Source organism: Castanea sativa, chromosome 2 (assembly GCF_040712315.1).
Source record: "Castanea sativa cultivar Marrone di Chiusa Pesio chromosome 2, ASM4071231v1".
Classification (NCBI taxonomy): Eukaryota; Viridiplantae; Streptophyta; class Magnoliopsida; order Fagales; family Fagaceae; genus Castanea; species Castanea sativa.
In genome coordinates, this window is record NC_134014.1 from 54,191,003 (window position 1) to 54,321,546 (window position 130,544).

General features: G+C 33.7%; 9 protein-coding genes across 15 annotated transcripts; 3 read left to right on the plus strand and 6 right to left on the minus strand.

Moving 5' to 3' along the window:
- Positions 1-4,947: 4,947 nt before the first annotated feature.
- LOC142625533 (uncharacterized) lies at positions 4,948-5,951 on the minus strand. The gene has a single exon (XM_075799169.1). The coding sequence runs from the start codon at positions 5,949-5,951 to the stop codon at positions 5,064-5,066; it is 888 nt and encodes a 295-aa protein (XP_075655284.1). The 3' UTR covers positions 4,948-5,063.
- Positions 5,952-7,397: 1,446 nt separating this feature from the next.
- LOC142625534 (uncharacterized) lies at positions 7,398-9,899 on the minus strand. Its single transcript, XM_075799170.1, has 2 exons — positions 9,047-9,899; positions 7,398-7,519 (listed from the first exon to the last, which is right to left on the minus strand). Exons 1-2 carry the CDS (start codon positions 9,897-9,899, stop codon positions 7,398-7,400), a joined length of 975 nt encoding a protein of 324 aa, XP_075655285.1.
- Positions 9,900-13,642: 3,743 nt separating this feature from the next.
- On the minus strand, positions 13,643-14,389 carry LOC142625535 (uncharacterized). The gene has a single exon (XM_075799172.1). The coding sequence runs from the start codon at positions 14,387-14,389 to the stop codon at positions 13,643-13,645; it is 747 nt and encodes a 248-aa protein (XP_075655287.1).
- A 29,231-nt stretch (positions 14,390-43,620) lies between these two features.
- LOC142624600 (polyphenol oxidase, chloroplastic-like) lies at positions 43,621-45,521 on the minus strand. Its single transcript, XM_075798245.1, has one exon. The coding sequence runs from the start codon at positions 45,498-45,500 to the stop codon at positions 43,707-43,709; it is 1,794 nt and encodes a 597-aa protein (XP_075654360.1). The 5' UTR covers positions 45,501-45,521; the 3' UTR covers positions 43,621-43,706.
- Positions 45,522-52,026: 6,505 nt separating this feature from the next.
- Positions 52,027-63,096, minus strand: LOC142623736 (putative DNA (cytosine-5)-methyltransferase CMT1). 5 transcript variants are annotated; one of them, XR_012842211.1, is made up of 21 exons: positions 62,852-63,095; positions 62,721-62,749; positions 62,526-62,631; positions 58,845-58,952; positions 58,618-58,737; positions 58,418-58,517; positions 58,100-58,305; positions 57,945-58,010; positions 57,559-57,825; positions 57,179-57,237; positions 57,012-57,078; positions 56,556-56,885; positions 56,300-56,368; positions 56,139-56,225; positions 55,960-56,047; positions 53,933-54,054; positions 53,742-53,835; positions 53,574-53,623; positions 53,411-53,480; positions 53,205-53,308; positions 52,027-52,543 (listed from the first exon to the last, which is right to left on the minus strand). XR_012842211.1 is itself a non-coding variant. In XM_075797193.1 (21 exons), the coding sequence occupies exons 1-21, from the start codon at positions 63,023-63,025 to the stop codon at positions 52,384-52,386; spliced, it is 2,487 nt and encodes an 828-aa protein (XP_075653308.1). In that variant the 5' UTR covers positions 63,026-63,091; the 3' UTR covers positions 52,027-52,383. The 5 variants fall into 5 exon arrangements, 3 of the variants coding, with proteins under 3 accessions (XP_075653308.1, XP_075653309.1, XP_075653310.1); XM_075797193.1 differs by having other exon boundaries at positions 53,731-53,835; positions 62,852-63,091; XM_075797194.1 differs by lacking the exon at positions 57,945-58,010 and having other exon boundaries at positions 53,731-53,835; positions 62,852-63,092.
- Positions 63,097-64,796: 1,700 nt separating this feature from the next.
- Positions 64,797-67,790, minus strand: LOC142623425 (uncharacterized). Of its 2 annotated transcripts, none has more exons than XM_075796837.1 (2): positions 66,259-67,790; positions 64,797-65,450 (listed from the first exon to the last, which is right to left on the minus strand). In XM_075796837.1, exon 1 carries the CDS (start codon positions 67,678-67,680, stop codon positions 66,262-66,264), a length of 1,419 nt encoding a protein of 472 aa, XP_075652952.1. In that variant the 5' UTR covers positions 67,681-67,790; the 3' UTR covers positions 64,797-65,450; positions 66,259-66,261. The 2 variants fall into 2 exon arrangements, with proteins under 2 accessions (XP_075652952.1, XP_075652951.1); XM_075796836.1 differs by having other exon boundaries at positions 64,916-65,494.
- A 3,810-nt stretch (positions 67,791-71,600) lies between these two features.
- On the plus strand, positions 71,601-78,503 carry LOC142625945 (protein STRICTOSIDINE SYNTHASE-LIKE 7-like). The gene is made up of 4 exons (XM_075799705.1): positions 71,601-72,154; positions 75,639-75,946; positions 76,399-76,531; positions 77,811-78,503. Exons 1-4 carry the CDS (start codon positions 71,690-71,692, stop codon positions 78,087-78,089), a joined length of 1,185 nt encoding a protein of 394 aa, XP_075655820.1. The 5' UTR covers positions 71,601-71,689; the 3' UTR covers positions 78,090-78,503.
- A 14,494-nt stretch (positions 78,504-92,997) lies between these two features.
- On the plus strand, positions 92,998-99,369 carry LOC142625849 (protein STRICTOSIDINE SYNTHASE-LIKE 5-like). Its single transcript, XM_075799585.1, has 4 exons — positions 92,998-93,538; positions 96,305-96,612; positions 97,071-97,203; positions 98,728-99,369. The coding sequence occupies exons 1-4, from the start codon at positions 93,074-93,076 to the stop codon at positions 99,004-99,006; spliced, it is 1,185 nt and encodes a 394-aa protein (XP_075655700.1). The 5' UTR covers positions 92,998-93,073; the 3' UTR covers positions 99,007-99,369.
- A 25,482-nt stretch (positions 99,370-124,851) lies between these two features.
- On the plus strand, positions 124,852-128,792 carry LOC142623481 (protein STRICTOSIDINE SYNTHASE-LIKE 5-like). 2 transcript variants are annotated; one of them, XM_075796908.1, is made up of 4 exons: positions 124,852-125,556; positions 125,941-126,248; positions 126,707-126,839; positions 128,116-128,792. In XM_075796908.1, exons 1-4 carry the CDS (start codon positions 125,092-125,094, stop codon positions 128,392-128,394), a joined length of 1,185 nt encoding a protein of 394 aa, XP_075653023.1. In that variant the 5' UTR covers positions 124,852-125,091; the 3' UTR covers positions 128,395-128,792. The 2 variants fall into 2 exon arrangements, with proteins under 2 accessions (XP_075653023.1, XP_075653024.1); XM_075796909.1 differs by lacking the exon at positions 128,116-128,792 and adding an exon at positions 127,441-127,996 and having other exon boundaries at positions 124,903-125,556.
- Positions 128,793-130,544: the final 1,752 nt, after the last annotated feature.

Consider the following 130,544-nt stretch of genomic DNA (forward strand, 5'->3'; position numbering starts at 1 on the left):
AAGAAATGGGTCAATTAAACATGGGTGCACGAGTGACATGTTGTTGTTACCTTGTTCCCCCAAGGTGTACCCATTGGCATTATGCAACCTGTCAATCTAAGATATCACTTATCATTTAGTACCTCATTGTGCAATTATGAGGTACAGATCATTTGTTAATTTATTGCTTGGTTCATGAATCCTACTACTGTAATAAATTAGTGAAAATCGAAAGACTCAGAGAGGTAATGGATGATGATCACCTAATTTCTAATTCTACGAGAAGCAGACTCTGAAACGAGATAGATGCTGTCTATGTTTTTGTCTTGATCTTATTTCTTGCCTTTATTTTCTTCTTTCTCCTTTTTTTTTTTTTTTACAATAATTTTTATCTTTTATAGTTAGGATTGAACCTAAAAAAGTGTTAAGATTTCCTTCTTTAATTTCTAGAAATTATTTAGTACTTTAAGACAGTTACGCGGCCATTTCAATCAATAAAGTGAAGTTATTTCTCATCCATTTTTTATCTCACAGAGGCCATATAATTAAGGGTCAAGCTTATATCCAATATCCAATAATACTAGATTTGTTGAAATGATGACATGTGTTCACTTTTGGACACGTGTCACTATCTGACCAGGTTCAGTGCACTAAATGCACTGGACCTAAACCTAGTCCTATAATTAAAGCATTCAAAAACCCACAATCTGGCTAATCTTGGTAGCCAAATGGTAGCTATAGTGTTAAAAACTTATTCAAAACAGATCTTTCAAGTTCCTTCTAAGTTGACTATGTATGAATTATTCAAAAATTTATATAAAATCCAAATTATTTAATATCAATCTCATACTTTTAATTCAATTCAAGCTCGTCTAATGTCTAACTTAAAACCTTTTAAGTCAGACACTAGACCGAGCTTGAATTGAATTAAAAGAATGAGACTGATAGTAAATAATTTGGATTTTATATCTGAAATGAGGCTCAAGAAATTTCGAGAACTTAGATTCAATACATTAGAGTAGACCAAAAGTAAAAAAAAATTTTCTTCACAATATTCAGCTTTTTAGAAAATTCATTCAAAAATTTTAATCCAATAACCATTCGTAATTCTTGTGGTTTTATTTCCCCTTAAGTATATTATATGAAGTTATAAACCCTAGCAAATTAATGGGCTGTGAATTGTGAACCTTGGAATGACAAAAGGCATTAAGATTTTAGTGTTGCTTGCAAGTAAAAAAAAGAGTGCCTTTGCTTGGGAAATAAGCAAAAGAGAAAAGCCTAATGGTCGGCACGAGAGATCAAGATAGAATATTCTTGTTAACGTTGGAGTAAAGGGCAAATCAAGAAAAATCAATTGAGCTTTCAAACTCAACTCTTCAATGCACACGTGTCAACTTATTAATAGCTGTTCCATGCATCTTACCATTTCCTTGTCACACGTGGAGGATGACAAAAGCCATGACGATGACATTCAAAACAAAAATTGTACGTACGTATTATCTTATATTTTGGAATAATCGAGACTCCAAACTTTAATAATGTCGAGTTTTATGTTTTTTAATAAACCTTTGGGCCACCTCAGTCGTTTTAAGACTCATATTAGAATTGTTAATTCATAATTTGTCATAATTGATTCTTAAAATAAAATTTATGTCACAATTTGACAAAATAATTGAGATTTACTATCCTTAGCATTTTCCTTGTTTTCCTTTTCCTTGGTTGTCAATCTTCTTTTTTTCTTTTTTTTTTAAATACACGATAGAATTATTACTCTAGCCTAATCTAAATGTATATATTTGTGAAGCTCCCTCCTGGAGACTTGAACCCCAACCCTTACCCCCCCACACTCCATAAGCACTTATACATGTGGAGTGACCATCGCACCAAGAGTGTGCGGTGGTTGGTTGTCAATCTTCTATCATAACATTCACTTGATTTTCCTAAAATTTTCTCTTTATTTTATAAGAAAAAGTTACTTTTTCTATTTCAACAAATTAACTATTTTTCAAAAAATCTACATCATTCTCTATCTTATACTATATTACACTAAAGTATTATTTCTTTATTTATTTTTGAATTATTTCTCTCACTTTTTTAAATCACCAAATTTTCTTTATTTGGTTTACGAAAATACAAAATAAAATAAAACAAGTGTTTGGGAGAGTGAACAATACTTCATTCCAAAATAATTAATGATATTAGTACAGGCCATTCCGACAATATATACTATATCGGCTATAAAATTAGTATCAATACTTCTTACAAATGTATCAGATATAAAATCAATATATATATAAAAGCAGAGACCTCATGCGGGAGAGCATGAGGTCCTGCCATGTGGCGCTCTATTTGAGATCTATTAGACCAATTATTGCATTTAACCTTCCCAAATCACCTTCACTTGAAAAATAAATTCCAACATCCTTTTAGAAATTGAAAAGATGCACATTACTTATTGTTTAGCAAAACCAAATTCACCTCTTTCTCTTTCTTAACTCTTCAGTTCCCCTTTAAATTTGATGCACACTAATATAATTCTTTTTTAAATCTATATATATATATATATATATATATATATATATATATATTATCTGTAGCCCTTAGAGCTTGCTAGACATTGAGGAAAATAAATCAATGTAATAGTTCTTTGGACAATAACCCAAATCCCATTAGATACCTCTACCCTTTCTGGCTCCATTGATGCCAATTTGCTTTAACCATTATATCTTCTTCTCGGAGCTATACTTTAGATCCCAAATTTAATTATAAGGTAATTCTTTCTCTAAAAGGTGGGTATATAATCTCTAAAAACAACCCTTTCTCTGTCAGTCTCTTAATTTTTTACTTTATTACTTTGATATCTTTAATTTTACTTTGTAATTTTGGTTTGAATGCAATTGCCTTTAATTTATATGCACGCAAATTGTTTGATAAAATAGCTGAATGTTTTGCTATAGGCAACTATTAATGCAGGAGCAGCAAACTATTTTTTATGTGTTCATATTGTAAATTGTAGCAATACACAATAAATATGGTCTGTGCTAGAAGTAACGTTGTAAATTGCTTCATATAACCACTATTTTGGTTTTGCTTTCTTTTCTATAGTTTTTATGGTTTGCTTAACTTGACAATTTTGTCACTAAACCAGAACAAAAAAAAAAAAAACAAGACAAGAGAATTCTATAGCTATGAAATTTATCTTAAGTGATGATCATTTTGCAACATTTTGATTGTGTATGTGTAAGTGATATTAGAATAATTCAAAACATTTAAGAATATATATATATATATATATATATATATATATTAATTACAAGTCAATTCTTTCAATTTTTATTTTTATTTTTATTAGTGTGACTGTTATTTATTCCAACAATACTATAAGCATGAATTTTATAGAAATGTATATAACAAAATCTGCCAATTGTTTGAAATACAAACTCTTTTGGTCTTTGACCGGCACTTTGCCACTTCTTTTTATCATAAATCAAACATGAACTTTCTAAATATTGTATTTGTACTTTTGCTTTCCTATAAATACTCGGTAATTAGTTTATTGTCATACGTGTATTGAAGATGGATTGTGGGTTAAGAACAAGTATTTGGACTAGGTTTTAGGATAATTATATCTAATTATATTTATTCAAATCAAAATTGCTGATACCTAAAACATCCTAAATTAACATTATAAGGTTAATATAAGGAGGCTCAACTTCATGTTTCAATGAATTCTATGAGAGAGTGTCAATGCCCTAATGAAGGATGAAGTCCTTAAATCTTTCAATCGAATGTCCAAAATCACCACAAAATTGGGTCGTTACTTTTGATAATTGGAGAAAAACCCGTTTTGCACACCTAAAGAGTTTTTTTTTTTTTTTTTTAGAAGGCGCCAAAGAGATTGATACTAGGCTAATTGCTTTGCCTAGACATGACTCACTATATGACCTTGACACTACTATATATAGTTAAAATATTATTGAGGATGCTTGATGAGATCAATGCCTTGGTTAGAAATTTCATATGAAAAACGATAGATTCAACGAGTCTGATATGTACAACATATCCTTGCAGCTAATTGGGTTCATGATCAACTGATGGTAGGGAACAAAATATGCCTACTTGGTCTGAAGTTTTAGTTATAATTGTAGGTGATTTTTTTTTTTTTTTTTTTTTTGAGAAGCAATTGTAGGTGATTTTAGCAATGAAAATATTCACCGTTTGTGTTATAATATAAGTACTACATTTTTCAAAATCATCTTACATAAAAGCTTATATAGCATTATCCGCGCATCGCGCGGACAACTTCCTAGTTAGTATCAATACTTCTTACAAATGTATCGGATAAAATATCAAGCTGTACCAGGAATTTTTTAGATGTTTCGGATAGTATGATAAAAAAATATTTTTAAAAATTAAAAAAAGAATATGTTATAAAATATGTTATTTAAGCTAATACATTAGATTATGTTGTACTCAAGCTTATAAAATATGTATAAGTTGATTCAAGTTATTGTGAGAGTGAAAAAAGATAAAGGAAGACAAAAAAAAAAAAAAAAAAAACATTACTAGAAATATTAAAAGTGACATGTTTATTCAAAAAGTAATAGAGATTATGACTTTGGACAAATGAGGAAATATATATGCTTGATTACCTCCCTAACCAACCTTAAAGAATTTGAGACTAAAGTTTTGTTGTCGTTATAACCTCCCTAAAATGATTTTAAAAAAAAAGGAATAATAATAATATAATAAGCTATTTCCTTTTCTTCCTGAATTTAGAATTTGAAATTAGCCTACACTTCCTTTATCCTTGTATGTAGTATGTACTACTTGTTTAGACACTATGCACAAGGAATTTGGAGGCACAGAAAATATTCAATTATTGGTCTTTCTGATATTTATTATATAGCAACAGCGAAAAGAAGCATATTAGAATGTGGATCTTAATTAACTCATATGTTTGTATTCATTCTATACCAATGAAAATTGACACATGTACATAGAAAAGTTCGAATCCTTCATCCTCTAAAAATTTGGATGTTCTTCCAGGATTTGAAAAGAAAAACGACTTTTACAGTAATTTTCTATTGAGAGATTATATTCAGAAAAGAGGCTCTTGTTTTGATCAAGCTCCTAAACACAAATTCCAAACCATTCTCCATGTCTTCAATGCCAATCTCCAAATCCTCCAATTTTTTATGTGCACTTTGTATCTTCTCAGCATCAACCCCTTCACTTGAGGCATTTCTGCATAAAGTACTTAGTGCAGCATCAGCAACTTCCATCTCATTCACATTCTCTTGCTTCTCTTCACATGCTATTACACCCTTGTGCATTAGCTTTGAGACCAGTGACCATCTAGTTGCCTTTGGCATTGACAATGGCACTGTCAAGAACAGAAATAGGGATTGGAAGACAGAAACATTCATTACACAAACTTCTCTAAGCACTCGAATCACTGCTGAGAGGTGGTGATCTTGAGGTAAGACCGGTGATATTGCCCCCCATTTGTTTTCCATTTGCTTTAATGCTGTGATCAACTTCTTCACATCTTTCTTCAATTTCTTTTTGAAGCAAGTGTAGTTGTTGATGTTGCTTTCAATGCTTGAATCACCCTTTCTCCTTCGCAGAGCAGATTGAAGAGCTCGAACATGTTCCTTAATCTGCAACATGGTATCCCTTGTAATGCCACAAATATCCAAAAGCCTTACGGAACCATCCAACAATTCCTCCACACATTTCTCATGTTGGTGTTGAGAAATGACTTGTTGGATTGATGTCATATTGAGAAGACCATCCATGCATTTGTACAACTCATCCAGACCAGTTAGACCTTTGCAAATCGACACAGATGTTGATGTTGATGTTGACTCCCATGTTTTGAGCTTGTTAAGCTCTTCTTCGAGTTTAATGGTGCTAGGATGAGATCTAGAAGGCAAGCTAATACATCGAACATGGTATTTACCAGCCATGGTTGCTCTTTTTAATTTGTTTTGAGAGAAAGCTAAAGTTTGAGATGCTTCTACCAATTCTATGACTCTCTCTATATATAGAAACACACACACAGACGAATAGGAGACAGGACTTTTCACGTCAACTTAACAAGCATGTGGTGCCAGAGTGGCATTTCCTTTGTGTTCGGTCACCTGTCACAGCTTTGTCCGGCATAGCTTCAATAATTTGTCATTCATTTAGGCCAATAGAGTTGTGAAATGTGTAAAAGGTGTCCTGCTATTCAGTAATATAATGTCAAAAACCCAAAAAAGTTTATAATCTTACCTACAATTTTGTTGGTAAATTGTGATTGAAATCATTGACATTCACATAAATATCACTTTTGTTATACAATCACAACATATTGCAACAATTGAGGTGGTAAATTGTAAGTGAAATTAATAAATATCACTTTTGTTATACAATCACAACATATCGCAACAATTGAGGTGGTAAATTGTAATTGAAATAATTTCACTTTCACATAGCTATAGCTAGGTTCATAACTTACATCACGTTTTATTGCAACAATCACAACATATTAACTTATCGGTTCTATAATAAAGGGATTGAAAAATTGTCTAAACTTATTGCCTACTATTTTATCATTTGTGCATGTGTGATGCAAGTAATAAGGGTTATTAGTAACTGGCCCATTTTGCCTCCCCAACTGCCACATTACCCCCTAGTTTCAATTATAAAATTGAAGCTGCCACACCTTCAAAGATGTGCCCTCACTGCCCTGTCTGTGTTGTCTCAATTGTAACAACCTTACTCAGCACTTGTGTTAAACAAAAGCTTTAAAAAGATCGAGATCTAGATCTGTTCAGATTAAGAAAATGCATAACAATTGATTTGTAGATAATGATTAGACTTTCAAGAACAATATCATAACTCAATTATCAATATGAAGGTTACTATTTTATTTTTTGCACGAGTGGCCTGTACTCCGTATGTCTCCATTGCATTTTTCTATTAGTTTTCTTTACAATATTATTGAAAACTTCACCAAAAGTAATATTCTTTTCCTCGAGTCTCTTAGTAATCGAAAGTTACGCAAAGGTAGGACACGTAGCTTATACGTGTTTTGCTAACAATTTTTAGCTATAATAGAAATCCGTGCACCAGGATTTGGCATGTGGCTTTCTGGGACAGGTGTTGCACTCTCGTGGAGCAATAATGATATGACTAGGTTAGCTTCAAGATTCAAAGCATGAAAGAGAAATCAGCCATGGAAACAACTAGTAGAGTCATTGCATAATGTAACCACTATACTCTTTTGGAGAGAAACATGAACTACAATCATTAATGGCTGATAAAGAAAATCATAGAACTCATTTTGTCAATGCTTGGAACTAGCAATGCGATTTTAATAATAATATTGAGTTACCATATATGGACGTGAATTCTAGGCACATTTATTTTCACATTTCACAGAGCTGCAAGCATGAATGTACATCTAATGCTCCTCCATAATTCTTACTACAAGTCCTAGTTGTTATTCTTATGTTGATGCCCATCTCAGTTCCTTGACGGCTCTCTTTGCCTGCATATGACAAATTTAGGTAAAAAAATCTGTTGCTCATTATGTTGCCAGCAAGTGATAATGTAGTATATAAAGTTATGCATTTTATCTTAGCACAGCTAGCAAAATATTTCTCTCACAGTTTTGTTTGAGTTCCAACTTAGGATCACCATGATAAACTACAACTAGTTCAAAAAAGTTTACATTTAAAAAATAGTGAATTTATCATTTTTCTAACAATAATATAGTGTGATGAAGTGAAAGATGTGCAAGTTTTTTTATTCTATTTACACAAAACTTTCTATTGATAGACTAGGTTCCGCTCTTATGCAGTTTTAAAAGCAATGTTAATTCTTAAATTTAGGGGAAATTGCAAAAATACTCCATAAATCTTGGGTTAAAATCAAACTAACCCCATGTAATCCATGTACACTTTTAATTTGAAATTAGAAGCCCCTAGACTTAAAGATACCCAATTAATATTTCTGTTATGATTATGTTGGATGGGTTGGATAGAAAATACATGTGTGCTCTAGGTTAATTAACTAATAGATTTGCCATCAGGGTCACTTTGATTTTGCCACAGTTTCAGATGTTATCCAAAAGCTTAGAGCTATTATCACAACTTGCAAATTGGAAAATTGTTTATTTATATCATAACTTGCAAATTCTCAAATGTAATCTTTACAATGTCAAAGTATGCCTACTAATATCCCAAAAATAAATACCGTGGTTCAAATTACAAGTTTCATATCTTCCTTTTTTCTTTCTAGTTACATGTGAAACCCTAATAATATCTTTAGATTGGATTGGATAAGTATGTGTACACTTAGATCAAGTATTTATTAGGTCAAATTGAATTATATAAGTGAATATATTATACGAGGAACTCCATTTATAAACTGATTAGTCTTTTTTTTTTATGTAGTGAAGATGTGGCTTGTGCTTCCTCGAATGATTACAAATGATATGAGAACTAATCTAGTCAAGTCCGCCCTCTATCATCATATCCATTTGTAATAGCCTGCTAAACTTTGGATGAAAACCAGTCTCCCTAAGCTTTGAGGAATAATCAAATTGACCCACCAGCAGGGCACAAATGTCAGGTCACTTGGAGAGCAAGCAAGTATGTTTCCATATAGTCAATTTCACGAAATCGTAACAGCATAGCCAATTTAAGCATTTTTATGCAGTTCAAAGACTTCTGATTTCAGATGGAGAAGATCGCTTCCCAAAATATGTTTGATTTGTAATCTAAGTTTAGGGAGTGTTTTTGCATTTTTTTTTTTCCCATATTTATGCAAATTTTGCGTATGCAATTCAATAGCAAAGATACAAATTTGGGAAAAAAAAAAACTAATAAGAAATAAGAGAATCAATTTGTGCTCTTAAGTATACTATCTTATAAATGTGAGTTCTTATACAAATGTTGGTTTGGAAAGTGTGGATACCAAACCGGCCATTTTTAGATTTACAAAGATTGAAATCCTTAATAAGCAAGGATGTTCAAGAAAGACACTCTATTTTGGACTAAACCCCTAAATATACAATCTAATCCATGCTCAAGCCCCTCTACACTAAGATGGAGTGTCTCTAACATCCTTTGTGCCAGTTGAACATCAGCCTTGGCATCATTATTTCTTAGATGTACATGGAGGGAATAAAGAGCAATGTCAACGCTCCCCACCTCATTGATAATCTTCTGTCCTTTCTCAGAGGATAATAATCTCATGGGCATCAATCTTGAAATCAGTGACTTTGTCTTCATTGTAGGCATGGATAGGAATAACAAAAGAGATTTAAAAATGGAGATGGTAATGGCACTTGCTTCTCTTAGAACACTTGCAACCATTGATAGATGGTGATCTGAAGCTGAGAGTAGTGGAGAGGAAATTTCAACTTTGCTTTCCATTTGCTTCAATGCTTTAAAGCACTGAGCAATGTCCTTCTTCACCTTCTTTCTAAAGCACATGTAAGCATGAATGTCACTGTCAATTCTTGAATCTACACGCTTTCTACGCAAAGTTGACAGCAGGCTTTGTACATGTTCCTTCATTGTAAAAATTATGTCTCTTGCATTGCCGCATGTGTCCAGCAATGTGACTGAACCGTCCAGAACTTGCTCCACTAGCTTTCCATCTTCATAGCGCAGAAGAGCTTGTTGGATGAGAGGAGAGTGAATGAGTTCCTCCACACAATTGTACAACTCTGCAAGCCCCACTAGACCATTTTGAATGGTCTCAGCTCCAAAAGAAGCAACTGTTGAAGCTGATGAAATTTGGATGGATTTTAAGCGGTTTAACACTGCTTCAACTCTAATAGAACTAGGGTGTACTCTAGCGGGCAAGCTAATTGACCTAACATGCTGATGGACACCACAAAATTCAGAGGTGGATGCCATGTCTATATTTACTTTGTTCAAAACTGTAATTGCTCGTTCTAGTACAGAAGCTGAGTATCGAGCACTTATGACTCTCTAATCGTTGAATCTCTTTTTATAAGAGACACAATGAGGGAACTTAGGCTTGTAGATGCTATAATGCACAGTGCCCATGTGATGGCATTGTGGCTGTCCATACTGCTCCGATTCTCTTGTAACGTTTTTGGCCAAAAATCTGCGACCCTCAATTGATTCTTTAATAGTGTATGGCCGTGAGAAATGCAACGTTTGGCTCTTGTATGAATTTGGTGTTATCCTAAAAATGTGAACATTAGGTACAGGCCATTAGGCTGTAATGAATGCCTCCTTGCCTCCCCAATCATCACTCTACCATTGTCTCAGACAAAATATAGTAATGTGTTATGATTTGAATTGTCTTGTATAACAAAGAATTTCAATTTTCATACTAAAGGTTCTTTTAAGTCACGTCTTATTTCAATGAACCATATATGAAGAGCCACATCCACTTTTTGGCTAGTTTAAAATGATTAGGTGCTTAGCATTATGAATATGTTGTAGGCCACGAATCTAGGCCTATAGGTACATAATAATAATGTTTTATTTTTATCTTAAGACGGCACATGAATTGTAGGAAACATATATGGTCGTGATGACAGTACAGTTGGTGTCCTTGGGAGACAAGGAAGCATTAGGATTAGATATTTCTTATACCTTGGAAATTGATGTTAGCCTAATACAAACAATGAGAGACAGAAAATTTGTAGGGTGGGCAGTAATTGTTGGAAGAATTGCAAGAGCAATACTAACATACATACAAAAACACACGTTAGTATCACATGCTCAATTCTATATCCATGAGTTCATGATTCTCGTTGTTCCCAACAGTTTTCTGCATGTATTTAGCTCAACTCATAAGCAAGCAGTACATGGGGCTGGCTTGCAATGTACATACATTAATTGAATCCATACTCCCGGGCAGACAGAGTCAGATGGGTTACATGGGTAGTAAAAATTCCCAATTTAAAAGCAGAATCCATGTACATCAGCCACTATGATATGTTTCCAAAAAAATTCAAGTGTGTTTATTGCTGATTATTAATGGGATGGTTTTGGCCTATTACAATCGATAAAATATATTCATCCTCATTCCCATATGCAGCGAACTAAATTCCCATGCATGTAGCAGACTAAGCTTCACATGTCCTGAACCAATACAACAATTAAGTATCATAGCACTGGACCCTGCGAGGCACAAAGGCGACATGTGAAAGACGTTCATTCAGTCATTTTGTCGAACATGTGCTGGAAATGAACAACCGCAGTGCACAGGAAACTAACAAACTGCAAATACCGTTGGTGAGTAGTGAGTATATTGAGTTGGCTGACACTATTATTGCACGCCATTGTTGTATCAACTAACTTACTGGTGAGGCTGTAAAATTAAATTCAATGATAATAATGAGCTTGATGCTCATGATGATTCATGATCCATTTCATGACATCCAAATTATAAACAGCTATTAGCACTCATAAATTATGAGTCATAATTGTGGCTCAGTGGTTAGGGTCTCAGTATGATTAACCACATGATGCTAATTCAGCTAAACAACTTTTTTTTTTTTTTTTTTGAAAGGGAAATAGATATATTGTATTGCAGATAAGAAAAACGATTACAAATAGGCAGCAGGACTGCTTGTACAGCTAGCTTAAGGCAGCAAGTCTGCTTGTACATAAGGCTCTAAAAAGGAGGGGGAAACCCCTTTCCACAAGTGAGTTGAACCATTCCTACAGGCAAACTGAGCAAGTTCATGGGCTGCATAATTGAAGGCCCGATTGAGATGCTTGAAGGAGCAGCAACTATTGCCTCTTATTGCCTGAAACCATTAATGCTATAAGCACGATTAGATTATGACTTTACTCACATGATTAGATTATGACTCAACTCACAGGAAGGAGCCTCTGCAACTCCTCATCCCAATTACTTACCGATAAAGAGTTATTATGGTCACACCCAAATAGAATGGTAAAAAAGACTAGTGTGTCTCACTTTTATATTTTTCCAAAAAAAAAAATTATTGCATCATGTGAGGCTTACTCTACTCTACTCAACTATATTTTGATTAATTCTCATGAATCAAACCTTGTGACACACTCTCTGGCCGGTCATGACCATTTTGGTTGAGAGGTGTGGCCATAATTGCCAGGTTGTGGTCACTTATTAATCATAGAAAACTTACTTATTATACACTAGGGCTGCCAACCTTTACATATGAATTGATATAATAATGTCCCCATGATTGGTGTGTGTTCTCACTTATTTCAATTGATATAATAATGTCCCCATGATTGGTGTGTGTTCTCACTTATTTCTTGAAATAGCTTCCCAAAAATTCATAAATACAATTCCTAGTTCTTATTTCTCAGACCGAAAATAAAATGACCAATTGCCGCAGGCTTCAAAGAGAACTTACATTGGACTTATAGATTGCTTACTAAGAAAAATTATTGGCAGCGAGACTCAAACTTAGACCTTTTAAGTGAAGCGTTCGAGCCTTACCAACTAAACTAACCCCGTTGTCAATTCTTTCATATATTCATATATAGGTTCGAGTAAATATCTCTCTCTTTCTCTCTCTCTCTCAAAATTATGCAAGTTAAGCTTAGCTATGAAGCACCATGCGACCATAAAAAGCCAATTTTGTCGTTTATACACATTAACCGCCCCGAGCAAGCAATAAGCATCAATTCAGTATTTCGTTGTATAATATTAAAATTATTAACGTGCTCGCAAAAAAAAAAAAAAAAAATTATTAACGTGCTCAATTATTTGTGTGGAATTTTTTTATATATATATTATTAATCGGGAATAAAAAAAGTTGATCAAATTAAATTGATGAGTATATACATATTCAAGGTAGAGTTTATTTCTGTGATCTATATATGGCTAATCATCATTGATAACAGTAATTCAAGGAATTATAATTGCATTGACATCAGAGTTACAACAATATAGCTACGTTTTGAAAAACATATATTTATTCATTATATATTAATAAGTTATTCACGGACCTGTATAGGAATTTTTTTTTAATTGTTTCTGTTGAACATTTGACCAAAGTACCAAACCTCAGTACTCTATTTACTTGTCGCTGTTTAAAAATTAACATGAGAAAGTTTGGACCACATATAACCATTTTTTTCCTACAAATTCATTCTGTAGGGGAAAAAAGAATTAAGTATTTGTGATACTTTATTCCACAACTATTTTCATTATCTGTTGAGATAATAATTTGTGAGTAATGAAAAATAGAAGTGAAATAAGTTGTATAAACGGAAACGTTAAAGTGACGTAGTTTTTTTTTTTTTTTCTATTCATTTTTGTCAAAATTTGTATTCAATTTCTCTAATTATCCATTAAATTTTCAAGACATCAACTAGATTATTTCCATAACTGAATATCTTTTATCACTTAAAGTTCTATATTTATGTAGTCTAGAGATATAAGTGAAGGGTTTTGTAACTCAATGCCATTACTTAACTCTCTCACAAGGAAAGAACTTAGATTCAAGTCCCTCCATCTCTACTTATTATAAGAAGACAATGGACATAAAATTAATTGCCAATCATGCATCTACACTGAAAAAATGAAGGTGAAAAAACTAAATTGCACTTTTTTGAATTGCATTAAATTTTTTTTTATTTTAAAAATTGCATTAAATTTAATTTTCAAAGCTCTAACATCTTCAATATGTTAGGATATTTAACAGGGACACTCTATGTTGGATTAGGCACCTAAATAGACCATCCAATCCAGGCTCAAGACTTTTAATGCCATCATTAAGTGTTCCTAATCTCTTCTGAGTCAATTGCACATGAACCTTGGTACCATTTTTTGGGACCTGCCCATGGAGGTAATAGAGAGCATGATCAACACTCCCTACCTCATTGAAAACCTTGCGGCTTGTCTCAGATTTTATGGACCCTGTGGACACCAATTTCTTCATCAGTAACCATCCCCTAGAGGTCTTCATTGCTGGTTTTGACAGAAACAACATGAGAGACCTAAAGAAACAGATAGTGATGGTGCTTAATTCTCTAAGCACTTTAATCACCACATGTAAATAACTATCTCCATCCAATTGGGTAAAGGACCCCATATGGCTTTCTAGTCTCTTCAATGCTCCAAGGGACTTGACAACATCCTTTTTAACCTTCTTTCTAAAGCAGATATAAGCATTAATATTGCTTTCAATGCTTGATTCTCCACCTCTCCTACGTAGCGCCGATTGAAGTTCTTGCACATGTTCCTTCATGATCAAAAATAAGTCTCTTGCAGTGCCACATGCATCTAGCAATCCTAAAGACAAATCTAGTGTTTCTTCTACTAGCTTTCCACGATGATTGTGAAGAGCTTGTTCGGTGAGTGGAGTGTGAATTAGCTCCTCAACACAATTATACAATTCTGTAAGCCTAACCAAACCCATTTGCATGGTTTCGGCTCCCAAAGGAATTTTTGACGAAAGTGATGACAACTCCCAAGTCTTAAGCTTGTTTAGCTCTGCCCCAATCTTATGAGAATTGGGGTGTAGTCTAGACGGCAAGCTAATGGACCTTGTAGTTTTTTGCATGCCACCAATTTTAGAGAAACCCGTTTGCAATAGCTCAAAATCACTATGTGGAAAATGAAGTTTGAACAACTGCTAGTCCCCAATCTATATATTACACAAAGATAAGGAACACCTAAGTCCTTCATGCCAACAGAGCAGAGTAGGCAAGCTGTTAACAATCTAGCCAACAACCAGCAACCAAATGTTTCTTTAATCTTATGGCCATTAGATTGGCTACGTATATAGCTTCCATTAGTTTTAGCTTATGATGCTCAAATTGGAAACACGTATAGGTCAAGATAATCGTATGCCTCCTTGCCCCCCCCCCCCCCCCCAATCATTACTAGTACCATACGAACCTCATGACCAAAATTCAATCAAATCATTCAAATCTTTGAAATTGTTAACGTACACCAAAGGCAGGCAATGTATGATTTTCTTATTTCAAATAACCAAAGAAAGGAAAACGACAAATTTCAGACAAGATTTAGCATAACACTAGTGACAAGACCTTAAGACCAAGAATCTAGGCTGATTAAGTAATTAGGGTTGGTATAAAAAAAATTAATTAAGAAAAAACCATTTTGAATAGGCTGTGAATTCCGTATAGGCTTGTACCTAAAGGGGACAAGAACCTTTTTTTTATTGGATTGAAGACAAGGTATTAAGGTGGTATATCATTTGGCCATTGTATTGCATTTCTAGAGGATAAAAGAGAAAGCATGTCATTATAGTAAAACATTTTGGGTGGGGATAAGGGTGGCATTTTGTTTGCTCTAAGAGTCACAAAAGATCCTAATATAAAGGAAGCTCACAATCATATCACATGCTTATTACATTTACCATGAGCACAGCCCATTATTCTCTCTCACCATGTTTCTACTACATTTGCATATAGCAATCTAAGATTAGAACTTATTCCCCAACAGAAGACTTATTGAGTTTGAATCATTCAGTTTTTACAGGAAATTAGAGGGAATGACATCTTCAATCTCTCACGGTGGAGATGAGTGAATTAAAGAAAGAAAGGTAATCCAGCTATTCATTTTTTGTCAAAGTCAAGATCATTCACGGTAATTTATAGCCTGCTAACAATATTCAGTTGTTTCCAACTATCAGACATTTTTTTTTAAAAGGCCAACAAACCAAGTCATAGATATGAATAGGATGGTTGTTTTTCTTTTCTTTAAAAACTGAAAGTAAAAGGGAACCTAAGCACTTTACAATAAATATAAATCTAATGCCAAGAATTTTGTGGTTTAATAATATCATCCAATTCTCTTTGTATGGAAAACTTAAGTTCAAATCTTCTTTCTCCCTCTTGGGGTACAAATTAAGGGTCTGTTTGAATACCGCTTATTACTGAAAATTAAGAACTGAAAACACTGTAACAAAATAATTTTTAAATGTGTGAATAGTACTATGAGACACATTTTAAAATTATTTTTGCTAAAATTCGTACTTGCGGGTCTCGTGAACTATACACGGGACTCATAAAAAAATGCCCAAACCCCCAGACACAAGCGCAATCCAAACAGTCACTAAGGTTCCCTAGCAACCTCATTGTTATCACAGAGAAAGTAAAAAAATGAAAGTCTTAACAATGAAGAGTCTTAAATTACATTTACAAGTAAATCAGTACGAAAATTGAAATCCCAGTCTTAAGACTTGTAATTTGTTTCCCAGTTGAGACATCTTATTGCTCGTAGACAATGCAGGTTTCTCAAGTAGGTTGTTGGGCTTGGATGTTGTCTTAACAATCAATATTCAATATTATATATAAAAATAGAGACCTCACGTAGGAATGTATGGGATTCTATCATGTAACGCTCTAAGTTTTCATTTAGTTTTTAAAACTTTTTTCATTAAGTTTTTAAACTATGACCCAAAAATTCATAGTAACTTATTTTTATTATTAGCTATTGATATAGGCTGAGATTGACAATTAGACCAAACAAACTTAATTCTCTGAAAACAAATGAGTACCTTCTCAAAATAGACAAAAAGCCCAAGTCCAACCATTATGATTTATGACTCAAGTCTGAACTCTCCACCCATATGTAGGTCAAAACCTACAATGTCTAACCCATCCCAACAGTTGTGTACGTCAAAGGTTAAACCTCTGTGTCTACCGTTTATCCTCAAAAAAGATTAAAGCTCTGTGCAGCTAAATTTTATATTATTAAGTAGATTATAAATATTTAAGATACTAATTAGTATTTAGAGTGTAGATTGTGAAATGATTTATCATTATCTTTTCTTTTTGTATGGTACTTTACTTTCAAGAAATAAACTAATAAAGTACTGGGTAGATTTTTTTTTCAATTTCTTTTTTTTTTTTTTGTAAATTTTATATTATTAAGTGGATTATAATTAAATATTTAAGATAGTAATTAGTATTTAGAGTATGGACTTTAGAGTAATTTATCTTTATCTTTTTTTTCTTCTTTTTGTATGGTACTTTAATTTCAAGAAATCAAGTATTGAGTAATTTTTTTTCACTTTTCTTTTCTTTTGTAAATTTAATATTATTAAGTGAATTATAAATATTTAAGATAGTAATTAGCATTTAGAGTGTGAATTGTGGAGTGATTTATCTTTATCTTTTCTTTTTGTATGGTACTTTACTTCCAAGACTATAGAGTGATTTATCATTATCTTTTTTCTTTCTTTTTCTTTTTATATGGTACTTTACTTTAAAGAAATCAAGTACAGTGTAAATTTGTATTTCAATTTTTTTTTCATTTGTAAATTTTATATTATTAAGTGGATTATAAAAATTTAATATAGTAATTAGTATTTAGAGTGTGGACTATAAAGTGATTTTTCTTTTTTCTTTTTCTTTTTCTTTTTCTTTTGTATGGTATTTTACTTTCAATAAATCAAGTACTAGGTAAATTTTTTTTTTCAATTTTTTTTTGGAAATTTTATATTATTAAGCAAATTATAAATATTTAAGATAATAATTAGTATTTAGAGTGTAGACTGTGAAATGATTTGTTTTTTTCTTTTTATATGCTACTTTACTTTCAAAAAATAAAGTACCAGGAAATTTTATTTCCTTTTGTAAATTTAATATTATTAAGTGGATTAAAAATATTTAAGATAGTTATTAGCATTTAGAGTGTGGACTAGAATGATTTTTTATTTTTATCTTCTTTTTTTTTGGTATGGTACTTTACTTTCATAAAATCAAGTACTAAGTAAATTTTTTTTCTTTTGTAAATTTTATATTATTAAGTGGATTATAAATATTTGAGATAGTTATTAGTATTTAAAATGTGGATTGTGAAATAATTTATCTTTATCTTTTTTTCTTTTTCTTTTTATTTTTATATAGTAATTTACTTTCAAGAAATCAAGTATTAGGTAATTTTTTCACTTTTTTTTTCTTTTGTAAATTTTATATTATTAAGTGGATTATAAATATTTAAGATAGCAATTAGTATTATAGTGTGGACTGTGGAGTGATTTATATTTTTTTTCTTTTTTTTTTCTTTTTGTATGGTACTTTACTTTCAAAAAATCAAGTTCTAGGTAAAAAAAAATTTCACTTTTTTTTCCTTTGTAAATTTTATATTATTAAGTGAATTATAAATATTTAAGATAGTAATTAGTTTTTAGAGTGTAGACCGTGGAGTGATTTATCTTTATCTTTTTGTTTTCTTTTACTTTTTCTTTTTGTATAGTACTTTGCTTTCTGGAAATCAAGTATTAAGTAAATTTTTTTTCACTTTTTTTTTTCTTTTGTAAATTTTTTATTACTAAGTGGATTATATATATTTAAGATAGAAATTAGTATTTGGAGTGTGGATCGTGAAGTGATTTATCTTTATCTTTTATCTTTTCCTTTTTGTATGATACTTTACTTTCAAAAAATCAAGTTAGGGTAAATTTTTTTTTTCACTTTTTTTTCTTGTAAATTTTATATTATTGAGTAGATTATAAATTTTTAAGATAGTAATTAGTATTTAGAGTGTAGACTATGAAGTGATTTATTTTTCTTTTTTTCTTTTTCTTTTTGTATCGTACTTCGGTTTCATGAAATAAAGTAATGGGTAAAAAAATTTGTTCTTTTGTAAATTTTATATTATTAAGGGGATAATAAATATTTAAGATAGTTATTAGTATTTAGAGTTTGGACTGTGGAGTGATTTATCTTTATCTTTTTTTTTTCTTTTTCTTTTTATATGGTACTTTATTTTTAAGAAATCAAGTATTTGGTAAAAAAAAATTTCACTTTTTTTTTCTTTTGTAAATTGTATATTATTAAGTGGATTATAAATATTTAAGATAGTTATTAGTATTTAGAGTGTGGACTAGAATGATATATTTTTATCTAATTTTTTTTTTCTTTTTGTATGGTACTTTAGTATAATGAAATCAAGTACTAGGTAAATTTTTTTTCTTTTGGAAATTTTATATTATTAAGTGGATTATAAATATTTAAAATAGCAATTAGTATTATAGTGTGGACTGTGGAGTGATTTATATTTATATTTTCTTTTTCTTTTTTTCTTTTTGTCTAGTACTTTATTTTCAAAAAATCAAGTTCTGGGTAAAAACAAATTTCACTTTTTTTTTTCTTTATAAATTTTATATTATTAAGTATGTGGGGAGTAAAAAAGATTCTGATGGAGATATGGGCCTTTGGGCCGTGCTAAGGAAGGCCGACCTGCTCTTGAGTTTAGAACTTGTTAGTATTACGGGTCGGCCCATACGCCGAGGATACGAGGATCCAGCCGAGAGTGAATTTCTCTTCGGACGGACACCGGAGGACCCGGGACTTCGTGATAAACGTTAGGCAATGACATGGTCAGAACCAATGGATAAAAGGGGTAAGCCCTTGAATGTCCTAGAAGCACCGGTGTTAGAGAAACACCAAGGATAAAGGCTGTCACCTCCACATTAAAGGCACTTACACCTCACCATGCGGCCGCATTAATGGGGAAGTGACACTGAACGATGGAAGGAAACTTAAGTTACTATTCAAATGCACTGAGAAAAGAAATATCTAGGCTAAGGGGGAGTAGGGGCAACACGTGTACAAAGTATCAAAAAGAGGAGTATTTAAGGAGCAACTTGGAAGAGAAATAGGGATCCCTTCTTTGTAACCTAATAGAAAGAGAAAAAAGAGAGAGAAATAATATAAGAACAGTTCTCGGCTTACGTCCGAGCAGGTTGACTTACAGTATTCCTTGTTGTTTTTCAAGTGTTTACAATCTTTGGCTTGTCATTTAATCCTCCAACGCTTCTAACCTGGGTTTCAAGCCCACGCTCTACAAATTATATTGTTTAAGGCTCATTGGGCCTGAGCCCGTAACTGTTCTTGGGACCAGGTGCAATTGTGCACTTACAAAGTAGATTATAAATATTTAAGATAGTAATTAGTTTTTAGAGTGTGGACCATGGAGTGATTTATCCTTATCTTTATCTTTTTGTTGTTTTTTTTTTTTTTTGTACAGTACTTTACTTTCTGAAAATCAAGTACTAAGTAAAAAAAAAATTTCACATTTTTTTTTTCTTTTATAAATTTTTTGTTATTAAGTGGATTATATATATTTAAGATAAAAATTAGTATTCGGAATGTGGATCGTAGAGTGGTTTATCTTTATCTTTTATCTTTTCCTTTTTGTATAATACTTTACTTTCAAGAAATCAAGTATAGATTAAATTATTTTTTTCCACTTTTTTTTCTTATAAATTTTATATTATTGAGTAGATTATAAATTTTTAAGATAGTAATTAGTATTTAGAGTGTAAACTATGAAGTGATTTATCTTTTTTTTTTTTCTTTTTCTTTTTGTATGGTACTTCGGTTTCATGAAATAAAGTAATGGGTAAAAAAATTTGTTCTTTTGTAAATTTTATATTATTAAGGGGATAATAAATATTTAAGATAGTTATTAGTATTTAGAATTTGGACTGTGAAGTGATTTATCTTTATCTTTTTCCTTTTTTTTCCTTTTTATATGGTACTTTATTTTTAAGAAATCAAGTACTGGGTAAATTTTTTTTTTCTTTCATTTTTGTTTCTTTTGTAAATTGTATATTATTAAGTGGATTATAAATATTTAAGATAGTTATTAGTATTTAGAGTGTGGACTAGAATGATATATTTTTATTTAAATTTTTTTCTTTTTGTATGATACTTTACTTTCACAAAACCAAGTACTTGTTAGGATTAGTGCTCTTAAATCCTATTGTATGATGCTATGTATGATATTATGTATGACATTATGTATGACATGATGTATGACTTAATATTGTGATTGATAAAGTTATTTTATTATTATCTAAAATAATGGTAACATGAATATGGGACATTATCATATAGTCCATGAGATGCATTGTATGTGATTTATGTGAAAAGTCACAGAAGATGTAAATCACAAGTTCTTTGTAAACTCAGAATTTATAATTCGTAGTCGGTGATGAAATTGGGCATTTCATCTGCGAAGACTATAACGTGTCAACCAAGATGATTTGTCTTGATCATGGAAGTGGTGACTTCTAGTTGATATGTTGATATGTTTTAAGAGTTAAGACATATTGAACAGGACATTTGTGAGATTTATTATTCTCATAATTAGTGACTGTCAAATGAATAATAAATCTCACGACTTCTATTTGCATGAACTCTTAATCCTGAGAGAATAATGGACCTGATCATGAGGTGTGGGTTGCTTTGATATATTAGGAGTGAGATCTAAAGTGACGGTCAAAACCTCAGTATGTTGGGCAGCCACATTTAGTGTTGATGGAACATATATTCTCAAGATGGAATTCATAGTCTCTTGATGGAGATATAAAATATTCCCTTGAGATAAGTTTAATGGGTTGATTATTCGAGAGAGTTAGGCCTAACCACTTTAGTAAGAAATTGCTAAAGTATATATTTATGAAATTAGATTTCATAAATATATAATGAATAACTTTAAAGAATTAAGCGGGTACTTTCAAGGATAAGATGTAGTAATTTACAAAGTGGCGATCTACATTTATGACTTTGTTTTATTACGAATATTTTATGAAGGGGTTACGTGTACAATAAAGTCTTAAGATATAATTTATTAATAAGGCCTAGAGTGCAATTATATTTATATAGTGGTATTAAAAATAATTAATGGTAACTTTGGACTTGTCAAGAGTTAACGGAAAAGCCCAAGGCCATTGGAGCTAGTGTCTTATTAGTCCCTTTTGGTCCCACTCCAAGCCACATACTAAAGCTCAATTGGAAAGGCCATTGGTAAGCCCATTAGATAATCGATTAGTTATAAAGGGAGAAACATACATAATTTGTATTAGATGAGATTAGAAAAGAAAAGAAACGGTGTGTGAGAGAGTGTGAGACACACTTTCATTCTCCCTTTGGCCCGAGTTGAGAGACCACACATCTTGGGCGTAAAGTGGAATTAGAGTGAAGATTAAAAGTGTTCTCAAGTGCTTCTAATCTTTATTTTGAATTTCTCCACACCAAGGTACGCTATCTTGTTCTTAAATTCTGAAATTTACTTTGTGCACGTTATCAATCATGAATGAAATAGATCATTGTTTGTTGCTTCCGCTGTGTGTTTTGTATGAGATACAAAACCAGAATTTTTCCTTCAATACTAGGTAAATTTTTTTCTTTTGTAAATTTTATATTATTAAGTGAATTATAAATATTTGAAATAGTTATTAGTATTTAAATTGTGTATTGTGAAATAATTTATCTTTATTTTTATCTTCTTTTTTTGTTTGGTACTTTACTTTCAAGAAATCTAGTATTATGTCTTTTTTTTCACTTTTTTTTGTAAATTTTATATTATTAAGTAGATTATAAATATTTAAGATAGCAATTAGTATTAGAGTGTAGACTGTGGAGTGATTTTTTTTCTTTTTGTATGGTACTTTACTTTCAAAAAATCAAGTTCTGGGTAAAAATTTTTTTCACTTTTTTTCCTTTGTAAATTTTATATTATTAAGTGGATTATAAATATTTAGGATAGTAATTAGTATTTAGAGTATAAACCGTGGAGTGATTTATCTTTATCTTTATCTTTTTGTTTTCTTTTTCTTTTTGTTTTTGTATAGTACATTACTTTCTAGAAATTAAGTACTGAGTAAATTTTTTTCACTTTTTTTTTTTGTAAATTTTTTATGATTAAGTGGATTATATATATTTTAGATAAAAATTAGTATTTGGAGTGTGGATCATGGAACGATTTATCTTTTTCTTTTATCTTTTCCTTTTTTCATGATACTTTACTTTCAAAAAATCAAGTATAGAGTAAATTATTTTTTTTCACTTTTTTTTCTTGTAAATTTTATATTATTGAGTAAATAATAAATATTTAAGATAGTAATAAGCATCTAGAGTGTGGACTGTGAATTAGTATTTGGAGCGTGGATCGTGGAGTGATTTATCTTTATCTTTTATTTTTTCCTTTTTGCATGGTACTTTATTTTCAAAAAATCAAGTATAGAGTAAATTTTTTTTTTCACTTTTTTCTCTTGTAAATTTCATATTATTGAGTAGATTATAAATATTTAAGATAGTAATAAATATTTAGAGTATGGATTGTGAAGTGATTTATCTTTTTCTTTTTTTCTTTTTCTTTTTCTATGATACTTCAGTTTCAAGAAATAAAGTAATGGGTAAAAAAATTTGTTCTTTAGCAAATTTTATATTATTAAGTGAATAATAAATATTTAAGATAGTTATTAGTATTTAGAGTTTGGACTGTGGAGTGATTTGTCTTTTTTATTTTCTTTTTCTTTTTATATGGTACTTTATTTTTTATAAATCAAGTACTAGGTAAAAAAAAAAATTCACTTTTTTTTTTCTTTTGTAAATTGTATATTATTAAGTGGATTATAAATATTTAAGATAGTTATTAGTATTTAGAGTGTGGACTAGAATGATATATTTTTATCTAATTTTTTTTCTTTTTTTTTTGGTACTTTACTTTCACGAAATCATGTACTAGGTAAATTTTTTTTCTTTTGTAAATTTTATATTATTATGTGGATTATAAATATTTGAGACAGTTATTAGTATTTAGAGTTTGGATTGTGAAATAATTTATCTTTTTCTTTTTCTTTTTGTATGGTACTTTACTTTCAAAAAATCAAGTTCTAGGTAATTTTTTTCACTTTTTTTTTACTTTTGTAAATTTTATATTATTAAGTGGATTATAAATATTTAAGATAGAGACTAGTATTAGAGTGTGGACTGTGGAGTGATTTTTTTTTCTTTTTTTTTTTCTTTTTGTATAGTACTTTACTTTCAAAAAATAAACTAATAAAGTACTGGGTAAATTTTTTTTTTCACTTTCTTTTTTCTTTTGTAAATTTTATATTATTAAGTAAATTATAAATATTTAAGATAGTAATTAGTATTTAGAGTATGAACTTTAGAGTAATTTATCTTTATCTTTTTGTGTAGTACTTTACTTTCTAGAAATTAAGTACTGAATAATTTTTTTTTCACTTTTTTTTTCTTTTGTAAATTTTTTATTATTAAGTGGATTATATATATTTAAGATAGAAATTAGTATTTGGAGTGTGGATCGTGGAGTGATTTATCTTTTCCTTTTTGTATAGTACTTTAATTTCAAGAAATCAAGTATTGAGTAAATTATTTTTTTTCACTTTTTTTTTCTTGTAAATTTTATATTATTGAGTAAATTATAAATATTTAAGATAGTAATTAGTATTTTGAATGTGAACTGTGAAGTGATTTATCTTTTTCTTTTTTTAATTTTTTTTGTATGGTACTTTACTTTCAAGAAATAACGTAATGGATAAAATTTTTTTAGGCTAATTTGTTCTTTTGTAAATTTTATATTATTAAGTGAATAATAAATATTTAAGATAGTTATTAGTATTTAGAGTTTGGATTGTGGAGTGATTTATCTTTTTCATTTTCTTTTTATATGGTACTTTATTTTTAATAAATCAAATACTAGGTAAATTTTTTTTTTCACTTTTTTTTTCTTTTGTAAATTGTATATTATTAAGTGGATTGTAAATATTTAAGATAGTTATTAGTATTTAGAGTGTGAACTAGAATGATTTATTTTTATCTAATTTTTTTTTTCTTTTTGTATGGTGCTTTACTTTCATTAAATAAAGTACTAGGTAAATTTTTTTTATTTTGCAAATTTTATATTATTAAGTGGATTATAAATAGTTGAGATAGTTATTAATATTTAGATTGTAGATTGTGAAATAATGTATCTTTATTTTTATCTTTTTTATCTTCTTTTTTTGTATGGTACTTTACATTCAAGAAATCAAGTATTTGGTAATTTTTTTCACTTTTTTTTTCTTTTGTAAATTTTATATTATTAAGTGGATTATAAATATTTAAGATAGCAATTAGTATTAGAGTGTAGACTGTGGAGTGATTTTTTTTTCTTTTTGTATAGTACTTTACTTTCAAAAAATCAAGTTCTGGGTAAATTTTTTTTTTCACTTTTTTTTTCCTTTTTAAATTTTATATTATTAAGTGGATTATAAATATTTAGGATAGTAATTAGTTTTTAGAGTGTGGACAATAGAGTGAATTATCTTTATCTTTATCTTTTTGTTTTCTTTTTCTTTTTCTTTTTATATAATACTTTACTTTCTAGAAATTAAGTACTGAATTTTTTTTTTCACTTTGTTTTTTCTTTTGTAAATTTTTTATTGTTAAGTGGATTATATATATTTAATATAGTAATTAGTATTTGGAGTGTGGACCGTGGAGTGATTTATCTTTATCTTTTATCTTTTCCTTTTTATATGGTACTTTACTTTCAAGAAATCAAATATAGAGTAAAAAAAAAATTTCACTTTTTTTTCTTGTAAATTTTATATTATTGAGTAGATTATAAATATTTAAGATAGTAATTAGTATTTAGAATGTGGACTGTGGAGTGATTTATCTTTTTTTCTTTTTCTTTTTCTTTTTCTTTGTGTATGATACTTCAGTTTCAAGAAATAAAGTAATGGGTAGAAAAATTTGTTCTTTTGTAAACTTTATATTATTAAGTGAACAATAAATATTTAAGATAGTTATTAGTGTGACTGTGGAGTGATCTATTTTTGTCTTTTTTTTATCTTTTTCTTTTTATATGGTACTTTATTTTTAAGTAATCAATTACTGGATAATTTTTTTTTTCACTTTTTTTTTCTTTTATAAATTGTATTTTATTAAGTGGATTATTAATATTTAAGATAAAAATTATTATTTAGAGTGTTGATCAACTGTGGAATGATTTATCTTTATCTTTATCTTTTTTTTTTCTTTTTGGTATGGTACAAAATCTTTTAGTTTTTTTTTTTTTGTAATTTTCCTTATACCATATGTTTTTTTTTTCTTGAATTTCCTTATACTTTATTTGAATGCTTGGGAGCTTGCTTCACAAATATATTAAATACTAAAATTTTTTTGAATATGAACATTTAGGATTTTGAATATGAACATTGAGGATAATTACACGGATACTCTAACAAAGCTAATTAAAGAAAATGGCATTCCATCAATTCGGAAACTAACTATTTTCATTATACCTTATTTTGCATACTGTAATTGCGATTTAGTACCAGTTTTTTTACATATTATTTTTAATATTAAATTTATAATATAATATGGTCTTCTAAGAATGCCTAAGAACTTCAATATTAGTAAACAAAAGCCAATCAACAGTTTGGAACTACTTTTGGAATAAGAAAAATTATAAATATGAATTAAGAAAAGGGAGCTAAAGCATTTGACAATAGTTTGGGAAAAAATAAATACTATATACAACAGAAAACATTAAAATTATTTCCAAATGAAATTGTAAAGTGCTCGTGCATCAGGCGGAACATTATCTAATGTTGCATAATCAAGCAATCTTGAAGAATGTGTCAAAAAATTCAAATCAACATAGAGCGATCAGCACTCCCTGCCATGAGGGGGAGAGTTGGTGGAAGAAAAAGGTAGGGTAGAGGATGCAATAGTTTCAAATGGCAGCACAAAGTCCAATTGCAAAGCAAATTGGGTTCCCTCACTTTAAGAAAAATAAATAAATAAACCTCCCTCGCATTCCATCAGTTTGAAGTTTGAACTTCACAATGCCCAGAGCTAAGATAACAATAGGATAAAGAGTTTTCATCAATATTCCGATTAATGCCTAGCAGATAACAATAGAAATGCACTAATTCAAAATGACCTTTTCTCCAAATTTTGTTGTGATTGGTACATCTTATGCACCAATTTTGTCACAGGACTTGTTGAATTGCAAATAGAACAAAAAGATCAAAAACCTTTAAGTCTTTTTTGTCACTTCAATAGATAGATATGAATATAGACAACTGAAAAACAGTCCCTAGTCAAAAATCAAATCCCCATCTGATGATTCATTTTCCAAATGAATAGTAGACCAATCAAAGACATAAAATGGACCATGCACTGTACAAAGAATGCAAACTACACTATGGATGCTCTAACAACTATAGTTTCAAGCATCAAAGAGGTCAATGATGTGAGTGAATAGAAACCATTTTATAATGAGAAATGATATGTCCACAACATTTTCACAACATTTTTACAACAAATCCTAAGTAGCAGGATGTTACTGGTTGTTATTGTTGGGGCAAAAAAGTAATCTTAGTGTTAGGTTCAAATTTGAACCAATAACAACTAACCACCTATGATTTGTTGTAAAAATGTTGTGAACGTAGCACCTCTCTTTTATAATATATATTGTCTGCTTCCAAATGCATTCAGTTGGACTAAAAAATTTTAAATAATAAAAAAATTAGAAAACCACAAAAAAAAAAAAAAATGAAAAGAAAGAAAAGATCACAGCATGGATTTATACTGTAACGTACCAATATGGCAATATCAACCTTTTTTTTGGGTAGCCATAAATATCAATTCACAATTACAAGCATATTCAAAAGCCACACTAAATAATTAAGTCAGAACATACTATAAAATCAAGGGACAAAACTAGTAATCTCATAAAAATCAATTTAATGCAACACCACATCTCCATATGGTAATTGAAGTCAAAAGAGCAAACCACACGCAACACTTCATCTTATCTCCTTTGTGTGCCATGTCTATTTTATAGTTTCACATATTTCTATGACTTCCATCAACTCTGTCTTTCATTACCCATCTTAGAAAATAAATAAATAAACATACACAATCTTGAACCAAAACGCCCATTAAAACTACAATTATCATACAACAATTTCAATAGTAGGATGAAAAACCCAAAAATTGGATTCCCCCTTAGACACATTTTAAAATAAATTTAGACAACCCCAAACAAGGCCATCTAACATAACAATTTAAGGGTGTCCAACCAAACCCGGTACTCAACCAACCCACCCAACTCGGCCGATCCAACCCGAGAACCGTCTAACCCAACGTCAACGACAGTCATTGGCGGGTCTCCGCCCCCAAAACTCGAGACCGACAAGTCAGTTGACGGGTTTGAGCATAGAAAACCAATTTTCAACCAACCCGACCAGAAAACACACTGAAAATTGCTATTCTCCACCAATTAGAGTGGTTCGTCGGTCTGGTTTTGTTCGATCTGTCGAGATTCGGTGAGATCTCGTCAAGATCGCATCTAATCTCTTCAAGATCCGTCCAATCTCGTTGAGATCTGCCTAGATCTCTTCAAGATCCGGCCTGATCTCGTTGAGATCCACCAAGATCTCTTCGAGATCCAGTCAGATCCAGCAAAAACCAGCAGAGACCTAAACCATTGCCTTCGGTGGGTCGGCGGTGGGTCTAGGTATAATAGACTCGAAGTGATCGAGTTGGTTTCAGGTTGGGCACAAACCCGACCCGGATCGACCTGTGGACGGGCCTACATAACATGGAAGCTTTTAAAACTTACTTTAACACAATAATTCACGGAAGTTCAAGTAGAGCAAAAATATAATTTGCAAGCATGAACTCTCTTGGTCACAGGGTATCACCTCACCATCATGGCCAAACCTCCCAAGGATATCCAAACCCTTAATCACAACACCCAATCACCTCCAAATCATTAATACCCATCAAATGTAAATTATCATTAGTGTGAATGTAGACCTCTAAGTTATCTTTATTTTTCTCTGGGTCTTTTTTTTTTTTCCCCTCATGTACCTTTTCGTTATATAATTATTATGTCGCAGGCATGGTTAAGCTATGTTTTACCTATTATAAAAAATAAAAAAAACAAAAGCATGTTTAGAGAGAGAGTAGACCTTGACATAAGCATCATCATTAAGATTATAAATACACCCATCGATCTTAGCTTGAGTATAGTGGCATCGTGCTTGCAAACCTCCTTCTCTTCACTGTTTGATCCCCTGCACACATTTCACCAACCAAATTCCTCAAACCCATAATCCTAATATGGCTAAAAATATTGTTTTCTTCTCTAAAACTGTATGAATTTTCGTTTCTTGTCCCCAAAGTTTAAGAAGTTTGTTTTAAATTCCTAAGCTTTTAGGAAGAAAAAATGAATTTTTTTTAATAGTTTAGTGATTAGAAATGCAGAAAAGTTAAAGGGAAACTGACCCTTTTTTGCTCCCAGCAACCTCAACTCTCTTCAGCTTATTCTGAAGCAAAAAAATTGAACAAACACTTTTGTATATGAAAATAAAAACTGGAGATTTTGAAAGCAATGAGGTAGTGAAAAGGGTAAGGGAGGACGAGCAACCGTTGATTGGTAGCGGTGGGGCCATCTGCGACGGGCTTCAGCGGCCGAAAGTGGATTTCCGAAGAAACAAACGTCGGAATTTGTTGTATCGCGTTTTGCTTTTCTCCGCTTGTTCGATACCAGAGAAGAAATGAGTTCATCTTCTTCACGCTCTTTGGATTTCTTCGCCATTTTCAACCAAACTGAAGACTTGAGACAGAGAGAAGAAAAACAGAGATCAGGAAATGAGAATAGGAGGGAAATATGGATGGTTTTTTTTTTAATGAAATTAAAAAAAAATTTTGCTGAAAATTATATAAATAAAAGTAAAAATTAACTGAAATGGTACAATATAACTCAAAAATAATATTAAAAAGTGCAAATGGATCAAAAATAATAGTAAAAATAATCTGAATAGTAAAATAAACTAAATTTTTAACTGTAGCTAAAGGCATAGTAAATAGAGAGCGAGCTACTCAAATTTTTTTAATATTTTTTTACCGTTAATTTGGATAGGAGAGATTTTCTTGTTAATTTGGGAATATGCGGGTCAGCACGACCAACCATTTATTTTGCGCCACGTATGAGATCTTCTTTTTTATTCTTTTCCTTTTCTTCTACACTATTTTTCTTAGACCAACTGTCCAAGTTTAATGTAAAACAATATATATAGTGAAGATCATTTCTTTTCCTAATGTAAAATTCTGTCCCTTTTTTGTATTTTATTTTAGAGTAACGATACATATATGCATATAAAAAATAAAAAATAAAAAGATATATATACAAACTATTTTACAATATTTTTACAAATTACTTATGTGATTTTAGCATTTTTTAAGTAGTTATTGTAACTAAAAGTGTGGTATCGGTGATGGGCCTAAAGCTGCAAAAGTATCTACACATACAATGAGACACATTTTGAAATTTAAAATTATAGTCCCATATTGACTGACCATTTACCAATGACGTATCGACATTTTGTGCTACAATATTAAAAGTGAATATGGAGTATCTAATTAAGTATCTATTAATATATTTAGATGAATAAACTACTAGATGAGTGCGCTTCAAACGTGCCACCCCATGCGTGACACCTTGTGTATTGTATACATCTGATCAACTTATTAACAGGTTCCTCAAAAAAAAAAAAAAAAAAACTTATTAACAAATTAAAGAAACCACAATCTAGTAAGGACAAAACAAAATTAATATTAAAAAAATCCCAATCGCTCTATATCAAATGGGAAAGAATTTAAAAAGAAAAAGTAGAGAAGATCATTATTGTTAGGGCAAAAATATATCGACTCCTTGCAAATTAATTAATTATCCAAGTTAATTAATTAGGTTCAATTACATGTAATAGCGTGATAGCACAAACAAATCACCAATTATACTAAATGCAGCAGAAAATAAATTTGACACGGGTGATTTATTTATGAATAGGAAAAACTACTGAGACAAAACCCCACCGGGTGATTTTAAGATCGCAACTCCCAATAATCCACTATTATCAATCACAAGCGGTTACAAGTATAAAGAATCTTACCAAACCCTTTGACCTACCCCAAAATACCAACCTATAGTTGAACCTTTACCCCAATACCTAATTTGACTTGTATTATAACGGCAATCTTTCTGTTCAATGCACGAATCCTTGTACGCGATTAACCAATGATGTACAAATCTCAGTACGTGACTAACTCTTTTGCACGAATCTCAGTACGTAACTAACTCCACAACAACCTTTTAATTGATGTAGTTGATTTGCAACAGCTTCACATAAAAACAGCAATAAGATCTTCAATGATGGTGTAAGAGACTTTGTTTGGTTACAGAACCCAAAGGCGTACAAGAAACGCAGCAAGAACTCTTTCTTCTATGGGAGGAGGCTAGGGTTTCGAAAAGAAAACCTTATAAAGCTCTCTAGGGTTAGGTTTTTCTTTTTCCACCTCCTTGTTTAAATAAGAGCTCAATGGGCTCTCCTATTCCAAATAGGTATACACAAACTTTGGGCTTTCCTAGTCCAATAAGGATTATACAAACCTATAAATAAATAGTCTTTGTAGAATAAAACGTTTTTAGCTATATTTTGAATCTCGTAGTCTCGATAGATTCTGTATGTATCGAGCTTCTGTCGAACTTCCACTTTAAATCTCGATAGAAATCTTTTTTGTCGAGATTGCTGTCGAGCTTTAATGAACAATTTTTTCTTCACTTGTTTCTTGGTTAGATCTTCATGACTTTAGCACTTGACTTGAACACTTGTTTCTTGAAGTACTAAACTCATCTTAGATTTACCCAATTACAAGTAAAGTACATTTTGTCAAAGAATTAGCCAATTACATAAAATATGTCCCTAACAATCTCCCCATTTGGAAATCTGTGACAAAACCACAACAAAACAAATAATCATGAGAGAAGTCTTAAATAACTAAGCTCATAATCACTTGTTATATTACAAAATAAATAACCCTAGTCTAAAATATCTGAGCCTTAAAAGTTACTGCAAGAAAAAGGTTCGGAATCTTGACTTGGCTTTAACTTGTCTTTCCTAAAAAACACTAAACAAAACACATCAATGTACCATGTGGAAAATAATGACAAGTTAATTAAACAAGAAACATATGTATAAAGAGAGAAAAGAAACAACACGTGTGAGATAAAGAGTGAAACACATACATCATCATCAAATATAGAAACAACACATGATGTATGTAAATGGTTACAAAACCAAAAGATATACAACACAATATATAAATATATATATATATATATTAATATCAAAGTGTATCAAACTAACTCTCCCCCTAAGTTAGTTACATCAAAAACTTTCTTCCCTTTAACATGAAATTCTCCCCCTAAGTCTATTACTCCCCCTAAAGAATGACATTCAATTCTCAAATTTCTCCCCCTTTTAGACACAATTGTCAAATGGCCTAAAAAGCCAAAGAAAAAAACTTAATCGAAGACAAACAGAAAATTGACATAGAGGGAACGAGGAGAATAAGGAACCATAGACCTACAAGAAGAAGAAAACAAGAGGTGTTCGGGGGCCTTTTTCGGTTGCTCGGCCACGTGTGGTCCGTTGGAGGGGTGACCTTGCTAGACCCGAGTTCGTTTGGGGAGTTGCGTCCGGAACTCAACATTGGGCCACATGGTCCAACGGCTACCGGCGTACTTTTAAGCCTACAAAGCCATTAAAGCTAAAGTTTAAGAATCACGATAATGGTCGAATAAATATGTAATATGTGTTTAATATAATAGTTTTGATTAATAGTTGTAATAGTAGTTGGAATAAAATAATATGTATTTAAATGTGAAGTAATAATGTACTCAATGATGTATATTTAAAGATATGGAAACAAAGTCACTTATCTTTGTATAGTTTGTAGCCTTAACTGTACAGCTTCTGTGAATTGATAACATCTCAGCAGAGTGACCCCAGCAGTAGAGAGGCAGTTTCCATGATAACTTCAAGATTGAAGGAGAAAAATAGGTGCAACTGGAGGGAGAGAGAGTATGTCTAGCTATGTGTAGGGGCTGGTTAAGTTTGCCCCTCTTATCATGCACTTAAATGAGTTTTCCCCTTGACAATGCTCTTTTAGTTGTTGTGAAGTTATGAATAGTGTTGCCTTCCATGAGAAGGGCTTTTGTATGGAGTATTTATGCTTTCTAAGAGAAGGGTTTTATGTAAGATGGATTTGTCTCTTCCATGAGAAGGGCTTTGATATGAGATCTTGGTGCCTTTGAAGAAAAGGGCTTTAGCATTAGAAGTTTATGCCTTTCATGAGAAGGGTTTTTATTATTAGTGTTTGATATCTCTTGAGAAGTGTGGAGATGGTAAAAGATATAGATGTTTTGTGAGATGTAGTATTTGTAATATGTATGATATATGGAAGTATGAGAGATATGGAGGTTAAAGATAGTAAAAATATAAGATTATAATCGTTGGAGAAGTTGTAAAAATTGTTTTCCAAGAGGAAAGATTTTGTAAGAAAAGAGTATGAAGATGTGTTTAGATATTTGGAGATAGGAGCAGTAAGATATGTGTACTTTCTAAATATGAAGAGTGAGAGAATAAGTATAAGAGAGGTAATAGTGTTGTAGTGTATTTAGCAATGTTGCTGGGATTTACTTCTGGGATGGACAGGAACTTATAAAGAGCTCATAAGTGGGGAGTAAGGGAGTATTTGAGAGCTAGGGGCGTGTTCTTAGAGAGAGTATATGTAGCTTAGAGAGAGTACATATAGTAAGTAGTGAGCCATTTGGTAGTATGGGCAGTGAGAGAGAAAGTGTTTGGCAGGGGCTACTGGGTATTTCTGCCAGAGAATGGATAAGGGCTTATGAAGGCATTTATGAGTTAAGGGCAAAAGAGTTTAGTTCCTCGTTTAGAAACTAAAAACTTAGAGCTCAGAATTTCATTAAGGGCTTAAGAAGATTATTAGAGGGCGAGAGAATAGAGAAGTTTGTGAAAGAGTTGTTCTTCTCCCTTGGTTGTCTTGAGATGTATTGATGAAGGGTTCTATTTAGCTGAGTTTAAGGGGGTATTTTAGCAAATAATCTTAGTTAAAATCTATCCCAATTAGGAATAAAATTTTTAGAAAATTCATCATAGGATTTGGCCAAAAATGGTATGTTTAGCTTTAAGGTGTTCTTGCTGTTTTGGGTAATAGCTGCTGGGGAAAGAGAAGCAGAAAAGGAAAGTATTTTAGCAAGAAAAATATAGTTACTTAGTTGGTTTTGGTTCTTAGCCAAATGAAGAAAAATCAATAATACTCAAGCTGATGGGTCAGCTGTCACAACTATTCTGAAAAGGATATCCCAACTACCAGGAAAATTTGTAACAACTATCATGAGACAACTGTCACAACTGTCATAAGATAGTTGTTACTTAGGGTGCGTTTGTTTCGACAGTAAAGCAATTCCGGAAAATGTTTTCAAGAAAAGAAAATATTTTCCGGAAAGGAAAATATTTTTAGGTGTTTGGTGGCATTTTAAAAAATACTTTGGAAAATATTTTCAGGTGTTTGGTAATATTCTGAAAATGCAAATTTTTTTACTGATTTCTCACATTTTCTCAACTTCCAAACAAATTTTATATCAAAAAAATCTACAACACCCACACAGCAGCCACAGAAAAATCCACCTCCACCCACACACCAGCACCACACAACACAAAAACCACCAAAACACCACCACCCACACCACCGCAACAACAACAACAAAATCAGAGATCAATGTTCGGATTGATTGAGAGATTGAGGGAGAGAGATCGGTAACGGCGGCCAGTTGGTAACGACGGAGGTGGGTTTGGGCTTGGGACGGTGGTCTCGCGGCTCGATCTAGCCAACGCGAGCTCGCCGGCGTGGTAGCGATCTCGCGGCTCGATCTCGCCGGCGCGAGCTCGTCTGGGCTTGGGGTTCGGTCTGGGCTTGGGGCTCGGTCTCGCCGGCGCGAGCTCGTCTGGGCTTGGGGCTCGGTCTCGCCGGCGCGAGCTCGTCTGGGCTTGGGGCTCGATCTCGCCGGCGCGAGCTCGTCGGCACTTTTCTCTTTCTCCTCTCTTCGTTCTCTGTCTCCCTCACTTCTCCCTTTCTCCTCTCTTCGTGCTCTCTCTCTGTTTTCCGTGGAAAACGTGATTTGAAGGTAAAATAGGAACGGTAAACCAATTCCAGCGTGTAAGGGTTGTTTTACGGTCAAACTGGAAAACAATTTCAGTTGACCAAATTTTTTGTGCTCACCAAACACACGCAAACGGGGAAAATCATTTCTGAAATTGGTTTACCGTTAAACCAAACGCAGCCTTAGGGTAGAAGCAGATGAGGTTAGATGTCAGGCTGATGGGATTTGAGCATTGAAAGGCTGATGATATTAGTTCCAGCCAAGTGTCAAATGTTGAATACATTGTTAGGGTTTTGCTAGAAATGTTTCATTTTTTGGGTGTTTGTATTTTTGGTCCAAAGTTTTATTTCAAAACATTTTTAGCAAGTAATAGAAGGATTGGTTGAAAGTTAATGAAGTTTTAGAGATTTAGTCAATGTCTCATTGTGTTGTGACTTAATCTTGGTGAGCAAAAAGAGTATTTAATGCTCTGCTCTGGCAGTTGGCAGAGAAATATATGGTCTGATTGTGGCAGACAACAGTTGGGTATTAGAGATATCATGAATATTTTGTATATAGTTAGAGATTAAAGATAGCCAATCAGATTAGGCTATGTGTTTGAGTTGAATTTTTGCTAAAAGTAGTAATAAGATTTATGTAGAATAATATAAAGAAGTTTCTAAATTTGTATAGCAACAGCTAGGGATTGAATAAACAGTTATGTTCTCATCAGTTAGATGGGTGGAGATATTGAGTATTTGTCATATGATGAATATTAAGTTTTAAGAAAAGAGCAATGGGGAGTTTTATCGTTTTAAATGCTATGTGATAAGAGATGCTTACCATATGTTACCCACTACACACGGACTCGTCAGAGTTCAGAGAGTTGGAGAAGACACGCCAAGCAACATGTTTCTTTTATCAACTTTAAACCGCTAGAACTTTGCTGAGCATACTTCTTGGCCCTCCAAACCACAACTCCCAAAGTTTCCCCAAAGAGACTCATGAGCTTGGATCATAAGCCGAAGATGAGATGACGTACCTTGAGTTTTGTTATCATTTTGTGTGAATATGGGCTTTTGTTGCAAAAGCTGCTTTCCATGAATATGAGAGAGGTAATATGGGCCGTGGGCTTTGATTCATTGTGTGAACTCGATCCATATGTTGATATTGATGATATCATGGGTTATGATCCCAATTGATGAAAAGGAAATGTGGACCATGAATCCGCCTCTTAAAGTAAGAACCTCACGGGTCATGTGAGCCCAATCCATGTAGTTGAATGAAATATGAGCTTATTTTGGGTTTTAAATAGATCTACGCAAAAAATCAATAATATGTTGATATGGCATGGGTTGCCAATGAAGTAGTGCCACATGGAGCGAAAAAAGAGTCATCAACAAAAGACTATGGGCACAAAGGGAAAACATGCAAAACAAAGAAAAAAAATGCAAGAGGATCTCGACAGATTGATGAATCTATCGAGGTGAAGCCCAAAAACCTCGATGGATCGAAAAATTTTCGAGGATGTGTCAAGCAAATAGAGAGCACAATATTTTGGCTCAATGGATCGAGATTGCTGTCGAGAAGCTGTCAAGAAGAAACCTAAAAATCTCAATGGATCAAAAATCTGTCGAGAAGCTGTCAAGAAGAAACCTAAAAATCTCAATGGATCGAAAATCTATCGAGATTCTATCGAGGCTGAAGAAAGAAAGCTCGATAGAAATGGAATCTATCGATGATCTGTCAAGAAGTTGTCTAGCTTGAACAAAAGGAATTTTTCAAGGAGGAAAAAACACAAAGAGATAAGTGCAACAAGCAAGAAACTCAACCAAGTTAAGCTCTCAAAACATCTCTTAACATATATGCAAAGCATTCATATATCCAAAACACACACACACACACTAAACAAGTCTAACTAATTTTATATTTCAAAAACAAATCAAGACAGTTTAGTGAGCATTTATCAATACATGTATTCCTTATAATAGCCAAATCACATTGTACCTGCACATGTATCAAGAGTAGCAAAGAATCTGCGTGTTGTGTGTGAAATATAGCAAGAGTGCATAAGTGTCTCATATTATGAAGATTTGAGACATGACAAAATCAAATACGCTCACACACAATCAAAACTGTTTGATGGGGACTATCACCTTCGAGATACATCCTATAACTCCCACATTTGTGCATAAGTGTCTCATATTATGAAATTTGAGACATGAAAAAATCAAATGCACTCACACACAATCATAACAGTTTAATGGGGACTATCACTTTCGAGGTACATCCTATAACTCCCACATTTCCTAGAAACATGCTTGCAACCATTTTAGAAGCATTTTGTTTCTTTTTGCTTTTTGCTTCTTCTTTTTTTTTTTTGCATATTTTTCTTTTAAGCATAGCATGCATGGGCATATAAGAAAGAAAAGAAATACCCAATTATGTAAGCCAAAACATCACAATTTTGTTATGCTGAAGCACACAGATGTTATATATAATTAGCAGGTTTTAGTGGTGAGATGGTTATTTATGCTTTTTTCTTAGGATTTTCTAGTCCTATCCATCAAAAAAAGTGGTATGAGTATTAAGTATAAAAGATTACTTAATCATACTCATCATCAACACGAGCCACAAAGTTCACTTGTGCATTAAAATCTTCATCTAAGCTACAAGAGATACAAAATTTAAAAAACTTTGTTTTAATGACCATCAAGGGTACACAAGTATCAATATACACAAACACACTGTTTTTTTTTTTCTTCTCATTTGTTTTTTTTTTAAAAAATACAAAAACTATAAAATTTAAAAAAACAAAAAACAAAAAACAAAACAAAACAAAAACAAGCAAACAACTATAAAGCATAAAAACTATATCCAAATGCATGAAAGCATGATTTTAAAAACAAATAAGAAATCAAGCAAGAAAGTCCAACTTTAGATAGAAAGAATTAAAGCAGAGGACAAACAATTAAGTCTTAGGATCCTTCATCACCCACACTACACGAGTCTTTGGCCATGAAGATGAAAAGGCACGTGTCCTAGTATGACTACTAAAAGACATAGATGAATTAGAATTCCCCTAAAATTGTGTTAAAAAGCTTAAAACTTTTAATTACTCGCCAAAAATAGGTACAAAACCTTTAGACAAAAAATGAGACCTATTGGACACTTGCTTATGAGAAACAACTTGAAAAAATTAAGGCGAGTGTTACCAAAACCACCACAATGGTGACAAACATAACTAATTTTAGAGCTACTCGGCTTCCTAAAAGGAAGTCTAACCTTAGAGGTTGACAACTTAGGGCAATTTGGCATAATATGACCAACAATATGACAATGATGACAATGGGAACAAATTCAAAATTTTATTCAACTTAGGAGGAGTTTTAGCATCAGATTGTTTACCTTTGTCTATCCTAGCAATATTAGCATTCAACTCTTCATTATTCCTTTTAATGGAGGAATATAAAAAATCTTTTTCTTCTAAGTTAGGCTCAACAAGAAGTTTGGCATTAGTTAAATTTTCAACTTCGGTTTTAGATTCAACTAGTTGCTCTTTTAAACTCTTAATTTTGTCCACCTGAGATGAAATTTGATTTTTAAATTTCTCATTCAAATTATTAGTTTCATCCAATTTTGCAATCAATTCATCTCTTTCAAATTCGACCTTTTTAAAATTAGTTTTTAATTTTGTAAAACATTTAAGAGATTTTATACAAAAATTATAAAGCTTGCAATAGGAATTTTGAATATCATCATCATCATTCTACACAAGATCATGCAAATCAAACAATCACGAGTTTCCATGACAACGGATGACAACGGGGGTCAATAGATCATACATGAAAGATTAAAACCAAATCAGAGTGTGCCCGCTCTGATACCACTTGTTAGGGCAAAAATGTATTAATCCCTTGCAAATTAATTAATTACCCAAGTAAATTAATTAGGTTCAATTACATACAATAGCATGGTAACATAAACAAATCACCAATTATACTAAATGCAGTGAAAACAAATTTGACATAGGTGATTTGTTTACGAATAGGAAAAACCATCGAGGCAAAACTCCACCGAGTGATTTTAAGGTCATGTAACACCCCGACTCAACTTTATAGTTAACCTATGTGTTCAAGTTGTTAATTATTATTTGAGTCACTTGCTATATAAAATTAATATAAGAGTATTTAATAAAAATATTATTTTATAATGTCATTGAATAAGAATTGTAAAGATAATAAATAATTGAAATGGCTATTTGTATTATATATATACACTTAGTATGTACAAACTATATAAAGTGGTTTAAGTTATTAGATACATAGTTGGTTTTTAATTAGGTGTGATGCATGAGATGTTATAGTGGAAATTCCACCCACACATGCAACCAATGGAAATTCAACACATATAATGCCAAAATATCATGCATGTTGACACATGTTATCTTCTTAAATCCCAAAGACCAACACTTGGTCGGCCATGCAATGAACAAGTTCCACCTAATCTCTTCTTTGACTTCTTCAAAGTAACTAGAACATCCAAGAAGCCCTCTCCCTCTCTATTCCCACAGGTCCAAACAAATCAAAATTTCTCACATCACTTTGCTCTCTTTTCTCTTAAGGAAAGAACTAGAAGCTCTCTTGAGTCTCTTTTCTCAAACCCACAGGTCCACACATCAAAAGAAAGATAAGTTCCATCTCATTTCTTCTTCATACTCTCTCAAAGAAATTAGAAGACTCAAAAACTCTCTCAAGCTCTCTACCTCTCATACTTTTGGATCCAGCCACTAGGAAAGGGAAATCCTTTCATACAAGATTAATTCTATTCCTATTTTCCCCTCAAGAACTAGAAACTTGGTAAGCGTTTTAGCTACTCTCATCTTAGAATCCAAGATTTCTTCAAAGAATTTTTAGTAATGGTTTTTGTGGTTTGTGAAATTAGGAAATCATAAATTTGTAAGTCTATATATATGCTGTTTTAAGAAGCATTGAAACTATTTTGATGGTTTGTTGAAGGTAGATTAAGGTTTTTACTAATCAATGATTGCATATGATTAAGGAAGAAAGAAAAAGTTAGGGTCAGTACTTTTGATGTTACTGTTGGGATTTTTTTTGTATTTAATTTTTCTATAAATGGTTAAATAACTATATATAAGTGTTTTCTAACAAGTGTAATGAGTGTATAAAAATCCCCATATGATAATAAGACTATTTGCAATCATTTTATAATTTTACAAAAAAATGTTTCAAAGCTGTCACTGTGACAGATTTGGTGTTTACAACAAGAAAAATCTGGATTAAATCATATGCAGTGAGTTAGGATGCTAGGAGTAGCTCTTATGAATTCTAAGACACATATGGTTCTAATGGAAGTGGTCTCACAGCCATTGGATCAATATAAAAATAATAGTTTAATTTCTAAGTTGCATGAAATTCTGTCAGGACAGATTTGAACATGTTGTCTTGTGTGATTTTTAATAAATCATGATTTTATGATTTGACTCTGAAAATGTTTAAAACAATGTACTAGACATCCATAGGAGTGGATCTGTAAATTGGCATGAAAACTGGATGTGAATTGATAGCCCATTTGTATTTTATAAGTTAAGTATATGCTGCTAAAATGAGCAGTAAACAGTAAATGATAACTTCGACTTTGAGGATTTAATTCTAAAGTTAGGATGAATGTTTTAAGCTATAAATTAATATGCTTATCATTTAGGATGTCTGGATCACAGATAAAGTTTTTATAACTTGGTTCAAGGATTAGTACTCAAAAGATGGGTTCTAAATCATTTTACTGCCTTTTCATGTTATTGTCTTGTTCAACGGGTTGTATGTTGCCATATGAGTGTATATGGTTACATGACCATGCTTAAAAAGAGTTTATGTTTATGCATGTATTATTGCCCTAATCTCAAAGCACCTTTTAAAAATGAAGTTGGCTCCTCTGGAGATATGATATAAATATGAGAATGATGGTTTTTCTTTAGTTTGGTACATCATTTGTTGATGTGTGCATAATATGTTTGTGGTAACCTCGTTGAGGTGGGATTAGGATTTCCTTGATTCTAAGATACATGCTTTGAGATGAATGTGTAAGTTTATGATAAGTAATAATTTATGGTAATAAGTTTTGATATTTGGTTTAGGTGTTACCAGCCCCAGGTCTGAGCTCCTTCAACTTTAGGCTCTTGATTCCTCTGCTTTCAGGTAAGGGATAAGTTATATGAGCATTTGGTAAGTCATGTGGTTATTTTAAAGTGTATTATGCATTAAAAGGTTTTTGATTAGAGGTATGACATATAATCATGTTTCAGACAAAGATATGTTCGTGAGCTTTCAAAACCTTATGTATATGATTTAAGCATATTGATACTATTACTAATTTCATGAACATGATGTTTGAAGAAAAGAATGGAAAGCTATATTATTATGAAATGTTATGCAAAATAAGAATTTTCAGTATGATGTATAAGTATGAAATGTTTTCAAGTTATGTCCTCTGGTGATCTGAACTCGGCTAGTAGGGGTTAAATTACTAGCTTTCCTGGAAAATGTTATATGTTTGGCCATTGAAAGTTGGAGGAAATGGGGGTGCCCATAACTCTAATCTAGACAAGGCCTCTTCCCCAATGTTCTGTGTGATGTGGGGAGGAATAAAACCTTAAGGAGATGTGTCATCAGGCCTTCCAAAGAGGACAATATTATGCACACGAAGGCACCCAAATGTGATGAGGCCTTCTCCCTAATGTTCTGTGTGGCGTAAGGAGGAAAAAAACCATGAGGGAATGATCTGTGTGACATCCCAAAGTGGATAATGTCATGCACATGCACCACAAAATAAGTATAGATTTATCATATATGGGCTAACCAATATGCTATGAACAGCTATATTATTTTATTGATCATGAGAGAATAATTTTGTTTAAATGCATTATAAAGAGTTAAAAGTTCTCATGAAAAGAAGTTTCTAATGAAAAGGAAAGTCGTTCTTCAAAGATAAAAGTTTTTGAAGTTCTGTTGTACTTTAAAGATAAAGAATCTGATGAAAAGGTTTTAGTGTTTTATAAAGATAAAGCCTCTAATGAAAGTATAAGTTCATGTTAAAAAATTATTAGATATCTATTCTTTATAAAACTTTAAGTTTTATAATTATGAAAGTTATAATATTTTAAGAGGAAAAGTTTATAAAAAAAAGTCTTCTTATTCGTCAAGATGTTTCTAATTTAAAATAAAGTTATCAATTAACTAATTTAAGTCAAAATGATTAATTTGTAATAAGACTATATATATATATATATATATATATATATATATATATATATGATTTTTAAACGATCAATATTATATTTGATAACTTTGTAAGAAATAAAAGAAATTCAGCTTGAAAGGTTTTGGTAATATTATTCTGATAAGAAAAATGAGAACAATTATTTTTCTATGAAAAACGTATAAGTTATTATTATGAATAGAAAAGATGTTTTCTTATCTGAATAATCATAAAATGAAATTATTTGATTTAAATGCATTCTTGTGAAATTCTTGTGTATCTTACTCTTACTGAACTATGTAGCTTAAACCTTCCACTCTTTCAATTAACAGGTTTTATTTTGGAGCAGAGGGAGCCTTAGTCGAGTTTTGGAAGGAACTGGTTTTAGTTTTAAAAGTATAGATCCCAAACTAGCAATTTTATGTTTAGCTTTGCAGTATTGTGTATTTTAGGATCTAATGAAGGTTGTGTACCTTAAAGTATTAAGAGATGTATTATGTGAAATTCAGAATTTGAATAACTGGTGGATTATGTTATTCTTTGAGTACAGTGTAGATGCTCTGAATATCAAGTGATAAGTTATATCAAGAAATAAAACAAAAACAAAAATGAAAAGAAAAAGGGAAGTTTTTGTAAAAGTTTTAGTTTATTCTTGTTAATACCAAGTTTAAGCTTGATATTAACATGCCGGTCATTGTCACAAATCTAGGTATTGGGTTTGGGACGTGACAGGTCACCACTCCCCAAAATTCACTATTATCAATCACAAGCAGTTACAAGTATAAAGAATCTTTCCAAACCCTTTGCCCTATCCCGAAATACTAACATACAGTTGAACATTTACCTCAATACCCAATTGGACTTGTATTGTAGTGGCAATCTTTCCGTTCAATGCATGAATCTCAGTACGTGACTAGCTCCACAACAACCCTTTGATTGATGTAATTGATTTGCAACAGGTTCACATAGAAACACCAATATGAGCTTCAATGATGGTGTGAGAGACTTTGCTTGGTTTCAAAACCCAAAAGCGTACAAGAAAGGCAACAATAACTCTTTCTTCTGTAAGAGGAGATTAAGGTTTCAAAAAGAAAACTTATGAAACTCTCTAGGGTTAGATTTTTTTTTTTTCCTACCTCCTTGTTTAAATAAGAGCTCAATGGGCTCTCCTATTCCAAATAGGTATACACAAACCTTGGGTTTTCCTAGTCCAACAAGGATTATACAAACCCATAAACAAATAACCTTCGTAAAATAAAACGTTTCTAGCTATATTCTGAATCCCGTAGTCTCGACAGATTCGGTATGTATCGAGCTTCTGTTGAGCTTTCACTTTAAATCTCGATAGAAGTCCTTTCTGTCAAGATTGCTGTCGAAGCTTTAATTAACAATTTTTTCTTCACTTGTTTCTTGGTCAAATCTTCGTAGCTTTAACACTTAACTTGAACACTTGTTTCTTAAAGCATTTTGTCAAAAAATTAGTCAATTATATAAAATATGACCCTAACAGTTATGTCAGGACAATGGCAAAAGAATGGCTTTTATGGAGTTTTGGATTTGTTTGTTATACTCATAATTCTCTTTTGCTTAATGAAAATTGATGTTTATTCACCAAAAAGGACAATGGCAAAATAAAGAACACAACAATTATTGTTCAAATTTCAAGCTCAAGAAAGATGATCAATCTTGATTCCACCAATGGTGGCAAGCCCTTTCCCATACCTTGGCACCAAGGTCACAATCACAGTGTCATCATCTTCAGCTTCCAAGTCCTCCAACAAGTCAGTGATTCCAAGTGTCAAGGAAGTGTTCATCTTCTTCCTATGCTTGTGTTTATGTGGCACGTTCACAAAGCTCCCTGCAAACTCGGTCTTGTCTGGTCCACTAGGCGAGTCGTCCTCATCATTGATATAAACATCAAACTTCACAGCCGCATCTCTATCAAACTCAATCCCTTCAATCACCAACACTTCCTCCTCATCGTCCTTTTCTTTTTTACTCCTCGATTTCTTGGGTCTAGGCACCACAGTACTTATCACCGAGTCCAAAACAATTGGAAACTTAATTGCCGATGTTTCAGCAGCAAGTGCTACATCCTTGTGTCCTAGATGAAAGAACTTAGCTACTCTCTTGAGCTTTGATTTACGTGGGGTTGGCTTAGATTGTAGCCATGGAATATCCACATCTTGATAAACGTATCCCAGGTTAGTAGTCTCGAGGCAATCCTTAACCTTAACACGAACTGGCTGTGCATTTTCATCATAGAACAAAAACTCAGCGTTTAACCAATCTGGGTCCGTGTAATCTGTTCGTTTCCCTCCTAATGTTTTCCATACGGCCCACATTCGATCAACATTGGAGTGGTGAGCGAAAAAGATTGGATCTCTAGCGGCAGAGTAGAAGTTGCCCATGTCTTCCAAATTAGGCTGACTTGTGTCACCGCACCAAATGTGTACAGGACCATGAGGAATGTTCTCAATCGCACCAGCACCTGGATCAGCCTCATCCCCAGCACGATAAGCGCTACCAAGGAATAGCGTAGCGTTCTTGCCATTGGATACCATTTGACGATACATGATGTTGAGATTACTAGAGAGTTGGTCTTGATTCGTAGTTGACACGTCGGTACCATTGTAATCAAGGTCGAGTAGGGTCGGTGGCTGATGATTAGCATTGCGTAGACTATCATAGAGTGGTGATTTGGGGTCAGCAAATATGGCTGGCAACTGCATTCCAGGAGGGGAATCCCAGTTCCAGAATGGCAACGCAAAGGTGGGATCATCAATTAATTTTCCCAAGATTTTTTCGTAGAAGTACAAGTAGTAACGATGGAAGGGAAAGAAGAGCCATGAATTATGTACTTGGAGTTCAAGGTTTGGAAAACCGACTTGGTGGTGTGCCCCATCACAATAGGCACAGTGAACATTAGCTTGTTGCATGAAACTACGTGGGTCATCGGCTGGCAGGGCTTTCATGAGCTCAATGGCTTTAGAATATTTGGCTATGTATTCTTTGTCAGCCAAATGAGCTGCAGGTCTAACACGCAAGGGGGAGTTTTGGGCAGGTAGCTTAAAGTCTAATATATTTGTGGATGGTGGTGGGCAACAATTGGTTGGTTTTGCTCCTGCAGGCAACTCAGCCTTGCCACATTTAGTTAGGTCCGGGGCGGTCACTGGAGCCGCCATTGCAAAAGGGTCATTGTAAAGACTGGCAGCTCCATACAGGCCTCCTAGACCAATGAGTACATCTCTCCTCTCAAATTTCCCTAGAGGAGTTTGTCCATCTTTGGAGTTTTGGTCACCCTTTGTGGCTTTGCATGCCACTCTAGGAACAAGCTTAAGGTGATGATTTTGCTTTCCAACTTTTGAAACATTGGTTTTTCTGGGAAAGAATGGACTGAGAGAGGAATGGGGAGGAATGCCAGTGGTCTTGGTGAGGGGTGGTTGAGAGAGAGAAGCCATTGGGTGGTTTTGGTGTAAAGGTGTTTAAGAGTCTTAGTTTTATAATAGAAACTATGTAGGACTTTTCTTAATGTTCATGCGTGTTGTTGTCAACTTGTTACTTAATCTATTCTATATTGACAAAATCAATAACCACCACCACGTGAGAAATGAATTGCGGAATTTCCAATGAGGAATATATTTTTGCCTAGTTGCGTATTTAATACTAATAATACTTTTAGATGTCCAACCACGCAAGGTTGCAAACTAGGGTAGTAAACTTGAAAAAGAATGAAGATGAATTTAATTTGGTTACTCTCATTGACCATGAGAACAACTTATGCATGCATCTAATATTGGTTCAAGATGAGCAAAAGCTTCGTTGTAAAACATTCAATTACAAAAGTCCAAGGAAATGGAGGTAGAGATTCAGCTAGAGTTTCTTGGAACTAGAATCTTGTGTGATTATTTCAATGAAGTAGTTTGTTCTACCAAATCCAATAGCTAGGTTAGTAGCCTTGGATAAGTTTTCTAATTGCCAAAATAAAGAATTGCTTTATGAATGATAACACTGACTACTAACTAATTCACTAGACCTCGGATCTTTCGTATCTTCATGTAAGGGGGATTATGGGCTTTTTATTACTTAAATAACATAACAGTATATTCAATGAGAATAATCCACTTGCAACTTAAAGGTGAAATAACATTTTGATGTGGTGTTTGGTATAGGGTAATATTTTAGGATTCCTAAGAATGTTTAAAGATTTGATTGCAAATCACACTAGGGAATCTGATGCTAGGAGAATCTCAATTCTCCTTTTAACTCCCTTAAATAGGAATGTAGATTCCCTTTAAAACAAGTGGGTATGCAGAACCCAAGCTTAAAAGAAATTGTATTTTTTTATAAATTGACAATTTTAACCCCTTTTCATTATTATTTAAGCAATTAAGATAAAATGTAAAACAAATCATTAATATATTTTCCTTTGTCTTTATCTTTTCCCGTCAAAACAACATTATCTCTTCCCGTCAAAACAAAATAAATAGGATAGACAACTCTGTAGATATATAGACTATAATTTTAATAAATTTGTTATAATTTATAGTTTATATTTTGTTTTTTATTCTTTATTTAGAGGAAGTTTTTTTTTTTTTAAGACTTATATTGGATTTACAATATAAGAATAGTTACATTCTTAGGCATCAAGATTGCAAGGGATCATATTCTCTCAAGAATCTGAATGCCAAAAATAACGTGGATTCCCCATATATTACGTGTCTAGCATATATTAAAACAAAAAAATGAGTGAACTAAATGAAATGCATAAGAGCAAAGTTTCTCATAGATTGATTCGAAACTGAACTTTTTTTTCCCACATAATATTGAAACCTATTATCAAATTCCTCCAGTATCAAGTTTCTATAAGTTTAAGGTTACATTTAGAAACTTGAATTGGATTTGGATTTTAAATCAATAGATTTAAAATGAGTTGATTTACAATCCATTGATCTTAGATATTATTTTAAATTCAAGGATTTTATTAAATTCAAATCCAAGATCTTTTTAAACTATCTAAATAAGGTATTTTAATAACTCAAATTCAAATTCACATGCCCAAATCCTCCTATGCAAATGCCCTTTGTAAAGAAGTAGATGACCTCCTTATGTGTAATAAACCCAAGGCCAATAATGGGATTCAATGTTCACTAAAAAAATAAAATAAAGGAGGATTCAAATTTCAAATGGTACAAAAGAATAATTTTGAATATATATGCTGAACCCTGTTCCGATAAATTTACTTCCTTAATTAAATGGAAAACCATGTGAATGGGCAAGTTGTTTTTTGATAAGCATGCTGGCCACGTTGTTAGTCTGACATTTTCTTTTTGGGGTTATCCGGCCCGCAAGAACTGCAATCTTGCTCCCCCCTATGACTATTAGTTAGTTGAACTAACGTTCCAATGCCAAAAAAGTCGGTGTTTATCTTTAATATAAATTGATTTTATGAATTTCTTATTCATATTTTTCTTGACTAATTGGCACGACCTCCATCGAAAACAGGAAGTTGGACATTACCATTCAATCCCAATTCCCAAGTACTAACTAAGAATTTCATTGGAGAGAAAATTCAAATTAGTTTGGTCAATGAAGCTATCCAATATAGAAAAAAGCCTATCTACCCCAATCTCTGATCAAGCTTACTTATTGCAATCAAGAAATATTAACTTGCAAAGGTTGACAAGCAATCGGAGTCACAAGAAGCTTATCTTGGGGAGTAAGAATCAACATCACCGTCTATGTTTGTCCATTCAACTTGCTTATTTATTACAATTCGTCCAAATATAATAATGAGCTAATGGAATCATAAAGTTAGCATTTAAAATGTGCAAATTTTCTTTGAATGTTGAATTTTGAGCTATGCTTGTTTTCAGTATATCCCATTTCATTTTATTATTACACGTATAATAGCAATTTGATCATGAACCCCTTGTATCATGAAACAAAGACTAGTAGAAAGGAATTGCACATGCTATATAATAACTAGGAATTTATAGCTCAATGTTGGGAAAAGTAAAAGAAAAAAAAAACACAAAGCAATGTTCAAGTGTATATAATAGAAGTGATTCTGTTAATCTTCTTTATCAAAGAAAAGTTATTCTCAGGGAAAAATGTCAACAAAAACTTATTTCTCTCGGTAGGTTAATTACTCTCTTTTTTTATATGAAGTAGGTTAATTACTTTGTTCTTCTGATTGATTTTTTCTTTTCTCTTTATAGTTATTTTTTGTGTGCAAATTGGTCTCTACTATTGTTGCTGTAGTTGGCTGCATACACTTAAATTTATTGAACATGACCCATACTCCAAGTGAGTGCCTAATTTTTCTTTCTATAATTCTAAAGGGATTTAAGTTCTAGACATTTATGGGTTTTGATGGCATGAGTTATTTTCAATTTACATTCCACACCAAAAGCATTCCAATTTTGTTAGCAAAGTTCTGCCCCCTTTGCCTTTTTTACTAAAATCTTTTTGTTGAACAAAATATACTCTACAAAATTTAGTAGTTTCATATTGCCATCCTTTTGGTATTCTTCATAAAATGGTTGTTCTTACATTCCAATTTTCTTTGCCATTAATTTATCCAACTTCAGTTACTACCTCTCTCTCTCTCCTCTTCTCTTCATCAAAGTTAAACCCCCCAAATGAGATTGCCAAAAAATAGGGCAGATAATCACCACTCAGGAAGAAGGAGAACAAGAACTAGACGGCTAAAAAAAACTGTCACAGATACAAAAGAAGCAATCTTCAATGGAAGATCAACTTTATAGGTCGCATGTTTAATGAAATTTCTCTGAGATAGGTGATTTGTAATCCTTTGATTCATTTTTTTCTCATTTAGATTCAATCCCACTCTGTCTCTTACTATCTCTCTCCTTCCCCAATCTTATTATTATTTATTCCCTCTCTCTATTTCTCTCCTTTTACCTCTCTCTCTCTCTCTCTCTCTCTCTCTCTCTCTCTCTCTCTCTCTCTCTCTCTCTCTCTCTCTCTCTCTCTCTCTTTCTCTCTCTCTCTCTCTTTTTAAGATTAATGAAAACCCTGAGCCTTTGGCAAGTCCATTGGTTTAAGCCCCCACTTGGGTCACAAACCCACATAATTAAGCTCAACTAAATAGTAATACATTTACTTGATAACAGTCATTGTGATACAACACATTTGGGTGGCTTTGATTTTTATCTTCTAATTCATAATAAATTGAAAATTTGCAGTGTTTTAAATATGTTCTTTTGGAATTTTGATTATATGTTATTGACTTATTATTGCATGCCAAATGTTCATCAAAAATTTCTTTTTGATGTGATGTGAAATTTCATATTTTATATTTTATATGAGCTACGTTCCTCCCATTTTATGATCAATATTTAAGGTTGACTCTTTTGAAAATTATTTTTTGGTTGGAACAAAGATTATGGTGGTTCAATTCAACTTATATCAAAGTCTTTTGACTAAATGGGTAAAAGGGATTTGGCTAATTGGTGAAAGGCATTTTTCCGCATTAAATTAGCCAAACAACTCAAATTTGTTCCTCAAAAAAAAAAAAAAAACTCAAATATTTGGCATGGCTTTATTACTTTAAATGTTTAAGATAGATTCAATGCAAAATTAATGCAGAATTGTAACGCTTAAATTCAATGGATTGGTTAATTTGATATTTTGTCTCTACACATTTTTCCAATCAATACATTCTCTTCATCAAACTTTTTTGGCATTAAACTTACAGGAAAATTTTAGAAGGGAAGGAAGAAGAGGTGGTGGAGGAACTTTTTGAGATACCATGGATGTTGTGGAGTTAAAAAAATTAATGACTTTTCGAATAGTAGTACAAACTGCCTGCTGTGATGGCCAAAGAGGCCATATGTTTCGCTGCAAGACTACTAGACCTATAACAATCTAATTGCACATAAGAATCCACCAATCAAGCATAAAAACAACCTCCCCAAGAGATGTCTTTCATGATAAATTTTGATGGAGCAATTTTTAAAGAACAATGCACATTGGGAGCAAGAGTTTTTATTCGAGATGATAATAGGTACCTCATTGCAACATTGAGTTGCAAAGAGAGCAATTATGGATTAGGAGGAGGTAGAACTAGCAGCAGTTGGCTAGGCCGCTAGGCCTCTAGGCTATTAATTTTGCAATTGAGATAGGTGCAAGAGATATCATCTTAGAGGGAGATTTAGCAAATGTGATTGACAAGCTAGGATCCGAGGAGGAAGATAGTTCATGTTGGGAGCTGTGGTGGAGGAAGCAATACTAAGAATGAATCTGTTCAAGCCATGGAAGGTAAGCTATTCTAGGTGAGAGGTGAATCAGCATGCATATGTATTGGTATGGCTTGCTTATTGATTGGCTAAACGTTGATGTAATGAATATGAATAATATTTAATACAAGTTATCTTTGATTAGTCTAAGGGGGGGAAAAAAAGAATTTTATACAAGTTATCTTTGATTAGTCTAAGGGGGAAAAAAAAGAGAGACCAATACCCCAACATACTATCTCTCTCTAAAATGCTTCCAAAGAAGAAAAGTTTCAGTTGCTCCATATACTCTATGGTGGTTTTGATATATGATTCTATTTGTTCCACTTTGTATGTCATTTGTTTTGACTCTTTTTTTTTCAATATTATTATTGCTACATTTTCATTGATTTGTTTTTTTTATACTCCATGGGCAAATGCACTTCCACTATGGACCCTTATGATCACTATTACATTTGTAGAAGTTTTTATGTCAACATCAATTTCCTGTCATTAGATTTGATCCATATATTACACCCTAACTGTGTAATAATTCTAATAAATTTATCACAAAAATAGGTAGGAAGAAAATTATTAATCTATTGTCAACATGACCTTGGTTCATTTACAATTCTAATAGATAATACCTATTGCATTGAGTGTTTTTATTCTGTCATGAAGTAATAGTTAATAAATTTGTTTTGAAAATTTACTGATTTTATCAAAAAAAAATTTATAACTTCAATTATATATTTTTCCCTAGAGGATATTAAAAATAAGCAAATATGGGGCTTAACAGTTTCAAATTAGTTTTTTACTTTTCTTATATTATTTACCGCATGTAAGGAAATAATCAATGAAGTAGGAGCCTATGTTGCAAAAAATATTTGTGTCATGTATTTTTCACCCACATATACACATAGATTAGGCTAAAGTAAAAATTCTATTTTGTATTCAAAAAAAAAAAAAAAAAAAAAGAACAACATTCTCTTTATTTAGCCTTCAAGGCTGCCATTTTAGTTTGAGTAAACTTAACAATTTAAAATATGATCATTAGGTTCATATTCTTTTGTATATTAACCTGAACAAATTATATTTACTCTATTTTTAGTAACATGTAATGTTTTTGAAACTAATTCCTCAAACATTAAATCACATAATGAGTACTATACATGGTCTTGAAGATAATTTCTTATAAAATATTTTAAAATAAATTAATACCGAACCTACGCATCGCACGGGAACATTGACTAGTATATCTAAAAGCTTAAGCGTAGCAATTATTGTTGCTACGCTCCCATTGTGCCACATCATCCACTTATTTTCTGTGCATGAAAAGTTGCCAATTTGACTACAAGACCCTTAGCTTGAGAAATTAAATTTAAACTAAACATCAAAGGTAATTTTGGAAATAAAGAAAAATGACATCAAAGAGTTGATAATATGTTCTAAATATATGCATCACCAAAACCGAGATCTTAACAATATTGTTCTTAGTTTTCACAATTGAAAACAAGTTCCATGAGTTTATCTAATATTTAATTGTTGTGTAAGGTTGGAATTATGAGCTTAATCAAGCCTCTTTAACAAAGCAAATATTGCAGAGTTTTTGTTTTATTATATATGTTAGAATCAGTAGCGCATATTCTTAAAAGGGAGGCTGATTTGGCACCAGCTTAGTTTCTTCAGTACTGTGCTGGACTTCAAATTTTCATTTTCTACTTAACAGTTTTCCAGCAATCAAAACAGAAATAAAAACTAGAGTAACTTCTCATCAAATAAAATTACCCAAAATGGGGAAAAAATACAATACATGATGCAAAGAAACCTACTTAAACAAAGGGAAGCAAATAACTCATGATCATTATCAAAGTGAAAAAAAAATCCTCTTTTTATTCTTTCTGAAAAAAAAGGAATCTGTACCCCTGTACTCATGTTTATAGCCATATTTCAAGCTAAAATGAAGCAATTCATTCCGTTAATAGGTAGAACCATATGTCAGCTGGGAGAAACCTTGTGCTATATGAATGGCAGATAAATATGTTAAAAAATGGCTGGAGATTAAATCTGCAATCCTTTCAACAACCTTAATTGAGAGATCTCCTTATGTTTGTGCCAAAGATGACCGAGCAAGACAATTGGGGAACTTCAGAGGAACAGTTGTTACCGGCTGGTCATTAGATAATCCTTGGCAAGCCAAACCAAATGTGTATCCTAGTGCAAGGGCAACAGGAAAAGCTACAGCATTCCCAACTTGTATGTACCTGAAAAATAGAAATGGTAAAGACTAGCAAGAGAAAGAACAAAAACTTTGTTGGAAAGTATATTTCACTTTCCACGTCAGTGAAGACCAGATCCAGGCATTGATTGCCAGAGAAAATCGTGGGATTGAGACAAATATGCAAATTCAAATTCACGTTATTTTTCACTTTTGTATCTAATCCCGTTATAAATGTGGGGTTCCCTTGTAATGTGTTACCAATCAAGTGAATTCGAAATGTAATCTTTTCCGTTCTTTCTTCCTCATATTTTCTTTATGTTACATACTATTTCAGATTTTCACAACACAAACATTCAGAGTGATGAAGATAATGATAGCAGAGTATAGGAAAAACATTAATGAAAAACAAAATATCTTAAGAGTAAAACTCTGGCAAAGGCAATAAGAGACCTCAAAATCTTAAAGCACTAGAACATCTAATGATCTCAACAAACAAAGATATATTATCTAATAATTCCCAAAGCTTATTCCAAAATAAAACTAAATTAAAAAATGAGAATAAAAACTGCAGCATTTTCCCTTGCTGAATCCTGAACCAGAGGCAGATAACCAAGCCCAGCTTAGGAGAGAATAATACTGCACAAGATACCAAAACTTCCCTATCCTTGTATACCAGGTAGAAATTTAGAGCATATTAAATATACCTCTCTTTGACAGGCCCAGAAAGTTGATAACAATCAGGGAATCCTTGTAGTCTAGCATTTTCACGTATTGTCAGCACTCGATCTTGCAAAGGGTGAAGAAGAGTCTACCAAAATAATGAGTATGAGCAAAGAGATTTCATAAAAATGGAGACACGCACACCCGCTCACCCAAAAAAATATGATATATATATTAAGAGATGAAAAACCTTCTTGTGAGGTTCTGCCCTTGTCACAACTGTTGGGACAATTTCATCCCACCATAAACGACCAAATGGCCTGAATTCCAGTTCATTTATAAGAAATTTATAAATTAATATAAAGAGTGAAATTCAGAATTTATATAAAAAAACAACAAAAAAATGCATTTACTTTGTTGATATCCCACGCCCTTGGACAAAGCTCATAGCATATTCAGGGACCTGTATATATTAATACAAATTAGAGAAAATTTCAGGTTGGAGGTGAGATTTGAGCGTGGAAAGGGAGGGTAATGTGACAAAGAAGATGACTATGAAAAATTTATTACCAGAGGTTTACCAGAAGGAAGCATCACTCTTTCCATTGACGGATCCCATTCAACCTTATTATCTGGACCAACCAACACACCAGGTAGGTCCCTAAAATTTGCACCCTAGGAGAAAACGAGTACAATGATTGAAGGCACTCAAACAATATGCATTGGAAGCATGTTTTTAATTAAAACAAAAAGCTTTAAGCAATGAATCAACCTTCTTCTTTGGAATAAGGCAAACTCTATCCAAATCATCTTTGCTCAACTTCAAAGGTCGATGATCATACAGCATCGAAGTTTGTGGTACACTTTGAACGTCAGCCATGTAACTCACGATATCTTAGATCAGAGAAATTTATAATCAAACCACATTCATACTCCAAACTAAGTAGATAAGAGACAGAACAATAAATAAACTATAAAGCATGCTATTTACTATCCATGAATTTATACTGATAGATAAATAAATGTGAATTAGTTTCACATAGTTTCTGATAATTATGACATTCAAAACATCAATAACCACCATGAGGGAGATACCATCACTGCAATCAACCATAAGGAAAAGCCATAGCAAAAGGCTGAAACAAAGAAAATCTGAAAATAGGGAAAAAGAATTTGCAACTAACTATTCTTATTTCAAAGGCATGGTATGGTTATCATTCCAGTAGGCAAATAGGGAGTAAAAAAAAAGAGTCTGAAACAACCAGCCAGAAAAAACTACTCTAAGGCATGGTATGGTTATCATTCCAGCAGGCAAATAGGGAGTAAAAAAAAGAGAGTCTGGAAGAACCAGCCAGAAAAAACTACTCTGCCAAAGAATTTATGCATGAATAGTTTTCACAAATATCTGGACAATGATGCTGGAAATTACAAGGGGGAGAAGGACAAGAGATCGTGCATGGGAGAGAGCATAAGTTTTGTCACCGCATCTTTTGCATGAACCAAAATAACTACAGAATCAACAAATTTTTGAACCACAGAGCTGGTTAGTGTTTATTACACATAAGATTTTTGCTGCATTCCAGCTACTATAATATATTATAAAGAGCTATGTAGCACCGGACATGGCTAAAATTGCCAAATACCTACCTGTGTGGGTAGCCAGTGCAACTTAGGTGTTTAATTTATTTGAACTCTTCACTTGTACTTTAAATAACATTTCAGCCGTGTCACTGTACTTCTTTGCTATTTATTATTGCCTTTAAATTAATTTTACATATGTTTTCAAGAATTTTATTGTTGTTACTTAATTTTTAAACCTAAAATAAACATATTACGTCTAAAAATATTAATTAATTATTTAATTAATTAATTGCCGTACCCTAGACATGTCATACCTAGTTTTTCCAGAAATGTAGTACTCCCGTAGTCATAGCAATATTGTACCCTTACCCGTGTAAATACCGTGCAACTTAGGCAAAGAGAAACCAAAGCAAGATTACGAAAAAAAAAATCCAAAAAATTATTTTATTGGTTACATTTAGACAAGTAAATGCAATATAACTAGCTCGAGTAGAATAGAACAAAACATTGGGTTTAAGCTAGAAAGCACGGACACAGCTGGGAGGGTGCCGCACTCGAGTCCGACGCGGTTGCCCGCGCGTCGGTGCCGCGTCTGATTTTTTTTTTCTTTTTCTTTTTTCACGGATTCCGCCGACTCGGCTTGATTCGCACCGAACCGGGCAAATTCGGCCAGAATCGGGCCGTATCGGCCACCGACCGAAATGGCTGAAATAGGCCAAAATCAACTTTGAATCTCGCCAGAACAGCCGAAATCGACTTTGAATGAGGCCCAAACACCCTAAATCTGTCCTTCCTCAATTTATTTTGAATATTTGTTGCCTCTTTTTGGTTTTGTGTTTTGTTTTGTGTTTCTTGCCTTCTTCTTTCTTTGTTTTGTGAATCAAGGCATAATAATATGTTTTTTAAGAATATTTTAATTGTAAAAATATATAGAAAGTATAAATAAAAATATTTTTAATAATTTTTTAATTGCCAAGTCCCACCGCACCCTCACCCACCTTTTTCAAAAATTGCCGAGTCCCGCACCCACACCCGAGTCCCAAAACGCACCCGTGTTTCATAGGGTTTAAGTCATAAATAATGTTATCAACCAAAAAGACTATTTTATACACAATCCATTATTGGCCCATGACTGGATAGTAAAGTGACAATGACAAAGTAAAATATCCATTTAAAATAGGACTTGTCTATGTCAAAGCATAAGAATTTCAAGCTCACCATTTCTTTTCAATCTAATATATCTTTGGAACTCTGTACGAGCTGTTGTACCATACTTCCTTATATCCTCACTTTCATCATTTGTGACCTAGAAAGATGGGAAGAAAAATCAATATAAAGTACATAAAATAACAACATATATGAATAAATGATTAACAGAATAACAGAATAACACGTACAGGTGGCAGATCAGATATTGCATTCTCAAGACAAAGAGCCTCTTGCAGCATACAATGCTCATCAATAACAGAACCAACATGTATTTCCTGAGATTATGACAAACTCTGTAATTATTTACCAGAGCTGAGAATACAAAGGCAAATAGAAATACCAAACTCACCTCAAATTCATTTGGAATGAATTTTCTTGCATTGACCTTATGAGTTGGCAACGGATATTGAGGCAATTTCTAAACAATGAAAAATGATCATTAAAATCAAATATCTTATGATTTAATGATACAAATGATACACATCACATCCAAATTAATTTGTTAAGAATCCATAGCCAACCCCAGAATTTAGGACTAAGGCTTTGTTGTTGTTGTTTCTATATCTTACGATTTAATGATATAAAAATATTTATATATTTACTACCTCTGTAGGACAAGCACCCCACAAGAACACCCGCATCCGAAATTGTGGCAAACCATAAGATCCTGCAGCCATCATACCCAACCTTGCTTGATAATTCATGGAAACAAGACGTCCTATGGCGTAACGCCCCAAAAATCCACCTGCAAACTTCAATATATCAACAACATTCTCCATCAAAACATATCTTGGCTTCAAGTGCTCAATGATATCCATGAACACCAGCAACTGACGGTTCTTCACATCATCTAAGGGAGCCTCTTGATTTCTAAAGCGGTTAAAACCACTTACTCCTTGACAAGGAGGGCCCCCACAAATGAAGTCAACATCACCCTGCATAAACAACCAAAAGTTAGTAACCTCATAAGTATATGGATGAAAATTATAAAGTTGACTACCACAAAAATGAAAATGCAAGCTAACAAAGATAAATTATAAATGAAGGAGAAAATAACTTACAGGAAGTGGCAATATTTTTGACTTATACCCTTTCATCACAAATTCTTTCAGTTTTTCTTTGCATTGGCTGGTGGAAATATAAGTGAATTTATAAATAACAAAAGTAGAAAAAATAAATTTAGCAAAACGATAATGATAATGATGGTGATGGTAAGCAAATGCACTACCTTAAGCCCTCAATAGGCTCCCAAGTGTCCTCACTAGAACCATAACCCTTCCAACGAACCTGAAGTATTTCGTACATAAATGATAATTATTGATATATAAATGAACCCAAATTTTGCCAAACAAAGTTGCCTGTTAACATAAAGTAAGCAATCCTTGCAGATACGGGAAATTGAGCAGCAAGCCTTACAAGCAAAAGGACTGATTTCTGTGGCAGTTATATCTAATATTTAGCCTCCTAATTTATTAGTTATTAAAACATTATGGAGAACAAAGAAAAAAGAAACAGTCATTAAAATTTGTTAAATACAAGATACATAGCCGTGAAACTAATCAAGTATATGTCATGTATGCCTTTCAACAAATTTGAGGTTTACCATACCTTAAAGTATAATCCAGGTTTCTTTATCTTATTGGGATCACCATAGCAGACAGCTAATAAATTTTGCACTTCAAAGTCCACATCTGGAACCATAGAGCCTTCATCACCATCATCATCCTCCTCTTCATCATTATCATTGTCATCAGCCCTTTCTAGATCAAAATTCTGTTCTGGTAACTGATCTGATCCAAACAATGAGAAATCCTCGCACAGCTTTGTCCATGCTTTCAATAAAGCTAAAAAGTCTTCTGCTGCTTCATTTCTCACCTGATCAGCAGTTACAAAATATATATATATATATATATATATATATATATATATATATATTTCAATTCACAAAGAAATAGATAAAAATATAAAGAACAAGAAAGAATACTAAGTATTACCTCGGTTTTAGCGTGATTCAACCTCAAACTTTCACAAGCATGAGGGTTTATGTCAACAGCCCACCTCTTTATAGCCATATACAGACTTTTAGTGTTAATGAGCATGAATGAATAAAATAAAATCAATATAATCCAAATGTTTCTTGAAAACTTACAGGGAGAAGTTTAACGCCTGATATAACTGCACCTATACTAAGACCTGTAGACATGGCACCACAACCAGAGTACAGATCCAATAAAGTCATCTCTGTCTTTTTCGACTCTTCAATGGCAACAATAGCATCACCAATTGGGTGGTTTGACTTGATATCACTCAAAATTGATGATCTACTCCTCTCCGTTTTACACTGCTCTAAGTTATCTAAGTGAGCAATCTAAATAAGTTAGTAAAAATCAAATTTCATTAAGAATAAAAATTATTGCTCTTTCAACTAATAATAAATAAAAAATGACCCAAAATAGTAATAAATTACCAGTTACAATTTTTGCAAAAGTCAGATATGATAATGAGTATTTCATATCATAATAAAGGTCGCAAGGAGGGATTGTTTTCTCCTTAGTAACCAAGTCAACCTGTACGAAACTTAAATTGGATCATAAACTTTTTAACAAACATGCACAGGTTAACAGCTATTGTAGGAAAACAACTATGGTAGTTAATAAGCACCCTTACATTTGGGGAAACTAGAGCAATTTTCACTTTAGAGACGATGCAATTTAATGGATTTTCATCCTTTATATCGGATAAAAACACTCTTCTTTTGTCAATAAGTTCTGCATGGTCCTTGATAACCTATAAGCATCCAACATTTAAAGATTAATGAACTAGATAAATCCCACCCCTAAAAAGAAAAAAACATAGATATATTATATGAAATAGACAAGTAGAGTTTATCTTACAGTGTCTTCTGCCCTATAAAACCATTGAGCAGTAAAATATAGTTCTCTGTCAATTCCCTCAAACAGCTCTATAATTCTTGCAATATAATTAGGCTTTCCATCTTCAGCCTAAAAGCAGTAAAACCAACATATAAGCAAATAAATGATAGAAAGTAGAGACTGATGGGAAATTCAAACAACCAATTTTCAAGTATTCCATAGAATTTTGCATCATCAGAAGTTGACCATTGAGATGGAGTTATATCATCTACATTCCTATAACCTTTTATTTTTAATTACCTCCATTGATTTCTCTTTATTAATTCCCCGCTTGATTGCTAAGAAATCTCAAAAATAAATACTTAGATCTTAGAATAAAAAGAATCTCATTGATTTCACTTATGCTATTTTCATCATTAGAACTTAAATGTAGAAAGAAAGAGGAAAACAAACCTCAACCAATTTTAATCGAGAATTCTCTGTACATGTATTAAGCATTAATGCAGGATCTTCTTTTACAAGGTATCAAGTTAATTGAAACTTTTGTGATTAACTTTAAGTTTTGTGTTCCTAGAATTTCTTTGCAACCAAACAGAGTTTGAACCATTTGTTTAATTTTTTGATAAGTAATCTACTAATATCAACCCTTCTTTTGGGTGGCCCATAAATGTCAATTTACAATCAAAGGTATACATGCAATTCAAAAGTTACACTAAATCATAAATTAAGTCAAAACATACTGAAATTATGGGACAAAACTCATAATCTCATATAAATCAATTTAATGCAACACCGTATCTCCATATGGTAATTGAAGCCAAACAAGAGCAAACCAAATGCAATTCATTCCTCCCTTTGAAAGGAATGGCAGCTCACTCAATCTTATCTCCTTTGTGTGCCAAGCCTATTGTAGTTTTACATATTTCTATGAATTCCATCAACATCCATTACCCATCTTCAAAACAATATACACAACCTAGCACCAAAATGCTCATTAAAAATACCATTATCATGCAACAATTTCAACAGCAGGATGAAAAAAATAAAGTTGGATCCCCCCTAGACCCATATCAAATCATTTCAAAAAACCCTAAAATAGGCCATTTAACATCACATCCAAGCTTCCAAGACATAAATCATTGCAATAATTCACCGAAAGTTCAAATAAAGTGAAAAACATTATTTGGTAGCACAAAATTTTGGCTACAGGTTTTCACCACCAAGGCCAAGCCTCCCAAGGACATCCAAACCCTAAATTTCAACATCCAATCACCCCTAGATCATCAATACCCATCTACTCCAAGTTTCCATTTTTTGCAATGAGTAATTTCATTTATCAAAAGAGAATAGAATACAATTGAACCAACAAACAACAAAAGCAACACAAGTAGAAAAGATTGCTGCAAACTTATCCTAATTTAGCCATTAGCCAAGCAATCTAGCACAAAGTAACCTTATTCCTTGCATAATATCGGACCAACTAGTTAGGCTCTTCCTGAAAAAACACAATCTCAAAACTTGCTGTCCAATTCCTTTAGTGAAATGTTAGTCAAAAATAAATTATCTCTACACTCTATCTTTTCTTGGCAAAATACATATATTTAATTTCCATTAGAGTCCCACTTAGCTAGCCTATCTGATTTGGTTAAGCTATACTTAACAGACAGCCTGCTTATAGGTGTCGAGGAATAGCATAAAAAAAAAAGATCATTCTTCACCATTCAACAAGTATTCGTCGGGTTCAAAACTCATTCCAAGCTAAATTACCAATGAAATATTGGAGAAGAAATCTAATGAACTGTCATTTCCCCCAAAGTTGCTCGATGCTAAGATATGCACCTTGCATAGTGACTAGACTTTTAGTCATCAACATCACAAATCATTAAAGTGCATTTGGATGAAACTTTTTGCAAAATACTTTATTGGCTTATTTGCTGAAATTTGATTATAGTATAGTTGTACCTATAAAAAGTGAAACTTTAAAAAGTTGTACATAAGCAAAATAGCTATAAAAAATAAAAAAATAAAAAAAAAATAATGCCAAACAAACTCTAAATCATTTGCAAAATGTTAGGAATGCTATAAACATATGAATAATAATTATTGTATTGAGATTTAGTTAGTTAGTTATGATTCTAAGCATGTTAATTACATTTAGCATATGCTGAAACTATTAATGCACAAGGAGAATAATAGAACCAATAGGATGAGGCCATGTAGGCCAATGAGATTAGAGCTAGTCTCCTATATATACATTATTGTAATTCAACATTAGATATCAATTGAAGAATAAACCAATTTCTTAGTGCATTAGTGCCTCTCTCTCTCTCTCTCTCTCTCTCTCTCTCTCTCTCTTTATGAAGGGTGACTACCTCAAATTAAGTCAATTTCTCTAAAATTCTCATCAATCCCCTTATAATTCCTATCCAATCCCATTAAGAACTACCAAGTTCCTAACATTTAGTATCAGAGTCAACCACCACCACTAGTAATCGGGCATAGCTCATTGAATACGAGATCAAATAAGTTGCGGTTTTGTGGTCGGACCTTGAAAGGGGCGACCTAGAGGCTAGATTAAAATAACTAATAGGTGAGTAGAGCCGCCAAAAGAAAAAGGGCTACCATCGGGTTAGTGTCGTTAAAGTGAGCCATCATGGATGTCAGCTACGAAAAATGGTGGTATGTTATGATCCTAGTATCCCACATGGATTAAGTGTAAGCTTAACCATGTGTTTATAAGCTCTTGGACACCCTCCCCTTGCAAACCGGTTTTCAAGGGTGAGTTCTACACATGGGTTCCTAACACAAAACATATAAAACATATATGAGATAGCTGCACCTTAGCGCTCTTTGCATGGAATTCAAGCTTTTTTTGACCAAACATGAGATATTTCTCATGTGTCAATAGCTGCCAAACAGTTCAAAACATAAACCCAATTCACTATTTCATAAGCTCTGCATCAAGTTTACCTTAATGGTGCATTTAGCATGACAAGAATCTCTGTGGAAATTCTTTGGCACTTCTTGTGCAAGCAATAAGTTCTCTCCAAAGTTCAATGTTGTTAAAAGCGCACTTAAAGCTAAAATTTCAAAGTCCCAAGATTTAAGCACTTCACTTGGCCAAAGTAAAATTTAGTCATTTTATTATGAATGGATTCACTTGGCCAAAGCAAAGCTCATCCAATGAATGAGGCACCCTTCTCTGGTGCTTTTTGAAGAAGCACAAAACACGTGTACGAACGCTTTTTAGCACAAAAAAAAAATATATGAATCATAAAAAATTACTACTCAATCTTGACAAAGATGACATTTACCATTGATTAGTTATACAAATATATTCCTAAGTTACTATACTAGACAACAATTTTTTTGTTTACATGTCAAAAGACATGAACAGGGATAATTTACTATTCTTTTGCTTTTTGGTCTTTGCCTTTGGGCACACAAGAATTATAAAAAATGTTATGTTTAAACTCTAAATTATAAGAAATTGAACTAGTTGGCATAATAATGTGCAAGTGATATTATAGTCATCAAGATCCAATCCTATTCAAGACCTAAGTCTTTCATATAACTCCAATCAAGGTTTATTGTATCTAATCATACTTGAAGTGCAAGTAAAGTAATCTTAATCTTATTCTTAGTCTTTCATCACATGACTATGTTTTATCTATTCTAATACAAACAAAATCATCCATATACCTGAACATAAGCATCATCATTAAGATTATAAATAGAGCCATCTATCATAGCTTGAGTATAGTGGCATCTTGCTTGCAAAACCTCCTTCTCTTCACTCTTTGATCCCCTACACCAATGTCACCAACCAAAAATGTTTAAACCCTTAACAATCCCATCAAATCATTCAAAATCTTCTTAACAAAGAAAGAAACTCACTCTTCTTTGCTCCCTGCTACCTCCACTCTCTTCATCAAAAATAGAAAACAACACATTAAGAAAAAAAGAACAAAAAACGAAGATTTTGAAAGCAATGAGGCTAGTAGTGAAAGGGGAAAGGGAGAAGCCACCTTTGATTGGTAGCGGTGGGGCCATCTGTCACTGGCTTCGGCGGTGGAAAGGGATTTTCCGACGAAACAAACGTCGGAATTTGTTGTGTCGCGGTTTGCATTTTTTCTCCGCTTAGTCGGTACCAAAGGAGAAATCAATTCTTCGTTCTCACGTTCTTTGGATTTCTTCGCCATTTGAGGACTTCAGAGAGTTGAGAGAGAGAGAGAGTCTGGCTGAGTAGAGAGAAGAAGCAAAAAGTAAAAACTGAAAAGAGGTGGAAATTGGGATGGGTATTTTTTGAAATTTAAGCGGGCTTTTCAAATTTTTTATTAGTTTTTTTTTTAACTTTTCTTGAATTGGGCGGGAGCAGAGTTCCGGGAATTCGGGGTTCAGTTATGGTGCACGACCAACCAATTATGTTGTGCCACGCGTGAGAGTTTCTTTTAAATTCTTTATCTCTCCTTTTTCAATATTTTTTTTAGGAAAAATTTTGCTGACACACCAGAATTACTCTTTTTTTTAGACCAAATTAATGTAAAACAGCGAAAACTAAATTGACAAGTAGGTAATATATTTCATGAATTCATCAGCTAACGTAAAATTCACTTGTAATATTAGTTCTTTTTTGAAAGTAATGAGGATAATTTTGACCCAAAGAAAAATATAAAAGTGGATAGTCAAATGTCTCTTTTTTCAATTACATAAATCAATCTCATGCAGTATAAGAGATTTAAGATTTTTTGTTCCAGTTCATTATGTTATATTCTATTTTGGAAAATGTTAACAAGTAGCGTGCAATGCTTGTTAAGATTTTTCAAATTGGGTCTTGCTTAATTAAAATGAAAAAAGTTATTAAAAAAATGGTCAAAAAGATTTTTAAAAAACTTACTAAAAAATTATCAAAAACTGAAAAAGTAAAATAAATGCTATAAAAAACTGCAAAAGATTGTTGTTAACGGACAACTTACGGTACCTGTTAACACAACGTTTCTATTTTAAATAAATAATTGTTTGACCGTCGAAGTAGTGAATGTTGTGGTAATCATAAGTTAAAACTATGGATTTTTATTTTATTTTTTGAGAAACGGGATATGAAGTTAAAGTGTCTTATAGACAAAAAATGTAATAGTTTAAGTTAAAACTATGGATTAAATGTTGGATATGACTCTTTTTTTTTCTTTTTTCTTTTTTTTTTTTAGAAGTAGAATATGAGCGTCTCACGAACAAAAAATGTAAAGAGTTTGACATTTTGACTAGAGACTGTGACACCACATTTATGAGTCCGTTTGGATAGAACTTATTGCTGAAAACTGAAAACACTGTACAAAAATAATTTTTTAATGTGTAAAAATTACTGTTCATCCCAAAAAGTACTGTTCATTGGTCTAAAATCACTGTTCATGGCCAATGAACAGTGGCATATGCGCGTGGAAAAAAAAAAAAAAAAAACGTGAACACAGCTGAAAAACGCTGCATCCAAACGTATTCTATATAATAATATTTTTATTTAAAAAAAAAAATTGTTTCAATGTTTATTTTACCTATTTTTCTTTTTCTTTTCTTCCAATTTATCTTTTAACCATTAGTCAAAATGTATTTGTCCTCAATTTGTGTTTTTGGGAAATTAAATTTGAACTAAACATTAAGGTACTGACATCAAAGAGTTAATAATTTGGTCTAATTACATGCATAACCAAAACAGATATCGACAATATTGTTCCTACTTTTCATGACCAAAAACGAGATCAAAAGTACAAGAGTTTTCCTTATATACAAATACCAAATAAGAGAACAGGTTAAATGAAAAGGTCAGGGTCAAATGGACACAAATGAATAACTAACGTCTTATATCTTCCTTCCTCGTAGATCAGGTTGTCCAATTTCTATTGCATTTTGAACACTACTTCAGTACTTCCTCTTACACAGCTGTAAAGCTCAATAATTAAATTTATATCGAACTCACCATTTATGTGAGAAGAGGAAACATTGCTCTTAGAATATTAAATAATTTTTGGGGGGAGACGGCGAGTTCAAAAAGATTATGATACAGCAGAGCATGATTATTTCAAGCCATACAGAAAACATGTGAATACCAAAAAGCAGTTCCCCCTTTGAATTGAAATGAATACATCATAGCGGACACAAAAAGATGATTATTACATGAGCAGATGATCTTTTGCCACAGAAAAATCATGTACATATAGTGACGAGCACAGTATGATCTCAGATTAGCTAATCAACTAATGAGCCGAGAGTATGGTAGACTAATGCCAAAAGATAAAAATACCATTACAAAGTCCGTGGAGAGAGGTGGTAGACTAATACCAAAAAATAAAATTATGTGATCTGATAGTTCTCCTGGCTCTATCTGCTTGAGGTGGCAATATTGCTCTCTCAATTCATTCATATATTGCCCTTTAAATTCATTCAGCTGAAATGCCACAGGCCTTTTGCCGTACAGGGATGGTATTATAGATATCCTGGACAACAGCTTCGAGTTTGGGACCTTCCAATCAGGGCTTTATATTACCACCAGATGATTCTCGAAAGAGGAGTTGGGCACAGATGCAGAGTGCCTGAAAGAATGCTCTAGTATAATATATGCATGCAATCTTCTCTCTGGACAAGAAGTGCTCATTGTCAATTCAAAACAACAACAGAACCTACATCAGGAAGTCAGGAGATGTCACTTCTGTAAGCACCATCCAGAAAGAGAAACATGCAACTCTTTTTTTTTTTTTTTTTTTTTTTGAAAAGAAGTTTTAGTCCCAAGGGAAAGGGAGATTCTAAAAACAGGCAACAGCTCTATTTGTAGAGCTAGACAAATGATAAGATAGCCATACGTCTACGAGTGATGCATAGAAAGATGCAGGTCATTTTATTTCCAATGTTGAACAGAGAAGCATGATCAAACAAAATTTGATAAGAATACAGACAAAATCAGAGCAATGTGTACATTTATTAGTGACGCAATAAGCTCGTGTAGACATACGTCAAGCATAATCATGATTCACGAAATCATTTTTATTTTCATAAATGACATGTCATTTTGATTTTGGTTAGGATGCCAGAAAATGTCATTATGTTTAAGGCTATTAGGAAAAGAAACATATTCAACAGCTTTATAAACAAACCTAGTCATACATGGGTGTACAAATAGCCAAAAATCAGGTAGTTATCATGACTAAAGGTGTGGAAATAGCAACATTTATGCATCAACATAGATAGGTGTTTCTTGTTAAACTTTAATTTGAAAGGGCACATACTCAGGGAAAAAGAGTGCAAAATCATGTCTAAACATAGAGAGATGGCATCCAAGCTTTTATTCACTCAGAACACCTAGATTTAAAGAAGATAATATGCACACTACTATCAAACACCATTCAATCTCTAGATCAACTCATTTGTCTATAATTGAAAAACATACCAGTTAGATAATATTGCCTTGCTCTTTAGCTTTCTTCGCCCACTTAAGTGTACTTTCCAACGTTGAGTAAGCGGCAACATCCGTTAAAGTCTTACTCTCAACTGCATAATCAAACACTTCATAAGCGTCTGCTATCCTCCCTTCCCTACAAAGTGCCCTCACAAAGGTAGCATAAGCTGCAGTCTCAAGCTTCATATCCCCCGCTTTCATTACCCCATACAGCTCCTTCGCTTTCTCTAACAGTCTCGCCTTACACAATCCATGAAGCAACGTACTATAAGTACACGAATTCGGACTACACCCCCTCACTTCCATCTCCTCCAACAACGCCAACGCACCCAACGCATCCCCTTCCCGACACAACCCATTCATCAACGAAGTGTACGTAACAGTATCCGGGAAATGACCCTTTTCCGTCATAACCCTTAAAATCTTCTTAGCTTCTTTAACCCGTCCAGACTTCGATAACCCAAAAATCAAAGTATTGTATGTAACCAAATCAGGTTCCACACCCTCCTCCTTCATTTCATTATAAACCCCAATTGCCTCACTCCCATTACTCAACATACAATAACCCTTCATAATAGTATTATAAACAAAACAATCAGGCTTAAACCCTTCCTTCTTAAGCACTTTGACCAACCTCGTGGCCTCGCGGAGATTCTTCATATTACACACATTATCAATCAATATTGTATAAGTAACAAGATCAGGCTTCAAATCAAAATTATCTCGCATTTCTTCAATAAAATCATCAATCAAACTCAAAGACCTAGCCTTGCATAGATGCTTAATAATAAAATTGTAAGTATAAGTATCCGGAACAGAGTGTTTTGATGAAAATTCTTTTACCAATTCGACAGCTTGGTCCACGCGACCGGCCAAACAGAGCGAGCGAATGGCAATGTCAGCAGTGACCTTATCGGGAGCGAAGCCGCGGTTGAGCATGAGATTGAGGGCTTGGTGGACAGAGGAGAGGGAGGGATCAGGTGCTTTGCAGGATTGGGAGAGTAAGATGTGGAAGGTGGATCGGTCGGGAGAGAAAGAAGGGTGTGATTTGATCATGTGGTTGAGGAGAGAGATGGAGTCTTGGACGGAGGAGATTGAAGAGTAGGATTGAAGGAGAGAGTTGTGGAAACGGAGGTCAAGTGGGAATTTGGGGTTGGTGGAAATGATTGAGTTGAAGAGCTTTTTGGCGTCGGAGAGGTTCGGGGATTTGAAAAGGGTTTGGATTTGGGTTTGGGTTTGGGTTTGAGGAGAGTCGTGGGATTTGGTTTTCCTGGTGGTTGGTTTTCTGGGAAAGTGGTGGGGATTGTGAGGTGGGGTTGTGGTTGTGGACTCTTTGGGAATGAGTGAAGAGGATTGCTTTTTCATGAGAGTTGTTGCAATTGCTGAACGGAGTGATGGTGGAACCTTTCCCATTTTCTTCTTTCTTCTTCTTCTTCTTCTTCTTCTTTTCCTTTTCTCTGTTACTGGTGCTGGAGTGCTAGGGTTTTGGCAGGGTTTGAGATTTTGGGTAAAGTTCGAAGGTGCCTCACTGTATCCATTTCCTTTTCCTTTGGGCTCTACGCCTAGTAAACGGCCTGTCGTTTTACGCCTAGTAAACCAGTTTAGCGACCAACTTTTTTTTTTTTTTTGGAGGAACAGTTTAGCTACTACCTTAGTTATAAGCAATAGCTGCAACTCTCACTAAAAAAAATTAACATGGTTATATATTTTGAAAATATAACCACTGGATTACACACTTTTTTATGTTTTAAACACGTATGTAAAGTTTCGTACCAATCGGATATTATTTACAATTCGATTTATAAGCTTATTTTTTTAGATATAATTCTATACTATAAAAATGTTTGATTGATGGCATAGAATTGATCTTACGAAAATTTTGTTATTAATGAATGATATAAGAATAAAATGCAATACAAAGGTAAATTTGTCAAAATTAACGTTTGATAAAAAAAAAGTATTAAATGAAATTGTAAGTATTAGCAACTGTGACCCATAGTTGACATAAATTGGAAATCCAATCAAGGATACTTTGGTCCTTCACTTAATAGTCTCATCAAGCTCATGGCGGTCGAGTCCTTGGTGTTTGCTCCATTCTTTCCATCTCGCGGAGGCTTGATCTTCAAACTCATTTAAAATGGAGGTTCTATGTAGTAGGTTTAATTCTAGTGTATCTTTCCACTCGTGGAGCAGTAAAGTTGATGAATTTCTTAAAGAAATAAACAAATAAAGAAATAAAATAAAATAACTCCAAACTCTCAAGCCCAGAACTTCCTCAATTTGATCTCTTATTTTAAAAAAATTTGGTCCCCCTCCCAAAAGACCAAATGGACTAAAGAGGACATGTTTGGACCAAACTAGACTAAAGAGGACCGAACTGGACCAAAGTATACCGAATATGACCAAATTAGACCAAAATAGACCGAACGAGTTCACCTAATAGAAGATAGTAGACCATAACACTACTTTACAAAGCTCTTAACCAATTGACTTCTATTTAACCATATTACACTCATCTATATCTTTATTTATTTTCACTATATTCCTTCAATAAATCTTAAAAATAGTTTAAAATTTGAAACTGTGGTTAAAAGCCTCCATTTTAGTAGCTTTCGGTTTTTATAATAGTTTATTATCCTGGTTTCTATAATAGTTATATTGCTTTCTTTCACATCAAAAAAAATATACAGTAATAGATAAAAATTATATTTCATTTATTAAAGAAAATAAAAATAAATAAATAAAAGAGTTAAAAAAAAAAAAAAAAAAACCCAAACTCTCAAACTCAGCACTTCTTCCATTTGAATTTTGATCTCTTATTTTCAAAAACTATGGTCCCGGTCCCAAAAGACCGAATTGGACAAACTAGATTGAACTAGACCGAAAAGGACCTAATTAGACTAAACTGGATCAAAGGGACATAATTGACCGAAGAGAACTAAATGGACTAAAATCGACCTTATTGGACTAAACTGGGATTGAGTAGATCGAACTGGACCAAAATTGGCTTGAGTGGACTGAAGAAGACCGAACTAGACTGAAGAGGATCGAACTAGATAAAAGGGACCAAACTGGACCGAAATGGCCTGAAATGGACCGAAATACTTCATCTATTAAAATATAGTAGACTGCAAGTATGTAACACTAAGTTACAAAGCTCTATTTTGCTCAACAACAACAACAACAACAACAAAAAAAAGTTACAAACTCTTGACCAATTATTGACTTCTAATTAACCATATTCCAATCATATACATTTTTATTTATTTTCATTATATATATAATCCTTGAATAAATCTTAAAAATTGAAACCGTGGTTAAAAACCTCCAATTTTTTTATAACATAGGGTCCGTTTGGATAGAACTTATTGCTAAAAACTGAAAACTGAAAACTGAAAATAGTGTAGCAAAATAATTTTTAAATGTGTGAATAGTGTTGCGGGACTCATTTTTAATAAAAAATTGTTAAAAAAGTACATGAACAGTGCGCGCACAGTACGCGCACAGTGCATTTGTCCCCCACCGCAGCAGCAAACGAAGAAAAAGAAAAGAAAAAAAAGAAAAAAAGCAAAACGCAAAAAGTAAACGCAGGAAAAATAATTGCTATCCAAACCCTCTCATAGTCTCAGAATTGTATTGAAAATTACTTGGAACGTTGGTAATTTCAATTATAAGAGGGGGAGGGAAAGTTTTAAAAACCTAGGGGCCACATTGCCCCCTAGTGAATGAAATTCCTTGAACATGATTTGAAGAAAAACTTTGTCGATTAATTAAAAGCTAGATATTGTGCATTATGTTTAGGTCACATCACTTAACTAAGAGTTTTGTAACCCAATGGCAGTACTTCGTCTTCTTTATAAGGATAACCACTGTTCAAGTCCACTCCCCTGCCTATTGTTTGTTTTTTGTTTTTTGTTTTTTTTTTTTTTAGAGATTGTTAGCTATTGAATTATAATAGAAATAAATAAATGCAAGCTACCTATTAGCAGTAGCACACGACATGCTTCCATTATGTGGTTCATTAAGTACATTAAAATCATTAAGATAATCTGCTTTGTTTGTGTGCATAATTTTACTATTGGCCCTTTAGCTCCACCACTGATTTCATTCATTCCATTTTATGGCAGTTCTTAAAAAGCATTAGCATATATGTTAATCACATTACTCATTAGATATGTTAATTGCATAACTCACAGGATTCTTGTTAAGTAGTATTAGTATCCATTATGATGTCTTCTGCATGTAATTTGATCCCACCTTTTGCTCCTCGTTATTTACCTATATTTTAAAAAAATTGCTTATCTTATTAAATTATTTAAACAACTCACCTTCACGTATTTATTATAAAGGATTAATAATTAATAGTACACTTTTTTCAAATGTTTAAAAAAAAATTAATAGTACACTTTATTTTAATAAAGAAATTAATAGTGCAACCACTGCTTGCATTGTAGTGTAATGGATTTTATTAGAGAAACTTCTATTCGAAATTGAGATGAAAATTCTGATGATATGACATAATGATATGATATGAATCATATGATACATATATAAAGTTTTTTAACCTTGCAAAATTACTATTCTTTATAAGATAATATCTAGTTTATGATATAAGGATGTTTGAATTACAAATATATTGATAGATGACAAAAGATTTTATCAACTTTTATATATATATATATATATATAAAAAGCTTTTTAATATACTTTTGGCTGGAACGGTCATATTCTACCGACAAAACAAATATCATCAAAAAAAAAAAAAAAAAGAGATAGGCAGTAAAAAAGAAATGAATACAAGTTGGAATTATAGTCAATTCATAGGGTGGAGCCCTAGAGGTACTCGAAAGGATGCCAATAATAACTGATTTGACGTTGTTTTCCATTTTTTATGTTAATCTTTCAGAATTTTATTAACCTAATATCTAATTTATGGTATAAGTGGGTTTGGATTACAAATATCTTATCGGATAAAATTTTATAAATTTAACTATTTTATCAAAAAATTTATAAAAGAATGAAAAGGTAACTATTTGATGAGTTGACAATTTTTTAATTCTTGATAAAAAAAATTTGAAAATGGATAGTTAGTGTCCGTTTGGATACAGTTGAGACAGACCTAAAATTTGTGTTTTAGCATTTTTTTTAGAACATTTATTGGCATTTTTCCTTTCATAATGGGTCTGTATACTGTTTATAGAACTTATAAATCTCTTTTTTTTTTTTAAAATTTTTATTAAAAAATATTTTATGACACTATTTACACATTAAAAATTACTATAATATTTATTAGTTTTTAACCATATAAAGTATCCAAACAACCGCATAAGATTCCTATCTATCGCATTATAAGGTTTAGGCTTCAGACTTCCAATAATCAGTTGCTCTCCTCGGAAAACTCTCACTGTACAAACTTCAAACTATGGACGAATCAAAAACTCCCGACTCAGCTTCCCTGCCCAGACCCTCTAGCTCTACACCCACTATTTCCAAACAAAAAAGCTCATGGCCCTTCACTCTCTTAGTCACAGTATTGGTCCCCGTTGTGGCGGTGACTTTGCTCTACCAACTCGACTCGTTCGACCCGGCTCCTCTGCCACCTGACGAGTTGACTCGGCACGTCATAACCGTGCCAGCACGTAACGACCACATGCTCCGAGTGTCTGAGTTTGTGGGTGTTGGGAATTTGAAAGCTCCAGAAGATGTAGCTTATGATGCCAAGTCAGGAGTCATCTACACGGGCTGTGCTGACGGGTGGATCAGCCGAGTCACTTTAAACGACTCGGCGGCTGACTCGGTTGTGGAGAAATGGGTCAACACCGGTGGGAGACCCTTGGGAATCGCTTTTGGTCACAACAATGAACTTATCGTTGCTGATCCTGAAAAGGTCAGTGATCATTCATTCTTAGACTAAATTATATTTTTCGACTAATTAAGTATATGTTTTATTTAAAATTTAAAATTTGAATGATTAATATTTCTTTAAAAAAATTTTGAATAATAAATCTACCATAACCATAGATATAAGATACGTGTTTTCATTTTTCTCTCAGGATCAAAGTATGTGATTAATTTTATTTTATAGATTACAATTTAGAATTTTTTTTTTCGAAAGGAAGTGAATAAATTATTGTATTTGATGTTTTATTTTAGAAAATATATATTCAATTTAAAAAATTTAATCAACAAAGAAATGAAAATATATATTCAACTACCAAGATATGCTGAAAAAAATTAAGATTCAGTTTATGCATGATTACTAACTTTGTGTATTATTATTTTTTTTTAACGAGGAATTCTATATAGACAAGATTTTTCAGTTAAGTTTACAAGTTTTAGCCGCCTCTCAGAGTTCGCTACTGGTATTATTTTTTTTTTATTTAATACTAATAATTTGTCATATCTAACGATTTTAAACTTTTTGTCAAATTTGTTGTGATGGTAGACTTTCTTATTTTTTATTTTTTTATTAAAAAAAATCTGTGTCAAAACATAATTTCTTTATCCTTGTATGTGTGTTTTTGTTTAGTGACCAATAAAAAGCATGGATCTCACAAATATATATATATGACTACAAATTTTGAAATTTATTTAGATTAGCGTGTAATTGACAAGTCACGTCTCTTTTCTTTTTTGAGAACTTTTTTTTTTTTAGACAAAGTAAAGCGAAGTATTATTAAGAAAGACCAAAAAAAAAAAAAAAAAAAGCAAGATCAAGGTAAATACGAGTGAAACACATCTTCCACATTCTCAGAAGAGATTTTACTCATACATCGTATTTGCAGATAAAACTGTTTTTTTGCTCAATAATGAGCTAACCTATTCTCCTTTCCTTATTCTCTTTTCCCGAACATGCTGGAATAAACAGCTCCTCCACGTCCCTTCTATTTTGAGAACCTACCAGACACGTCTCTCTTTTTTTGTTTTCTTGATAAGAGCAATTGCATTGATCGGCCAAATTTTTCGGCCTTTTACGCCGAAAACTTTTTTTTTATATTTTACAAAAAAATAATTACATCAACTTATCTATTTTACCATTTTTATTTAAATAATACTAATTTTTTAATTTTTAATTATTAATTTTCTTTTGTATTTATCCATTTTTTCAAAGTACCTACTTTTTGTTTTGTACTTATCCCCCCCTTTTTCTTTTTTTTTCTTACCTCATTTCTCCAGACCAATCTTTGTTCTTCTGGCTTCTTCTACTTCTTTCTTTTTCTTTGTTCTTGTCTCATTTCTCACTCAGACCAATCTTTGTCCTTCTGGCTTCTTCTACTTCTTTCTTTTTCTTTGTTCTTGTCTCATTTCTCACTCAGACCAATCTTTGTCCTTCCTGGCTTCTTCTTCTTCCTTTCATGGTAAACTCTTCCTTCTTCCTTTCCTCACGGTCAAATCACCTCCCTCCACAAGCATCTTCTTCTTCCTTTTCCTCTCATGGTCAAATAACTTAACCACCACAAGAATAAAAACCCACCAGCACCCCAAGAATCAAAACGCACAAGCACAGACTCCGTCAACCCACAAGCACCGATCTCCACTGCCAGCACTGATCTCCACCGTCAGCACCGATCTGTCTCTATTGGTTTTTTTGCATGGGTGTGTTTGAGTATGTCTGTGTTGATTTATCTGTGTTTGTGCTTGTGTGTGGGTGTGCTTGTGTTTGTGTATATCTGAGAAAAAAGACGACGAGGAGAGAAGTCAATTTGTTTTGCAAAAAAAACAAAAAAAAAAACGCAATACACAAGCTATAGTAATTGTACATATATGCACTTTTATGGTAACAAATGTGTAAATATACACAGTTTTAGAAAGATTGATATGAAATATTTTTGAGGTAAAATGTATTAAATTTGTTGCATTTTGTATTTTGCTCTAAGAACATTCACTTCTCTTTCCTTTGATAAGCGAGATTGTATTTTCTAAATGCTTTACTACTATTTAAAGAAATTAATAAAACTTTGGAGAATGATAAACAATAAGGTTATGTTTTGCCACCGATTTTATTTTTATTTTCAAAAACTTGTTTTTTGAAATATAAAGAAAAATAATTTTATTGTATTTTTTAAATAAAAAACATGATTGGTTATTTGAAATAAAAAGAAAAATTGAAGAAAAAAAATAGAAAATACTAAAATATGTCACTTGCATTTGAATTTTAATGCTAACTCATGAAATGAGATAGATTTATTAAATTTGATGTGAGTTTTCATTAACTTATAAAAATTAAAAATTAAAAATAGTATTTTGCATGTTTTCAGTTCTCTTCACAAATCGAGTTTTGGGAATAAATCTTGTTTTCTGTCCATTTTGGTTGCCAAACAAGTTTTTTAGTCTCAAAATTAGAAAATTATCTTTGAAAACAGGAAATAATAAGAAAAAAATAGTTACCAAATAGTTTTTTTATATTTTCTATGAATAGTTTATTAATAATTGCCCACATAACCTATAAAATTGTAAAATGATCATATATGTGACTATAGAAGATCGAGTTCACATCACATGCTATTTATTTTCTCCGAGTAATGACAATGCTTATTGTACCGGGAGACAATTGTAGTCCATATGTGCTAGTTTTTTTTTTGAGAAAGGTATGTGCTATTTTCTAATACTCAATATCACATGTATAAGTACAATATATATATATATACACACATATAAAGGAATATGATAAAATACAAAGGTCACTTCACACCTTTTGAAAATTCCCTTACTCCTCATGCTTCTTTATCCATTTCTAGTTATTATTTATTTATCATTGGTTACCCAAACACTCCATTGCCTATAATTTCCATGAGGCATGTGCGATTAATACAAGTATTGGCACTACCTTATTTTAATCAAAATCTCATCTCATGATGGTTTTTATATTTTACCGAAATCCCAAAATATTATGAAATATATCATAGTATTTTTTTTAAAGAATAAAATAAAATAAGGCATCGCATTTCTCAAATTGTTTAATGTTCCTATAGAAATATAATTTTCTTGTTAAAATATAAATTCTTTAGGTCCATATAACTTATAAGGACAAAGTTAGAGGGCTCATTAATGCCATAGTACTCCAAAAAAGCCAAGCCCAATAACAACACAATAAGTTGTGATTGAGAGCCTAGTAGTTCAGTGGCATCGCCTAATTTTATTTATGAGAAGAAATCGGGTTTAAATCCTCCCTTCCTCAGTTGTTATAATAATTGATTATAAAAAAAATGGTTCTATCTATAACATTACTTAACAAATTAATGTAATTAATCTCGGTTTAGTAATTTTAGCACAAGTTACAGAAAAACTTCCACACTTGTTAAGTGTTCCTTAGTCCTCAGAAACCAATGGTTGTTAGGTGTTTTATATTAATGAAATGTGATGTATAACAGGGCCTCCTAAATGTGACAGCAGATGGTGTGGTGGAGTTGTTGACAGATGAGGCTGATGGACAAAAATTCAAATTGATAGACGCTGTAGATGTGGCTCACAATGGCATAATTTATTTCACAGATGCTTCATATAAACATAGTGTAAGTAAGGCCAATTGGGACATTTTGGAAGGTAAACCCAATGGTAGAATTTTGAGTTATGATCCAGCAACTAAAACCACCAAGGTACTAGTTCACAACCTCTACTTTGCCAATGGTGTAGTAGTCTCACCTGATCAGAATTATGTGATATTTTGCGAAACCCCAATGTATGTTTGCTGATTCTCTGTCTTGAAGAAATTGTTTTATTAGACCCCTCATGTTTGCTTCTGATAAATTACCACCACTACTAAAAAGTTATGGCTGTTAGATAAGTTGGAGACAGCGTTTGAACTCAATATACTATGATAAGTTACCACCACAACCGTTGTTAAAGCCTTTCTTTTTCATGATCTACATAATGTTGCAGACTGTTGCAGCTGGTTTCAACATACATGTGGTGCTAGACTCCCTAGATTAGTGAGACCTAACACATAGAAGCTTAGATTACTTGTTCTAATACTATGATAAATCATTATCAGTCCCAAAAGCTTAAAGCCGTTAGAAAACAATGAATTTAATTGTTATTCTAACAACTTCTATTATTCTAAAATTAATCACAGTTGAATTTTTGTTTCGCACAGTGGGAGTTTTGATTATTCCAAATGGGTTGCTAATGCAGGAGAAGGTGTGGAAAATATCACATACAAGGCAAGGAAAAGGGAAAAGTAGACAAATTTATTGATTTTCTGCCAGGCTTGCCAGATAACATTCGATATGATGGTGAAGGTCAATATTGGATTGCATTGAATAGGGTAAATCGATTCTTACTTCATACTTTCCATTGAAAAAAAACTGATTATATTTTTTAACTAGTACTAAGCTTGTGCAAAGCTTAATTTACTTAAGATTCATATGTAAATTAAAGAAAAAAACTTCACTAATATCAATGAAAATAAACAATAAGATAGATAATGAAAAAGAAAAAGAAAAAAAAACCTTCAAGTTATTTGACAATAGCAAATTGTATAAGACTGAAATTTTATCAAAGCCAAAAATCATGATAGATAAATAAAATAACTTAAAATAAAATAAGGAAACTTTTGGTAATAGAATTCTAATCAAAGCAGCGTTTTAAACATTTGTAATTTGCTAAATAGAATTTCATTTTAATTAAATTATCTTAATCATTTTAATGTATTTATTATAGTAGCCCAAATGGGTAAACATAGTGTGTAAGACTCAGTTTTTAATTAATGTCTTGTGTTAATAATGCATAAGATACAAAACTGAATTAGGATCCTTGCTTAATTTAGATTGATTATGCCAAGAGGATGAAAGGGGATATTTTGGTGTTATAATTACTAGTATTCAAAGAAATAATACAACAGAGATATGAAATGTTCGTGGTTGATGTAGGAGTGTCGGTTAAAAGGAATTCTATAAGCATGACTAATTATTAATCTAGGCACCTATCAGTTGGGCATGCCAAGATCAATAGGAGCAGCACCCTAATACACAAGGCTTGGGAGTAACACCTGAAGAGTTACTCCATAGATGATGTAACATTCAAGTGGTGTTATGCTTGGACATAACTCCTTGGATGGACATCAATGGGGATTTGACTATGTATAGCCCCCCATCGAGAGCAATTGCATGAGAGGAAGAAAAAAAAAGGTAAGAACAATTACCTTGAAAAGAAGTATCCCTCTCTCTCTCTATTAGTGTGTTCCTCACTTCCTTGAGTACGTGAGGTTCTTAGATTGTTGAAATCAACAGAGACAAAGTTGGAGTCCCATGGTTCTTTGGAATATTGAAGTGAGTGGAGAATCACCCTAGACACCATAAAACAACCATAATTTAGTGATATTTCGGAACAGGAGAGCTGTGCATATATGATATAACTCCTAATCTGAACACTAATAATAATGCAAAGGTTTTTTTTAATGTCTGATGAGCTTTATTCATTATTGTTTTCCGAATTGAGTAATGCAAAGATTAATTTTTTTTAGTCTTTTTTATTTTTATTTTTTATAGATGAATTTAAATACTCCTAACATCTAGTGAGTACCTTTTTGTGTGCAATACTGGCAGGGACATACACTTGAATTTGATATAGCATTCAGATACCCTTTCATCAGGAAGATTCTAATAATCGTGGAGAAGTACATAGGAAGACCACATATAGAGAAGAATGGTGGGGTTCTGGCCGTTGATTTGGCAGGAAATCCCATTGCCCATTACTATGATCCTGGATTGGCAATGGTTTCAAGTGGGATCAAGATAGGAAATCATTTGTACTGTGGTTCAGTTGTCCTTCCCTACATTATTCGCCTCAACCTGAAACAATATCCTGCCCAAGCCATCACATGAGAATTTGGTGAACAACACCACTTGCTGCAGCACCCTTGATGGTACCTTAAAATAATTGGGATATGCTGCCATAGATAAACTAAAACTCTATATGGTTTTTACTCTTGATATCGAGTAAATATTTCATGAAACCTTCTTATGGAACAACTCTCTCTCATCTGGTGGATGAAACTCGAGAGGTTGGAGGCTATGTATGTTTGGCTTAATTGTCATTATTGTAAGAAGTAGAGATTACGTGTACCTGTTTGATATTATGCATCCTTGCGGTAGGAGATAGAGTTTTAACTGTAAAAGCTTTTGTAACATAAAGTTTTAACTGAAAAACCCTGTAACAATTTGAGTGTTTTACAAATTAATAGTGAATAGTGTTTTAAAGTTTTGAATTTATAAATGATAAACAGTAAATTGTAGAGACTTTCTCTCTCTCTCTCTCTCTCTCTCTCTAAAAGTCAAATTTTAGTTTTAAGTTTTAACCTTAAGACTGTTTTCAACTTTAGGGACCCCCTTAAAGCTCTTTCGTGACTAAATAGAATTTTTTAGCATTTATTATAGAACAAACAATGAAAATTTACATTTCGTGGAGATTAACATGCTACACCACTTGCTATATAATTTTTTTTTCCCAAGAAAGGTAGCCCATAGCCATTTCTTTTTCTCTCAAAATAAACTTTTGTATCTTTCCTGCTGCCTTCTGCAAATTCTCAAAATGACAATCCGAGGAGCCATATAATGTGGTAAATGATCTTGACAAAACTTGATTATTTCTTGAGCATCAACATCATCGTATCCCTCTTATAACTTCACAAATGCTCAAGGCGTTTAGCCCCATGAATTGCAGGATGACTAAACTAAATTGTTTCTACCTCAACTGTGTTTATGTATTCCCCACTAGAAATTATTACATCATTCAACCGGTCGTTTACTTCAAAAAAAAAAAATTATCATCATATTTCACCGCTAAATGCCCTCTTCGAAACTATTTGCCACTTGTCATTGTGTTTCCTTTAATCTAAAAAGCACATATACTCCATTTTTACTTTGAATACCTGTATTCAATAAATGTCCGTACTAGGAGCTGGTATATGGTGTACCTGGCATATATGCCGGGTACAACATATAATTTTCACCGTGCTAGACACTTTTGCTGTTTTGCATGCATGTCCTAGCATTTGAAAAAAAAAAAAAAAGTGTCAATGCACCTAGCACTCATGATACAACTTTGATATGGTTGTAACGCAAACCCCATATACAGGGGCGGCTTGATGAAATTGGGGGTCTAAAGTAAAAGTTGGTTATCTTGTTTCATATATATAATTACCATTAATTAACATGAACCATGTAGAATTTAAAAAAAAAAAAAATTATAAACAAAAAAATTTGACAAAACTTTTTACATTTGTTGATGTGGCAGGTTGATAGTAGTGAGTAAAAGAGTGATATTAATGGTGAATCTAGTTGAAAACTAGCATTTTTTTTTTTTTTTGTGAATTGCTTTCTTTCTTTTCTTTTTTCTTATAAAAGTGCTACATTCAGAATATTTTTTATAACAAATTTTAGGTGTTAAGTTGCTTCTTGTTTTCTAGTTGAAACTATCATTAAAATTATTTTTTTGTTGTCAATAACAACCTTTAACAATTTGCTATTTATGATTTTTTGTAAAAATATTGTGAAAAATATTATGGACATAACATTTCTTTCTCTTTTTTATTTGTTTTTCATTTGATAAGAAAATATTACTTTATTTATTGGTTAATATTTTGGCTTAATTAATATTATTGGTTAAAATTTAGGGGCCTTTTTTCACTTGGGGCCTTAGGCGGCCACATCAATGGCTTATACCATTGAGCCGGCACTGCCCATATATAGTAAGAGTTAGCCAAAACTTGGAAGGGTTTTGATTTATATTTTTCATATATTAGTTTCAATGTTGAACACTTATCTAGTTATATTTTATTTAGTCTTTTGAATCTTGCCTTGTATTATAAACATCAATCAATGGCCATGAATTGACTCTATCATTCACTATTAGTTGATATATGCTTGACAATATATGAAAAATAAATGCTTAGAAATATATAAAAATATATTTAATAATTAATTAATATATGTATTCCATCAGTATTGTATCCTAGTTTTTCAGAAATTTTTGTATTGCCGATCTCCATAATCACCGTACCGTACCCGTGCTTTTATTTCCCCTATAGTTTTACCATCAGCTATTGTAACCGGATCTTTTACATAACCATATCCAATTCAAGATGTTGCACTCCTTGTTGAGCTTTTAGTTGGTATCTTTTATCAAGAGTTAGAGAATCACTGAATCACATTCAGATTTCCATGTGCAAGAAGTTCCTGGACCATATGCTTCTGTTAGGCCATACAAGTGATTAAGTGAGACACACCAAAACCCAATTCTTCCATTTTGATGAAAAGAATCTGTGGAGGTGGTGGTGAACCTCCTAGCATTACTTCCACAATTACTGGTTGGTGAATTCACAATCATGTTTAGAATCCCATTCACTATTTAGTCGTCTTATCTCAAATCCGTTGTGCCCATTTGCCAGAAGACTCTTTCAGAAGCAATGTGATGATCAGTGGTTAATAAGACATCAGATTCAGCTATCAAGACAAGGATTGGCGGCTTCCTTTCGGTCTTTGCAAGAAGCTTGAGTAATCCATAAGCAATATCAAGCAATTGGTAGTCTACAAATACGATCTTGGCTTCTGAATGTCTTTGCAGGACTGATAACATTAGTGAATCATGGTGTGCGTTAGGGTTTTAGACCTTGGTTGTTTAAATGTAAGTGAATTAATCAAGTTGTTCAATTAGGATCCAATTATGCCAAATATCAATTTGACTGTAAATAGATAAAGCATATAATGACAAATTAAATAACATGTCACCAATTGCTAAAAATTAATCACAAGGAGACGGTGATATAATGATGAGGTAAAAGTCTAAAGAAAACTAACCAAGAGAAAAACTACTACAATAAAACTTTTTCGAACGAAGTAAATTTACTTTGATAAGAGAAGTTTTACGATTAAGGGAAATCATTTGCTTGGACTTTGTTGACCTGTATGCAACTTAAAGAAAAAACATTTCACTGCACTAGAACATTTGGACTTTTCAACATGAATTGCTTCCATAGATGACGCACTTGTGACCACAACTATAACTTCTGACATGACCTCCAAGAATCACTTGAAGGTTTTCTTCACAACAAGTCTATGGTAGATAATGGTTCAACTTCTTCACCAATTAATCTTCGGGTCTACTTTAATATTTTTGCTATGGTGAAATTGAGATAATCTTGGTTACAAAATCCTAGACTCATAAACACAGCTTTGGTGCCTTAAAAAAAAAAAAAAAACTCTTAGGCCAACTTATATATAATGCTCTTTTTATATCCCAACTAGTTTTGCTTGAATTGGTCTTAAACAAATATTAGGCCTTGTAGGAATCTAGTTCCATGAACCTTGATAGGTTGAGGCTAGAATTGAGGTTCAAATCGAGACTTTGGAATCATAATCACAAAAGATTTACTTTTTAAAGTTGATCTTGGGTCTTCGTTTTGATTTTGAATTACAATCCCAAAACACAACAACACTCATAATTTGTCACAATGCCAACACTAATACATATGGAGTTCAGTGTGTATCAAGTGTATAGAGAAGAGCTCCTACCATTGGAACTGCGAAATGAAGCTCATGCATTGCTGGGACATTAAGGGCTAGGGCTGCAACCTGCATAAATAAATCTACAGTTTCAACCATGAAGTAGGCAATAAATTATTGTATCCCAGGGGTTCAATAGCAAAATTCCATTATTTCTTGCTTTATCACTAATAGTCTTTTGATCATACCTCCTTTTTTGTCGTTTCTCAAAAAATGAAAAATCTCTTTCTTTGTCCTTTTATCAATTTATTAACAAAAAAAATTGCCATGTATTCTGACTAGTTGTTACAAGTTTCAAAAAGAGTTTAATATCACAAAAAAGCACGATTTTTGTCATAGTTCTTGACTTATTGTAATTGACAAAGAACAAAAAAAAAAAAAATTATTCATTTAAAAGTGACAAAGTAAGTCACAGACTACCAGTTTGTTATATAAAAGAATGGTAGTAAAAACTATGAGTTTATTTATAATACTAAAAGAACTCAAAAGGTTAAATAAAACTATACTAACGTGGTTTTCAATGTTTCTAATCTTCTAATTATTTTAATAGTTTATGGAAATTTAATTATTTTAATTGATACTTTTTTTTGCTGAGTTATTTTAATTGATACATAGGTTTCGAACCAATTAGATTATTATTTCTTACATTAACAACATTATATTATTTTTATTTGCACAGAGAATTTAAATAACCACCTTGACATTGACAAAGTGGAAAACCTCGACTCAGCTTCCCTACCCGAACCCACTAAAAGCCACTTTTAGCAAACGAAAAAGCTCATGGGCCATGGCCCTTTACTTTTTAGATTTTTTTTTTTTGTCACTATGTTGCATTGGTCCCCCAAAACCAAAGCTCTATCGACTACCGAGTACCGACCTGACTTGTTCGACCCAAGTCCTCTGCAACTTGACGAGTTGATTTGGAATTTATGCAAATGTGTAAGTCAGCTCCCTAGACAATACAAGAAATAAAAAATAAATAATCATCTGATGGCGTTATATCTGTATAAGTGATAGCGTTTTATTAGCTATGAGCACCACTTCAGCACTTCTTCGATAAACCTAATAATTTCTACTATAAATTTCACATCAGTTTGGAGTGATATTTTTCTTGTGTTATTATAAGCCACTTTGAACATTTTTTATATCTCAAAATATGAGGCCTATTGTGAGCTTAAGTTTTATCTATATTACACATGCGTTCCACCTAGTCTTTTGTGGGTCCAAATAAGTTTTAATTATCTTGGGTCTTTTGTTTGTTTTTTTGTTTTTGTTTTTTCCAATTATTTTCCAAACTTTTGAGCTTTTATAACTGTTTGTGTCTGAATTAGACAATTAATGATTAGCTTTATTTGTAGGGAAAAGTTAATAAATGGTCTAAGGTCGTTAGTTTATAAACTACTTTTAGAAACTTTTTATGAAAAAAGAAAAAAGTAATGCTCTATTTGTTTCGACATTAATATTTTTTATAAATTGAATCATTTTTCAAAAAGTATTTTCTTGAAAATTATCTTTCTTTCTTATGTTTGGTAGTAATCTTAAAATGAGTTGAAAAACTATTTCTTAACTTTTCTTTTTTAGCTTTGCATGAGATATAACTATTTTTCTTATTTAGTTTCACGTGGGATAGTGTTTTTTTTTTTCCAAAAAAGATTTAGTGATTTTTTTTATCACATACCAAGTTAAATAAGTGAAGTTTGAGAGATAGTCTTCCTTTAACCAATTTTTTCTGATACTACCAAATTTATAAAAATGTATAAAACTATCTTCACAAAAAGTTTTTCCATTGAAATAAACAGCTATTTATACTTCCATGAAAGTAGTATTAAAATTTTTCTAAAATTGTCCATTAATAAAAGCTCTAAGGGCACCCATTATTTTTAAGCTAATTTATTATTTTATTGTTGTATAATCAACTCATTGGCTTATTTAATACATCATCAAAACACTCTCATAAGTTCAACCAATAATTAATTGTTCTCTATCTAGATCAAAATAATAACACTATTCTTTCTGCTCCTAAAAGTGTTCTTCCACTCCCACATATTTTTTCTTGTGCAAACGGTATTTGTGCTTGTGTGTTGGTAAAGGAAATGCATTATTAGAAGATTTTATCTTAAACTTTTGTGTGTGGAATTGCTTCCAACACAGAGTCGACAATATAGACTAATCCTAGAGAGTTGTTCGACCTAAGAACCAGTGGTACTGAGGTTTACTCCAGTTAGCACAAATCCTAGAGAGTTGTCAAGATTGAATTTTCTCTAAGTTTTGGTTTAGAATATGTATATGTACTACCTAGTTAGTAATGAACTTCTTATTTCCTACACTGAATTAACTTATTTGGCACAAAAATTAAAAAACTTAAATTAGATGGAACAAGTGGTGCAAAATTAAACTCTAATTAATATTCAATTTTTTCACTAAATTAACTCACTTGGCAAAAAAATTTAAAAGTTTAGATTAGATGAGACACGCGGTGCAAAATTAGACTTTGAAATATAATTGAATTGTTTCTCAGCTGTAGCTATATATATATATGAGTTGAGTTTAAGTTACACCTGGTATAATTTTAAGCAATGTTACATCACCCAATATTTTTTAATCATATGTGAATTTTGATAAATCCTCCACTAGATTATATTATCTTCACATATTCTCCATGCTTACAAAATTTAAAGATGATTAAAGATTAATAGCCATGTCATCAATCAATTGTTTAAATTCAAATTTTTGTAATTTAAAATAATACATAAAAGATAAATTTATGGATCGAATGGTAAATTACATCCAATTGACATGAAAATTGGCATATATGTTAAGAACATATAATTCAACGGTTGGATTTTCAAAATATGAATTTAATAAAATTATTAGGTGGTGCAACTCTAAACAATGTTATACCAGTCGATATTTTTCAAGTTACACCTTTTGGCTGGAACGGATATTCTAGAAACAAAACAAATATCATCAATATTTAAACATAAGCAGGAAAAGAAAATGAATACAAGTTGATATTGTAGTCAATTCATAGGGTGGAGCCCTAGATGTACTCGAACGGTTGCCAAAAATAAATGTTACTTTGGATGAAGCCAACCATGTTACTACATGGCCAAGTTTATGATTTTTAAATGGGGTTGAGGACTGACGGCAACGCCAAATATGTTAAGGTAGCTTAACCATCCATTTGGAAAAAAAAAATTATGACAAGTTGAAAAATCTGTCAACTCAATTAGTTATCTTTTCATTTTTTTTTTATTATAAAAAGTCAGTAAAACTCTAATTATAATAAGAAGTTTCATTAGTTTATTAATATATATTTTTATGTCATACGTTGGCATCCTAATTATAATGGTGAATTTCATTAGTTTAATTATTAAAATTTTTGTAAGTCTCAATTATGTCATTGGTGAGTTTCTTGTCAACCACCAGGTAATCATTGGCTTCATATGTTTGTAATACCATCAGGTATAAAAAAAAATAAAAATGAAAGTTGATAAAATCTTTTGTTATTTAACAAGATATTTGTAATTCAAACTCACTTATACGGTTATATGTCTCTCGAAAAAAAAAAACTTATACGGTTATACCATAAACTAGATATTATTTTAACTTAATAATAAACAATAATAATTTTGGAATGTTAAAATAAAAAATTGGAAAATAACACTCAAATTAGTTACTATTGGCACCCTTTCATTTCTTTTTTATTGCCTTTTTTTTTTTTTAAGTAAACAATAATACTTATTAGAACATACACGAAAATAGTAATACCAGTGTTTTTAAATCGAGTTTATAATACATTACATAATAAAGTACAACCACAAAACGACCTATGTTTAAATATTGATAATACCACCGCACACCATTGGTGCGATGGTCACTCTACAAGTATAAGTGTTTTTGGAGTGTAGGGGGCAAGGGCCGAGGTTTAAGTCTCCAGGAGGGAGTTTCACAGATATATACACTTAGATTAGGCTAGAGTAGAATTCTATCTTGTATAAAAAATATATATATATATATATTGATAATATTTGTTTTGTTTGTAGAATATGACCTTTCTAGCCAAAAGGTACATTAAAAAGCTTTATATATATAATCTAATTCATGTCATATCATCAGAATTTTCATCTCAGCTTGCGTTTGGCAACATGTAAAATATCTTCCAAGTGTAAAATATTTTCAGGTGAAAATATTTGTGGGAAAGGAAAATATTTTCAAGCGTTTGGCTGCATTATAAAAATTGTTTTGGAAAATGTTTTCAGGTGTTTGGTTGCATTCTGAAAATGCTATTTTTTTACTAGTTTCTCATATTTTCTCAGCTTCCAAACAAATTTTATAATAGAAAATTTCAATATATAAACTTAAAGAAAAAAAATCAAAACAAAACCATTCGTTAAACTAAAAAATTCAGTCAAACTGAGAGAGAGGGAGGAAGAGAGAGTGATCGAAAATTGAGGGAAAGAGAGAGATTGGTTATGGGTAGGTCATGGGCGATGAGATCGGTCAAGTGGCCAGCGGCAGGCTTTAGGCGACAATGAGATTGAGATGACGAGAGTTCGATTTAGAGGGCAGCAGTGGCGCAATCTCAGCAGTGCGATCTGGGGTTAGGGCAGCGCCATCTGGGCGGTGGTCCGATGGCTAGGCTTGTCTTCTTGCTCTTTCTCTCTCTACTCTCTCTTCGGGTGTCTGAGTCAAGAAAAGCATTTGAAGGTAAATGAGACGTGTAAATGATTTTCTGGGTCAATGGACATGCTTTACGGTCAAAGTTTAAGATTTTCAGTTTGATTTTATTTTACATGTGCACCCAAATACGCATCTGGGTGTAAAATATTTTCCCAATTTCATTTACACCCGAAACAAACACAACCTCAATTTCGAATGGAAGTTTCTCTAATAAAATCCATTACACTACAATACAAGCGAGCAACCAAGTGTACTATTATTTATTTTTTGACAAAAATTTGAAAAAAGTGTACTATTAATTATAAGACCTTTTTAATAAATACGTGAACGTGAGTTGTTGAAATAATTTAATAAGATATGCAATTTTTTATTATTATATAAATATAGGTAAATAACGGGGAGGAGAAGGTGGGGTCGAATTACATATAGAAGACACCACAATAGTTACTATTACTACTTGACAAAAATCCTGTGAGTCATGCAATTAACATATCGAATGAGTAATCTGATAAACATATATGCTAATGCTTTTTATGAACTGCTATAAAATAGAATGAATGAAATCAGTGGTGGAGCTAAAGGGCAAATAGTAAAATTATACACACAAACAAAGCAGATTATCTTAATGATTTTAATGTACTTAATGAACCACATAATGGAAGCATGTCATGTGCTACTGCTAATAGGTAGCTTGCATTTATGTATTTCTATTATAATTCAATAGCTAACATTCTTTAAAAAAAAAAAAAAAAACAATAGACAGGAGAGTGGATTTGAACCATAGTTATCTTTATAAAGAAGATCAAATAACGCCATTGAGTTACAAAACTCTCAGTTAAGTGATGTGACTTAAATATAATGCACAATATCTAGCTTTTAATTAATTGACAACGTTTTTCTTCAAATCATATTTAGAGAATTTAATTCAATGAGGGGAAATGTGGCCCCTGGGTTTTTAGAACTTTCCCTTCTCTCTTAAAGCAACCACATCAGCTCATCTATAATCTTCTAAAATAGAAAAAAGTACCAATTTTACACATTCTAACTCAAAAAACACCCACATTAGTCCTTGTAAAAATGTGCAGATATACACCATGACCGTGTAAATGAACAGTAACCGTGCATATATGCACAGTTATTGTTCACCATGTAAATGATTTTTTTATTCTTTTTTTTCTCTCCTCTCTCTACCTTTGACTAACCTCACCGTGTAAACAAATATGTATAATATTTTATTTGAATATTTTACACTGTTCACCGTGTAAAGAAATGAATATTTTATTTAAATAAATGTGTATAATAGACAAACTGATGTGAATGTTTTGTAAAAATAGATGTGTAAAATAGAAAAAGAAATACATAATGACGTGGATGCTCTTATAATTGCAATTACCAATGTTCCAAGTAATTCTCGATACAATTCTGAGACTATGTTATTAAAAAAAAAAATGGAGGTTTTTAACCACGGTTTCAATTTTTAAGATTTATTCAAGGATTATATATAGAGGGGGTTTGGATACAACTGTTGCGTTTCCACGTTTTGCGTTTTACATTTTGGTTTTTTTTTTTTTTTTTTTTTTTCTGCTGCAGAGGGGGACATGTGCGCAGTGCGCGCACTGTGCGTGTACTGTGCGCGCACTGTTCATGTACTTTTTTATCAATTTTTTTTATTAAAAATGGGTCCCGCATCACTATTCACACATTTAAAAATTATTTTGCTACCGTGTTTTCAGTTTTCAGCAATAAGTTCTATCCAAACGGACCCATATAATGAAAATAAAGATGTATATGATTGGAATATGGTTAAATAGAAGTCAATAATTGGTCAAGAGCTTTGTAACTTGTTTTTTTGTTGCTGTCGAGGAAAATAGAGCTTTGTAACTTACTGTTTCAGACTTACAGTCTACCATATTTTAATAGATGAAGTAGTTCGGTCCAACTTGGTCCATTAGGTCCACTTCAGGCCATTTCGGTCCTTTTGGTCTAGTTTGGTCTCTTTGATCCAGTTTGGTCCTCTTCAGTCTTGTTCGGTCATCTTCTTACACTTAGGCCCGTTTTGGTCCAATCAGATTTATTTGGTCCTCTTCGGTCTTTTTTGGTCCAATTCAGTCCTCTTCGGTTCAGTTCGATCTAGTTTGTCCAATTTGGTCTTTTGGGACCGGGACCATAGCTTTTGAAAATAAGAGATAACAATTCAAATAGAAGAAATGCTGAGTTTTAGAGTTTGGGTTTTTTTTTTTTACTCTTTTATTTATTTATTTTTATTTTCTTTAATAAATGAAATATAATTTTTAACTATTATATATTTTTGGTGTGAAAGAAAGCAATATAACTATTATAGAAACCAAGATAAAAACATAAACTATTATAAAAACCGAAAGCTTCTAAAATGGAGGCCTTTAACCACAGTTTCAAATTTTAAACTATTTTTAAGATTTATTGAAGGAATATAGTGAAAATAAATAAAGATATAAATGATTGTAATATGGTTAAATAGAAGTCAATTGGTTAAGAGCTTTGTAAATTTGTGTTATGGTCTACTATCTTTTATTCGATGAACTTGTTTAGTCTATTTTGGTCCAATTTGGTTATATTCGGTCCTCTTCAGTCTAATTTGGTCCAAATATGTCCTCTTTAGTCCATTTGGTCTTTTGGGAGGGGACCAAATTTAAAAAAAATACGAGATGAAATAGAAGGAGTTCCGAGTTTGAGAGTTTGGAGTTTGGAGTTTTTTTTTTCTATTTATTTATTTCTTTAAGAAATTCATCAACTTTACTGCTCCACAAGTGGAAAGATACACTAGAATTAAACCTACTACAGAGAACCTCCATTTTAAATGAGTTTGAAGATTAAGCCTCCATGAGATGCAAAGAATGGAGCAAACACCAAGGACACAACTGCCATGAGCTTGATGAGAATATTGAGCGAAGGACCAAAGTATCCTCGATTGGATTTCCAATTTGTGTCACATATGAGTCACAACTACTAATACTTACAACTTCATTTAATTTTCTTTTTTATCGAATTTGGATTTGAAAATATCCACCAGTGTATTACATTTTATTCTTATATCATCCATTATTGCAAAATTTTCATAAGATCAATTCTATGACATCAATCAAATATTTGTATAGTATAAAACTTATACATAAAAAGATAAGTTTATGAATCGAATAGTAAATAATATTCGATTGATACGAAATTTGACATGCATGTTTGTTGATGCCCACTTTGGCAAAATGACCTAATAACAAGAAGAAGCCCAACAATATAAAAGGGATGAAGGAAGAAGAACTAGCAAAGTAAGAAAAACCATTAAGCCCAAATGGCAGAAATAATGGTCCACGAGTCTATAAAGTAGTGAAAAAAGGCTCCAAAGAAAGCAAACGGGCCCAGGAGAGCCCAGAGAAGGAAGTAGTAAGCCCATGAGAATCATAAGAAGTAGAAAGTAAGCAAAGATGGGCTGGAGGAGCCCAAATAAAGGAATTAGTAAAGGCGGTTGGTGCAAAGGCCAACAAACCCCAAAAGTAAAGGATATGATAATTGGGCCGAGGAAGCCCGAAAGATTTAGCAAAAGCCCATGGAAATGTTAAAATGGAATGGGTCAAGGAAGCCCAAGATGATATGAGAACTAACACAGCAGAAATACTGGGCAATGCGAACTAAATAAAAAAAATAAATACATGGCAGGCCCAAAGGAGACCCAGCAAGCACAGTTAAGCGATACATGGCAGAAACAATACCCAAGCAAGAAGAAATGAGACATGGACTGAATTGAAGAAGAAAGGGTCCATACCCAAGCAAGACCCAGCCTAGAGAAGAAACAAGATGCAAAGAATGAAGACCCATAATCATCCATGCCACAAAGGATTAAAAATAAGCAGCAGAATGCGCAGCAAGACTAGAAAAACCCACAGGTAATGGCAAATGCATGAGCAACAGACAAGCTATGGACTCACATGGGAGTGGAGCACGCATAAGGCTCAGGCACCACCCACTTGTACGCAACCAATACAAGCGCGGTGGGCCATGGGTCAGAGGTAAGAGAGAGTACGGTCTAGCGGTGGAGAGAAAAGAGAAGTCTACTTTGGGATTCCTACTCAAGCTCTTTTAGGGAAAATGTCCTGCTGGGATGACATACCATCCAAAATAGGGAAAGATGAGCTGAAATTACTAGGTGCATGCCATAAGAGTTAGTAAGAGAGAATACCTAACCCTTATCTGGATGGAAATGCCACGAAGAGCAAGAAAATAAAACAAAACTCATTTTGTTTGGGAATGAAACGTGGTGCGGCCAGCACAGAGTAATGATGATGGCTGAGCAACCAGCAAACTAGTGGGTGGCCCAAGAAGGACACCCACACTAGGCCAAAGGTAGTTGAGGGGTAAAATGGTAAACCTTATCACGTCAAACAGTATAAAAAGGCATTGACTGTGCATAGTAAACAACATTGGAAAAACAAGGAAAAACGAAAACATAGAAAGAAATAGAAAGCAAAGAGAAAAACAGAGAGGATAAGCAACAAAGAAAGAAAATCAAGAGGGTAGGAAGTGAAGTGAGAAAACAAAAGTGTGATAAGGCATGCACCAATAAACTTCTCCCTTCTCTCCCTTTCAATAGCCTACTATCTAGCTAGTTAAGAGATTTGAGAATAAGCCACTTAGGTCCGTTCTTTCAAAATGGGCAGTCTCTATGGTAGGATTTCCTTGTGAGATTGCCCACATTGGAGATTAGTTCCCTTATTGGTCTTAAATCTGCTAAGGAGTCAAGTCCAGCAGACTAACCCCCCCTTTTCCCCTCTTTTATCATAGTCAATTAAGCATTAACATTATTCTTTGCTTTGTTGCTAACTTACTTTTGCCATACTCACACCATCGTGTTTTCCTATTGCGAAAATTGTTTTAATATTATCTTTGATTGGCAGCAAACGCTTTAGTTAGAATATCTTTCTTATTATCCTGTTATATTATGTGTTTCTTGTTATAACATTTTTGTGACAGCATCCCCTGCCATGGGCACGTGACCAAGATCTCTGCAAAAGGGTTATAGCTTGTGCACAAGCTGGCTTAAGGTGATTTTCAATTGAGCTAGTCCCAACTCTCCTACCCTAGAACTATTGGGCCATAGTACGACAGGAAACAGTCCAGTCTAGAATACAAAAAGGCCCACCACAATGTTAAGAATATATAAAAATGTGTAATCCAATGGTTAGTGAGAGTTGCAGTTATTGCCTACAACCAAGTTGGTAGCTGAACTGATTTCCTAGGCATAAAACGACATACCATTTACTAGGCTTAAAGCATTCATATTGGGAATGACATACGCCATATGTAGGGAAAATTTAGCATAAAAGCTCAAAACCCCATAGCATCCAGACTTGTAAAAGGCAACTATTGCAAAAAAAAAATTGCAATTGTGTTGTAGTGCGATTCTTAATGTAAAATTGCACTATAGCTCAATTGTAAAAAAAAAAAATATTAAAATTTTATTCATTTTTACTGTTTGCTTTATCAACTCCTCTTTCTTCTCACTAGTCACTCTCATCTCCTCTCTCACTTTTTTTTTCTTCTTTTTCAATTTTGATTAGAGCATTTAATCCCTCCCCATCTCTCGTCTCTCTCTTCCCTTTTTTTTCTCTCTCTCTATTTTCCCTTGAATCAAGGGTTTGATGTGGTGGCAGATGGGTTTGATGTGGTGGAGTTCATGGGTTTAATGGTGGGTCAAATGCCATGGGTCATGTGGTGGGTTTAGAGGCATGAAGCAGGTGCTGGGTTTGGATGTCGTGGGTCAGGTGGTGGCAAGGCTGGTGGCGTATTGAGATCGGCATGGTGGCTAAAGGTCAGCGCGGTGGAGATCGGTGTAGAGATCGACATAGAGATTGGTGTTTGGTGGTGTTGGCATGGTGGCCGGTTTCTGGGTTTGGTGGCTGGCGTTTGGTGGGCTTGGTGATTCTGTCCACTGATTCTCACCGTGGTTGTGACGGGTGTTTGGATTGGTTGGTTGAGTTGCTATGGGTTTACTAGGTTTTTAGTAGGTACTTGGTGGTTTTATTGAGTTTTTGGTTTCGATGGGATTTTGTTGGGTAGAGGATAGTGGTGGCATGGTGGGCATGGTGGTGGAATGGTGGTGATTGTGTGTTTAGTTGTGGCTGGCGCTAGAGGCTGAGGGAGAAAGGGGAAAAGGAAGAGAAAAAGAGAAATAGTAAAAACTAAAAAAATGGAATAAAAAAGAATATTTAAATAAAATAGAAAAAAAAAATAGAGTTTTGAGAAGTCTGATGTATTATAAAATGAGTCCGGTTAATGTGTGCCTTAAATCATTTATTTTTGAAAATTTTTTTATCGGGAATTGAAAAAAGCTGTAAAAAATTTTTAATTATTAATCAAAAATTTTCTTAAAATGATATATTATTATGCGTCCTTGGGCATATATTAGTAAAATTTTTATAAAATAATATGGTATAATAAATAAAATAATTTTTTTTTAATAAGATGGAATACCATTTTCGGAGGTCAATGCTTTTAAGATTCCTATCTATCGTATTATAAGAGCACTCCCATCGTTCAGACTTCAACACTCAGTTGCTCTCCTCGAAAAACTCTCACTGTACAAAGTACAAACTATGGACGAGTCAAAAACTCCCGACTCAGCTTCCCTACCCAGACCCTCTAGCTCTAAACCCACTATTTCCAAACAAAAAAGCTCATGGCCCTTCACTTTCTTAGTCACAGTATTGGTCCCCGTTGTGGCGGCGACGTTGCTCTACCAACTCGACTCGTTCGACCCGGCTCCTCTGCCACCTGACGTGTTGACTCGGCACGTCATAACCGTGCCAGCACGTAACGACCACATACTCCGAGAGTCTGAGTTTGTGGGTGTTGGGAATTTGAAAGCTCCAGAAGATGTTGCTTATGATGCCAAGTCAGGAGTCATCTACACGGGCTGTGCTGATGGGTGGATCAGCCGAGTCACTGTAAACGACTCGGCGGCTGACTCGGTTGTGGAGAAATGGGTCAACACCGGTGGGAGACCCTTGGGAATCGCTTTTGGTCGCAACAATGAACTTATCGTTGCTGATCCTCAAAAGGTAAGTGATCATTTTTTTTTTGACTAAATTATATTTTTCGACTAAAGTATATGTTTTATTTTTTAAATTTGAATGATTGATATTTCTTTTTTAAAAAATTGAATAATAAATCTATCATGACCATAGATATAAGATACGTGTGTTAATTTTTCTCTCAGGATCAAAGTATGTGGTTAATTTTATTTTATAGATTACAACTTAGATAATTTTTTTCAAAAGGAAGTGAATAAATTATTGTATTTGATGTTGTTTTATTTTAGAAAATATATATTCAATTTAAAAATTTTAATCAACAAAGAAATGAAAATATATATTCAACTACCAAGATATGCTGAAAAAAGTATGCATACAATGAATGATTATTGATTACTAACATTGTGTATTATTATTATTTGTTTTAACGAGGAGTTCTATGTAGACCAGATTTTTCAGTTGAGTTAACAAGTTTTAGCCGCCTCTCAAAATCCAACATTATTTTTTTATTTAATACTAATAACTGGTCACATCTAACAAGTTTAAATTTTTTTGTCAAGTTTGTTGTGAATGTAGACTTTTTAAAATTTTTTGTCAAATTTGTCGTGAATGTTGACTTTCTTATTTTCCATTTTTTTATAAAAAAAATGTCTTTGTGTCAAAACATAATTTCTTTATCTGTGTTTTTGTTTTTTTTTAAAAATGTAAATTATTCTGAAGAGAGGGTTGTGTGAGTATAATTTAGTCCACCTAAAGATGCAACTATTTTAAAACTCAATCTCATAATTTATTAAATTAAATTTGTGCAATTGTGAGTGAGCGGTCTCACAATAAAAAAAAAATGTTTCCCTATCAAAAAAAAATGGTTGACCACAAATTTTGAAATTTAGATTAGCGTGTAATTGATTGTAAGTCACGTCTCTTTTCTTTTTTGAAAACCTACCACTACCAGACACGTCTCTCTTTCTTTGTTATCTGGATAAGACCAGTTACCTCTCTTTGCTTTTGTACAATTGTACGTGAGTTTGTTCAGGTTGCTAGAAAATTAGCACAGATTTGGTTAACGTGCGCACATAATAATTATTCATTTTTTTAAAAAAAAAATTGAAAAATTGAAAAAATATTGACAGCTTTTTTAATTTTTGAAAAATTTTAACCATAAATAAATAGTTTAATGTATGCTCTAAGGATACACATTAACGAGACATTTTTCTAAGTACTATAGGCTCTCCATAAGTTGTTTTTGTAATATTGTTGAAGTGTCGTAACAATATGTTTAACTAAAAAAGTGTTGTAAAAACATATGTTGTATAATTTAAATGGTAAAAACTGTTGTTTAAATAATGTAACCAAACATACTCTTACAACTGTTTAAAGAAACTAATAAAACTATGGAGAATGATAAAACAGTAAGGTTATGTTTAGTGACAGTTTTTATTTTTTATTTTCAAAAACTTGCTTTTTGAAATATATTAAAAAAAAGTTTTGTATTTTTAAAATCAAAAACATGTTTGGTTAGTTAAAATTAAAAAAAAAAAAACTAAAATATGTTGCTACTAGGATTTGAACTCTAATGCTAAATGAGACAGATTCATTAAATTAAATGCATGTTTTCATTGACTTTTGAAAATTAGAAACTAAAAACAACTCTTTGCATTTTTTCAATTTCCTTCACAAATTGAGTTTTGAAAACATTTTTTGTTTTTTGTCTATTTTGGGATGCTAAAAAAGTTTTTTAGCCTCAAAAATAAAAAATTATTTTTGAAAATAAAAAATAATGGGAAAAAATAGTTACAAAACATTTTTTAATATTTTTCATGAAAGTGGTGTTAAAACTTTCGTATTATAGTTTATTAATAATTACCTTAAAATATCCATTAGCATAACCCATACAACTATAAAAGGATCATATGTGTAACTATAGAAAATCGAGTACTCACCACATGCTATTTATTTTCTCCGAGTAATGACAATGCTTATTGTACCGGGTGACAATTGGAGTCCATATGTGCAATTTTCTAATACTCATTATCATATGTGTAAGTACAACAAAATATATATATATATATATATATATAAAAGGAATATGATAAAATATGAAGTTCGCTTAACACCGTTTGAAAATTCCCTTACTTATGCTTCTTTATTCTATTTCTAGTTACTATTTATCTATCATTGGTTACCCAAACACTCCATTGCCTATAATTTCCATGAGGCATGTGCAATTAATACAAGTCTTGGCACTACCTTATTTTAATCAAAATCTCATCTCATAGATGGTTTTTATATTTTACCCAAATCCCAAAATATTATGAAATATATCATAGTATTTTTTTTAAAGAATAAAATAAAATAAGGCATCACCTTTTTCAAATTGTTTAATGTTCCTATAGAAATTAAATTTTTTTTTGTTAAATATGAATTCTTTAGGTCCATATAACTCATAAGGACGAAGTTAGAGGGTTTATTAATGCCATGATACCCCAAAAAAGCCAAGCCCAATAACAACTCAATAAGTTGTGATTAAGAGCCTAGTAGTTCAGTGGCATTGCCTAATCTTTTTTATGAGAAAAACTCGGGTTTAAATCCTTCCTCCCTCAATTTTTATAATATTTGATTATAAAAAAAATGGTTCTATTTATAACATTACTTAACAAATTAATGTAATTAATCTCTGTTTAGTAATTTTAGCACAAGTAACAAAAAAACTTCCACGCTTGTTAAGTGCTCCTTAGTCCTCAGAAACCAATGGTTGTTAGGTGTTTTATATTAATGAAATGTGATGTATAACAGGGCCTCCTAAATGTGACAGCAGACGGTGTGGTGGAGCTGTTGACAGATGAGGCTGATGGACAAAAATTCAAAACGACAAACGCTGTAGATGTGGCACACAATGGCATAATTTATTTCACAGATGCTTCATATAAATATAGTGTAAGTAAGGCCAATTGGGACCTTTTGGAAGGTAAACCCAATGGTAGACTTTTGAGTTATGATCCAGCAACTAAAACCACCAAGGTACTGGTCCACAACCTCTACTTTGCCAATGGTGTAGCAGTCTCACCTGATCAGAATTATGTGATCTTTTGCGAAACCCCAATGTATGTTTGCTGATTCTCAGTCTTGAAGAAATTGTTTTATTAGACCCCTTGTGTTTGCTTCTGATAAATTACCACCACTACTAAAAAGTTATGGCTGTCAGATAAGTTGGAGACACAGTTTGAACTCAATATACTATGATAAGTTACCACCACAACCGTTGTTAAAGCCTTTCTTCTTCATGATCTGCATAATGTTGCAGACTGTTGCAGCTGGTTTCAACATACGTGTGGTGCTAGACTCCCTAGATTAGTGAGACCTAACACATAGAAGCTTAGATTACTTGTTCTGATACCATGATAAATCATTATCAGTCCCAAAAGCTTATAGCCATTAGAAAACAATGAATATAATTGTTATTCTAACAACTTCTATTGTTCAAAGACTAAAATTAATGACAGTTGAATTTTTGTTTCGCATAGTGGGAGTTTTGATTATTCCAAATGGGTTGCTAATGCAGGAGAAGGTGTGGAAAATATCACATACAAGGCAAGGAAAAAGGAAAAGTAGACAAATTTATTGATTATCTGCCAGGCTTGCCAGATAACATTCGATATGATGGAGAAGGTCAATATTGGATTGCACTGGCAATGGTAAATCAATTCTTACTTTATACTTTCCTTGGAAAAATTGGCTATATTTTTAACTAGTAGTAAGCTTGTGCAAAGCATAATTTAATTAAGATTCATATGTAAATTAAAGAAAAACTTCACTAATATCAATGAAATTAAACAATAAGATAGATAATGGGAAAAAAATACCTTCAAGTTATTTGACTGCAGTAGCAAATTGTATAAGACTGAAATTTTATCAAAGCCAAAAATTATGATAGAAAATTAAAATAACTTAAAATAAAACAAGGAATCTTTTGGTAATAGAGTTCTAATCAAAGCAGTGTTTTAAACATTTGTAATTTGCTAATTAGAATTTCATTTCAAATAAATTATCTTAATCATTTTAATGTATTTATTATAGTAACCCACATTATGGAAGAACTTTGTAGGATGAATAATTTTTATATTGCATCATATGGATAAACTTAGTGTGTAAGACTCAATTTTTAATTAATTGCTTGTGCTAATACTGCATAAGATGCAAAACTTAATTAGGATCCTTGCTTAATTTAGATTGATAATTCCAAGAGGATGAAAAAGGATATTTTGGTGTTTTAATTACTAGTATTCAAAGAAATAATACAATAGAGATATGAAATGTTTGTGGTTGATTCTAGGAAGGTTGGTTCAAAGGAATTCTCTAAGCATGACTAATTATTAATCTAGGCACCTATCAGTTGGGCATGCCAAGATTAATTGGAGCAGCACCCTACTTCTCTAGTCTTGAGAGTAACACTTGAAGAGTTACTCCATTGCATGGCCATCAATGGGGATGTGACAATGTATAGCCCCCCATTGAGAGCAATTGCATGAGAGAAGAAAAAAAAAAGTAAAAACAATTACCTTAAAAAAAAGTATCCCTGATCTCTATCTCTCTCTTAGTGAATAGGCGACACTAATAAGCGCAACTATAGGACAAAGGGACCTATACCGCATTTCAAAACTGCGGCTGTAGGCCAGTTTTTTTATGGTGACTGTTAAAATCACGTATATCACTTTTGCTGTGTTAAGTGTGAACCATCACTTAGAGAAATCAACTGATACAAAGTTGGAGTCCCATGGTTCTTTGGAATATTGAAGTAAGGGGAGAATCACCATTGACAACGTAAAACAACCATGGTTTTGATATTTCAGAACAAGAGAGCTGTGCATATAACTCCTAATTCTAACACTAATAAGGGTCCGGTTAATATGTACCCTCCATCAATTTTTGGTAAAATTTTCTCGGAAAATAAAAAAGCTGTCATTACTTTTTCAATTCCTAAGAAATTTTTTTTTTTAAAATAATTAATTATTGTATGCCCTTAAGGCACACATTAGCAAAATCTCACTAATAATAATGCAAAGGTTTTTTTTAAAATTTTTTTTTTTAATGTCTAATGAGCTTTATTCATTCTTGTTTTCCGAATCTAGTAATGCAAATATTAATTTTTTTTTTATAGATGAATTTAAGTATTCCTAACATCTTTTTCATGAATACCTTTTTGTGTGCAATACTGCTAGGGACATACACTTGAATTGGATATAGCATTCAGATACCCTTTCATCCGGAAGATTCTAATAATCATGGAGAAGTACATAGGAAAACCACATATGGAGAAGAATGGTGGGGTCCTAGCCATTGATTTGGCAGGAAATCCGATTGCCCATTACTATGATCCTGGATTGGCATTTGTTTCAAGTGGGATCAAGATAGGAAATCATTTGTACTGTGGTTCAGTCGTCCTTCCCTACATTGTTCGCCTCAACCTGAAACAATATCCTGCTCGGGCCACCACATGAGAATCTGAGAACAAGACCAAGTACCTGTTGCTGTAGCACCCCTTGATAGTACCTTAAGATAATTGGGATATACTGCCATGCATAAACTAAAACTCTATATGGTTCTTACTCCTGTTATCGAATAAGTGTCTCATGAGATCGTCTTATAGAACAATTCTCTCTCATATGGTGGATGAGACTCGAGAGGTTGGAGGCTTTGTATGATTGGCTTAATTGGCATTGTTGTAGGAAGTAGAGATTACGTGTACCTGTTTGATATTATGTGTACCTGCTGTAGGAAATAGAGTTTTAACTATAAAAGCTTTTGTAACATAAAGTTTTAACTGAAAAACTCTATAACAATTTGAGTGCTTAGCGAATTAATAGTGAATAGTGTTTTAAAGTTATGAATTTATTGACGATAAATTATAAATTGAAGAGTTTTTTTTTTCTAAAAGTCACAAAATTTAGTTTTAACCTTAGACTATTTTATACTTTAGAGACCCCTTTAAAGCTCTTTAGTGACTAAATAGAATTTTTTAGCATTTATCATAAAACAAATAATGAAAATTTACATTTTGTGAAGATTAATATGCTACAACTACAAGCCTACAACACTTGCTATATAATCTTTTTTGGTGAAAAACTCACTTTAGCTCCTACATTGTCACGTGATTCTCACTTTGGTTCCTAACTTTTTTTTTTTACCGATTTTAGTCTCTATCTTAAAAAACGCATCTCGTTTTTGTCCTTGACGTTACATTAAAGACGGAAATTACACAGCTGACAAACGGCATGCGCTTTTGGCACACTAAAAATTGACGTGACTATTAAAATAATAATAAAAAATGTTATTTGGCATTAAAAAATGCCACATCAGCATTTAAATTTAAAAAAATTATTAATTTTAACTAAATAAAAAAAAATTAAAAACTAAAAATCATATGAATTGAGATCTAAGTATGTCTTGAACAAGAACACAAACTCGGAAATTAAAAAAATAATAAATAATAAATAAAAAAACCAACAAACAACCATTCAACACTGAATTGTACAGCAAATCACTAATCCACATGACTTTCACAAAGTCCATAATTGAATAATTAATCAACCATACAACACCGGATTCTCCAGCAAATCAAACCCATATTTTCTTAGGAAACAAATACAAAATAAACCCAAAATTTTTAGCTCAAATACAAATTCATAAATCCCAAAGCCCCCATTTTCTCAAACCCAACAAAATAATCAAAGACCCATTACAGGCCACACCCAAAACCTGGGTTTGTTTTCACTCACTCTCTCTCTAGCAGCTGTGAGTGAGAGAAATTTTGGTGGGATTTTTTTTTAGGTTCTGGGTTCGATCGGAGGAGGGATGGTGATGGCAGAGAATGATTAGGAAGCGAGTGATACCAAGTCGAAGTCGAAGTCTACGTGGAAGACTCCGACAGTGATGGTGATGAATGGCGACGATGCTCCTCCTCCTTCTCCTGTAATGATTGGTGCCTCGCCGGATTCTTGGCCAACTCTTTCCGATGTGGCCGCAGTGGCGGCAGCAGGAGGAGCAGCCTCAAAGCCTTGAAGTAAAGGTTGGAGAGCGAGCCAATGGCGGTACGACAAGCGGTCGGAGAGTTTTGAGAGAGAAGTCACGTTTTTTTGCTTCAGCTCCACCATTGCTATGTGGATTGATATGGAGGGAGATCTTGTGTCTTGCTTTGTGGCTTTTGGATTGGATTTGGGTTCTTGGCTTCTTGCTGTTGTTGTTGTTGGGGTGACATTTTTGAGAGAGAGAGAGAGAGAGAGAGAGAGAGAGAGAGAGAGAGAGAGAGAGAGAGAGAGAGAGAGAGAGAGAGAGAGAGAGAAGTGTTGTTGGTGTTGTTACATTTGAAATCTGGGTGTTGTTTTTTTAAGTGAGTTTGAGTGAAGGAAAGAAAGTGTGTGTATGTGGGTGTTTTTTTTTTCTTTGTTCTTAGATCTGGAACTGTGATCTTGTTGTTCTTGTTCAAGACACACTTAGATCTCAAGGTTTGGTTTTTTTTTTTTTTTTTTAAATTTCTGGGTTTGTGTTCTTGAATGTGGGTTTGTGTTCTTATTGTTTTTGTTCAAGACATACTTTGATCTCAATTCATATGATTTTTAGTTTTTAATTCTTTTTTAATTATTTTTTTAGTTAAAATTAATAAATTAATTTTTTTAATTTAAATGTTGACGTGATATTTTTTAATGCCAAATAACATTTTTTATTATTATTTTAATGGCCATGTTAGCTTTTTGTGTGCCAACAGTGCATGTTGTTTGCCAGCTGTGCAATTTTCATCTCTGATGTAACTTCAGGGATAAAAACGAGACGCGTTTTTTAGGATAGGGACTAAAATCGGTGGAAAAGAAAGTTAGGGACCAAAATGAAAATTGCGTAAAAATGTAGGGACGAAAATTGGTGATGTTGGGAACTTAACAGCAACCTGATGATCTTCCCGGAAAGGCAAAGTGACTTAAGGGTTTTTTGCCATCTTTTTTTTTTTCCCCAAGAAAGGCTGCCCGTATCCATTTCTTTTTCTCTCAAAATAAACTGTTGTATCTTTCCGGTTGTTTTTTGCAAATCTTTAAAATGACAGTCCGAGGAGCCATATAATGTGGTAAATGATCTTGACAAAACTTGATTATTACTTGAGGATCAACATCATCATCATATCCCTCTTTTAATTTCACAAATGCTCAAGGCGTTTATCCCTAGTGTATTGCAGGATGACTAAACAAAATTGTTTCTACCTCAGCTGTGTTTATGTTTTCCCCACTAGAAATTATTACATTATTCAACCGGTCGTTTACTTCGATATAATTATTGCTCAAAATCAATCTCAATGGAGACAACGATATAATAGTGAAGTGAAAATTTTAAAAAAAAACTAACCAAGAGAAAAACTACTACAAGAAAACTTTTTTTCCCAATGAAGTAAATTCACTATGATAAAAGAAGTTTTACAATCAAGAGAAATCATTTGTCTGGACTCTATTGACCCATAGACAACTTAAAGGGAAAACATTTCATTGCACTAGACCATTTGGACTTTTCAACATATGAATTGCTTCCATGGATGACGCACTTGTGACCTCGACTAAAACTTTCAACACGACTCCAAGGACCACTTGGAGGTTTTCTTTACAACAAGAAGTCAATTTTCAAATCTACTTTGATATCTTCGATATGGTGAAATTAGGATAATCTTAGTTACAAAATCCTATACTCACAAACATAGCTTTCTCTCCTTTAAAAAAATAATAAAATACTCTCTTAGACCAACTTATATATAATGTTCTTTTTATATCCCATGTTTGAATTGGGCTGAGACGAATATTGGGCCTTTTATGTATCTAGTTCCATGAACCTTGATAGGTTGAGGCTAGAATCCAGGTTGATATCGATACTCAATCCAAGTCACCAAAAATTTGCTTTTTTAAGCTGATCTTGGGTCATTATTTTGATCTTGAATTACAATTCCAAAACACAACACTCATAATTCGCCACAATGCCAACACTAATTCATATGCCATGGACCTAACAACATGTATCAAAATTATCATATGTATAGAGAAGAGCTCCTATAACTAGAACTGCAAAATGTAGCTCATGCATTGCTGGGACATTAAGGGATAGGATTGCAACCTGCATAAACAAATGTAGAGTTTCAACCATGAAGTCGGCAATAAATTATTGTATCTTAGGGGGTTCAATAGCAAAATTCCATTATTTCTTGCTTTATCACTGATAGTCTTTTGATCATATCTCTTTCTTTGATCAAATCTCTTTTTTTGCGTCTATTCTGACTGGTTGTTAAAACTTAGAAGTTATAAAAAACTTAGAAGTCTTTGATCAAAACTCTTGTCTGACTGTGATTTTTTTTTTTTTTGGTGAAACTTGGCGGACTGTGATTGATTGAGGAAAAGAGTTGTGGATTTATTTGAAAATGTCAGTTAGTCGGAATCTACCGCATAAAAAGAGTGGTGACAAAAATTGTGAATTTATTAAACTAAAATTGTATATATTGACGTAGGAGTCTCTTTAGGGACGACTTAATTAGTTAAAATTAAAATTTTTTTGTTTAAATATAGATAAAATTAAAAAGTAATTAAAATAATACCGTAAAATTTATAAATAATAAATAATATTAAAAAATATAATAAGACTCATGAATAATAACAAACATAACCTTCTCAAAGTTTCTATTCTAATTATTTTAATATTTTATGAAAATTTAATTATTTTAATTGATACATAAGATTCGAATCAATCGTATTATTATTTCTTACGTTAACAACATCATATTATATTTACTTGCACTGAGAATTTATTTAAATAAGACAGCTGACACTGACAAAGTAGAAAAAGTTTGACAAAGATCTTCAGCGAAAAAAAAGTTTGATAAGGTTCAAATTTCCACAGCCACGGACGAGTCCAAAAAATGCTGACTCAGCTTTCCTACCCGAACCCACGAAAGCCACTACTAGCAAACGAAAAAGCTCATGGGCCAATGGGCCTTTTTTTTTTTTATAAGTTTTATTTTTTATTTTGCATTGGTCCCCGTTATAGCGGCGACATAGCTGTAACAAGTACCAACCTGACTTGTTCGACCCGGCTCCTCTGCCACTTGACGAGTTGCCTTGGATAATGTCTACATATGATATATGTGAGTCAACTTTCTAATCACCATAAAAAAATATATAAATAATCATTTGCTTAAAGTGATAATATAGGATAATGTCAAAATAAATAATTATCATAAGTGATAGCGTTTCATAAGTCGGGAGAACTACTTTAGTATTCCTTCATTTTTAACCTAATAATTTCTGTTGTAAGTTCCACGTTGGTTTTGTAGTGAACTTTTTCTTGTATTTATAAGCCAATTTGAACCTTCTCTATGTCTCAAAATGAAGGCTCTAGTATGAGCTTAAGTCTTAACTTTGTTACACGTGCATCCCACCTCGTCTTGTGCGGATCCAAATAAGTTTCAATTATCTTGGGTTTTTTGTTTTTTTTTCCCCTATTATTTTCCATACTTTAGAGCTTTTATAACTATTTTTGTTTGGATTAGACTGTTGTAGATTAGCTTTATTAGTTTACGGGTTGCGCTAATGGGCACCTTACGGTGCCCGTTAACAACACATTTATAGATAATTTTTTAGTAATTTTTTCAGTTTTTTGGTAGCTTTTCAGTTTTTGACAATTTTTTTAATCTTTTTTGGCAATTTTTTTGACAACTTTTTTTCATTTTTTTGAGTGAAACACAAAAAAAGAAACGTTAACAAGCATTGTGCGGTGCTTGTTAACATTTCCCTTAGTTTATTTGTAGGAAAAAGTTAACGGATGTTCTAAGAATATTAGTTTAGAAATTATTTTTAGAAATTTTTTTATAGGAAAAAAAGTGATGTAACATTTTTTAGAAAAAAAAAAAAATCATTTTTCAAAAAATAATTTCTTGAAAATTATCTCATTTTTCTATACTTGGTTACAACCTTAAAATGAGTTGGAAAACACAAAACTATCTCTTAACTTCCCTTATTTAGCTTCGCATGACATATAACTATTTTTCTTCTTTAGTTTTGTTGAGATAGAGTTGTTTTCCAAAAAAATTTAATAAAAAAAAATTTATCACATGTCAAGCTAAATAAGAGAAGTTTAAAAGATAGTTATCCTTTGACCAATTTTCTCTAATACTACAAAACATAGGAAAATGCACAAAACTATCTTCATAGAAAGTTTCCATTTAAATAAAAATCTTTTACACTTCCCATGAAAGTATTATTAAAAATTTCATAAACTTTTCTATTAACAAATGTTTTAAGGACACTCCTTATCTATAAGCTAATTCATTATTTTATTGCTATATAATCAACTCAGTGGCTTATTTAATACATTATCAAAACACTTTCTCAGAAGTTCAACTAAGAATTAATTTCTCTCTATCTTGATCAGAACAATAACACTATTCTTTCGATCTCCTAAAAGTGTTCTTCCTCTCCTACATATTTTTTTTCTTGTGCAAATGGTATTTGTGCTTATGTGATGGTAAAGGAAATGCGTTATAGTTAAAAGATTGTTCTTGAACTTCTTTATGTGGAAGTGCTTCCAACACAAAGATTGATGATATGGTCTAATCTTAGAGAGTTGTTCGACCTAAGTACTTGTTGCACAAGTTTTACTTTAGTTAGCACAAATCAACCTATTGAGGACAATACTCTTGTGTGAATCTATAGCACCAAGAGATTGTTCTTAAATTCATTTTTATATTTTGTTCATGTTGATTATTTGGGATACACTAATTCTGTCAATGCAAGTTCCATTATCTGGCGGTTCAGAAGACCATCAATGTATATGTTAAATCTTTGACGATTATTTATTATCTATTATTAATAATTTGCCACCTCAATCAGTTGTAAATTATGTTACGATGCTAGACTTATTACTTTAGTGAGAAATCTATTATGATATTTGGTGGGCTTTGAAGCTTGACTACATAATCTATTTTGATTTGATAGTTTTCTTTATTTGTTGATTTCTTAAATGGCTTTTGTTATTTTTTAAATATGATGAAATTTAAAATTAAACCTGTGTGGGGCAAAAAGATCCTGGTGGGGACGTGGGCCTTTTGGGCCGTGTTAAGGAAGGCCGACCTGACCCTGGGGTTAGAAGTTGTTAGTGCTATGGGTCGGCCCATACGCCGAGGATCCAAGGATCCAGCCGAGGGTGACTTTACTCTCGGATGAACACCAGAGAACCCGGGACTTCATGATAAAGGTTAGGGAATGGCACAGTCAAGACCAATGGTTAAAGGGGGTGAACCCTTGAATGTCCTAGAAGCACCAATGTTGGAAGAATGTCAAAGGTAAAGGCTGCTACCTCCACATTAAAGACCCTGCACCTACTACCCTGGCCGCATTAATGGGGAAGTGACACTTGAATAGTGGAAGGGAAACTTCTAGTTACTGTTTAAAGGCACTAAGAAAAGAAATATCTAGGCTAGGGGAGGAATTGGGGCAACACGTGTATAAAGTATGAAAAAGAGGAGTATTTAAGGAGGGACTTAGAACAGAAACGGGGGGGGGGACTTTTTGTAAACTAAAAAGAAAAAAAGACAAAGAGAGAGATATAATATAAGAACAGCTCTCGGTTTACGTCCGAGGAGGCCTATTTACAATATTCCTTGTTGTTTCCAAGTACTGGAAATCTTTGGTTTGTCATTTAATTCCCACTCATTTCTAACCTAGGTTTCAAGCCCACACTCTACAAATTTGTATTGTTTAAGGCTCATTGGGCCTGAGCCCATAACTGTTCTTGGGTCCAGGTGCAATTGTGCACTTACAATTGGCGCCGTCTGTGGGAATCTAGTCTAGAAGAGGTAGGGGATATTATGGCAGGCTTAGGCTCTCACCATGCAGAGTCACAAGGATCACAACCGGAAGATCATTTCGAACGGCTTGAACAACGTAGGGATCGTGAGGGAAGCGTCCATACAGAATACCCAGGGGCTAGCCATACTCATGAAGGGGGTAGCACGACCCACAATGAGGGTTCTAAATCCATGCAGAAGGAAATCAATCGTTTGAAGAGGAAGTTACGCCGTGCTAAACGTAAGGTTTCCCCGTCCTCGTCTAGTTCTTCCTCAGAGAAAGATAGGGGACTTGGCTACAGTTCAAGGTCATATTCCCCCACCAGCGCAACATCCTCTGGTGAGGAGAACGACCAGCCAACCCGCAAACGTAAGAAGCTTCGTTCTAGGGGCTTAGGCAACGATACCATGAGTAGGGCGTTGCACCAGCTCTCTAAATCTCCGTTCTCACGGAGGATTGAGAGGGGGAGGCTTCCCAGGAGGTTCACCCAGCCCACCTTTACCATCTATAATGGCCGGACTGATCCGGTGGAGCACGTGAGTCACTTCAACCAAAGGATGGCAGTGCACTCTCACAACGAGACTCTGATGTGTAAAGTCTTCCCCTCCAGCTTGGGACCTGTGGCTATGAGATGGTTTAACGGTCTCAAATCGGGGTCTGTAGGCTCGTTTGGGGAACTAACTAGGGCATTTGCTTCGCGGTTCATCACGTGTAGCAGAGTCCCTCGGCCATTGGACTCGTTGCTATCCATGGTCATGAAGGAAGGGGAGACACTGAAAGCATACTCCGACAGATACTGGGAGATGTTTAATGAATAGACGGCGACTTTGATGAGGTGGCGCTTAATACCTTTAAGGTGGGCCTCCCTACTGATCACGACCTAAGAAAATCTTTGACGAAAAAGCCCGTCCGCAGCGTACGCCGTCTCATGGATCGCATTGATGAATATAAAAGAGTAGAGGAGGACCAGCAGCAGGGGAAAGGAAAGGAGAAGGTTATCCCGCAGGAGAGAAGGGATTTCAGGTCGGACAGATATCACAAAAACAAGCCGAGGAGGGATTACTTCGGACAATCCGGCTCGGCAGCACCCCAGGTTGTAAATACTGTGTTCCGAGAACCAGTGCATCAGTTATTAGAAAAAGTTCGTAAAGAGCCCTTCTTCAGATGGCCCGGCAAGATGGCAGGAGACCCTGCGAGAAGAAATCAAAACCTTTTCTGTCAGTACCATCAGGATGTGGGCCACACTACTGAGAACTGTCGGACCCTGTGGAATCATCTAGAGCAGCTTGTTGGTGAGGGAAAGTTAAAGCAGCACTTGTGTCAGCCTTCAGGGCAAGTCAGTCAGGTTGGTTCAAACCACCAGAGGAACAGTTCGTCTCGGCCAGCATTGGGAACAATCAATGTTATCTTCGCCGCACCTGGTAGGACCGGCTCAGGTCCCACTAGGGTTATGGCAGTTTCCCATTCGCAGGCCGAGGATGTGGGTAGCAGGCCGAAGAGATTAAAGAGTACTTTACCTGTCTTGGGTTTTTCCGATGAGGATAAAGTAGGGACTATTCAGCCCCATGACGATGCTCTTGTGGTTACCTTCAGGATAGGGAATTATGATGTGAGGAGGGTGATGATAGATCAGGGCAGCGGTGCAGATATCATGTACCCTGATCTATTTAAGGGGCTAAGGTTGGAGTTGGAAGATTTAACTCCTTATGACTCACCTCTTATAAGCTTTGAAGGGCGAGCCGTTGTGCCGAAGGGACAGATCCGTTTACCCGTTCAATCCGGCACAGAAACGGTTGAGGTAGATTTCATTGTGGTTGACGCGTACTCCCCATATACAGCCATTCTCGCCAGGCCGTGGCTGCACGCTTTGGGAGCTGTCTCTTCTACCTTACATGTTAAAGTGAAATTCCCCTCGGGGGAGCATGTTGAGGAAATCCTTGGCAGTCAGGTAGTGGCTAGGCAATGCATATCGGCTGCGGTGCTCCGTCAGTCAGAAATTGAGTCATCAACCTTGCCCATCCAGGAGTCATAGCAATTAACAGCTCCGGAGACACCTGGAGCGATGACGGGAGACGATGCTATTTGTGAGGAGTTAGAGAAGTTTGTAATAACAGATGATCCAGAGAGATTCTTCCAAGTTGGCATACTTTTGCCACACCAAGAGAAGATGGAGTTGGTGAAATTTCTGAAAGACAATTTAGATGTTTTCGCGTGGGACCCCTATGAGGCTCCAGGCGTAGATCCGAACTTTATTTGTCATCGTTTAAACGTCAATCCTGCCATTGTTCCGAGGAGGCAGCCACCTCGGCGATCTTCCCGAGAGCATTCTGAAGCTGTGAAAGAGGAAGTTCTTAAACTCAAAAGGGCGGGGGCTATCAAAGAAGTTTTCTACCCTGAGTGGTTGGCTCATACTGTTGTTGTTAAAAAGAAGAACGGCAGGTGGAGAGTGTGTGTAGATTTTGCGATACGAACAAGGCCTGTCCTAAAGATTCGTTTCCAATGCCACGGATTGATCAACTGGTAGATGCTACTGTTGGACATCCTCGGATGAGTTTCTTGGACGCCTTCCAGGGTTACCATCAAATTCCCTTGGCGTTAGAGGATCAGGAGAAGACTGCTTTCATTACTCCAACTGGGAACTATCATTATAAGGTCATGCCATTTGGGTTAAAAAATGCTGGGGCTACTTACCAAAGAATGATGACCCGAATGTTTGAACAGCAACTGGGGAAAACCATAGAAGTATATGTGGATGATATGGTGGTGAAGAGTAAGACAATACCTTCGCACATGACAGATTTGGCCGACACCTTCCAGATATTAAGGAAATATAAGTTGCGCCTTAACGCCTCCAAGTGTTCTTTTGGTGTGGGGTCTGGAAAATTCTTGGGATATATGATTACACATAGGGGGATAGAGGTAAACCCAGTGCAGGTTAAGGCTATCCAGAATTTGCAGCCGCCTCGGAACCCAAAAGAGATTCAAAAATTGACCGGAATGATTGCTGCGCTGAATAGATTTATTTCTCGGTCAGCTGACCGGTGCCGTCCTTTCTTTCAGTTGTTGAACAAGTGGAAAGGGTTTCAGTGGACCGAGGACTGCGATGTAGCTTTCCAACAGCTTAAGCAATATCTTTCTCGTCCACCCATCTTATCTCGCCCTGAGGTGGACGAGGTTTTATTCGCTTATTTGGCCGTGGCTATTCATGCGGTGAGTTTAGTCCTTATAAGGAATGAAAATGGGGTGCAGAGACCGATTTACTACGTTAGTAAGTCCTTGAATGAGGCCGAGGTGCGCTATTTGCCCTTGGAAAAAGCGCTTCTGGCAGTAGTCCACGCCACGCGCAAACTTCCTCACTATTTCCAGTCTCATACTGTGGTTGTTTTGACCCAGTTGCCTCTCAAGGCTGTGTTGCGCAGTGCTGATTATTCTGGCAGAGTGGCAAAATGGGGAACCATTTTGGGAGCCTTTGATGTTAAATACAAGCCTCGCACCTCGGTGAAGGGTCAGGTCCTCGCTGATTTGGTGGCAGAGTTTGCTGAACCATTGTTAGAAGAAACTTCAAAGGAAGCACACATGGGTGAAAAATCAGTTGGTGTGATCACGACCATATCGCCCTCGGCTTGGAAAGTTTATGTGGATGGGGCTGCTAATCATAAAGGGTCTGGTGTTGGGCTTGTTCTAATGTCCCCTGAAGGGATTGTCTTTGAAAAATCTTTGAGATTGGCCTTCTCGGCTACTAATAATGAGGGCGAGTATGAAGCAGTCTTGATAGGCATGCAAATGGTACATAAGATGGGTGGCAAGGAAATCCATGTGTTCTCGGACTCTCTGCTAGTGGTCGGCCAAGTCATGGGGACCATGGAGGCTAGAGACCCCAGAATGCAGGACTATTTGGCCCAGGTTAAACGTCAGCAAGCTGAATTCGACTCCTTTGCCTTAGCTCACGTTTCTAGGAGTGGAAACACTCATGCAGATTCTTTGGCTACGTTGGCCACGTCCTCGGCTCAAGGTCTACCAAGGGTTATTCTCGTTGAGGATCTGGAAGAACCTTCTCTTGTAACTGCTAATGCACCTCGCATCCATCTAATAAGGCCTGGTCCTAGTTGGATGGATTCGATCATATCTTTTCTTAAAAATGACATCCTTCCCGAAAATAAGGTTGAAGCAGAAAAGGTACGTCGAAAGGCGCCGCGTTTCTGGTTGTCCGAGGACCAGAAGCTATACAAACGATCTTTTTCAGGACCGTATATGTTGTGTGTACACCCTGAATCAACAGAATCATTACTGGAGGAATTGCATGAGGGAATTTGTGGGAGCCACACTGGGGGAAGGTCCTTAGCCCATAGAGCCGTAACTCAGGGTTATTGGTGGCCCAATATGCAGAGGGAGGCTCAGGACTATGCCAGAAAGTGTGATCAATGTCAGAGGTTCGCCCCTAATATCCACCAACCTGGAGGGGTTCTTAACCCTCTGTCTAGCCCTTGGCCTTTTGCACAATGGGGCCTGGACATTGTAGGGCCATTTCCGAGAGCTGCTGGAAACAAGAGATGGCTGCTCGTAGGGACAGACTATTTCACTAAATGGGTTGAAGCTGAGCCCTTAGCCAATATCCGAGATATTGATTCCAAGAAATTTATATGGAAAAATATTGTTACTAGATTTGGTATACCGCATACACTTGTCTCAGACAATGGCGTTCAATTTGACAGCAACGCCTTTAGGCAGTATTGTGGTGACATGGGCATCACAAATAGATACTCTACCCCAGCTTATCCTCGAGGAAATGGGCAGGCCGAGGCCGTTAACAAGGTCATAGTCAACGGGCTCAAGAAGAGGTTGGATGATGCGAAAGGCAAATGGGTAGAAGAGCTCCCTCATGTCCTGTGGACATATCGGACCACACCGCGCAGGTCCACTGGAGAAACACCATTCTCCATGACTTATGGAGCCGAGGCGGTGATACCACTAGAATCTGGTTTTCCTACTCTAAAGACAAGTTCTTTTAGCCCAGAGAATAACCAGGGACTTCTAGAGAAAGATCTTGATTTACTTGAAGAACGGCGTGAGGCAGCTATGGTCCAATTGGCTTATTATCAGCAGAAGCTAAAACGAGGATATGATGCCCACGTGAAGCTAAGGCCACTCGCCCCTGGTGATCTTGTATTAAGGAAAGTTGTAGGCACTTCTAAGAACCCAGCATGGGGTAAGCTAGGACCTAACTGGGAAGGCCCCTATCGCATTGTTTCAATAGCAGGCATAGGGTCGTATAGGCTAGCTGACCTAGACGAACGAATTGTACCACGTCCATGGAATGTAAATAATCTTAGAAGGTATTATTATTAATCAAATAAGCTTTTGTCAATTAATATTTCAAAGTTATGGCTAGCTCTCATATTTGAAGTTACAATTTTTAAGAATCAAACAGAAACTTGGTTAAGTGCAGTCCTCGGACCACAAACCTTGTGGAAATTGATGTCTTGTCATTTGTTAAACAGAACCTTAGTTATGCCGGGTCTTCGGACCTCCTACTTTGGGAAAATTAACATTTGAAGTTACAATTTTTAAGAATCAAACAGAAACTTGGTTAAGTGCAGTCCTCGGACCACAAACCTTGTGGAAATTGATGTCTTGTCATTTGTTAAACAGAACCTTAGTTATGTCGGGTCTTCGGACCTCCTACTTTGGGAAAATTAACATTTGAAGTTACAATTTTTAAGAATCAAACAGAAACTTGGTTAATTGCGGTCCTCGGAACACAAACCTTGTGGAAATTGATGTCTTGTCATTTGTTAAACAGAACCTTAGTTATGTCGGGTCTTCGGACCTCCTACTTTGGGAAAATTAACATTTGAAGTTACAATTTTTAAGAATCAAACAGAAACTTGGTTAAGTGCAGTCCTCGGACCACAAACCTTGTGGAAATTGATGTCTTGTCATTTGTTAAACAGAACCTTAGTTATGCCGGGTCTTCGGACCTCCTACTTTGGGAAAATTAACATTTGAAGTTACAATTTTTAAGAATCAAACAGAAACTTGGTTAAGTGCAGTCATCGGACCACAAACCTTGTGGAAATTGATGTCTTGTCATTTGTTAAACAGAACCTTAGTTATGCCGGGTCTTTGGACCTCCTACTTTGGGAAAATTAATATTTGAAGTTACAATTTTTAAGAATCAAACAGAAACTTGGTTAAGTGCAGTCCTCGGACCACAAACCTTGTGGAAATTGATGTCTTGTCCTTTGTTAAAAAGAACCTTAGTTATGCCGGGTCTTCGGACCTCCTACTTTGGAAAAATTAACATTTGAAGCTATAATTTTTAAGAATTAAATGTAAAATTGGTTAAGTCATATCTTCGGACCACCATTTTGATCAAAGTTATCTCCTTATCATGTCTGGATGTTAATGCGTTACTGTTTATTAAACTCGGATCATAAGTTTCATATCTTTAGGTATTAAGCAAATTTTTGTGTAAGGAATGGTCCTCGGATCTTACATCCTACTAGAAACAGTGTTATGCAATATAAGGGTTTAATCGTTATATGAATTCTTCTTCTCTTTTTAATCAAGGTATTGTTTAAATATATTAATCATGTCACTTTTTATTAAATCTTTAATGATGTGTATAAGATTATGTGAAAGTTATGATTGTGCAATCCTTGGAGTTAGATTTGTTTACTCTGAGAAATTTTGGTTATGTGCTAATAGCAATCTTTATAACAAATACAAAAAAAAATAAGGTAAATTATAACAGATACAACCCAAGTGAAAAGTAAATGAAATTGTTCCTCATTAATCAGTTAAATATGCATTACAATAGATAGTTCAAAAATATAAAAAGAGAAGCCCTAAGCTAAGTCCTAAGCTGTTGGAGGAGGATCTTGCTGAGAGGTACTAGTGCCCTCGGTCTTTCTCAACTCCAGCTCAAAAGGAGTCATAACCTGCTTTCCTTTATCTGCTGTCTTTGTTGGAAGGACGTTGGGTTCCACTGTTTGGCTTAAATCCTTCTCTGCATCCCCTCCTCCTTCCTTCTCTTTGTTGGAACCAGAAGGTTCTGTAGGATCAGGAATTTGCTGTGGGACCACTGGAGGTAAAGCAGGAAGAGTTGTCTCAGGGGTAGGAGCAGCAACAAGAGTCTCTTCAATCTCCTGTATTTCTAGGGGAAGCCAAACGTTCTCGGACTTCCTCAAATCCGAAGATTGGGGAACTCCTGCTGCGTTTAAAGCTTCCCCCCATACTTTTTGACAGTATTCGCGGCATAAAGCCGCGAACTCCTCTGTCAGTTGCTCCTCGGTGGTTGCTACCCCTTCATCGAAACTTGCCCTTGGCAGCTTGAAGAGAGAGTTGGAAGGAGCTGGCTTCTTCCTTCATCAGCGCCAGTTGCTTCTTCAGATCCGAGCACTCCCTTTGAGCTTGGGAGAGCTCTTCATCTCTTTCACGAAGGAGCTTGCGCTGTCCTTCTATCTGGGTCTTCATAGTCTTCAAGTTTGACTCGACCCCGTTTTTCTCTCTCCTCAGATCTGCTACCTCCGAAGTCAGCTTTTCGTTCTCGGCAAGGGCTGTACCCAAGGACTTCTCAGTCTCCACCCTAGTTTCGAGCTCAGCTCTGGCTATTTTCCGAGTGTCTTCAATAAAATTTTCAGCTACAAAGACCTCTTGAATAGCCTGTAACAAAGTATGATGGAGTTAGGGATAACAAAAACAAACTTACTTATAAATATTGTTAGAAGAAGAAACACTTACCAGCGCTAAGTCTCTTTTTAGGGAGAGGAATAGTTGTGGCTGGCCCATTTTTTCCAAGGTCTCCATGTCCTTGGGCAGCAGGAGAGGGCGTTCCAGGACCTCGGCCAGGTGGTGGGCATGGCCTTGTTGAACCGCCCTTATACTGGACTGGCAGGAGATGGGAGCGCCGTCCAGCCTTAGGTCGGGGGACCAGGTGGTCGGTGCTCGACGCACTACAGCCTCATCTCTGATTTCCCCGAGTTCAACTGAACGGGCTCTACCCTTGCCCTTGTCTGGCTTCTGCTGCTGGGCCGGTGGGAGTTGTTGGCGTGGTTTCTTGGGGTCTTTGGTAATCGTCCCCTCATTATCCCCCTTCCTCTTCTTCTTGGGATCCTCGGCTGGCAGTTTTGGCTCAGCCAGAGTAGGAGGAGGAGGTAAAGCTGGGGGAACTTGGGACGTCCCCGTTTTCTTCTTCTCTGCAACCTTAGCAGCTCTATTAGTGAGAAGACCCTCCATTCGTCCCATGTCTTCTTCAGATTCGTCCTCGGGAAGGGCAACTACAAACCCTGCAATTCCAGAGGTCTCGGTGGCTTCTTCTTCCTCGTCGGAAAGTACCACAAACTGGTTCCCGCGAGGTCTCTCGGTGTCTTCGAGATGGAATTGATCTATCTCGTCGTCAAGTGTGTGTGAAGAAGACACCTGCTCTTCTGGAACGACAGTTGTTTGTGAGTGCACGGCGAGGGGGACTGCTGCTATCGGTCGGTTGTACAAAATGGTGTTAGGAGCGTCCGGGAGGTCACGGTCGTCCAAAAAATGGGGCCGAGCTACGTTTATCCTCTTTCGTCTTCGGTCGCCTGCAATTATGGCATCCTCTATCTCCTGGAAGTCTTTGGAGAGGGGGGTGTACCCTAGAATAAGGTGAGCAGCCCGGAGTTGTAGGTCTTCACTAACGAACACCTCGGAGCGAAGTACCCGGTTTAGATCTGCAATGTTACAGTGACTTAGACGAGGACGCACGTGCTGTTTATCTGCAAAAAAGACGTCAAAACAAACAAATCTGGTCAGGTTCACACAAATATTTAACAAATTTAAGTAAATACGAATATGCATTTCTGTGTGTGTTAGGAGAAGTTGTGTTGTGGGGAGATTAATCCTACGGCGTCGCACCTGGATCCCCCCACTGAACTGGGCAGTGGAGGCCGTCGTGCCAGTTCCCAGACACGATCAAGTAGTCGTCCTTCATGCCTTTGTTTGATTTGGGCAGACAGGAGATTAGCCTAACGGTGCTGGACCGAGATTTAATGTAATAACCTACCTTAGAAAGTTTGTGGGACTCATATAGGAACACGACATCGTGCCATGTGAGGTTTAAACTCATTTGCTCGTTTAGAGCATCTATACTACCTAGAACTCTAAAAACGTTTGGGAGGCATTGATCGGGGCACAACCGGTGGTTGCGAAGGTATTCCCTCATTACGGGTTTCATTGGAAGGGTCATCCCACCCTCTATAAAGGCTACCATAGGGATGATAACCTCTTCCTCTTTCCTAGAACCGGCCACGGCTGTTGCCGGGCAGTATTTTAACCCTACGTCGCTGGGAATATGGTATTTGGCTCTAAAGCCTTCCATCCCAGCGGCGGTATCAACTAGACACTTGAATTTTCCCATTACAGAGGGACGATAGACTAGACTTTAGAAGGGAAAGTGTTTGTAGTGATAGCCGAGGACAAATATCGAGGAGAAAAGGTTAAGAATAGGAGCAAGAACTTACAAGGTTGAAGGTGGGCAAATCTTCACGTTTTTCTGCAAAGTAAAGTATGATGGCTGATGTCTTGATGGGATTACCCCCTGAAGAATTAAATGAAGGCGCAGGTTCCCGAAGCGTCACGACGTGCGAAAAGGCGGCCTCAAAATTATGTTTGTCCCGCCTAAAATTTCGTGGAGTAATGAGGGCCGTTGGATGTCCATCTCACCGTTGAACGTGAGGGTCAAAGTGTAACTGGCAGTAATAAATACGCGCGTTGTTCAAAATAAAACCGCCAAATGGCATTTTCTGGGACGCGAAACGATTTCCACACGTGCCATTACTCGCAAAGGGAGTAGGGTAGGTTCTCGTCGGATCAAAACCCTATTTTTCTCCTCGGACGTTGAAAATTAGAGTTTTGAGGGGCTATTGTGTGGGGCAAAAAGATCCTGGTGGGGACGTGGGCCTTTTGGGCCGTGTTAAGGAAGGCCGACCTGACCCTGGGGTTAGAAGTTGTTAGTGCTATGGGTCGGCCCATACGCCGAGGATCCAAGGATCCAGCCGAGGGTGACCTTACTCTCGGATGAACACCAGAGAACCCGGGACTTCATGATAAAGGTTAGGGAATGACACAGTCAAGACCAATGGTTAAAGGGGGTGAACCCTTGAATGTCCTAGAAGCACCAATGTTGGAAGAATGTCAAAGGTAAAGGCTGCTACCTCCACATTAAAGACCCTACACCTACCACCCTGGCCGCATTAATGGGGAAGTGACACTTGAATAGTGGAAGGGAAACTTCTAGTTACTGTTCAAAGGCACTAAGAAAAGAAATATCTAGGCTAGGGGAGGAATTGGGGCAACACGTGTATAAAGTATGAAAAAGAGGAGTATTTAAGGAGGGACCTAGAACAGAAACGGGGGGGGGGGACTTTTTGTAAACTAAAAAGAAAAAAAGACAAAGAGAGAGATATAATATAAGAACAGCTCTCGGTTTACGTCCGAGGAGGCCTATTTACAATATTCCTTGTTGTTTCCAAGTACTGGAAATCTTTGGTTTGTCATTTAATTCCCACTCATTTCTAACCTAGGTTTCAAGCCCACACTCTACAAATTTGTATTGTTTAAGGCTCATTGGGCCTGAGCCCATAACTGTTCTTGGGTCCAGGTGCAATTGTGCACTTACAAAACCTATATATAACATCCACAACTTGATAATTACATTTCAATATCAGGTTAATATATTCGAAACCTATATTTCTTATATATTTCAAACTACAATTATTATCAGTTCAATAGATTTAACCGAACCTTTTTTTTTATTAAATGACCAACTAGGAGCCGAAGATGGTACTGAGTGCATGCAGCATTGTATTAGCACAGAGAGTTTATCACCTTGACATTGACAATATCTCTTATCCGACAATGCGGAAAATAAGGTTTACGTTTACAAAGGTCTGTAGCTCTCTCTGGGCTGTATTATCTATCCATAAAAAGCTCTCTTTCACACATTCACTCTAGTAATATATTTTCTGTTATTTTAAATTTACTACAGCAATCTCCCCACTATATTTAGTGAGCGAATAATATGACAGATTTTAATTAAAAAAAATTTTAATTAAAAAAAATAATAGAGGTAAACTAAACCCTTTTATATAAATAGTGGCCAAATAACTTTTTAGATTTGTGATTTTAGGCTCTCAAATTGCCTAACTAAACCACTATTCTTTAAAAAAAAAACTCTAAAATATAATTCAAGAGACTTTAAAAAAAAAACTCTAAAATATAATTCAAGAGATCTATAGCTAAAATAATATTTTTATATATATTTTTTTAGAAGAAATATTTATATATTGATGTAGTCAACCTCTTATTGGTTTTCATTTAGGCGTACTACTAGTATCACTTTTTTATTTATTAATAATCACTCACCTTTGTTGAAATTTTTATTTATTGAAATTTTTTATAAAATAATATGTATATCTAGCATTATTCTTTAAAAATTTAAGAAAATGATGGTGTCTTTGGTCGAATTAAATATGAATTTAAATTCCATCAGATAAGACCAAGGCTGTAAGAGTAGGACATTTTTTTTTTTTTTGAGTCGAAACTAATAGAAAAACTAAGAACAAGAAGTTTTTGTTTTTTGTGGGTTTTAGTTACCAGTTGTTAACTTAACTGGTAAAGTCTTTGATGGTTGTTTAAGAGATCTGGAGTTCAACCCCTACCTATACCAAAAGCTGATTAATATATTGGTCTGATAATAAAGAGTTATCATTAAGAGTCGATGCTATAAGTTGAAATTCTCTTTAAAAAAAAAAATCTTTGTTTTCCTAGAGTATTACAGCAATACTATATACTATTTAAAGAAACCGATTGGAAGGATCATGTATTCCTGTATAAGGATAGAGATCCCAACCGATTGCACAGGATCCAAAAATCTGGCTGTAATAGATCGCGATCACATGCTATTTTCTCTGACTACTGACAACGGCTACAATTAGAGTCCATATCATATATGTGTTATTTTTTCTACGAGTCCATATCACCGTGTAAGTACAGCTAACATTTTCAGATTTAAAAACAAAACATATAATAAGAATTAATGGGCAACCCGTGAAAAAAATTGTCATCCCATCTGGATCCTTGCTATAAAAATTGAATTATTTCATCCTTCTCAATTTGTTTGTGCTATTTCATTTTAAGATGTCTTAAAATATTGTCTTGTTTTTAAAAATAAAAGTCATTAATTTACAAATGTTCCTATTAGATCCTTATTTTATTTTCAAAACTATTTTTTGATAAATTTATTTAAGGGTAGTTTTAGAAACTTATACATTTTTATAAGGTAGATAAGACAATAAATAATATTCTCTTAAAAAGTTTGACTTTTTAAACAGAACAAACAAATTAAGACCGAGGTAATATTAAAAAAAAAAAAATAAGTTGTGAAAAATTATGAAAAAAGAGACAACAAATTAATCAAATAATTTTCTCTTTAATAATTTTTGCACAAGTTACATAACAGCTGCCACGCTTGTAAAGTGCCCCCCCCCCCCTTCTTCTCTCTCTCTCTCTCTCCCTTTTTTTTTTTTTTTTTTTTTATAAGTAAAGTGTCCCTTAATTAGTCCTTACGTTCTCTTATTTTCAATGGATGAACTTATTTGAAGATAGTTTTTCTCATTTTCCTATATATTTTGTAGTATTAGAAAAAAAAAGGGTCAAATGGAAATTATCTCTTAACTCTCTTTTATTTAGCTCGACATGAGATAATATTGTTTTAGGTTTAAATTTTCTAGATAGAAACTTTATCTTATGCAAATCTAAATAAGAAAAACAACTATATCTCAAGCAAAACTAAATAAGGACGTCTAGAGATTATTTTCAAATTTATTTTAAAGCAGCTACTAAATATTGGAAAATGAGATAACTTTCTAGAAAATGAATTGTTTTTAAATTTTTTTTTATACAAGATATAAATTCTACTATAACCTAACATAATTTAAGGCCAGAATTTGTAGACGACTAAATTTTCTTAATTTGAGATAAATCAAACAAGTAAAATAGTTTCACAAATGCGAATTTGTATTGATGAATATGTGGTACAATTCTCTGTAATTATAAAAGAGTGATCCTCTGATTCAATTTCCTTGAAAGATTTGTTGATTGGAATTGTGGTAATGTGATTTTGATTTGAAAACCGAATGTACTTCAATTTAGCTGAAGAATGGATTGGAGATCTTTAAAACGGAATTACAATGAATCTCTGGCTATGAGCTTGTTAGAAATTCTTTGTTCTTTGTGTTCTTCGCGTTCTTCGTGTTCTTCGTCTTTGAAGGTTTGTGGTGGAAGTTCTTCAGGGCTTTAGAGGCTAGAATCCTTAGAGCTTCACTGATTTGTGGTTCGTTAAGGTTTCTAGAGATTTTTGAGCTTGATTCTAGTGACCTTTAAGACCTGGATGAGTAGTTTGGATGATTTTGCTTCGAACGTTGTCTTTATTTGAGATTAAAGTTTTTGAAATTCTTGGAGGCTTTGGGGTTTGATTCCGGCAGAGCTTCTGGATTTCTGAACTCAAGATATCTTCTTCTTCCTTCTGTCCTCCTAAATGTCTTCGGAGGCTTCTATTTATAGGAGTTTAGGGGTGGGTGAGCGACACGTGGCGAAGTCTGATTGGTGACACATGCCACAACCTGATTGGTCCGCTTATGTCATCGCTTACACGTGCAAGATTGCTTGTGTCATCGCTTACATGTGCAGGGCTGCTTGTGTCATCGCTTACACATGCTGATGCAGTTTCATGCCTTTATTTCAATGACACTTGGCAAATTTCTATTGGTTTCTGAATAGTGATAGCAAAACCTAGCAGTAGTACGTGGCGCTTTGTAATTGGTTGTATTTTGTGGACTTAGTAGTATGATGTGTCAGCTTGTGATAGGTCGGGAATTTTCCCTCTCTACACTTTTATTTAGTCTTTTGAATCTTGCCTTGTATTATAAACATCAATTAATGGCCATGAATTCACTCTATTGTTCACTACTAGTAAGTTGCCCGTACATTGTACGGATAATTTTGTAATATTTTATATATGACGATTTTAAATAATATTATACAAATATTATAAAGAAAAAGTAAATTAAATTAGAGTAAAGAAACATATATATTTTGAGATATTAAAAATTAGTTTAATAAATTCACAACATATTTGTAATCTTCTTAAGGTAATATTTTTTTTTTTAAATCATAGAACAAAATATAAATGCAAAAGAGTAACGGGACCATGAAAATCAACTAATTTGTGTTATATTCACATATTTCATACCATGAAATGAAAGTATGTCCAACTCTCTAATTGTCTTCCACTCATCGGTAGTGCGATATTAAGACATAGTGTGAGCAAGTGTGTATGCATGTGTCTTATAAATGATTTAAAATTAAATCATAGTAGAATTTGGTTTACATTGCATACCAAATATTCTCTCTACTTATATATCCAAAACAAAAACTATCCAACCAAATTATATAAACCTAAATCATATTTAAACCCCTAATTTAGAAAGAAAAATGGAAAAAAAAAATTACCTATAGGGGTTTTGGCATCTTGATGGTGGTGGGAGACCAGTATAATGGACATGGTGACCCCTCAAATTCCTCTCTCTCTCTCTCTCTCTCTCTCTCTCTCTCTCTCTCTTTCAAATGTTTTATTAGTCTCAGGTCTTTTATTTTTGTAATATATAGTGAAATAGTGTGTTTTATTTAACAATCCATTACATTTTTGTATCTCTCTATCTCTTTTAAGAGATTTATCTAGTTAGTTATAAGAAAGAACAAATAGTCTCTGTTTTTTCTAAGAGTATTACTATTTAAACAAACTAATAAAACTAGGAAAAATGATAAACAGTAAATATTATTTATAAAGCTAGATATCTTTCTTATTATCCATTTATATTATGTGTTTTCTGCTATAACATTTTTGTGACAGCATCCCTTACTGTGGGCATGTGACCAAGATCTCTGCAAAGGGGTTCTAGCTTGTGTATTAGCTGGCTTGAGGTGATTTTCAATCGAGCCAGTCCTAACTCTCCTACCCTATAACTATTGGGCCACTGTACAACAGGAAACAGTCCAGTCCAGAATACAAAAGGCCAGCCACAATGTTAAGAATATATAAAAATGTGTAATCCAATGGTTAGTGAGAGTTGAAGTTATTACCTACAACCAAGTTGGTAGTTGAACTGATTTCCTAGGCATAAAACGGCAAACCATTTATTAGGCTTAGAGCATTCATATTGAGAATGACATATGCCATATGCCATATGTATGAAAAATTTAGTATAAAAGCTCAAAACCCCACAACATTTGGACTTGTAAAAGCCAACTATTGCAAAAAAATTTGCAATTGTGCTACAATGCGATTCTAATTATAAAAGAAAATATTAATATTTTATTCATTTTTACTGTTTGCTTTATCAACTCCTCTCTCTCTCTCTCTCACCGGTCACTCTCATCTCCTCTCTCTCTCTCTCCTTTCTTCTTATTTTTCAGTTTTGATTAGAGCGTTCAATCCCTCCCCCTCTCTTGTCCCTCTCTTTTTTTTTCTTTTTTCTTTTTTCCCCCCTCTCTCTCTCTCTCTCTCTCTCTCTCTCTATTTTCCCTTGAATCAAGGGTTTGATGTGGTGGCAAATGGGTTTGATGTGGGTTTGATATGGTGAAGCTCATGAGTTTGATGGTGGGTTAGATGCTGTGGGTCATGTGGTGGGTTTGGAGGTGTGAAGTAGGTGGTGGGTTTGGATGTCGTGGGCCAGGTGGTGGAGAGGCTGAGATTGGCGTGGTGGCTGGAGGTCAGCGCGGTGAAGATCGGTGTGGAGACCGACATGGAGATCGGCATAGAGACCGGCGTTGGTGGTGTTGGCATGGTGGCTGGTTTTTGGGTTTGGTGGCTGGCGTTTGGTGAGTTTGGTAATTCTGTCCTTTGATTCTCACTGTGATTGTGACTGGTGTTTGGATTGGTTGGTTGGGTTGCTATGGGTTTGCTGGGTTTTTAATGGGTACTTGGTGGGTTTTATTTTTTATTTTTTGGGTTTTTGGTTCCGATGGGCTTTTGTTGGGCAAAGAGTAGTGATGGCATGGTGGGCATGGTGGTGATTGTTTGTTTAGTTGTGGCCGGTGCTAGAGGTTGAGGGAGAAAGAGAGGAAAAGGAAGAGAAAAAGAAAAATAGCAAAAATAAAAAATAAAAAAGAATATTTAAATAAAATGAAAAAGGCGAAAATCATATTTTCGTCCTTTCATTTTCACACGACTCTCACTTTGGTCCCTAACTTTTATTTCCATTACTTTTAGTCCCTATTCTGAAAAACGCGTCTCATTTTTGTCCCTATTGTTACATCAGAAATTGAAAATACACACGTGGCAAACGGAACGCACTGTTGAACTAACGTGGCCATTAAAATAATAATAATAAATATCACGTCAGTATCTAAATTAAAAAAATTAATTTGTTAATTTTAACTAAATAAAAAAAAATTAAAAACCCAAAATCGATCTAAGTGTGTCTTGAACAAGAACACAAACTCAGATAAAAGATCACAAACGCAGAAATTTTTTTTAAAAAAAATCCATCAAACTCATCGAATCGACATGCCGAGACATCAACGAAATACACTTGATAAATACAAGATCACAAGAACAAAAACAACATGACTTAAAGCCAACTCATCATAACCTAGAAATGCAAGATCACAAGAACAACATGACTTAGAGCCAACTCATCGAATCGATGGGCCGAGACATCAACAAGCCGCCGAGCAACGAAATCGAATCGAGGTCAAGAAGCATCCGCGGAGATGCACACGCAACCGCCGAAAGTGCTTGACTTTGCGAAGGGTGCGAAAAAAGAAGGTTTATACGATGAGAGAGAGAGAGAGAAAAAAAAAAGATGGATTTTGCGAGTTGGCAAATTGCGGAGGTGGGTTCGAGTGGAATTAGTAAATGGTGGGAGATTTGGAGAGAGAGGACGAGTGGGTCACAAGGGTCGCTCGCTTGTACGGCGTGGAAGACAAGGAAGAAGATGGAGATGGAGGGGCAAGAGGGTCATTTTGCTTCTGATGATGATGTTGATGTTGTTGTTGCTGTTTTAATTGTTGTTGTAAGAACAATTGTTGTTGAGATAGAGATTGGTGAAGAAAATAGGGTTGGGGCTGTTTGTGATGGTGAAGAAGATGAGTGGAAGTGGGAGGAGGGACGAGAAGTGGAGGGGATGGGTTGAAATCGGAAGAGATGTCACTGCTTTCTTTTCCTATCTGAACTTCATATTTCTTTTGATTTTGATTTTGATTTTGATTTTGATTTTGATTTTGATGGATTTTTTTTAAAAAAAAAAATTTATGGGTTTGTGATATTGTATCTGGGTTTATGATCTTGTTGTTCTTGTTTAAGATACACTTAAATCTTAATTCATGTGATTTTTAATTTTTAATTATGTTTTCAATTTTTTTTATTTAGTTAAAATTAATAAATTAATTTTTTTAAATTTAGATGCTGACGCGATATTTTTTATTATTATTTTAATAGTCACGTCAGCTCAACAGTGTACTTTGTTTGTCACGTGTGTATTTTTCGTTTTTGATGTAACGACAGGGACAAAAATGAGACGCGTTTTTCAGAATAGAGACTAAAAGTGGTGGAAATAAAAGTTAGGGACCAAAGTGGGAATCGCGTGAAAATATAGGGACGAAAATGTGGTTTTCGCCAATGGAAAAAAATTATAGAGTTTTGAGACGTTGGATATATTGTAAAATGGAATGGTATCTATACTACTATTTAAGCGGCTGCACTTGTTTCTGTTTGGGCCGGATTTTTTGTATGTTCTAAAATACCCCTACACTCCTAGGTTTAAGTAGAGACAAAACTAAAAGATAGTTTGGTAAAAATACATGTTTAACTTGCACTAAAATATTACCTACAAAATAGGAACACTCTTCCACTAACGCACTTCCTTAAAGAAATTATACGTTTATTGTTTTTTTTTTAAATAGAAAAATAAGTTAAACACTCAACGTTTATTCAAAAACAAATCTAAATATATATAAAAAAAAACTAAAGTACAATCCAGATTGTTTTTATTCTAAAATATCCTTATATTCCTATGTTTAAGTAGAGACAAAACTATAAGACAATCCAGTAAAAATAAAACTCTAACTTCTATTAAAACATTACCTAAAAGATAGGGTTACATTCCTATTAATTTTTAAATTTATTTATCCACATATAAATTATATTTTCAAAATAAAAATTATATGTATAATAAAAACCATAGATATTTTTTGCTATTATCGCTAAAAAAAAAAAAAACCTCGTCTCTTACGCGAGGTCCACAAAATGAGGCTAGTAATTGATAAAAGGGTGTTAACGGCACCGTCAACGCAACTCTTTTTCTGACCCCATTTTTTTCCTCTTATCAATTTAGGTCAATTTTTCAGTTTTATTATACTGTTTGAGATTTTTTTTTTTGACTTTTTAAGACAATTTTTTTTTTTTTTTTGTCTTTTTTGCACTCAACCAACGCCAAGCGGCGCCGGTTAACAGCCTCCTTAATAAAATAACCTTTTTTGAGATCTTAAAATAGAATGGATTGCAATTTTTTGGAGGCGAATGCTCTTAAGATTCCTATCTATCGCATTTAAGAGCATTCCCATCGTTCAGACTTCCAACAATCAGTTGCTTTCCTCGAAAAACTCTCACCGTACAAAGTACAAACTATGGACGAGTCAAAAACTCCCGACTCAGCTTCCCTGCCCGGACCCTCTAGCTCTAAACCCACTATTTCCAAACAAAAAAGCTCATGGCCCTTCACTTTCTTAGTCACAGTATTGGTCCCCGTTGTGGCGGCGACTTTGCTCTACCAACTCGACTCGTTCGACCCCGCTCCTCTGCCACCTGACGAGTTGACTCGGCACGTCATAACCGTGCCAGCACGTAACGACCGCATGCTCCGAGTGTCTGAGTTTGTGGGTGTTGGGAATTTGAAAGCTCCAGAAGATGTTGCTTATGATGCCAAGTCAGGAGTCATCTACACGGGCTGTGCTGACGGGTGGATCAGCCGAGTCACTTTAAACGACTCGGCGGCTGACTCGGTTGTGGAGAAATGGGTCAACACCGGTGGGAGACCCTTGGGAATCGCTTTTGGTCACAACAATGAACTTATCGTTGCTGATCCTGCAAAGGTGAGTGATCATTTATTCTTAGACTAATTTATATTTTTCGACTAAGTATATAATGTTTTATTTTAAATTTTAACTTTGAATGATTAATATTTCTTTAGAAAAAAAAAATTGAATAATAAATCTAACATAACCATAGATATAAGATACGTGTGTTATTATTTCTCTCAGGATCAAAGTATGTGGTTAATTTTATTTTATAGATTACAATTTAGAAATAATGTTGTTAAAAAAAAATGGTTCTATCTATAACATTACTTAATTATCTCTATTTAATAATTTTAGCACAAGTTACAGAAAAGCTTCCACACTTATTAAGTGCTCCTTAGTCCTCAGAAACCAATGGTTGTTAGGTGTTTTATATTAATGAAATGTGATGTATAACAGGGCCTCCTAAATGTGACAGCAGATGGTGTGGTGGAGCTGCTGACAGATGAGGCTGATGGACAAAAATTCAAATTGACAGACGCTGTAGATGTAGCACACAATGGCATAATTTATTTCACAGATGCTTCATATAAATATAGTTTAAGTAAGTCCAATTGGGACATTTTGGAAGGTAAGCCCAATGGTAGACTTTTGAGTTATGATCCAGCAACCAAAACTACCAAGGTACTGGTCCACAACCTCTACTTCGCCAATGGTGTAGTAGTCTCACCTGATCAGAATTATGTGATCTTTTGCGAAACCCCAATGTATGTTTGCTGATTCTCAGTCTTGAAGAAATTGTTTTATTAGACCCCTTATGTTTGCTTCTGATAAATTACCACCGCTACTAAAAAGTTATGGCTGTCAGATAAGTTGGAGGCAGAGTTTGAACTCAATATACTATGATAAGTTTCCACCACAACCGTTGTTAAAGCCTTTCTTCTTCATGATCTGCACAATGTTGCAGACTGTTGCAGCTGGTTTCAACATACATGTGGTGCTAGACTCCCTAGATTAGTGAGACCTAACACATAGAAGCTTCGATTACTTGTTCTGATACTATGATAAATCATTATCAGTCCCAAAAGCTTAAAGCCATTAGAAAATAATGAATTTAATTATTATTCTAATAACTTCTATTGTTCAAAGCCTAAAATTAATGACAGTTGAATTTTTGTTTCCCACGATGAGAGTTTTGATTATTCCAAATGGGTTGCTAATGCAGGAGAAGGTGTGGAAAATATCACATACAAGGCAAGGAAAAAGGAAAAGTAGACAAATTTATTGATTATCTGCCAGGCTTGCCAGATAACATTCGATATGATGGAGAATGTCAATATTGGATTGCATTGTATAGGGTAAATCGATTCTTACTTCATACTTTCCATGGAAAAAAAACTGGCTATTTTTTTTAACTAGTACTAAGCTTGTGCAAAGCTTAATTTACTTGATTCATATGTAAATTAAAGAAAAAACTTAACTAATATTAATGAAAATAAACAATAGGATAGATAATGAAAAAAAAAAAAAAAAAAAACTTTGAAGTTATTTGACAGTAGCAAATTGTATAAGCCTGAAATTTTATCAAAGCCAAAAATTATGCTAGATAATTAAAATAACTAAAAATAGAATAAGGAAACTTATAGTAATAAAATTCTAATCAAAGCAGTGTTTTAAACATTTGTAATTTGCTAAATAGAATTTCATTTCAATTAAATTATCTAAATCATTTTAATGTATTTATTATAGTAACCCACATGGGTAAACATAGTGTGTAAGACTCAGTTTTTAATTAATTTCTTGTGTTAATAATGCATAAGATACAAAACTGAATTAGGATCCTTGCTTAAATTAGATTGATTATGCCAAGAGGATGAAAAGGGATATTTTGGTGTTATGATTACTAGTATTCAAAGAAATAATACAATAGAGATTTGAAATGTTTGCGGTTGATTGTAGGATGTTGGTTCAAAGGAATTCTATAAGCATGACTAAATATTAATCTAGGCACCTATCAGTTGGGCATGCCAAGATCAATAGGAGCAGCGCCCTAATTCACAAGGCTTGGGAGTAACACTTGAAGAGTTACTCCATAGGTGATGTAACATTCAAGTGGTGTGATGCTTAGACATAACTCCTTGAATGGCTATCAATGGGGATTTGACTGTGTATAGCCCCCCATCGTGAGCAATTGCATGAGAGGAAAAAAAGGTAAGAACAATTACCTTGAAAAGAAGTATCCCTCTCTCTCTCTCTCTCTCTCTCTCTCTTAGTGTGTTCCACACTTCCTTGAGTACGTGAGGTTCTTAGACTGTTGAAATCAACAGAGACAAAGTTGGAGTCCCATGGTTCTTTGGAATATTGAAGTGAATGGAGAATAACCTTAGACAACATAAAACAACCATAGTTTGGTGATATTTCGGAACAGGAGAGCTGTGCATATATGATATGACTCCTAATCCAAACACTAATAATAATGCAAAGGTTTTTTATTTTTATTTTTAATGTCTGATTAGCTTTATTCATTATTGTTTTCCGAATTGAGTAATGCCAATATTAAATATTTTTTATAGATGAATTTTAAGTATTCCTAACATCTAGTGATGAGTACCTTTTTGTGTGCAATACTGGCAGGGACATACACTTGAATTTGATATAGCATTCAGATACCCTTTCATCAGGAAGATTCTAATAATCGTGCAGAAGTACATAGGAAGACCACGTATAGAGAAGAATGGTGGGGTTCTGGCCATTGATTTGGCAGGAAATCCCATTGCCCATTACTATGATCCTGGATTGGCAATGGTTTCAAGTGGGATCAAGATAGGAAATCATTTGTACTGTGGTTCAGTTGTCCTTCCCTACATTATTCGCCTCAACTTGAAACAATATCCTGCCCAGCCCACCACATGAGAATTTGGTGAACAAGACCAAGTACTTGTTGCTGCAGCACCCTTGATGGTACCTTAAAATAATTGGGATATGCTGCCATGGATAAACTAAAACTCTATATGGTTTTTACTTTTAATATCGAGTAAGTATTTCATGAGACCTTCTCATGTAACAACTCTCTCTTATCTGGTGGATGAAACTCAAGAGGTTGGAGGCTATGTATATTTGGCTTAGTTATCATTATTGTAAGAAGTAGTGATTACGTGTACCTATTTGATGTTATGCATACCTGCGATAGGAGAAAGAGTTTTAAATGTAAAAGCTTTTGTAACATAAAGTTTTAACTGAAAACCCCTGCACCAATTCGAGTGTTCAACGAAGTAATAGTGAATAGTGTTTTAAAGTTTTGAATTTATAAATGATAAACAGTAAATTGTAGAGACTTTTTTTTTTTTTTTAAGTCACAAATTTTAGTTTTAACCTTCAGACTATTTTTCAACTTTAGGGACCCCTTTAAAGCTCTCTAGTGACTAAATTGAATTTTTTAGGATTTATCATAGAACAATTAATGAAAATTTAAATTTCATGGAGATTATTAACATGCTACGCCACTCGCTATATAATTTTTTTTCCCAAGAAAGACAGCCCATAGCTATTTCTTTTTCTCTCAAAATAAACTTTTGTATCTTTCTCGCTGTTTTTCGCAAATCCTCAAAGTGACAGTCCGAGGAGCCATATAATGTGGTAAATGATCTTGACAAAACTTGATTATATGTTGGGGATCAAAACCATAATATACATCTTGTAACTTCATTGTTAGAAATACTGAACAAGTGTATTTTATTTTCCAGAATAATAAAATATTCATGAATGACTTTATATAAGAGGCATATGTGTGTAATACAAGTAAGAGTATTATACAAGTAAACAAGGTGGGCCTAAAGACCACAACTCAATACATATTAACAGCTCCTCTCAAACTTAAGGTAAGGTGGGTGTGAGACCAACTTGATGTTGTCAACCAAAGCACGATGGTGTCCCTTAGGATGTGACTTGGTGAAAATATTTGCAAGTTGATTTTTAGAAGAGATCGAGAATAGCTTGAGAGTATCATGGACAATATGATAACAGATAAAATGATAATTGATCTCAATGTGTTTAGTCTGTTCATGGAATGCATCATTGTGAGCAATATGAATAACACTATTGTCACAATAAAGAGGAGTAGCAGAGGATGTGAACACACCTAAGTCCTTAAGAAGCCATCATAGCCAAATGAGCTTAGATGTGGTATCACCAAGGGCACAATGTTTTGCTTCAGTATTAGAGTGGGCCACATGAATTTGTTTCTTACTTTGCCAAGAAATCAAAGAAGAACCAAGAAAAGAACAATAACCAATGGTAAACTTTCGATCAGTGAGATCTCTCACCTAATTAGCATCAGAGAACGCATGAAGAACAAGTGGAGATTGAGCTGAGTAGAAAAAGTCATGGAAGAGAGTGCCCTTTAGGTATCGAAGAAAGCACTGAACAACGACATAGTGAGTCGATTGTGGAGCAAACAGATATTGGTGAGCAGCATAGGAAATGTCTGGATGAGTGATAGTAAGAGAAACTAAATTGCCAACCAATAGTCTGTAAAGTGAGGGATTAGATAATGGTTCTCCCACCCCCTGCCCGAGGGAGTCAAATACACATTAAGTTCAATCAGAGTGTTAATAGTCTTGCTATTAGTGAGTCTAGCTCGAGACAAAAGTTTAAAAGCATACTTGGCTTGAGTAATATAAAGACCATATGTGGAATGAATGATTTCAAGACCCAAGAAATAGCTGAGATGTCCAAGATCTTTCATCTCAAACTGCTAACTGAGAAAATCCTTGAGGTCTTGAATGCCACTGAGGTCATCATTAGTTATGATCATATCATCCACATATAAGAGAAGCAAAATGGTGCCTTTGTTAGTACGACGAATAAATAAGGCAAAATCATAAGGACTGACAGTGATCTACCAGAACAAGATCAGTAATCAAGTGTTAGTGGAATCTAGTTGTTGTAAAGATCAACAAGCCGTGATCTGAAACCTTTGAATGGGATCTCAAAGTCACAAGCATGGGTACTTGTGTGCTGCAAATCCAAGAGAGAATGAGTCTATAGATTCGAAACTTGCACGT

Excerpts from the sequence above, each read along its gene's own strand:
- LOC142625533 (XM_075799169.1), bottom strand. The coding sequence starts at position 5,951 with ATGGCTGGTAAATACCATGTTCGATGTATTAGCTTGCCTTCTAGATCT.
- LOC142625534 (XM_075799170.1), bottom strand. The coding sequence starts at position 9,899 with ATGGCATCCACCTCTGAATTTTGTGGTGTCCATCAGCATGTTAGGTCA. Across the intron at positions 7,520-9,046 it reads GCTTGAGCATGGATTAGATT|GCAAAGAGAGCCGTCAAGGA; the intron begins GTATATTTAGGG and ends TGTCATATGCAG.
- LOC142625535 (XM_075799172.1), bottom strand. The coding sequence starts at position 14,389 with ATGCAAATGGGTTTGGTTAGGCTTACAGAATTGTATAATTGTGTTGAG.
- LOC142624600 (XM_075798245.1), bottom strand. The coding sequence starts at position 45,500 with ATGGCTTCTCTCTCTCAACCACCCCTCACCAAGACCACTGGCATTCCT.
- LOC142623736 (XM_075797193.1), bottom strand. The coding sequence starts at position 63,025 with ATGGCGAAGAAATCCAAAGAACGTGAGAACGAAGAATTGATTTCTCCT. Across the intron at positions 62,632-62,720 it reads GTAGCAGGGAGCAAAGAAGA|GGGATCAAAGAGTGAAGAGA; the intron begins GTGAGTTTCTTT and ends ACATTGGTGTAG. Across the intron at positions 53,309-53,410 it reads GGGCAGAACCTCACAAGAAG|ACTCTTCTTCACCCTTTGCA; the intron begins GTTTTTCATCTC and ends TTATTTTGGTAG.
- LOC142623425 (XM_075796837.1), bottom strand. The coding sequence starts at position 67,680 with ATGGGAAAGGTTCCACCATCACTCCGTTCAGCAATTGCAACAACTCTC.
- LOC142625945 (XM_075799705.1), top strand. The coding sequence starts at position 71,690 with ATGGACGAATCAAAAACTCCCGACTCAGCTTCCCTGCCCAGACCCTCT. Across the intron at positions 75,947-76,398 it reads ATATTTTGCGAAACCCCAAT|GAGAAGGTGTGGAAAATATC; the intron begins GTATGTTTGCTG and ends TTGCTAATGCAG. Across the intron at positions 76,532-77,810 it reads ATTGGATTGCATTGAATAGG|GGACATACACTTGAATTTGA; the intron begins GTAAATCGATTC and ends CAATACTGGCAG.
- LOC142625849 (XM_075799585.1), top strand. The coding sequence starts at position 93,074 with ATGGACGAGTCAAAAACTCCCGACTCAGCTTCCCTACCCAGACCCTCT. Across the intron at positions 96,613-97,070 it reads ATCTTTTGCGAAACCCCAAT|GAGAAGGTGTGGAAAATATC; the intron begins GTATGTTTGCTG and ends TTGCTAATGCAG. Across the intron at positions 97,204-98,727 it reads ATTGGATTGCACTGGCAATG|GGACATACACTTGAATTGGA; the intron begins GTAAATCAATTC and ends CAATACTGCTAG.
- LOC142623481 (XM_075796908.1), top strand. The coding sequence starts at position 125,092 with ATGGACGAGTCAAAAACTCCCGACTCAGCTTCCCTGCCCGGACCCTCT. Across the intron at positions 125,557-125,940 it reads TCGTTGCTGATCCTGCAAAG|GGCCTCCTAAATGTGACAGC; the intron begins GTGAGTGATCAT and ends GATGTATAACAG. Across the intron at positions 126,249-126,706 it reads ATCTTTTGCGAAACCCCAAT|GAGAAGGTGTGGAAAATATC; the intron begins GTATGTTTGCTG and ends TTGCTAATGCAG.